Below are 144,179 nucleotides of genomic sequence, written 5' to 3'. Positions count from 1 at the left end.
TGCATACACCTCACCTCACTGCCACAACTACTGGCATGTGCAAGGGAGAATGGATCCCACTGTCACTGCCCTGATGAAGTGGTTTGGCTGGAATCACCCATCAGAGTGTTGTGGCCAGTGGACTGGGGACATTTCAGCCTCTCTAGCACAACAGGTTTATAATCTCAAGAGGAGAATAAAAAAGTCGGGGGCCTGATAATGGCCCCCAGTGTTAGCACATGTAGCCCGTGAGTACTGACCTGAGCTTTGGCACCTTAAAATCTTCAAGAAAAAAAGTCAGTTGACTGAACCCACATTGTACCACAATCAAACCTCTAAGGCTATCAAAGAAAATATAAGCAAAAAAAAAAAAAAAAAATCCAAAGGACAACAACTTCAAAATTGAAGAAACAAATGCCAACACAGATAAGAAAGAACCAGCACAAACACTCTGGCAACTCAAAAAGCCAGAGTATCTTCTTATATCCAAATTACCACACTAGTTCCACAGAAATGGTTCTAAACCAGACTGAAGTAGCAGACATAGAAATTAGTATATATATTAGAATGAAGATAATTGAGATTCAGGAGAAAGTTGTAACCCAATTGAAGAAACCAGAAAAATACAATAAAATAATACAGGAGCTGAAAGATGAAATGACTCTTTTAAGAAAGAACCAAACTGAGCTGGTAGAGCTGAAAAACTTACTTTAAGAATTTCATAATACAATAACAACTATTAATAGCAGAATAGACCAAGCTGAAGAAAGAATCTCAGAGCTTGAAGTCTAGTTCTCCAAATTAACTCAGTCAGACAAAGATGAAGAAAAAATGATAGAATAAACAAAATATCTGAGAAATATGAGATTATGGAAAGAGGCAAAATCTATTATTCATTGGTATCCCTTAAAGAGAGAAAGAGAAATAAAGCAACATAAAAAAACGTATATGACATATATGAGGCTATCGTCCATGAAAATTTCTCCAACCTCACTAGAGAGGCCAATATTTAAATTCAGGAAGTAAAGAGAACCCCTGAAATGTACTGCACAAGATAGCCATCCCCAGGACACATAGTCATCAGATTCTCCAAGTATGAAATGAAAAAGAAAAGGTTAAAGGCAGATAGAGAGAAGAAGCTGGTCATTTTCAAAGGGAATCCCATCATGCTAACAGTACATTTTTCATTAGAAGCCTACAAGCAAAAATAAATTAGGGGCCTATATTCAGCATTCATAAAGAAAACAAATTTCAGCCAAAATTTTTATATCCAGCCAAACTATGCTTCATGTGTGAAGGGGAACAAAGATCATTTTCAGCGAAGAAAGTGACAAAGTAATTTCTAACCACTAGATTTGCCTTACAAAGAACCCTAAAGAAAGTCCTAAGCATGGGAAGGTAAGACCATTACATTCCACCACAAAATCACACTTAAGTCCATAGACAATTGACATTCTAAAGCAACTAGACATTCACGTCTATGTAATAACCAGTTCACAACATAATGACAAGATTAAATCCACACAAATCAATATAAACCTTGAATGTAAATAGGTTAAATTTTCCAATTAAAAGGCACAGATTGGCAACTTGGATGAAGAAACAAGATGTAATCGAATGCTGTCTTCAAAAGATGCATTTCACACGTAATGGCATTCATAGACTCAAAATAAAGAGATAGACATAACTATTCCAAATATATGTGCACCTAACACAGGAGCACCTAGATTTATAAAACAAGTTGTAGAGACATACAAGGAACTTAGATAACCATACAATAATAGTGGGAGAATTTACACCCCACTGACAATATTAGATGGATCACCTAGACAGAAAACTAACAGATATTCAGAACCTTAAACAAGCGGGCCTAACAGATGTCTACAGAACCCTCCACACAGAAACAATGGAATATACACTATTATCTTATGCATATGGCACATACTCCAAAATTGCCATAAGCAATTGTCAGCAAATTAAAAAAATAATAATAACAACCACACTCTTGGACTACAGTCCAATAAAAATAGTGATCAATACTAAGAAGTTGGCTAAAAAGCATACAATTAAATGAAAGTTAAACACCTGCACCTTAAGGACCTTTGAATAAACAATAAAATTAAGGCAGAAATAAAAAACATTTACAATTAATAGAACAAATATACAACATACCAAGATCTCTGGAACACAGATAATTCAGTGTTAAGAGAAAAGCTTACAGTGTTAAATGCCCACATCGAACAGTAAGTTAGAAAGATCTCAAATGAGCAACCTACCATCACACTTAGAGGAACTAGAAGAACAAAATAAAACAAATTCTAAAGCTAGCAGAAGACAAGAAATAATCAAAATCAGAGCTGAGCTACATGAAATAGAGATGCAAAGAAAAAATGTATAAAAGATCAGTGAATCCTGGACTTGGTTCTTTGAAAGCATAAATAAGGTTAATAGACTATTAACTAGACTAATAAAGACAAAAAGTGAGAGGATCCAAATAAACACAATCAGAAATAACAAGGGGACATTTGCTCTGACCCCACAAAAATACAGAAAAAAAAAACCCTCAGAGAATAATGCAAACACCTCAATGTGCAGAGAGTAGAAAACCTACAAGAAGTGGATACATTCCTGGAAACATAAAACATCTCAAGATTGAAACTAATGAATTGAATCCCTGAACAGGCAAATAATAAGTTCTGAAACTGAATCAGTAATAAAAAGCCTACCAACAAGGAAAAGCCAAGGACCAGAAGCTATCACAGGTGAATTCTACCAGATACATAAAGAAGAGCTGATACCATTCTTACTAAAACTACTCCAAAGATTGAGAAGGAGGGACTGTTCTGCAACTCATTTTAAAAGGTTAACATAATTGTGATACCACAAAGTTGTAAAGCCAAAACAAAACAAAACAACACATTAGGCCAATATCCTTGATAAACAGAGATGCAAAAATCTTCAAGAATATACTAAGAAATTAAATCCAGCAGTACATCAGAAAGCGAATCCACCTAAACCAGGTAGGCTTTATTCCTGGAATGCAAGGTTGCTTCAACACATGAAAATCAATAAGTGTGATTTATTACATAAATAGAACTTAAAAGTAAAAAATAGATGCTAATATCAATAGATGAATAAAAAATCTTTATTATAATTCAACATCCTTCATGTTAAAAACCCTCAAAATCTAGGTATCAAAGAAACATACCTCAAAATAATGATAAGTCTATGACAAACTCACAGCTAACAACATGCTGAATGGGCATAAGCTGGAAGCATTCCCCTTGAGAACTGAAACAAGACAAGGATGCCTACTCTCACCACTCTTATTAAACACAGTACTAGAAGTTCCAGATGGGACAATCAGGCAAGAGAAAGAAATAAAAGGCACCCAAATAGAAAGAGAGAAAGTAAAACTATCTCAATATGCAGGTGATATGATTCCATACTTAGAAAATCTTATAGTTTCTGACCAAAAGCTCCTAGATCTGTTAAACAACTTCAGCAAAGTTTCAGGATACAAAATTAATGTATAAAAATCAGTGATATTTTATATACCAATAATGTCCAAGCTGAGAGCCAAATCATGAAAGCTATCCCATTCACAATAGCGATAAATAGCGTAAAATACCTAGAAATACAGCTAACTAGGGAGGTGTAAAATCTCTACGATGAGAATTACAAAACACTTCTTAAGGAAATCAGAGATGATACAAACAAATAAATAAACTTACCATGTTCATGGATAGAAATAATTAATATTGTTAAAATGGACATACTACTGAAAGTAATTTACAGATTTAATGCTCTTCCTATTAAACTAACTCTGATATTCTTTACAAAATTAGAAAAAAGAGCTATTTAAAAATTCACATGGAACCAAAAAAAGCCTAAATAGCCAAGGTAATTCTAAGCATAAAGAACAAAGCCAGAGGCATAACATCATCAAAATTCCAATTTGTAGTACAAGGCTGCATTAACCAATATAGCATGGCACTGGTACAAAAACAGACACATAGGCCAATAGAGCAGAATAGAGAGGCCAGAAATAAAGCTGCACACCTACAACCATCAGTCTTTGACAACGTTGACACAAGCAGTCAACGAGGAAAAGACTGCCTGTTCAATGAATGGTGCTGAGATAACTGGATAGCAATATGCAGAAGATTTACACTGGATTCCTTTCTTACACCATATACAGAAATCAACTCAAGATAGATTAAAGACTTTAATATAAGACCTAAAACTATTAAAACCCTGGAAGGTAACCTAGGAAATATCATTCTGAAAACATAATCTGGCAAAGATTTTATAAAGGCAGTGCCAAAAACTACAGCAACAAAAACAAAAACTGACAAGTGGGACCTAATTATACTAAATAGCTTCTGCACAGCAAAAGAAACTATCAATAGAGTAAACAACCTAAAGAATGGAAGAAAATATTTGCAAACTATGCATTCAACAATGATCTAATATTCATAATCTATAAGAAACTTAAACAAATTAACAAGGAAAACCATAGAACTCCATTAAACAGTGGACAAAGGACATGAACAGACATACATGTAGCCAATAAGCACAAGAAAAAAAATACTCAATATTGTTAACCATTAAGGGAATGCAAATAAAAACACAATGAGATACCATCTCACACAAGTCAGAATGACTGTTACTGAAAAGTCAAACAGTAACAGATGTCAGTGAGGTTGCAGAGAAAAGGGAACACTAATACACTGCTTGTGGGAATGTAAATTAGTTCAGCTATTGTGGAAGGCAATTTGGTGATTCCTCAAAGAACTTAAAACAGGACTGCCATTTGACCCAGCAATCTCATTATTGGGTACATAACCAAAGCAATATAAATCATTCTGTTATACAGGCACGTGCATGCATGTGTTCCTCTTAGCGCTGTTTACAATAGCAAAGACATGGACTCGAACTAAATGCCCATCAATAGTAGGCAGGATAAAGAAAATGTAGTACATATACTATGAACTACTGTGCAACCATAAAAAAATGAGCTTATGTATTTTGCAGCAACATAAATGGAATGAGCTTATATGTATTTTGCAGCAACATGAATGGAGCTGGAGGCCATTATTCTAAGTGAGCTAAAGCAGAAACAGAAAACAAAATACCACATGTTCTCACTTATCACTTACCCAGTATTTAGCTTCCACTTGGACGCAATTAACAGAACAACAGACCATGTTCTACTTGAAGTTGGAGGGTGGTAGAAGGATGAAGATCTAAAAAATCTGCCTATCAGGTATTATGCTCATTACCCAGATTATGAAATAATCTGTACACCAAACCCTCGTGTCATGCAATTTACCTATGTATAAAACCTGCACATATACCTCTAAACTTAATATAAAAATTAAAAAAACTCTACGACTACAGTTGAAGAGTTTAAAACTTCTCTCTCAGTAATTGATAAAACAAGTAGGTAGAACATAAGTAAGTATATAAATAAAATAAAAATACTATTAACAAATTTGATCTAATTTATAGAATATTCCCTTCAAGAGCAGAATGCATATTTTCCTCAAGTGTATATGGAATATTCACCAAGATAGACCATGTCATGATTGATAAGAAAAACCTAAACTTTTTAAATTAAAATTGTCCAATGTGCATTTTCTGACCATAATAAAATTAAACTAAAAAATTAGTAACTGAATAAATTTGAGAACATGAAAGTATTTGATAAGTAAACAATGCATTTGTAAATTATCTATGGGTCAAAAAGGAAGTCTAAAAAATTTAGAAAATATATTTTGACTAAATGAAAATAAAAACACAGTACATCAAAAATCAATGGAAGAAATATATACCATTAAGTGTATATATTAGAAAAAATAAAGATATAATTTGAAGAACCTTGTCCAAATTTAAATGGAAATCAAAAGCAAATTGTGTCAAATGCAAATAGAAAGATAAAAATACAAATTAACACAGAAGTAAATGAAATTGAAATCATAAAGCCGACAGAGAGAATTAATAAAACCAAAAGCTGAGTATCTGAAAAGATAAAATTAATAAGCTTCTTTTCAGGCTAACCAAAAAGCAAAGAAAAAATGCACTTTACCAAAAACAAGAATTAAAGAGGGAACATTGCTGCTGATCTTACTGATAATAAATGAATAAGAGAATAATGTTAATAACCCTATTGTCATAAATTTGAAAACATAGCAAAATATTTTTATTGGTAAATTTCATGAAAAATTTAAACAATAAATTTACATAATATGCCATAAGTTTACATAATGTCATCTACAAAATAGAATAAGAAAGTACACATTCAGATTTATTTTTTCAGTTTATATTTTTCTAATATCAAAGTCAGATAACTACACAAGAACAACAACGACAAAAAACTATAGACTAATATCTCTTATGAAGAATCCCTAACAAAATATTAGGTATTGAATTCAAAAATCCCTAACAAAATATTAGCAAAGAAAATCTGGCAATATACAAAATGCATAATACATCATAACCATGTGGGATTTAGCCTTAGAATCAAGCTTCATTCAATATTTAAAACACAATTGACATCATCTATCATATTAACTAAAAAATAGCACAAAATCATATCAATAGATGTTGAAAATATTCAACAAAATTTAGTACCCACTCATAATAACAATTCTCAGCCATGGAATACAAGAGAACTTCCTTAACCCAATAGAGACTGTATTCAAAATATTATGGCTCACATTATACTTGATGACAGATGGGATGCATTGTTTTAAAATCTGCACCACGACAAAATATCCTTGCTTCCCATTCCTATTTAACATTTTACTGGAAATCCTAAGTTGTACAATAGAGAAAACAATCAAATGTGTAGACTGCAATGTATAAAATAGTTTTCTTTATTAGCAGACTAAATGATTCTATTGGTAGACTATGTTGAAGAATTTACAAATCACACAGACACTTCCAGAGCTGGTAATGAAGTTTAACAAATTTATGTAAGATGAAGTTACCATATAGAAAATCAATCTTATTCATCCATGTCACCAATAAACAACTGGAATATGATATTTAAGAGATAACATTTTTAGCAGCACCAATTAATAAATTCTTATAATTTTATACTGCATCGATATTCCTTTGAATGTAAGTTTAACTTTCTCCTATCACAAGGAGGGATTAGTCATCCGGCACGCAGTATCGTTTTCTACCTCCTTCTCCACCCCTAGCTCTTTAATGCTGCTAATCCAGATATCTGCCTTATACAACTGCCTCCTGGTGATGCTCTCTCACTGGGAAAGCTATACACAACCTACCTGACAAACCCCACTGACCCCTGACAACTTCCCATATATTGCACAGATATACCACCGTAACTATCTCTCACTCACATAGTAACTCTATGGAATTTCTGTGTGCTTGCTTTAAACCCATCAATTAGAATTCCTGGCAATAAACCTCACTGGATAATGCCCCAGATACCAAAAAAGACCTCAGCCCACAAGTTCTTCTCATTCTGGCTTCTAACTCCAAGTTGGGCATGTTGCCCCTGTTACTTTCCCACCAGCTCTTGTCAGCACCCTTCTTCTCTCATGGCCTGTAAATAATAAACTACTTTGGTCATTTTATGTATATTTTGTTCCATTGGCTCCTCTGTGTCTCAATCAATTGATTCACCCAGACCTAACTTTTCTCCCAGTCAAGGCTCTCCTAGGCAGGAATAAACTGGACACCTGTAAGACAAGATCCAAAAGGGCATCTGTCAGGAAACATAAGTTTCTTGAGGTGGATATCTAGTCACAGATCAGACAATTAGGCATTACACTGTCTATCAGAATAAAAAAAATTCAGTGAAAGACATATTATATAATACATACATAACCACAACCCTTTGAGCCTCATCAGGAAAGGACTAGAGTTTATGGCTATTCTCCAGAGAGAGACCTCAAGACCAAATGGAAACACACACACGTGTATGTGTGTGTGTATGTGTGTGTGTGTGTGTGTGTGTGTGTACATATAAAGCCTGAAGTACTTATATATAAATTAAGAAAAATATACAGCTACAATAGTAAAAAAGCAGCATTGGTAAAAGATTAGACACATAGGTCAATGAATCAGAATAGAGAGCTCAGAAATAGGCCCACAAAAATATAGTCAGCTGATTTTTTTTACAAAGATGCAAAAGCAATTCAACAGAGAAAGAATAGTCTTATAACCTTTGATGCCAAACAATTGGACTTTGATATACAAACATATAAACCTCGACACGTACCTCACACTTTATACAAAAAATGACCAAAATGGATCATAGACCGAATTTAAAATTTTAAAATATAAACCTTTTATAACAAAAATAGAAAAAAATCGTCATGATTTAAAGCTCTGTAATGTTTATCCATACAACACCAAAACATAATTCATTAAAGAAATCTCATAAATTGGTCTCCATCAAAATTAACACCTTTTGCTCTGTGAAAAAATACTATAAAAAGAATAAAAGGACAAACCACAGACTATGATATAATATTTGTAAATTATATTTCAAATTTATTTAAAGAGGAGTTAGAAAGAATGCATAAATAACATTTAAATGCCTCAATAATTTTAAAAAGGCAATGCAATAACAACTGAGCGAAGTATTTGGACAAACCCCTCACCAAAGAATATATATGAGATAAATAGATGGCAAATAAGCATATGGAAAGATGTTCAACGTTATTTATTATTAGGAAAATGGATATTAAAACATAGTGAGATGCCACTACTTACTTATTAAAATAATTATAATTTATAAAGCTGATCAAATCAATTGCTGGCAAGGATGTAGGGCAACAGGACCTCTCATTCCCTTTTGGTCAAAATGCAAAATAAAAATAACACATCCACTTTGGAAGATAGTTTGACTATTTTTTATAAGTTAAACCTTGATTTACCGTAGGTATTCGTCGGCTTGGGTTGCTGTAAAAAATACCAAAAACTGGGTGCTTAAACATAGATATTTCTTTCTCACAGTTCTGGAGACTGAGACATTCAAGATTTAGGTGCTGGAACATTTGGTTACTGGTGAGGGCCCTCTTCCTGGCTTCCAGATGGCCACTTTCCATATTCTTGCTGTGTCCTCACATAACAAAGAGAGAGCAAGCGAGAAAGAGTAAGAGTGATCTTATCTCTCTCTTTTCATAAGGGCACTCATAAAAGCTCCAACTTAATGAGTTCATCTAAATCTATTTGTCTTTCAAAAGTCCAACCTGCAAATACCATCTCATTGGGGAGTGGGGCTTTAATATGTAGATTATGGTGCAACACAAACATGCAGTCATTAACACTACACAACACAATAACCACATTTTTAGATATTTAACACCAGAAAAAAGGAAAAAGTGGTTCACACCAAAAACCTATACAAAAGTTTATAGCAGTTTCATTCATAATGACTAAAATATGCGATATGGTTTGGCTGGTACCACCCAGATTTGGTACCCACCCAAATCTTATCTTAAATTGTAGTTCCTATGATCTCCAAATGTGGTGGATGGGACCCAGTGGGAGGTAATTGAATAAGGGGGGTGGTTATCCCCATGCTTTTCTCATAATAGTGAGTTCACAAGAGATCTGATGGTTTTATAAGGGGCTTTGCATCCTTTGCTCAGAACTTCTCCTTCCTGCTGCCTTGTGAAGAAGGTGCTTGCTTCCTCTTCACCTTCAGTCATGATGGTAAGTTTCCTGAGGTCTCCCCAGCCATGCTGAACTGTGAGTGAATTAAACCTTTTTCCTTCATAAACTACCCAGTCTTGTGTATGTCTTTACAGAAGCGTGAGAACAGACTAATACAATGTGACAACAACCAAGATAGCCTTCAAGAGGTGAGTTGATAAGCATACTTATTACATACAATAAAATACCATTCAGCAACAGAAAGAAATAGGTATTGATTAACACAAAAACATGGATGAATCTTAAATGCATTTTCCTAAGTAAAATATTTCTGACCCCAAATGCTATGAATTATATTGTTTCACTCTTATGACACCCTAGAAATGGTAAAACTATAGGCATACCTGGGAGGTGTTGTGGTTTTGGTTTCAGACCATGGCAATAAAGAAAATATTGCAACTCAGCAAGTCACTTAAATTTTATTATTTCCTAGTGCATATAAAAATTATGATTACACTATACTATAGCCTATTAAGTGTGCAAATAGCATTTTGTCTAAAATGTACATACCTTAATTTAAATATTTTATTGTTAAAATTCTAATAAAGTGAACACATGCAGTTAGAAAAATGGTGCTGATAGACTTTTCAAAGCGGACGTGCCACAAACTTTCTATTTGTAAAAAAAAAAAAAAAAGAAAGAAAGAAAGAAAAAAAGCAGCGTATGCAAAGCACAATAAAGCAAAGTACAATAAAACTAGGCATGCCTGTACAGGGACAACAGCAAAAACAATAACAGATCAGTGATTGCCTTGTTTGGATTGAGCAGGGAGTAATTAGACTAAAAATGGTATGAGTGAGCAGAGGGAATTTTAGTGTGATGCAAGTATTCCAATATATGGTACTAGGATGGAGAATACATGACTCTATATATTATTTTTTGTCAAAACCTGTAGCACTGTAGATCTTAAGTAATAATAAACTTTAATATGTACAAATTACATAAAATTCCAACAAAATATTGGGGAATTCCAGAACAGAATTCAGCAAGTTGCAAATAAATCTGTCTTGCATATATATGATACAAGTTTATACCCAATAATCAAACTTTTATAAACACTCTACAAGAAGTTGGGAAAATAAGAGTTGACATAACTTTGGAAAATGGTGTTTTGACTTGGAACTACAAGAATAAAAACAAAAGGAACTATACAATAACATTGTACTTTACTTTGTAAATTTGTTTTTTATAGAGATACAGCTTAACAATTCTAAAATTGATTTACGTATATATTGAGGTAGGGCAAACAGGTAAATGAATTACATATGAAGAAGCAAGTTTTCTCACTGAAACAGAGAAGTTACAGGTAAAAAAAAAGCAGAGACTAGGATAAACTCTGCAATACTGGTGTAGAGTCAGAGACATCAGTATGAATTTCTACTTAGTTTAATAAATATAATAACGCTAGATAACAAAACAATTATAAATTAACATATGTATGTGTGTGTGTTTGTACGTAAATAATATACATCTATATAAAATCTAGCACTGTTTGCTGAGGAGATTAACAAGTAATTACTCCCCAGAAACAGCAAACATCCTCCACTGCCCAGATCTCGATCTCTAAATGCCATTCTCTGATAAAAAGAACCACAGCTTCATGTAAAAAGGGTTGATTCTGGAGCTTAGTAAGGAAAATCAAAAAATAAAACTAGGTTCTAGATTGTACTGCTAAAAACATAGAAATACTGAAAAAAACTCCTCAAAAGAATATGGGCATTTTAAAAGCACACAGGAGCAAACTAAAAGAACTTTCAATAGCTAAAGCTGGAAAAAAGTTGATCCATAAACTCATAAAACTGTATTGAGTGACTACCTAAATTATAGAATAAAAATATATGAATCCATATTTTTATAACAAAATGAGTAGGTAAACAAGAGAGAAGAGACAAATTTTTCTTATAGAAGAATTTCAAATTATATATACAGATATATTCCTGTAAAGGATATAGTTTACCCCTCCCACTTTGTTGTCTCAATTTAGTAATCTTCCAAAAACTTTATAGTGGAGATACATGGCAAACACCATTGTGTTAGTCCGTTCTAACACTGCTACAAGAACTACCGGAGACTGGGTAATTTATGAAGAAAAGAGGTTTAATTGATTCACAGTTTGTCAGGCTGCACAGGAAGCATGACTGGGTGTCCTCAGTAAACTTAACAATTATGGTGGAAGGTGAAGGGGAAGCAAGTACATCTTACCATGGTGAAACAGGAGAGAGAGAGCAAAGGGGGAAGTAAGTGCTATACACTTTTAAACAACCAGATCTCATGAAAACTCACTCAGTATCACAAGAACAGCAAAGGGGAAATCCGCCCCCATGAGGTGCCTCCACCAACATTGGGAATTACAACTGGACATGAGATTTGAATGGGGGCACAGAGTCAAACCATATCAACCATCTTAACCAGGTGGCCAATATTAACTATACAAATGAAGTCACAAATATCATGAACCACTGATGTGATAAAAAGAGTACTTTGTCTATATAATATCCATTCAAAAATAATTGTTAGCATGAGAAAAATATTAAAAATTTCAATTCGAGTGATGTTACACCAAACACATAACCAATATTTCTCAATATAATAAAGGTTATAATAAACAATAAAAATAATATTGTGAAACAGTCACACACTAGAAGAAACTACAAATACATGAAAACTAAATTCAATGTGATATCCTGGATTGAATCCTGGAACAGAATAATTGTATCAATGAAGAAATTGTACATTTAAATAAAGTCTGGAGTTTAGTTAATACTGAAGTACAAATATTGAAATTTAAGTTTTGATAAATATACCACAGTAATGTGAAATGATAATCAAAAAGCACATCGGGTGAGAGTATAAGGAAATTTTTCTATCTATATTTGAATTACTTGTAAAGCTATAGTTATTCCAAAATGAAAAAGGTATTTTATAAATATTATTAAAAAGAGTGATCGATATATAAAATTTCTAAAATCTGAAAAATGTACTTAAGAATATTTTGAAGAAAAATTACAAAACTTTATTGAAAGACATTATTACATGTTAATGAGTTTTATATGATTTTATTTGTTTTATAGGAAGACTCAGTATCTAAAATGTCTGTAACCTCCTATTTAATATATAGGGATTTTTAATATACAAGATGTAAATCAAACAGCCAACAACATTTTTTATGAAACTTGTCAAGTTGATTATAAAACCTATATTGAAGAATAAAGGCCTGAAAGCATTTGAGACAGTCCTTGAGGATAAAGTACAAAGTGGAGTCAATTTTTAAAATCATATAACAAGTATAAAAATTATGCCAATGTAAGCTTTGAACAACAATGGTTACAGCTGACCTATGTAATTATTGGTGATTGAATAATTAGATATGAATATGCAAAAAGTATTTGAGCCTCCTTCATCACATATACAAACAACAAAATATATATTAACATAATATATATTACACGATGTATATTCATAATATATAATAACATATGTAATATAATTTACATATTAAATATAAATGTAATAATATATACAAGTTTTAGATGGCAATTTAAGAGATAATTTTATAAAGGTTGGATTGTCTTTTTGAGCAAGAAGCACAAATGTTAGAAGATGTAAACTCTTTAATATTAAACATCTCTCTTCATCACAAAAACTATAAAGTTAAGAGTAAGCCAAAAATTTATGAAAGGTAGTTATATCATAACAAACAAAAAATATTACTATCCACTACAAATTGGTCAGCAAACTATAAACAACTCAACAGAAAAATGGGTAAAGGGACAGGCATATAATATTTAAAAAAGAAATGACACAATAATTAAAACAATATAATTAGTAATCAAAACATAATTGATATATTTGTTTACATTTAACAGGCACAAATGCAGTTTTGTTACAAGGATATGTTTCACGGTGAAGTCTAAGCTTTTATTGTAAATATTACCCAAATAATGTATCTTTTACTCATTAAGCAATTTCTCATCCCTCATCTTCTCTCAGCCTCTCACTCTTCTGAGTCTTCAATGTTTATTATTTCACTCTATGTCTATGTGTACATATTATTTAGCTTCCACTTGTAAATGAGAACATAAAGTATTTGACTATCTGTTTCTGAGTTGTTTCATTTAAGTTTACGGCCTTCAGTTTCATCCATGTTTTTGCAAAATACATTACCTATATCTTTTATATGGCAAAATAATATTTCATTGTGTTTATACAGCACATTTTCTTTGTCCATTCATCTGCTGATGGACACTTAGTTTTATTCTTTTGGGTAGATACACAGTAGTGGAACTAGTGGATTGAATGACAGTTGTAATTTTAGTTCTTTGAGAAATCTCCACACTGTCTTTCATAGATGTGCTAATTTACATTCCCCAAAATAGTGTACTAGTGTTGCTTTAGAACAATGTACAGATGAATTTTGCCTAGGTTTTCATCTAGTATTTTAACAGTTTAAAATCTTATATTTAAGTTTTAACCCATGTTGTGTTGATTTTTGTATATGATGAGAGATAGGGGTTCAGTTTCACTTTTTTGCATATCACCATCTAATTTTTCTAATACTATTTATTTAAAATGGTGTACTTTCCCCAATATATAATTCTTTCAAATTTGTGAAAAGTTAGTTAGCTGTAGATATGTGGCTTTATTTTTGGGTTCCTGATATAGTTTGGATATTCGTCCCTGCCCAAATATCATATGTAATTATCATCTCCAATGCCAGAGAAAGGTCCTAGTGGGAGGTGCCTGGGTCATGGGAGGTGAATCCCTCATGGCTTGGTGCTGTCTTTGTGATAATTAGTGGGTTCTTGTCTTTTAAAAATGTGCAGCACCTCCTCTCTCTCTCTCATTCTCTCTCCCACCATATGCGATGACTGCTCCCCTTTCACCTTCTGCCATTATAGTAAGCTTCTTGAGACCTCCCCAGAGGCCAGGAAGACGTCTGCACCATACACCATACTTCTTGTAAAGTCTGCAGAACCATGAGCTAATTAAACCTCTTTTCTTTATAAATTACCGAATCTTAGGTATTTTATTATGGCAACACAAGAATGACCTAATACAGTTCCCTATTCTGTTCCATAATCCAAATGTCTATTTTTATGCTGGTACCATGCTGTTTTGGTCATAATAAACTTGCTATAGTAACTATGTAATTTGAGGTCAGGTATATAATTTGAAGCTATATAATTTGAGGTCAGGTAATGTGATGCCTCCAGCTTTGTTCCTTTTGCTTAGCATTGCTTTGGTATTTGGGCTCTTTTTTGGTCCCGTATACGTTTTATAATTTTGTTTTCCAATTCTGCAAAAGATGATGTTAGTATTTTGATGGGGTTGGATTGACATAGCTATGTCAATCTGTAGACAGCTTTGGACAGTACAATCATTTTAATTATATTAATTTATTTTATATATGACCATAAAATATTTTTCCATTTGTTTGTGTCATTTACTATTTCTTTCATAAGTGAAATTTTTTATTTTATCTCCTTGATTAACTGTTTTCCTGGGTACCTTTTCTTGTAACTGTTGTAAATGGAATTGCCTTTTTGATTTGGTTCGCAGCTTGATCATTACTGGTATATAGTAATATTACTGATTTTTGCACACTGATTTTTATATCCTGAAATTTTACTGAATTCATTAATCAAATCTAAAAGTTTTTTGAGGAGTCTAATATTTTATCTGTATGAGATTATATTGTAAATGAACAAAGATAATCTGACATCCCCTTTTCCAATTTATATGCTTTTTATTTCTTTTCTTTCTGATTGCTCTAGCTAAAACTCCCAGTAAAATACGGAGTAACAGTGGTGGTAGTGGACATCCTTGTCTTGTTTTAATTCTTAGTGAGACTGCCTTCAAATTTGTTTTATTCATTATGATACTGGCTGCGTGTTTGCCATATTTGGTCTTTATTATTTTGAGGTATGTTCCTTCTATGTCTAGTTTATTAAGGGTTTTTATTATGGAGAGATGCTGAATTTTATCAAATGCCTTTTCTGCATCTCTAGAGATGATCATATGGTGTTGGTTTTTATTTCTGTTTATGTGGTGAATCACATTTATTGATTTACATATGTTGAGACAACCTTGTATTCCTGGAATAAAACCCATTTGATCATGATACATTTTTGATATAATGTTGGATTCAGTTTGCTAGTATTTTCTTGAGGATTTCTGCATCTATGTTTATCAGGGATACTGGTGTTTAGTTTTATACATTATTTTCTTTGTTTTTTCCTTGCCGGTCTTTAGTATTAGAATGATACTGACTTCATAGACTAAGTTAAGTAGGATTATCTTCCGAGATTTTTGGAACAGATTGAAGAGCTGAAGTACCAGTATTTTATACATTTGTTGGAATTCACCTGTGAATCCATCTGGTTCTGGGCTTTTTATTTATTGATAATTTTTTAAATTGCCGATTCAATCTCATTGCTTATTATTGGTGGTTCAGGATTTCTATTACTCCCTCATTTAATTTGATAGGCTGTATGTTTCCAAGGACTTGTTCATTTTCTCTAGGTTTTTTTGTTTGTGAGCATAGAGTTGTTTATAGTAGTCTCTGATAATATTTGGTATTTCTGTAATATTGCTTGTAACGTTTATTTTTAATATTTCTACTTATGTTTATTTCAATCTTCTCCTTTTTTGGCTATACTAATGAGTTTTTTATGTTTTCAAAGAACCAACTTTTCATTTTATTAACCTTTGTAAAATTGTTTTGTTATCACAATTCTATTTTTTTCTTCTCTGATATTTATTTTTTTCTTCTGATAAATTTGGACTTGGGCTATTGTTGTTTTTATGATTTCTTTGGGTTTTATGTTAGATCGTAAATATACAAAACAGTATGAGGTCAAGATGTGATCTTGGAAATTAAACATATAGCAGCTGAAACTAAAAGAAAATAAATGAAAAGTTTGGTATATAAATTATCACCATAAATGTAGAACAGAAAGACAAAAATATAAAAATAGAAGAGAAAACTCACATATAATTTAACATAAAGTTCAATATTTATACACTATTCTTATAAATAATAAAGCTAATTGTAAAACAAATATCTCTATTTTCTGTTTTTTTTTCTCTCTCTCTCTTTCTTCCTCTCTCTCTCTCACACACAACACATACATACAGGCACAGAATTTTGTAGAAATAAAATACATGATTTTCCTATTGAAAAGTCTTAATATTTAAGCAAAATAACCATGACAGCTAAAGGAAAGGACTACAGCAATGTTCATCATCTAAAAACTAAAAACTAAAAATGTTGCATTTTTAGTTAAAGAGAATTTTATTCACTTCCCGAAATGAGACAATAAAACCTATCCTTTATCAAGACACAAATAGTGTGATACTGAATTTCTTAACAGTAGAAGCAAAAAACAATAGAGCAAAATCTTCCAAATTTAAGAGAGAAATTATTCATATTTTAAAGTTCAATGCTAAACAATTCAATTGTGAGAGTAGATCAAAACAAATTCTTCATTTGTAGATTCTCAGAAAATGAGTACTTTTTTACAAAGCACATGGAGGATATGATATGTTCTTCCAAAATTAGGAGAAAATAAACAAAGTTGATATCAGGGAGGCAGGAGATTTATTACAGGAGAGATGCAAAATGAATTTCTAAGATGCTGGTGAAGGTATGCCATGTGATCATAACTGTGCAATAGACCCGTATTAGTCTGTTTTCATGCTGCTGATAAAGACATACCCAAAACTGGGGAAAAAAGGTTTAATTGGACTAACAGTTCCGTATGGTTGGGGAGGCCTCAGAATCATGTCAGGAGGCAAAAGGCACTTCTTACATGGTGGTGGCAATAGAAAATGAGGGAGATGCGAAAGCAGAAACCCCTGATAAAACCATCAGATCTTGTGAGACTTATTCACTACCATGAGAACAGCATGGGGGATACCACCCCATGATACAAATTATCTCGTACCAGGTCCCTCTCACAACATATGGAAATTATAGGAGTACAATTCAAGAGGATATTTGGGTGGGGACACAGAGCCAAATCATGTCATTCAACCCTGGCCCCTCCAAGTCTCATGTTCTCACATTTCAAAACCAATCATGCCTCCCCAACAGTCCCCCAAAGTCTTAACTCATTTCAGCATTAATACAAAAGTCCACAGTCCAAAGTCTCATCTGAGACAAGGCAAGTTCCTTCCATCTATGAGCCTGTAAATTCAAAAGCAAGCTAGTTACTTCCTAGATACAATGGGTGTACCAGTATTAGGTAAATGCAGCCATTCCAAATGGAGGAAATTGGCCAAAACAAAGGGGTTACAGGGCCCATGCAAGTCTGAAATCCAATGAATCAATAAAATTTTAAGACTCACAAATAATCTCTTGTGACTCTATATCTCACATTCAGGTCTCGCTGATGCAAAAGGAAGGTTCCCATAGTCTAGGGCTGCTATGCCCCTGTGCCTTTGCAGGGTATATCCCCCTTCCTGGATGCTTTCATGGGCTGGCGTTGAGTGTCTGTGACATTCCAGGCACATGGTACAAGCTGTCAGTGGATCTACCATTCTGGGGTCTAGAGGAAGGTGGCCCTCTTCTCACAGCTTCACTAGGCGGTGCCCCAGTATGGACTCTGTGTGGGGGCTCCCAACCCACGTTTCCCATCTGCATTGCCCTAGCAAAGGTTCTCCATGAGCGCCCCATCCTGGCAGCAAACTTTTGCCTGGGCATCCAGGCATTTCCATACACCTTCTGAAATCTAGGTGGAGGTTCCCAAACCTCAATTCTTGACTTCTGTGCACCTGCAGACTCAAAACCATGTGGAAGATGCAAAGGTTTGTGGCTTGCACCCTCTGAAATGATGGGCTGAGCTGCACCTTGGCCCCTTTTAGCAATAGCTGTAGTGTCTGGGACGCAGGGCACCAAGTCCCTAGGCTGTACAAAGCATGGAGACTCTGGGCCCAGCCCAGGAAACCATTTTTCTTCCTAAGCTTCTGGGTCTATGATGGAAGGGGCTGCCATGAAACCTATGACATGCCCTGGAGACATTTTTCCTATTGTCTTAGGGATTAACACTCAGCTCCCCATTACTTATGCAAATTTGAGCAGGCAACTTGAATTTCCTCTCAAAAAAATTTTTTTTTCTTTTTTACCACATTGTCAGGCTGCAAAATTTCTGAAATGTTATGCTGTGTTTCCCTTTTAAAACTGAATGCTTTTAACAGCATCCAAGTCAACTCTTGAATGCTTAGCTGCTTAGAAATTTCTTTCTCCAGATACCCTAAATTATCTCTCTCAAGTTCAAAGTTCCACAAATTTCTAGGGCAGGGACAAAATGTCATCATTCTCTTTGCTAAAACAGAACAAGAGTCACTTTTACTCCAGTTCCCAACAACTTACTCTTCTCCATTTGATACCACCTCAGCCTGGATCTTATTGTTCATATCACTATCAGCATTTTTGTCAAAGCCATTCAGCAAGTCTCTCAGAGGTTCTAAACTTTTCCACATTTTCCTGTCTTCTCCTGAGCCCTCTAAACTGTTCCAACCACTGCCTGTTACCCAGTTCCAAAGTTGCTTCCACATTTTCAGTTATCTTTTAAGCAATGCCCCACTCTACTGGTACCAATTTACTGTATTGGTCCATTTTTATACTGCTGATAAAAGGCATACTCGAAATTAGGAAGAAAAAGAGGTTTAATTGGACTTAAAGTTCCATATGGCTGGGGAGGCCTCAGAATCATGGTGGAAGGTGAAAGGCATTTCTTACATGATGGCAGCAATAGAAAATGAGGAAGATGCAAAAGTGGAAACCCCTGGTAAAATCATCAGATCTCATGAGACTTATTCACTATCATGAGAACAGTATAGGGGAAACTGCCCCCATGATTCAAATTATCTTCCACTGTGTCCCTCCCGCAACACATGGGAATTATTGGAGTACAATTCAAGATGAGATTTGGATGGGGACACAGAGCAAAACCATATCAACACCTAAAGATTTAACAGACCAGATTAAAATATAAATACATAGGATTCCAAGATAAATATGTATCTATAACAATATATATTATTATATATATTATAGCATTTGTATGATATGTTAATATAACAACCTTTATAATAATATGATAATGTAATATATTCTACAACATTGAAAATAATTGTAAAGTTCTGTTTAGTAATTGAGGGTGAATTAATGATAGGCTTATACAACCATGTAAAAATAAAAGACAGAGAAAGTAAAGAAACTGTTGGGGGAGTGGCCAAGATGGTTGACTAGAAGCATTTAGTGTGTATGGCTCTCACAAAAAGGAATCGAAAGGTGAGTAAACAAAAAACTTTCAGCTGAACCATCCAGGTGCTCCCATTGGGACTAATCAAGGAAACAACGTGATCTCCGGAGAATGAAGAAAAGCAATACAAGATAATGGCCCACCTGGGAGTAACACAGAGCCAGGGGAACATCTCCTGCCCAGGGAAGCAGTAAGTGAATATGTGTCCCTAGGAAACCACACTTCTCCCATGGATCTTTGCAATCCTTGTGTTAGGAGATCTCTTCATGAACACACTCTGCCAGGGCCTTCAGTCTGACAGACAGAGCTATGTGGAGTCTCAGCAGAGCAGCTGCTCATGCATGTATGCAGACCCTGGAGACTTAGATACTCAGACTTCCTGGCAAAAGTAGCTAGAGCTCTGGCAGAGTGGGAGGTTAGACCTCTGTACATACCCCTAGGAAAGATATTGATTCCAGTGGGTTGAGCAGAGATGGCCTTCAGGCCCCACTACCATGGAACCTCACAAGATAAGAACACTGGCTTGGAATTCCAGCCAGCCACTGGTAGTGGCATTGCACCTCACTTAGAAGAAGTTCCCACGAGGTGGAAGTGGGGGGATTGCCATCTTTGCTGTTTGGATGACTTAGCTATTCCAGGCTTCAGGCTTTGGAAAGACTGAGCCAACCGGGGGCAGAAAAAAATCCCCTAGCACAGCACAGCTGCTCTAATAAAACACGGCCAGAGTGCTTCTTTGAGCAGGTCCCAGATCCCACTTCTTGCTGGGTGGGACCTACCAGTGGGGGCCACAATCCACCAACATTTATGTTCTCTTGCCAAAGAGCTTTGGGTTCCCCCTGGGATGGTGCTCCCAGATGGAGGGGCAGGCCACCATCTTTGCTTTTTTGTCAACTTTAGCCATTCCACCCTTTGGGCTTTGGAGTGTCTGAGGCCACCAGAGGCTGAAGTGGACCACAAGCACAGCACAGCTGCTCTACCAAAATGTGTCCAGACTGCTTTTGTAAGTGGGTTTCCAGTCCCGTTTCTCCTCACTGAGCAGGACCTCTAAACCATAGTCTCCAGCCACTTCCTACAAGTGCCTTTGGACCAGCAGCAGGACCTTACCTCCCTTGGACTAAGCTCCCAGATGGAGGGAAAGGCTGCAATTTGGCGTTTCACAGCTTTCACTGGTGAAACCTCCACGTACTGGAAATCCAAAGTGATGAGGAATTAGAATGGGCCCCAAGCATACCACAGCAGCTGTATGGAAAAGTTGCCAGACTGTTATGTGGGTGCCTGTTTCCATATCTCATCATCAGGAAAGTCCTCTGTGCCTGGGCCTCCAGCCATTCCCTGCTAGAGCTATTGAGCCAGTAGCAGTAAAGCAGGAGATGTAAAAGAAAAGGAAAAGAGAGAAAAACAAGTTCTCTGTACTGGGCTGACTCACTCCAAGGCCCAGTGATAAGCAGGGCTCTCCCAGGGCTTTGACAGCATTATCAGCAGAGCTGGGGCCCAGAAGCAATGGGCTTCAGGAGCAGGGATAAGAGAAACAAGTTCTTCTTATCAGTTTACCCCTTTGAAATTCTTTCCCCATTCCATCATTCCTTTTTTCTCCTCTCATAACTATTTCTGCAAGCTTGTAAGGATTTTGTAAGTTCCTGTTTTCCAGCTGTGCAGTATGGCAAATGTCACAAGACATGCCTGAGTTATAAAACCTGTCACTGATAAACTGCCTTTGTTCTGCTTTTGTAAGCTTGCTTACTCGCCTTACAGGTTTCATGCCCTTTTCAGATGTATCTATAAAAATCAAGCCCTGTCTTTGTTTGGGGCTCAGCCCTTGGATGTTAATCCACTGAGTTAGTGGCCACCTAATAAAATCCTCATGTCCCACCCATTGGTCTCTCCTGTCCAGTGATTCCTACAAAAGCAGCTCTGCAACTCCATGGACAGAGCCCTGAGGGGCAACTGAAAGACTCTCTGCCACTACCTCTGCAGTGGAACTGCCCTTACTACCCTCAGACTAACAAAAGACCAAAGACCTTAGGTGCCTGTGATGCTTAATACAGAGTGTCAACTTGATTAGATTGAAGGATGCAAAGTATCGATCTGGGTGTGTCTGTAAGGGTGTTGCCAAATGAGATTAACATTTAAGTCAGTGGGCTGGGAAAGGCAGACCAACCCTTAATCTGGGTGAGCACCATCTAATCAGCTGCCAGTGTTGCCTGAATATAAAGCAGAGAGAAAAACATGAAAAGTCTAGACTGGCTTAGCCTCCCAGTCTACATCTTTCTCCCATGCTGGATGCTTCCTGCCCTCAAACATCAGACTCTGAGTTCTTCAGCTTTGGGACTCAGACTGGCTTCCTTTCTCCTCAGGTTGAGATGGACTATTGTGGGAACTTGTGATTGTGTGAGTTAATACTACTTAACAAACTCCCCTTTATATATGTATATCTATCCTATTTGTTCTGTCCCTCAGGAGAACCCTGACTAATTCAGCGCTTATTCACACATCCAACGAGCTGCAGTAGACCCAAAGAAACAAGGCCAGTCCATCTTCCACAGGTTCCACACACACCCCAGTGCTCATAACCAGACAGGGAACCCCTGGCTTAGGCCCACAGCACAAACCTTCCATCCTAGGCTGATTGCACTGAGAGATTTCTGACCTGCATCTCTCCAGGAGACAGGCAAATTACCCTCAGCCACAACCACTACTAAGATCCCTTCCTCTGCTGCCTCCAAGTTGGGGAAAGAAGAAAAACACTGATAGCACCCCAGAGCTGCAGTGGGCAGCCTAGGAGTGTCAAGTCATGATTTACAACCAGCCCTCAAGGGGGAAAGAAACCCACACTTTCATAGCATTAAGAGAAAATATGACTGCAACTGTGAGGAAACATAAGAGAGCTACACAACCAACAAAAGTCTACCAACTAACCAATAAGCCTAATTGCCACCTGCTGGATTACACCCCAATGCTTTAACACCAAAAATAACCCCACTAAAATACCTCCCTCTGAAACCAGAGACAAGGAGGAAGATTCAAATAAAAACCCTGTACAAAGCCTTGGACCAGTGAAAACATCCAGAAAAGAAGTCTATTGACTGTACTCAATCTACACTGTAGTTAAAGGAACACCCAATATCGAGATGTGAATAAACCAGTGCAGAAACTCTGGTAACTCAAATGGCCAGAGTGTTTTATGTCCTCCAAACAACTGCACCAGTTCTTCAACAAGAGTTCTTAACCAGGCTATACTGACTGCAATCACATAAATATAAGTCAGAATATGGATAGGAATAAAGATAATGGAGATTCAGGAGGATGACAAAACCCAATCAAAAGAAAATAAGAATCACAACTAAGTAATACAGCAGTTGAATGATGAAATATTCAGCCCAAGGGAACCTAAAAGGTCTTACACAGCTAAATGACACAATACAAGAATTTCACAATGCAATCACACGTATTAACAACAGAATAAACCAAGCTGAGGAAAGAATCTCAGAACCTGAAAAACGTTGTTCTGAAATAAAACAGTCAAAATGAAATAAAGAAAAAAAGAATAAAAAGGGATGAACAAAACCCAGAGAAGCATGGGATTATGTAAAGAGGCAAAATCTATGAATCACCAGCATCCTGAAAAGGAGGTTGAGAAAGCAAACAACTTAGCACATATATTTCTTGATATCATCCATGAAAACTTCCCCAAACTTGATAGAGAGGTCAAAAATCAAATTCAGGAAATACAGAGAGCTCCTTCAAGATTGTACACAATAAATCACCCCAAAGACACATAATCATCAGATTTTCCAAGGTTGAAATGAAAGAAAAAAATATTGAAGTCAGCTAAAGAGAAAGGGCAGGTAACCTACAAAAAAGAAAAATACTCCATCAGGAGAACAGTGGACTTCTCAGGTGAATATCTACAAGCCAGAAGAGATTGGATGCTTATATTTATGATTCTTAAAGAAAAAAATATTCAACCAAGAATTTCCTATCCAGCCAAACTAAGCTTCCTAAGTGAAAGAGAAATAAGATCCTTTTCAGACATGCAAATGTTGAAAAACTGTATTGTGTGTCATTATGTGAGGGCCATCTCACAAGTACTGATACTCATAAGCTCAAAATAAAAGGACAAAGAAAAGTCTACCAACCAAAGGGAAAACATAAGCAGGGATTGCAATCCTAATTTCAGACAAAACATATTTCAAACCAACAAAGATCAAAAAAGATGAAGAAGGGCATTACATAATGGTAAAGGGTTCAATTCAATAAGAAGATCTAACTGTTCTAAACATATATTCACCCAACACAGGAGCATCCAGATTCATAAAGCAGGTTTTTAGAGACCTACAAAGAGACATAGATTCCCACACAATAAAGTGAGAGACTTCAACACTCTACTGACTGTATTAGACAGACTATCAAGGCAGAGAATTAACAAAGATATTCAGGGCCTAAACTCAACATTGGACCAAAATGGATATTATGGACCTTTATGGAACTCTCCACCCAAAACCAACAGAATATACATTCTTCTCATTGCCACGTCGCATATACTCTAAAATCAACCATATAATTAGACATAAAACTATCTTGAACAAGTGCAAAAGAACAAAAATCATACCAAACATACTCTTGGAACACAGTGCAATAAAAATAGAAGTCAAGACCATGAAAATAGTTCAAAACCATTCAATTACAACATTATCCTGAATTACTTTCATGTAAATAATAAGATTAAGGCAGAAATCAAGAAGTTATTTGAGAATAATGAAAGCAAAGATATAATATACCAGAATCTCTGGAACAAAGCAGAGGCAGTGTTAAGAGGAAAATTCCTAGCACTAAATTCTCACATTGAAAAGTTAGAAAGATTTTAAGTTAACAACCTAAATTCACAAGTGAAGGAATTGGTGAAACAAGAAAAAAATCAACCTCAAAGTGAATGGAAGATGAGAAATAACAAAAAGCAGAGCTGAACGGAAAGAAATTAAGACAAGAAAAAACATTGAAAAGATTAATGAATGCAGGAGTTGGTAAAATAGATTGGCCGCTAGCTAGGACAATAAAGAAGAAAAATGAGAAGATTCAAATAAACAAAATTAGAAATGATGATGGAAATGTTACTAAATAACCCACACAAATAAAAAAAAAAACATCAGAAACTACTGCAAACAACTCTACTCACACAAACTAGAAAACCTAGAAGAGATGAGTAAATTCCTGGACATATACACCCTTCCAAGACCGAGTCAGTAAAAAATTGATTCCCTGAACAGATCGATAACAAGCTGGGAAATTGAATCAGAAATAAATAGCCTATCAACCTATGCCTGGACCTGATGGATTTACAGTCGAATTCTATCTACCAGATGTACAAGGAAGAGCTCATACTATTCCTAAAGAAACCTTCCCAGAAAATTGAGAAAGGACTCCTCTCCAACTCATTCTATGAGGCCAGCATAATTTGATACCCAAACCCAGCAGACATGCACACATACACACACACACGCACATGCACACACACACACACACACACACCACACAAACAAACAAAAAAAAAACACTTCAGGCCAATATCCTTGGTGAACATAGATGTCAAAATCCTCAACAGAATACTTGCAAACCAAATTCAGCAGCTTATCAAAAAGTTAATCCACCATGATCAAATAGACTGCTGATATCCAACCTGTGCCAAAGTTTCTGTGCCCTTTTGAGCTAAGACACTAGTGAGAGTGGTAATTTGGGGACTATCAGAGGCCATTACACCAGACAGCAAACTCACATCAGTCACTTTCTCTCCCCCATGACTCAAGTGTCTGTAACAGGGGACCACTGTGGAACACAAGCATTGAGAGACTGTATTCCAAGCAGGAAAAATTACCCTTTTTGTCTCCACAACCTGGGAGCTTCTGTAGAAATTCCTCACACACTTGAAGGGCAACAGCAGCACAATGCTGGTTGGACCCAAGGGAGATGCAAGGTTCCAGTGATTTAGCTCTCAGGAAGTGCTATTCTTAAGGGAAGGGAAATTGCTGTGCACAAAGAGGGCAGCCCCTGGGAAAAAGGAATGCAAAGTGTCCACTTTCCAGTGTCCAGGGGCTTTCGGCTTAGGCCCATGATTGGCAGCTTTACTTCCAGTAGAGGCACAAACTATTTGCTGGACTCTGAAAGCAAGGAGTAAAATCCCATTCCACCAGCCAACCAGCCTTGATGCTTGAGCCCAGATGTAAGGAGTGAGACTATTCCTGCCACAGTGCTCACTGCTGTAGACATAGCCATTGCTACTCCCACAGGAATTTGGCACTGGTGAGGAGCAGGGCAGCCTGCTTGGAGGTGTGAGGGGTAACTGCATCCCTACTGGCAGCATGGTCTCTGAGCTTGAATTTGCTTGAAAGGTAGTGCATTAGTCTGCATTCACACTGCTGATAAAGACATACCTGAGACTGAGTAATTAACAAGGAAAAAGAGGTTTTATGGACTCACAGTTCCCTGTGGCTTGGGATGTCTCACAATCATGGCAAAAGGTGAAAGGCACATCTCACATGGTAGCAGACAAGAGAGGAGAACTTGTACAGGAAAACTCTCCTTTATAAAACCATCAGATCTCATGAGACTTATTCACTATCACAAGAACAGCAAGAGAAAGACCTGCCCTCATGATTCAATTACCTCCCACTGGGTCCCTCCCACAACACATGAGAATTGCGGAAGCTATGATTCAACATGAGATTTGAGTGGAGACACAACCAAACTATATCATTCCACCCCTGGTCCCTCCTAAATCTCATATCCTCATATTTCAAAACCAATCAGGCTATCTCAACAGTCCCTCAAAGTCTTAACTCGTTTCAGCATTAACTCAAAGTTCACAGTCCAAAGTCCCATCTGAGACAAAGCAAGTCCATTCTGTCTATGAGCCTGTAAAATTAAAAGCAAGTTAGTTACTTCCCAGACACCATGTGTGTACAGGCATTGGGTAAATACGGGTGTTCTGAATGGGAGAAATTGGCCAAAACGAAAAGGCTAAAGTCCCAATACAAGTCCAAAATCCAGCAGAACAGTCAAATCTTAAAGCTCCAAATTGATCTCCTTTGACTCCATGTCTCACATCCAGGTCATGCTGATGCAAGAGGTGGATTCACATGGTCATGGACAGCTCTGCCCCTGTGACTTTGCAGGGTATAGCTTCTCTCCTGGCTGATTTCATGGGCTGGTGTTGAATGCCTCCAGCTTTTCCAGAAGCACAACACAAACTGTCAGTGGGTCTACCATTCTGGGTCTGGAGGTTGGTAACCCTCTTCTCACAGCTCCACTAGGCTAGGCCTCCAGGCCTGTGTTGGAATGGGCTACTGCAAAGGTCTCTGACATGCCCTGGAGACATTTTCTTCATTGCCTGGGTGATTAACATTTGACTCCTTGTTGACTTATGCAAATTTCTTCAGACAGTGGCTTGAATTTCTCCTCAGAAAATTGGATTTTCCTTTCTATTGCATTGTCAGGTTGCAAATTTTCCAAACGTTTATGCTTTGTTTTCCTTATAAAACTGAATGCCTTTAACAGCATCCAAGTCACCTCTTGAATGCTTTGCTGCTTAGAAATTTCTTCCACCGGATACCCTAAACCACCTCTCTCAAGTTCACAGTTCCACAAATCTCTAGGGCAGGGGCAAAATGCTGCCAGTCTCTTTGCTAAAACATAGCAAGAGTCACCTTTGCTTCAATTCCCAACAAATTCCTCATCTACATCTGAGACAACCTCAGCCTTGGTTTCATTGTCCATATCATTATCAGCATTTTTGTCAAAGCCATTCAACAAGGTTCTAGGAAGTTCCAAACTGTCCCACATTTTCCTGTCTTCTTTCGAGCCCTCCAAACTGTTCCAATCTTTTCCTGTTACCCAGTTCCAAAGTGGCTTCCACATTTTGGGTATCTTTACAGCAGTGCCCCACTGTACTGGTACCAATTTACTGTATTAGTCTGCTTTCACACCACCTATAAAGACATACCCAAGACTGGGTAATTTATAAGAAAAAAGAGGTTCAATATACTCACAGTTCCACATGGCTAGGGAGGCCTCACAATTATGGCAGAAAGTGAAAAGCACGTTTTACATGGCAATGGACAAGAAAGGACAACTTGTCCAGGGAAACTCCTCTTTATAAAAATCATCAGACCTCATGAGACTTATTCAGTATCACAAGAACAGCATGGGAAAGACCTGCCTCCATGATTTAGTTACCTCCTACAGGGTCCTTCCCACACGTGGGAATTGTTGGAGCTACAGTTTAAGATGAGATTTGGGTGGGGACACAGCAAAACCATATCAGGTAGGAAACCTCTCTTTCTCTGCACAAAGCTGCAGTGCTTCTGCCATGGAAAGCAAGAGGTCTGGAGAGCTGCATGGAAATCTACACACCACAGCCATTTCCAGACAGCACAGAAGTTTAATACTCCGCCACAAAGTAGGTGTCAACTACAGCTCTGGTCTACGCTGTAGCCAGGACATAAACAGCAATATCTGACTGAAATGAACATCCCCAGAATTGGGACAGTGGCATGATAGAAACAGATGACATTCCTGCCTGCCAAGGCCATGGTACAGGGACAGCTTCTCCGTGCATGTTGAGACCTTGGCATGCTTCCCCAGAAACATGAAACTTTCTTGCCACCCCAGTCAGGGCTGGTGCTTGTGCCCACTCTTGACAGACCTGAAGGCAAGGCTCCCCAGTCCAGCTCCACCAGTTTTGTCTATTTTGGGGCTGAGACAGGAGTCAAGACCACTGTGCATTCCACAGAGCAGCCTATTGCCTGAGACACTGGAGAGCTTCATCCAGTGAAAAAATTAAGCATAAACACTACTGCTATGACCCCAGCTGTCTATTACCTGGAAGTGCCACCTACTGGCCTGGAGATCAAGCTGCACAACTCAATTCAGTTCTGCTGACACAACTGCACAGCACATGGGAATGAGATTAGCTTTTTAAGATCACTGTGACTGCAGCTCCATAGGAGGCTGTGAGCCTGCTCACATGCCCAATACACCGTGACTCCACCTGGCATTTGAAAAAGCCACTACACAAATGCTATCTATAATCAAGGAATTCATACAAAGTCTTTGCCACTGAAAGCACCCAGAAGCAAAGCCACATGAGACTACTCAACAAACATTCTAGTCACATCTTTAAAGAATAAAAACCAAACAAATGGAAATAAATTTAAAATTAAGAAGTGACAGTCTTTACAGATGAGAAGGAACCAGCATAACAATTTTGGAAGTATAAAAAAAGAAAACAGGGTATTACAACACCCCCCACCCCAAAATCACACTAATTGCCCAGCAATAGATCTTAACATAAACAAAATTTTTGAAATACCAGATAAAAATTAAAACATTTATTTTTAAAGAAGCTCAATGAGATTCAAGAGAAATCTGCAACCAATACAAAAAATTCAGAAAAACGATTCAAGGTATGAATGAGAGATTTAGCAAAGACATAGATATTTTAAAAAGAACAAAAAACAGAACTTCTGGAAATAAGTATTTATTAAAATAATTACAAACTATAGTTGAAATTTCAACAATAGACTAGATCAAGAAAATTGGACTCCTATCTCTTACCATATACAAATCAGCTCAAGATGTATTAATGACTTAAATGTAAGACCTGAAGCTATCAAAATACTTAATGAAAACCCAGGCAAATCTTTTCTGGACGTTGGTATAGTCAAATAATTTATGTCTAAGACCTCAAAAGCAAATATAACAAAAACAAAAGTAAACAAGGGTGTCTCGGTTAAACTAAAGATTCTTCACAACAGCAGCAAAAGTGTAATCAACTGAGTGCATGAAGAACCTGAGAATGAGAGGAAATATTTGCAAACTGTATGTCTGTCAAGGAACTAATAATCAGATTCTATAAGAATCTCAAACAAATAACTGTTAGAAAAGAAAATAACAAAGGAAACAAAATAACAAATATTTCATTTAAAAGTGGGCAAAGATTATAAACAGATTATTAGCTCATTTACAGTTTCTAGACCCTTTGATATACCCATTGTAAGTATGGAGTTATTGAGTGATATAGACAACTTTTGGCTAAATTTTACATCAAGTGTCCTTCAGAATTGTCTACCTTGCAAATCACATTAGTAAATAATATCGACTTCCTTCAAGCCTTGGGGCTAGGGAAGATATTTAGTCTGTACATTTTAGAACTGAAAGGTGTTTAAGCAATATAAAACCGAGAATCTCTTACGCATCATAGGGTAATTTTTAAAGTTCTTTAGGAATTCCCTCCTTTTCTTTTCTGTTTTAATCTCACTTGAAGTTCCCTTGACTCAGGAAAATGCAATTAACTTCAGCAGTCAATCACTTGATCATCAGATCCTAGAACTCCACCTTCAAAGATAAATATTTAGCTTCATCAATGCTACTTATCAATTGAACAGAATCCAAGATTCTTCACATTGTTGCTTGCTGTATGCTTCAACAAACTCTGGTGACACAGGTCACCAAACATTGCCCATCTCCCTCAAAATTGTTTTAAAATCAACTCTATACTAGGATTTATTATTATAATTTTCCAGCAAGATTCAAACATTAGTCAACTTTGCTCCTGTCACTGCCAGAGAGAACGACAAATTTCCCAACATTATCTCATTAAAGCCCTCCAATCTTGACTTGAGGTGGGCTAAATGTTTGTGTCCTCCCAAAATTTATATGTGGAGACCCTAATCCCACTTAGATGGTATTAGGACATAGAGCCTTTTGAAGGTGATTAGGTAATGTGAGTAGAGCCTTCATAAATGGAATTCATGTCTTTATAAAACAGAACCCTGGAAACTCTCCCACCATGTGAGAACACAGGGAGAAGTCAACAGTCTCAAACCCAGAAGATAACCCTCCTTTGAACTCAAACAAGCTGGCACTATAATCTTGGGCTTCTCATTCTCTAGAAGTGTGAGAAATAAATGTTTGTTGTTTAAGCCATCCAAATGATGGTATATTTGTAGCAACCTAAATGGACTAAGATAAGTTGTTTATAGTAGTATCACCAAGCTCACCTTTTGAAAACATAGAATTCACAGCTCAACTCTCTCCAAAGAAATCCTATTCACAAATTCTCCAGTTATCATCAAATGCCATGCAATCAGTATTTGCTTAAGTGTTTTTAAAATCTTTCAAAATTGTTCCTCTCAAAACTCATTTTGGCATATGCTATTTATGTTTCTTCAAGATCCTTCAAAATCAAAGGAAAGAAGAATCTTATTTTTACTGGTTACAGTAATTTTACCTGTCCTAAGAAATAAATTAGCATTGTAATTATTTCTTCCTTAAATTCGTGAATTCAATCAGAAAGATAATACTTTACAGAATTTTTATGTATTTGTTCATTTTCTATCCTCATACACAAAACAGCCACCACCTAAGTACTAGCCCAGGCAGAAAATAAAGAAATATATATATATATATATATTTTATGTCATGCATAAAATAAATTACATATGTATTTTCTCCTAAATGTGAAAGATAATATGATAAATATTTTGGAGAATAACATGATACAGTATTTCTGAGCCCTCAGAGAAAGAAAAAAGTGTTTATTAAACAAGACAGAGAAAATATTTATTATAAAGGAAAAATATATAAACTCTACTATATTAAAAAGTAAGCACTTTTGAGTTTCCCTTTTGTAATAACAGCATAAGGAGGTCTGGGTACTCACTCTTCAGTGAAACAAGAAAAATTGATAGAAATGATATTTTTAAATAGTCTCTAAATATTATTTTAAAGGAATTTAGTAAGTGAATAAATATTTATTCAAAAAAATTCTACCAAAGTTCTGTAAGAACAGCAAGAGTCTATGGCTCTTGAGCCATGACCTGATCTTTCTCTCCTCTTTCCCATAGCTCAGCTGGACAAAAGCCACACTGTGGGTAACTGTGGCAAATCAGACAGGGCTGCCTCTTCTCTCAGGTCCCAATCAAGGGATGCAGTATCTTACTTGGAGGTCCAGGAAACCATCACTTCTCATCTCTTTCAATTCCAATTTTAAGAGGCTGAATAACTATCTGGTGAATTTAATAGGGCAGAGGCTTCCTTTCTCTATCTTACCCACACCTCCTCTACCCCAAGGGTGGCATGCTGAGAATACTGCGACCCTAATTTATCTTACCCTAGGTCAATGGTAATGAAGATATTACACACACACAAAAAGATGAGACAAGAAGGCCAAAGGCTACTCCTCTGCATAGTGTTTAGTGTATAGCTCAGTGACTTTCCCCAGAAGAAAAAAATCAGTCCATAAGACAGAAAAGCTTTCAACTTTACCCAAATGAGTTGACTTTGTTTGAAACAAAATGTGGAAAAGTTAAAGACTGAGGATGTGCTTACAAATAATAGCTCATCTGAATTAATAGCAAAAAGCTAAACCATTGGCCAGCTAATTCAACAGAAAAAGAGAAACGGAATGAGATAGCCAAAATGAGTCCTTCTGGGGTCATACACACACACACACACAAAACCTTCAAAAATGGTTTAAACAACTATTCCTGCAAATGGGTCAAAATATAATAAAATCATATGTGGAACAATTTATGCTACAGAAAAATGTCAAAAATAATAAAACAACCAGCCAGCAATAAGTTGATTAAACATGCCAACACACATGTAATATAAATATCAGAAAGAAGAGTTAAAAAAGGGCAAGATAACATTGTAATGAAAGGAACCTAAGCGCTGGGTATTGCTTTGAACCCCAATCCTAGGCCTTCTACACTAAAACCCAGCTGTAGGAAGGCCCCAAGGCCCCTGACTCCAGGCCAGTGCCTCCAGACTGAGCATCCAGTCTTGTCCTAGAACCAGACGGGATCCCACAGCCCTGTGCTCCAGACTTCCTTGGCAGACTCAGTCTCTGGGCCTACCCCACTGTCAAGAGGACCGCAGAATCCCCAGGCACTCAATTGGCTTCGGGGTCAATCCAGCCCCAGTAGCTCTAAGCTTCTGGCTTGCCTGTGTGCCAAGCTACCCTGCGTAATCTCAGAATCTAGGCCTACCTCACAGGTTGAGTCTCCAGGCTTATATCAGAGCCATGCATGCTCCAGTGGCCCTGGGGTCTGGACCATCCCCAGTACTGTACTGGCTTTTATTGCCCCAGACTTTAGGTTTGCCTGAGCACCAGGACAGCCCCCATATTTCCAGTCATCAGGCAAGCACTCACGAACCTAGCCTCCAGGCTGGTTTCTGTAGTTACAAGCTCTCAGGCCTTGCTGCCCCAGGCTCACGGCCCACTACATATTCCAAACCAGCCCAGACTTGGGTTGGCCCACTCTGCAATAGGCTTCAGGTTTGATCAAGTGCCAGATCAGCAACTGGGCTGATTTCCAACAACCCAAGCTCTAGGACTACCCCTTAGGGGCCAGTTTCCAACCTGGCCCCTGCAGTCACGGGAACCAGGCCAGCCCTCATGGACTTAGCCTCCAAACCAGCATCTGCATACCTAGCCTTCAGGTTGGTCTCCATGGAACCAGGGTCCAGACCAGCACCCATAAGGCCATGATTCATATATTTTTTAGTATAAGTCCAGTCCCAGGATCCACTTGGATTCCAGTGGCCCCAGGCTCCAGTGGACCAAGGTTCCAGGCCTACTCAACAGATCCAGGGTCCAAGCCCATTTTAGTAGAACCCAGTGTCAGGCTAGAACCATGTACAGAGGCTCAAAAACGACACCAGCAGACCCAGTAATCTCCAGGCCAGTCCCCATGGACTCAGGACTCAAGGATCAGGCCTATTACCTCCATAGAACCAGACATTAGACCCATCCTAGCACCTGGCTGGCCCCTGTACTCAGGCTCAAAGCTCATCCACATACTTTGGCCACAAGGTCAGCCCTTGTGAAGGCAAGGGTTAGGCAGGCTCCAAGGACACAAGCTTTATGTCAACCATTGTGGGTCCAAAATTTATATTCACTCTATGAATCTAATCAACAAGTTCACCTCAGTGGATGGAGGCTCCCAGTACAAACCTGCAGACATAGGCACTAGGCCTGGCCACTTAGTTACCCAGGAAATGGGCTAGCCTGTTCAAAGACTTTACTAGTAAGTCCATCCATGAACCATTCAAGATGGCTTACCCAAAATCTCTGGACAACCTGATTGGGTGAATGCCTTTCTCAGACAAAGCCAGTCTACAAAGACTAGAATAAGCCCCTACTTTTTCAAATGCACAGACACCAATGCACAGCCACAAGAATCAAGAGCAATCATGGATATGTCATAGATGGCTCTTATTATTCATAGATGGCTCTTATTATTTTGAGTTAAGTTTCTTCAGTGTATAGTTGGTTGATGGTTTTTTTATTATTATACTTTAAGTTCTAAGGTACATGTGCACAATGTGCAGGTTTGTTACATATGTATACATGTGCCATGTTGGTGTGCTGCACCCATTAACTCATCATTTACATTAGATATATCTCTTAATGCTATCCCTCCCCCCTCCCCCCACCCCTCAACAGGCCCCAGTGTGTGGTGTTCCCCACCCTATGTCCAAGTGTTCTCATTGTTCAATTCCCACCTATGAGTGAGAACATGCGGTGTTGGGTTTTCTGTCCTTGTGATAGTTTGCTCAGAATGATGGCTTCCAGCTGTCACTACAAAGGACATGAACTCATCCTTTTTTATGGCTGCATAGTATTCCATGGTGTATATGTGCCACATTTTCTTAATCTAGCCTATCACTGATGGACATTTGGGTTGGTTCCAAGTCTTTGCTATTGTGAATAGTGCCGCAATAAACATATGTGTGCATGTGTCTTTATAGCAGTGTGATTTATGATCCTTTGGGTATATGCCCAGTAATGGGATGGCTGGGTCAAATGGTATTTCTAGTTCTAGATCCCTGAGGAATCGCCACACTGTCTTCCACAATGGTTGAACTAGTTTACAGTCCCACTTACAGTGTAAAAGCATTCCTATTTCTCCACATCCTCTCCAGCACCTGTTGTTTCCTGACTTTTTAATGAGCGTCATTGGTGTGAGTTGGTATCTCATTGTGGTTTTTATTTGCATTTCTCTGATGGCCAGTGATGATGAGCACTTTTTCATGTGTTTTTTGGCTGCATAAATGTCTTCTTTTGAGAAGTGTCTGTTCATATACTTTGCCCACTTTTTGATGGGGTTGTTTGATTTTTTCTTGTAAATTTGTTTAAGTTCTTTGTAGATTCTGGATATTAGCCCTTTGTCAGATGGGTAGATTGCAAAAATTTTCTCCCATTCTGTAGGTTGCCTGTTCACTCTGATGGTAGTTTCTTTTGCTGTGCAGAAGCTCTTTAGTTTAATTAGATCCCATTTCTCAATTTTGGCTTTTGTTGCTGTTGCTTTTGGTGTTTTAGACATGAAGTCCTTGCCCATGCCTAAATGGAGGCATCATGCTACCTGACTTGAAACTATACTACAAGGCTACAGTAACCAAAACAGCATGGTACCAAAACAGAGATATAGACCAATGGAACAGAACAGACAGAGCCCTCAGAAATAATACCACACATCTACAACTATGTGATCTTTGACAAACCTGATAAAAACAAGAAATGGGGAAAGAATTCCCTATTTAATAAATGGCACTGGGAAAACTGGCTAGCCATATGTAGAAAGCTGAAACTGGAACCCTTCCTTACACCTTATACAAAAATTAATTCAGGATGGATTAAAGACTTAAATGTTAGGCCTAAAACCATAAAAACCCTAGAGGAAAACCTAGGCAATAACATTCAGGTTGATGTTTTTTATCATGAAGGGATGTTGGATTTTATTGAAAGCTTTTTCTGCATCTATTGAGATAATCACATTTTTTGCTTTCAGTTCTATTCATGCAGTAAATCACATTTATTAATTTGCATATGCTGAACCTGTCTTGCATCCCAGGAATAAAGCCTATTTGACCATGGTGTATTAACTTTTTCATGTGCTGCTGGGTTTAGTTTGTTGGTAATTTGTTGAGGTTTTTTGCATCTATGTTGATCACAGATATTGGCCTGAAGGTTTTTTTTGTTTTGTTTTGTTTTGTTTTCATTTTATTCTGCCAGATATTGGTACTTGACTGATACAGGCTTCATAAAATGAGTCAGTGAAGAGCCACTCCTCAAATTTTTGGAATAGTTTCAGTATAATTCAGCCAGCTCTTTATATATCTGGTAGAATTCACCTCTAGATTCATCTGATCCAGGGCTTCAGTTGGTTGATAGGCTTTTTTTACTGATTTAATATGAGAGATATTAAATATTGGACTATTCAGTGTTTCAATCTCTCCCTGAATCAATCTTGAGAGATTGTGCATTTCCAGGAATTTATCCATTTACTATAGATTTTCTAATTTGTTCACACAGAGTTCTTCATAGTATTCTTCGGAAATCTTAAGGATTTCTGTGGGATCACGTGTAATGTCATTTTTGTCATTTCTAATACTTATTTCTATCCTCTTTTTATTTGTTAATTTTGCTAGTGGTTTATCAACCTTGTTTGCTTTTTCCTTAGAACTAACTCTTGGTTTCATTGATCTTTTGCATGGATTTTGCCTCTCAATATTATTTGAGTCTTCTCTAATTTTAGTTATGTCTAATCTTCTGCTAGCTTTAAGGTTGGTTTTTCCTTTGTTTTCTAGTTCCTTTATATGCAAAACTAGATTGTTAATTAGAGATCTATCTATATTCACTATGAAGATATTTAATGCTATATACTTTCTTCATAACACTGCTTTAACTACATCCCAAATATTTTGGTAAGTTGTGTCCTTATTTCATTAATTTCAAAGAATTTTTTGATTTCTGCTTTACTTTTCGTGTTCACTCAGGAGTTATTCAAAAACAAGTTGTTTAATTACTGTAAATGTTTTTAGTTTTGAGTGATCTTACTGTTAATTTCTATTTTTATTGTACTGTGGTCCAAGAGTGTATATATATATATATATATATATATATACACATATATATATATACACATATATATACACACATATATATATATACACATATATATATATATATAATGAAGACTTGCTTTCTCACAGGGTAGGTTGTTGCTGTTAGAATATGTTCCATGTGAAGATGAAAAGAATGCATATTTTGTGGTTATTGAATGGAATGTACTATAGAAGTCTATTAGGTCCAATTGGTCAAGTGCTGAGTTCATATTCAGAGTATCTTCGCTAGTTTTCTACCTCAGTGATATGTCTGATGCTGTCAGTGTGGTGCTGAAGCATTCTACTATTATTATGTAGTTGTCTAAGTTTTTTCCTAGTCCAAGAATAGCTTGCTTTACAAATTTTAGGGCTCCAATGATGGATATGTGTATATAAGGGTTGTTAAGACTTCTTGTTGAACTGTATGCTTTATCATTATACAATGCCTCTATTCTCCTTAATTTTTATAGGTTTAAAATCTGTTTTATCTGATATAAGAATAGGGACTCTTGCTGTTTTTTTGTCTTATATTTACACAACATCACACTGAATAGACAAAATCTGGAAACATTCCCCCTGAGAATTGAAACAAGACAAGAATGCCCACTGGTTAATTTTACTCCATATAGTATTGGAAGTCCTAGCCAGAGCAATCAGGAAATAAAAATAAATAAAAGTAATGCAAATAGGAAAAGAAGAAGTCAAACTACCTTTACTGATAATATAATTCTATACCTAGAAAACCCCAAACGCTTCAAGGTAAGGATATTAGAAATGAAAAATGCATCAGGATACAAAACCAATGAACAAAAACATAATGTTTTAGGACACAAAATAAATGAAAAAAATTTAGTAGCGTTGGTATACACAAATAATGTTCAGGCTGAGAGTCAAATTAACAGTATAATCACATATACAATAGCCACAAAGAAAATGAAATACCTAGAAATATCCTTAACCAAGAAGGTGAAATACCTATGCAAGGAGAATTACAAAATCTTGCTGAAAGAAATAAAAGATGACTGAAGTAAATTGAAAAACAGTTCATGCTCATGGATTAGAAGAATCAATGTAATGAAAATGGCCATACCATCCAAAGCAATGTACAAGTTCAACCCTATTTGTAACAAAATACAAATGTCATTCTTCAAGAATTAGTAAAATAACAATTGTAAAATTTATATGGAAACATAAAGGAGCTCAAGTAGCCAAAGCAATCCTAAGCAAAAAGAACAAAATCATAAGCATCGGACTCTTTTACTTCATACTATACTATAAGGCTATAGTAACCAAAAGAGCATGGTTCTGGTACAAAAAGAGACATTGAGTAATGGAATAGAACTGAAAACTCAGAAATAAACCTACACACTTACAACCATCTGATCTTCAACAAGGCTGACAAAAACAAACAATGGGAAAAGGACTCCCTATTCAAATGGTGCTGGGTTAACTGGCTAGCTGTATGCAGCAGAATGAAACTAGACCCTTACCATAAGCAAAAATTAACTCAAATGTATTAAATATTTAAGTGTAACACCGGCAACCATAAGAATCTTAGAAGACAAAGTAGGAAATACCTTTCTAAGCATTGGCCTTTGCAAATAATTTAAGTCCCCCAAACCAATTGCAACAAAAACAAAAATTGACAAGGGGAACTTAAACTAATGAGTTTCCACATGGCAAGGGAAACTATATATTGAGTAAACGGACAACCTAAAAAATAGGAGAAAATACTCACAAACTGTGCATCTTACAGAGGTCTAATATCCAGAATATATATGGAATTTAAACAAATAAACAAGCAAAACACAAATAACTCCATTAAAAATACACAAAAGATATGAACAGACACTTCTCAAAAGATGACATGCAAGCAGCCAACAGACATGAAAAAAATGCTCATCATTTCTAATAACCAGAGAAATGCAACTCAAAACCACATTGCGATGCCATCTTGCACCTGTCAGAATGGCTATTACTAAAGAGTCAAAAATCAACAGATGCTGGTGAGGCTGTGGTTAAAAAGGAATGCTTATACACTGTTAGTGGGAATGCAAATTAGTTCACCAGCTGTGGAAAGCAGTTTGGAGATTTCTCACAATTAGATTCAACTCAAATAAGACTATATCAATACATAAAGAAACCATCAGAAATCAAAGTGAATCCCGAAAGCAACAACAAAAAGAAACAAATTACAAATAATTTTTGTAATTGTAAATATTGTACAAATTCCAATAACCATAGTGGCAAGCTTCCCAGCAGAAATATTACAGGCCCCATGAGAGTTGAGTGATATAGTCAAAGTACTAAAGAAAAAAAAAAAGACTGTCAACCAAAAATACTTTACCAAGCAAAGCTTTCCAGAAATAAATAAAATAAAAGACTTTCCCAAACAGTAGCTGAGAGAGTTTAGTACCACCAAAGGTATCATAGAAGAAATGCTAAGGAAAATTCGTCAAGCTGAAGAGAAGAATGCTAATTAGAAACACAAAACAGATAACATTATAAAACACACAAGGAAAAGTAAGTATAAAGTAAAATTCAAAATACTCTGTTAGTGTAATGGTGATTTGTAAATCACTTCTATATTTAGTATAAAGGTTAAAATACAAAACTATTAAAAAAATAGCTATAATAATTCAATAAAGGATACACTATATAAACATGTACATTGTAACACCAAAAAACTTAAAATGTGTCATGAAATGGAGTAGAATTGCTGAGGTTTTCTTCTGTGAATAAAGTTAAGATTTTATCAGCTTAAAATAGCATATTATTACTATAAGGTGTTCTACGAAACCTCAAGCAACCACAAAACACAATCCTGTACTATTTATGGAGAAGATAAAATATGAAATCAAAAAATACTTCTAGGGAAAATCACCTAATCACATAGAAGATAGTAAAAGAAAAAAAAAGGAATAAAGCATCTACAAAACAATCAATAAATAATTAACACAATGGTAGTAGTCTTTAAATATCAATAAACAAATCTAAATGCATTAAATTCTCTAATTAAAAGTCAAAGAGTGGCTGAATGGATTAAATACAAAATGAAACTAGGCCCTACTGTATTCTGCCTACAAAAAAACTCACTTCATATTTAAGGACACACCTGGATTGGGAACAATAAACAGGAATGTGGAAAACAAATAAAATAGAAGTCAGATAAAATTAAAGTCAAGTCACAAACTGCAAAAAGAAACAAAGCAAGTCATTATACAAAGATAAAGGGATCTATACATCAAAATAATAAAATAATTGTAAATACACATGTGTACAACATTAGAGCACATAAATATATAATGGAAATATTAATAGATCTGAAGTGACAGACAGATGGTGACATGATAGTAGTAGAAAACTTTAATACCCCACTTTCAACAATGTATACATCATTCAGACAGAAAATAAATAAGATACCAGTAGGAACAAACAAAATAGTAGACCAAATGAAATAGACATATACAGAACATTCCATCCTACAATAGCAGAATGCACATTTATTTCAAGAATATATGGAACATTCTCCAGGATAGATTCAATGTTAGCCTGTAAAAAATATGTTAACTAATTGAAAAATATTGCAATTGTATCAAGTATATTTTCTGATATTGATGATATTAAACTGGAAATCAGTAACAGAGAGAATTTAATAAAATACAAATAGAAATCCTTGAAACATAATCTTGCAAAACAGCCAATGGGTAAAAAAAAATTAAAGGAATGTTAAAAATGCATTAAGAAAACATAAAATGGAAATATAACATACAAAAACAAGTAAGATTCATTAAAAGTAGTTTTAAGAGAAAAGATTATGGCAACAAATGTTTACACTGAAAAAGAAGAAAGATCTCAAATAAACAACCTGCTATTGTACTTCAAGGAACCAGAAAGAGAAAGACAAACTAGGCCAAAGTTAACTGAAAAAATAAATAATAAAGATCAGAGAATAAATAAATAAAATGAAGACCAGAAAAATGATAGAAAAATCAATAAAGCAGAATTTATTTTTTGAAATGATGAAAAAAAATGTTAGGTAGATGAAGATAAAAAGAAAGAAAATGTAAATTAAAAAATTAAAAGGAAAGAGAAGACATTACAACTGACATTACAAAAAGTAAAAAGGAACATGAGAGTTTTGTATGGACAATTATATAACAAAAATTGGATAACCTAAAAGAAATGACTGTATTCTGAGAAACAGTACAACCCACCAAGACCAAATCTGGAAGAAAGAAAATCTGAACAGACCAATAATGAGTATAAAAACTGAATCAGTAATAAATGTCTCTTCAAAGAAAAGTGCAGGACTTTGTGGTTTCACTGGTGAATTCTACCAAACATTTAAAGAAAGGTTAATACCAAACTTTCTCAAACTTTTCTAAAAATTAAGAAAGCAGGAATACTTCCAAACTGTTTTTGCAAAGCCAGCATGACCCTGATACACAAACCAGATAGTGACATTATAAGGAAAGAAAGTTACAGTTCAATATCCCTGATTAACATAGATGCCAAAATTCTCAACAAAATTCTAGTAAATGGAGTTCAACCGCACATTGAAAGAATAATTTACCATGACCAAGTAAAATTTATCCCAAGGATTCAAGAATGGTCTAACATACACAAATTTATAAGATGTACTATGTGTTAAGGAATAATGACCAAAAAATAATCATCTTAATTGATACAGAAAAAGCATTTGTTAAATGTTCAAGATTCCTTCCTATAAAAACTCTAAAACATTTAAATTTGAAAGGAATGTGCCTCAATACAATAATGGCCATATATGACAAACATACAGTTAACATAGTCAATGATAAAAAGTTAAAAACATTTCTTTAAGTTCAGAAAAAAGACAAAGATGTCTACGCTCAACACTTTTATTCGAATACTGGTAGTAATAGCCAAAGCAATTAGGAGGAGAAATAGAAGACATTCAATTGAAAAGAAAAAAATTAAAGTATTGCCTTTTTAATATGACATGATATTTTATACGAAATTATTAAAATTGTTGAAACTAAGAAATTACTTCAGTAAATTTGGAGTTTGTAAAGTAAACATACAAAGATGAGTAGAGTTTTTGTACACTAACCTTGAACTATTAAATAGTAGAAGCAAAAGGCAAATTACATTTACAATAGCCACAAACATTAAAATACTTGGAAATAAATTTATGCGAAGTGGTGAAAGACCTACACACCGAAACTGTAAAACAATGAAGAAATTAATGAAAGCAGGCATAAATAAATGAAAATATATCCTGTGTGTTTGTGTGTAGGAATAATTAATACTGTTAGCATGCCCATACTACCCAATGTTATCTACAGATTCAATGCAATTCTTATCAAAATATAAACACTATTTTTATCAGAAGTTGAAAACACAATTTTAAAATTAATTTAAAACTACAAATGACCCTGAATAGCTAACGCAATCTGGAGCAATAAGAACAAAGCTGAAGATATCACCCTATCTGACTTAAAAATATTCTACAAAGCTATAGCAACCAAAGCAGCATAGTACTGGTATAAACAAAGACATCTAGAAGAGTGGAATAGAGTAGGAAGCCAACAAATAAATCCAGGCATTTACAGTCCATTGATTTTTAACAAATTTGCTATAAATACACAATGGAGAAAAGATAGTTTCTGTAAGAAATAGTGCTGGGAAGAGTGGATATTCACATGCAGAGGAATCAGATTAGGCCCCTATATCACACCATACAAAAAATTAACTAAAAATGGTTGAAAGACTTAAATGTAAGACCTGAAACTGTAAAACTATTAGAAGAAGACATAGGATAAATGTTTCATGACATTGGAGTGGGCAATGATTATTTTAATATCTATCCCCAAAAGCACAGGCAAAAAAGTAAAAATAGACAAATGGGATTACATCAAACTGAAAATCTTCTGGACAGCTAGGGAAACAATAAACATAGCAAAGGAAACCTACAAAATCAGAGAAGATATTTGCAAGTCATTGATGTGAGAAGGGGTTAATATTCAGACATAAAAGGAACTCCTACAACTCAATGGCAAAAATGTAAATAACCTGATTAAATGATAAGGAAATAATCTGAATAGAAATTTCTCTAAAGAAGACATGCAAATGACCAGCAGGTATGTAAAAACATTGTTCAACATTGCTAAACAAAATTAAGAGCAAATTAAAACCACAATGAGATATTACCTCACACTTGTTAGAAGGGCTATTAAAAAAAGATGAATAAGTGTTGGTGAGAATGTGAAGAAAAGGGAAATCTTGCACACTATTGATTGAAATTTGAATTAGTACAGCTATTAAAAAATAGATTCAAGGGAGGGAAGATGGTCAACCAGAAGTTGCTAGTGTTTCCTGCTCTCATAGAAAGAAATATGAGGCAAGTGAATACTACACCTTCCACTGTAACATCCAGGTGCACGTATGCATTGGAATTTATCAAGGAAACAACTTGACCCATGGAGAACAGAGAAGAGAAAGACAGGATGACTGCCCCCCAACCCCCCCACCCCATGGGAGTAACATGGAGACAGGGGAGGCTTTCCTGCCCAGCGAAACAGTGAGTGAGAAACCCCAAGGGCCTACATTTCTTCCACGAATCCTTGCAACCCTGGTGTCAGGAGAGCCTCTTGTGAACCTGCTCCACCAGGGCCTTCAGTCTGACATGCAGAGCTAAGTGGAGTCTTGGCAGAGCCATCACTCAGGCACACGTTGAGTCCTGGGAGCCTTGGATCCCTGGGCATTGTGGCAATAGCAGCTGCATCTCCAGCAAAGGGGCAGGTTAGCATCCCTTACACACCCGAGGAAAGGGGCTGAATCCAGGGGGCTGAGCAACAGTGGCAAGCAGGCTTTACTTTCATGGAAACTTTCAGGAAAAGACCCACTGGCCTGGGACTCCAGCCACCCACAGCCAGTGTTCTTGAGCTGGCAGCAGCTACACAACTCCTTGAAATGAAACTCTCAGGGGAAAGGTTGGGCTAGCATATTTGCTGTTTTGCAGCCTTTGCTGCTAGTGCCTTAAGGCTCTAGAAAGTCCAAGGTGACTAAGTACTGGAGCAGATCCCCAGCATAGCACTGCCACTCTGCAGAGAAATGGCCAGACTGTTTATTATGCAGGTCCCAGATCCCATTTTTCCTCATTCAGCAGGAAGTCCCAACCAGAAGCTCTACCCACTACCAGTTGGAAATATCAGGCCCCTAGCAGCTCCACACCTCCCTGGGACAGAGCTTCCAGAGAGAGAGGTGGGGTGTCATCTTTGCTTTCTTGCAGCCCTTGCTTTAGCTGCCTTCAGACTCTGGAGAGTCTGTGAGAATAAGAGGCTGGTGCCTACCCCCAGAACAGTGCAGCTGCTTAATGGAAAAGTGGCTGGCCTGTCTTCCATACAGGTCTCAGAAATTACTTTTCCTCATTGGGAGGGGCTGCATGAACTGTGACTCCAGGATAACCACTTTGCTCCTACCTGATCACTTTAATCAAATGCGCTCAGCTTTTCTCCGAAGAGAAGATCCCAGAATCAACCCACAACTCCTCCAGCATTGCAGCTGCAGTGGTACCTTTTTAAGCTCCCACAGGCAGGGGAAGGAACAAAAGGCCTTGTCGCTATGCTGGCACCCCAAGTGCACAGCAGCCAACATATACAGAGAACTCCAGTCCCTCTACTCTGGGAACTCCCATCCCCCACTCTTCACCAGGCAGGGACCCCAGCTCAGGACTGCAGAACAGCCACCAAACTCATGGCTGAGAAAGCCCACTTGTTGTGGTTCTGAAATTCCCTGGGGAGAGGCTCCCAGAGGCAACCAACAGCTCCTCTGCCATTGCCACATCAGTGGTTCTGCCCCTGCTGCCTTTGCTCTGAGGAAGAAATAAAGAGCCTGAGGGCTACACCCAAGCTTACAGCATGCCACAATCACCACATTAAGAAGAGACCTGTCTCTCCTCCCTGTGAGCCCTTGACCACTTGCTCCACAACAACCAGAACCCTCAGCTCAAGCGAGCAGTGCAGCCACACCACCCCCTGGTTGAACACTCCCAGTAGTAACAGCTTCATGTTTCTTGGAGGTGGAGTTCCCAGTGGCAACTGAAAGCCCATCTGCCACTGCCTCTGCAGTGATACTGCCCCTGCTCCCCTCAAACTGAGGAAAGTGCAAAGACCCTAAGTGCCTTATTAACACTTCCAGCTAGCTGCAATTACCCTAAGTAAAGGAGGCCAGGCTGTCTCCCACAGGTCCCATCTACCACCCCTGCTCACTGCCAGGCAGGGATTCCCTGGCTTGGACCCACAGTGCAACCCCTTCCTTCTGGGATGACCACACTGATTAATTGCAGCTCTAAGTCTCTCTGGAGTGTAGCTCCAGAAGAAAAGTGAAAGACCCTCGGGCACAATTACTGTCAGAGGATCTTTTCCTAGAGGTCTCTTCCTCTATTGCCTCCAAGTTAAGGAGAGAAGATGAACTCTGAGATCAACCCAGAGCTGTGGTGTGCAGCCTGGGTTTGCCAAGTCGTGATCTGCAGCCAGCATTCAAGTGAGAGAGAAGCCCACACTTTCAGAGCATTGAAAGAAAGCACAGCTGTAACTGTGAGGAACTACAGAGAAGTCACATGATTGAGCAAGAGCCTACCTACTGACAATTATGCTTAAGCGCCACCTACTGGATCATATCTGAAATGTTTAACAACAAAAATACTTTGCTTAAGTACTACCCTGTGAAATCAAAGATAACAAGTTAGCTTCAAATCAAAACCCTGTGCAAAGTGTTTGCTCTCTGGAAACATTGGGAAAAGAATTTTGCTGAATGTAGTCAATCTACACTGCAGTTAAAAGAACACTCATACAGAGAAATAAGAAAGAACCAGCAAAATAAATCTGGCAAGTCAAATGGCCAGAGTCTTCGAGTTTTCTGCCCTTGAAGTGACCTTTCTAATTTTCCAGCAAGAGTTCTTAATGAGGATGAGATGTTTGTGATGAAATAAATAGAACTCAGAATATGGATAGGAATGAAGATCATTGAGATTCACGAGAACATCAAAACTCAGTCAATGCAAGGAATCTAAGAATTACAAGAAGATGATACTGTAGCTGACATACAAAATAGCCAGCATAAAGAAGACACTAACTGATCTCATACAGCTAAACAAACAAACAAAAAGAACTACAAGAATTTCATAACGCTATCACAAGTATTAACAGAAGAATAGACCAAGCCAAAAAAAGAATCTCAGAATTTGAAGACTGCCTCTCTGAAATAAGAGAGGCAGACAAAGGTGTTTTTTTTTTTTTAATGAAACCGAATGAAAAAAAAAAACTCGAGAAATATGGGATTATGCAAATGGACCAAATCTACAAATCACTGGCATCCCTGAAAGAGACAGGGAGAAGGTAAGCAATGTTAAAAACTTATTTCAGGATATCTTTCATGAAAACTTTCTCAACCTTGCTAGAGAGGCCAACATTCAAATTAAGAAAATGCAGAGAACCTCTGTGAGATACCATACAACAAGATCTTCCCAAGACAAATAATCATTAGATGTCCGAAGGTCAAAATGAAAGAAAAATGGTAAATGACAGCTAGAGAGAAAAAGCAAGCCACCTGCAAAAGGGAACCCCATCAGGCTAACAGCAGACCTTTCAACAGAAACCCTACAAGCCAGAAGAGATTGGGGGGCCTATATTCAACATTCTTAAAGAAAAAAAAGATCTCCAACCAAGAATTTCATATCCAGCCGAACTAAGACTCATAAGTAAAGAAGAAATAAAACTATTTTCAGACAAGCAAATGCCTGTTACTAGCAGACCTTTCTTACAAGAACTTCGGAAAGGAACACTAAATATGGAAAGGAAAGATTTTTACAAGGCACTACAAGAACACAGTTAAGTACACAGGCCAGTGACACCTTAAAGCAATCACACAAACAAGTTCACATAATAACCAGCTAACAACACGATGACAGAATCAAATCCACACATATCAATATTAACCTAGAGTGTAAATGGTCTAAATGCCCCAATTAAAAGGCACAGAGTGACAAGCTGGATAAACAAGCAAGACCCAATCATATGCTGTCTTTAATCTCACGTACAGACACACATAGGTTCAAAATAGAAGGATGAAGAAAAATCTGCCAAGCAAGTGGAAAAGAGAAAAGCAGAAGTTGCAATCCTAACTTTAGACAATACAAATGTTCGACCAAAATTAAGCCAACAGAGATCAAGAAAGACAAGGGAGAGCATTATATGATGGTAATATTTTAAATTCAAAAAGAAGACCTAACTATTCTAAATATATATGCATCTAACCCAGGAGCACCTAGATTCATAGAACAAGTTCGTAGAGACCAACAAGCAGAATTAGACTCTTACACAATACTAGTGGAAGACTTCAGTACCCCACTAAAAGTACTAGATAAATCATTGAGGCATAAAACTTACAAATATATTCAGGACCTAAAATAAACACTGGATCAAATGGACCTGATAGATTTCTAGAGAATTTGCCAGCCCCAGAAAGCAGAATATACATTCTTCTCATTGCCACCTGGCACATATCAACCCCTGTCTGAACACATCTAGTAGTAATGGCTACTCTAAACTCTAAATGGAACTCTAAATTGGAAATCACAATAGGACGTCAAACAATTAGCAAATGCAAAAGAACTAATATCAAACCAACCACTCTCAGACTACAGCAAAATAAAATTAGACATCAAGGCTAAAAATATTGCTCAAAGCCATACAATTACATGAAAATTAAACAACCTGCTCGTGAATAACTTTGGGCAAGAAATGAAATTAAGGGAGGAATCAAGAAGTTATTTGAAACAAATGAGAACAAAGACACAAGAACCCAGAATCTCTGGAACATAGCTAAGTCAGTGTTAAGAGGAAAAATTATAGCACTAAACACCCACATAGAAAACTATGAGAGTTTTCAGGTTTACAATCTAATATAACATCTAAAAGAACTAAAGAACCAAGAGCAAACCAACTCCAAAGCTAGCAGAAGACAAGAAATAACCCAAATCAGAACTAAACTAAAGGAAACTAAAAAACAAACAAACAAACAACAACAACAAAAAACATTTAAAAGATCAACAAATCCAGGAATTGGTTTTCTGAAAAATTTAATTAAATAGATAGACCACCAGATAGAAAAATAAAGAAGGGAAGAGAGAACATTCAAATAAACACAATTAGAAACATCAAGGGGGATGCTACCACTGATGCCAAGGAAATACAAGTAAACATCCCAGAATATTATGAACACCTCTATTCACACAAACTAGACAATTTAGAAGCAATGGATAAATTCCTGGATACGTACAACTTCCCAAGACTGAAGCAAAAATAAATTGAATTCTTGAACAGTCCAATAACAAGCTCCAAAATTGAATCAGTAATAAGTAGACTAACAACCAAATAAAAGCCCAGGACCAGATAAATTTATGGCCAATATTGTACTAGATGTACAAAGAAGAGTTGATAAAATTTCTACAGAAACCATTTAAAGTAATTGAGAAAAAGAAATTCTTCCCTAATTTATTCTATGAGGCAGCATCATCTTGATACCAAAACCTTGGAAAGATACAACAACAACAACAAAAAGAAAATGTTAGGCAAATATCCTGAATGAATGTCAATGCAAAAATCCTCAACAAAAATCTGGCTAACCAAATCCAGTAGCACTTCAAAAAGTTTATTCACCATGTTAAAGTAGGCTTTATTCCTGGTATGCAAGGTTGGTTCAACTCATGCAAATCAATAAATGTGATTCTTCACATAAACAGAACTAAGGACAAAAATCACATGATTATCTCAATAGATTAACAAAAGGTTTTTGATGAAATTCAATATCCTCCATGTTAAAAACTCTCAACAAACTATGTATTGAAGAAATAAATCTCAAAATAATGAGTCATCCATGACAAGCCCACAGCTAACATCATACTGAATGGGCAAAAGCGGAAAGCATTGTCATTGAAAACTGGCAAAAGGATGCCCTCTCTCACCCCTCCTATTCAAAATAGTATTGGGAGTCCTGTCCTGAGCAATCAGGTAAGAAAATGAAATAAAATACATCCAAATAGAAGGAAAGGAAGTCAAAGTAGCTCTCTTTGCACATAAGATGATTTTCTACCTAGAAAACGCTATAGTCTCAGTCCAAAAGCTGCTTTAAGCTGATAAAAACAACTTCAGGACAGTCTCAGGATACAAAATCCATGTACAAATATCATTACCATTCCAAAACACCAACAACATTAAAGACAAGAGCCAAATATGCAATGCAATTCAATTCATAATCACCCCAAAAAGAATAAAATTCCTAAAAATTCAACGAACCAGAGAAATGAAAGATCTATTCAAGGAAAACTACAAAACAGTGCTCAAAAAAAAAAAAAAATTAGAGATGACACAAATAAGTGGAAACACATTCCATGCTCATGGATAGGAAGAATCAATATTATTAAAATGGTCCTACTGCCCAAAGCAATTTAGAGATTCAATGCTAGTCCTATTGAACGAACAATTAAATTTTTCACAGAACTAAACAAAAAAAAAGTTTCAAAATTCATATGGGACAACAACAAACAGTGCTCGAATAGCCAAGGAAATAATAAGCAAAATGAAAAAAGCTGGAAGTATCACACTACCTGACTTCAAATTATGCTGCAAGGCTACAGTAACCAAAACAGCACGGTACTAGCACAAATACAGATACACGGGCCAATTGAACAGAATAAAGAGCCTCAAAATAGGGCCATACACCTACAACCATCTGATCTTTCCCAAAGCTGACAAAAAAAAAGCAATGCGGAAAGGGCTCCCTATTCAATAAATGGTGTTGGAAAACTGGTTAGCCATATGCAGAATATTGAAACTGGACCCCTCCCTTACAGCGTATCGAAAAATTAATTAAAGATGGATTAAAGACTTAAATGTAAACCCCAACACTATAGAAACTCTGGAAGACAACCTAGGCAATATCTTTTGGGCATAGGAACAAGGAAAGATTTCACGAAGAAGCCAAAAGCAATTGCAACAAAAGCAAAAATTGACAAATGGGATCTAATTAAACTAAAGAGCTTCTGCAGAGCAAAGAAAACTATCAACAGAGTAAACAAACAACCTTCAGAATTGGAGAAAACATTTTCAAACTATGTATCTGACAAAGGTCTAATATCCAGCATCTATAAGGAACTTAAATTAGCAAGAAAAAAACTCATTAAAAATTGAACAAAGGACAAGAAAAAAATCATTTTAAAGAGGAGACACCCATGAAGCCAAGTATGTGGAAAAAAAGAAGCTCAACAACACTGATCATTAGAGAAATGCAAATCAAAACCACAATGAGATACCATCTCACACCATTCAGAATGGCGATTATTAAAAAGTCAAGAAACAGCAGATGGTTGTAATGTTGCAGGGAAAAAGGAATGCTTTTACACAGTTGGTGAGAATGTAAATTAGTTAAACCATTGTGAAATACAGTGTGGCCATTCCTCGAAGATCTAGAAGCAGAAATACCATTTGACCCTACAATACCAATACTGTGCATATACCCTAAGGAATAAAAATTGTTCTGTTATAAAGACACATGCATAGGCATGTTCATTGCTGCACTATTCACAATAGCGAAGACACGGAATCAACCTAAATGCCTATTAATGGGAAACTGGATAAAGAAAATGTGGGTGTGTATACACCACAGAATACTATGCAGCCATAATGAAGAACAAGATCATGTTCTTTGCAGGAGCATGGATGGAGCTGGAACAGAAAATCAAACACTTCATATTCTCACTTACAAGTGGGAGTTAAATGAGGAGAACACATGGACACAAAGAAGGGAACAATAGACCCTGGGACCTACCAGAGGGAGGAGGGAGAGGACCCGGAAAAGTAACTAATGAGTACTAGGCTTACTAGGTTTAATACCGGGGTGACAAAATAATCTGTACAAAACACACCTATGACACAAGTTTACCCATATAACAAACCTGCACATGTACCACTGACCTTAAAAATTAAAGAAATATATATATATATTTGCTTTATATATATAAATTATAGAAATATATATATTTATTTTATATATGTTAAATATATATATTTATTTTATATATATTAAATATATATATTTATTTTATATATATTAAATATATATATTTACTTTAGGATTGATGGCAGTATAATCTGAGACTGTACGCTCTCTTTTTACAATGCTATTTGCTATTCATGTATTATTTGTTAAATTATTAAAAGAAATTAAATTTTCAATAAAGAATAAAAGAAAATAAATACAAATATGCTTTGACCCTTAACTCTCTGTATGTGGAATCCATCATACAGACTTTAAACATCAGTTGTTTTATATTCATTAATTTATTGCTTTATTCAAATACATGTGTTAAAATCCTACTATTTGTCACTATCCTAGAAATTGAAGATAATTAGTGAAAAAAGATCCATGGTGAAAAAAGAGCTGGAATATTTATCAATATAAAAAGTTTTGTATAAATTGTTTTATGTCCATACTATAGACTAAAGTGTGTGAACCTATTTGACTCTTCAATAGTTTTGGAAGGATATCTATGCCGAGCTGTCGACAGCCGTATGATAAAGCAGAACACAGAAACCTTGGGTACTTCTATCCCTAATAAAATTATTTGTAATTTACCTTTTCAAATTTATTGGTTTCCATTTTAAACTATAAACATTGTTTTTAAAATTTCAAAGGAATGGCCAGGTGAGGTGGCTCACGCCTGTAAGCCCAGTACTTTGGGAGGCTGAGGCGGGTGGATCACCTGAGGTCAGGAGTTCGAAACCAGCCTGGCCAACATGGTGAAACCCTGTCTCTACTAAAAATACAAAAAATTGGCTGGGCATGGTGCCACATGCCTGAAATCCCAGCTACTTGGGAGGCTGAGGCAGGAGAATTTCTGGAACTTGGGAGGCAGAGGTTGCAGTGAGATGAGATCGCGCCATTGCACTCCAGCCTGGGCAACAAGAGTGAAACTCCGTGTCAAAAAAAAAAAAAAAAAGAAAAAAAAGAAAAAAAAATCCAAGGAACGTCTTTGGGCTTATATTCTGAACTTTATGCTTTGCTTTCCTAATGCTTTATTCTCTGGGTCCTTTTAATAGCCAGAGGCTTATTAATATACAATATTTTTAGATGACATACTGTGTTTCTAACCTATATATAATGTAAATTAGGTAACTAATTCCTAGTAAAAGAAAACATTTCATTTATGTATTATTAATTGACAAATAAAATTACAAGTATTTGTGGTGTAAAATGTGATATTTTAATATACATATTGTGAAAAAAATTATTCAAGGTGAGAACTGAATAGTCACACGTAAAAGTAGGTATTTCTGCTAAGTTTATTTAAAAACAAAGATCTGTTTATTTAAACGCATATATTATTTAGATAGTTTTTTTCTAATCATAGGCCACATCTACATTATGCAAATATCCAGAGAAACAGGAAAATGGAAAAATTGTAACCACATGCCCAGATGTAAGGCTACCCAATGTCAAACAGCTGGAAATAGCTGGAAGCCTGACCAAAAAGTCCAGTTTTTATCCAGATGTTTGGATTCACATAGTGGCAACCAAAGATGACATTCAAAGTCTAGTTATTTGATCTCTATATGAGAAAAAGCATGTCTACACAAAATGAATAACTCTACATTGATGGTATTTTGACAACTACCCTGTCACCACAATAAAAAAAAATAAACAGATTATTTGTGTTTGCCTAAGAACTACTTATCCTACAATAAGCTTTTATTTCAGGCCAGAATGAATGTAATCAACCCTATGCTCTTCTCACAAACTACTTCTGATACTCATGGATTTACATGGTCTAGGCATGGTCCAGGACATCTTCTAACTTACTTCTCTATGAGAAACTAATAATGCCTTCCCAGAATACCGTGTTTGAACCATTTCACAACTGTGAATCATTTTCTTTAACATGAAAATCCCCTTCAGTGGACACTATTATCCTTTGTCCTTTACAGTAATAAATACATATCTTGTCAGTGGCCATTCATAGTATTTTTCCCAGCATCCTGTCCCTGTCCCAACCCTGAATGCCAATCATTTTCTGGAAACTTAGCTGCTTTGTTTTTAGAATGTACTGTAACCAACCAAGGACCTGAAATCTCTCCTGTGGTTGTTTTCCAAACTTTAGGCCTTGAGAAACCTTCAACTCAAATATACACACCATTTGGCTTATGTTGAAGTACTCATCACTTCAGTGTACCCCTCCATGTCACCTCAGATACAAAATTATTTTACCTGTAACCCATAATATAAAACAAACTCTGAAATGTTTTAGCATAAAGCACTTAAAAATAGTAAATCTGCTTGAATTTTATACCAGCATAGAGATAAGTTTCATTCCTAGCTAAATTTTCCTGAAGAACTACAGTAAAAGTGAGCTGGCACATGTTTACCGATACATTTCTATAATAGACAAGCAGGACAATTGTTGATGAAAAATTAAGTCATTTAAGAAGACACTTAATGAGGAAGATAAAGTATTTTGATAGTAGGGCTATTTCTTATGTGTAAAATAATAAAACTTTTGAATAATCTATTAGTGGTCTTGAAATTATTAATCAAGAGGAGACTTTGCTGATTGATACCATTAGGTGAATCTGATGTTTGTGTTGATATAGTTATTTCATTTGAAAATCTTATCTATAATTCTAAAAAATAATTAACAGCAATTAAACTGGAGTTTTCAATATAGGTTGGCTATTTTTATTCTGCTTCATAGAAAAGATGATTAAATCAATATCACATGGAACATAATATGCCCTCCACACATACAATCCATTTAATGAGATAAATGTAGCTTTGTGTATACTATAGAGTTTGATGGCATTTAATTTTAGTTTTCTTTCTATTGTTATTTTAGAAAGAAAATGTAATTTTTAAAAAATCTATTGAAAGTGATTTTATAACATAGCAAACTATATTTTTCCTATTCAATATTTTGCTCCCTTCATTTTTCCCCTGTATTTTGGTATAGCTTTTTTTATTCTTTGGTAACATTTATGTTGTACTTTATTTTTTTACTTCATTTTTATTTTTTATTTATGTTATATACAAAGAAATTTGGTTATTAATACTTTCTATATATAATACTTTATTCTGGCTTTGAAACCAGTATTTTAAATTACATTTATTTTAGAAGGCTTTTGTAATCTATTATTTACTCTTTATTTCTTGTCTTTATTTACAAGTGGCAGCTCAGTGATGTTTACTTCCATTAGTTAATATGTTAAGAATATTTCAAATATAACTACAGCTTGGACATCCTTAAATATGGACTATAAAACTAGTCTTATGGTCTTCATTATCTGAATTTTTCAAAGTCTTAAATCAAAGCGGTTTAATCCTAAATGTTCTGTTTAATTCCATCAATTCTCCACTTGACTTGGTATAAGCAGACAATTTTTATGTCATAAAATGCAAACCTCATAGAAACATATTTTTACTCTGCAAAATATGCAGGAATGTATATGTACTTTGCTCTCCATTTACCAAAGTCATTTATAGCCATATGCATTAGGTAAAAACAGGCATGCATATATTCATAATTATGCTTATGCTCTTCCAATACACACATTTTCTTCCAGCATAACAGTACATTACATTTTTTGGTAGTAATTGAATTGAGGACTTCTTTCAATCATTCCACATCATTTAATATTAATCTAAGCAACATAGTCTGCATCTCTTTTAATGCCAATTTTCAAAAATACTTAAGAGAAACAAAACTTTAAAAATTCTAAGTCATTGTTCAATTTACACATTTTTTAATATCAGTCCACTTGCCAGTGACATACATAAATGTTTCCTGTGAACAGAATTAATTTTTAATTTTACTGAATCAATGTTAACCAGGAAAAAGGTAATTGTTGTCAAGAGTATTCAAATTGTCAGAATATCCTTCAATCTAAAAGCTGTTAGAATCTGTGCAAAAGTAATTACTGAAACTCTATTCAACTGTAATAATAACCTGCCACTGATGACAGCAATTACTGGGAAAGCGTAATAGAAATCAAAGGCACATTTTTCTCTGACAAGTGCATTTCTAACTAACGTTTACATTGGCTGAATAGTGTTGACAATGATGATGTGCTGTATCATTCTTAATCACGGCTGGCATGATGTTACAGTTTGAACTGCTTACTGTTAGAAAGAGACTAATTGCTTGTTTCATTTGACACTGTCCAGGCTCTCTGTACATAGGAATATATATTTTAGATGAATAGCGGTTAAATGCTATCTTCCTTTGCCTGTTTTACATCCTTTTAATGTGTGAGTTTTAAGTACATTGTACCTCAAATAAAAGAAACTGATTGCAGTAAAGCCAAATTGGCAAGACAAATTTCTAAGATTTTTCAAAAGTTTGGTAACCCATAATTATGTCAAATTATGGAGGCTTTGTTTAATTCTTACCTTTAGCAGTGGTCATCTTCACTATCAGCCCTCTTGGACATGCTCCCTACCATATCTTGAAGTGACATAACAAGCATCCCCTTTCAAGGGATTGTCTGATATTACCACTAGTAACAACAACAACAACAAAACCTGAGGGAGGTATGAGATGGCCTATTGTCTTGAATCAATCTGAAGGTAAAACACTGTAGATAACGTTTTTTTCTTTCTCGAAAATAGAATAGATATGACAGAACTAAAAGAAAAGAAATATGATCAAGTTTCACAGAGGAAACAAGGAAAAGGTATCAAAATTTAAGAGTCTTCAATATAAATTAATATTTAACTTTTTTACACTGTTCAATTGAATTGAATTTTCTTCATTAGTTGACTTCTAAAGGAATTGTACATCAATTTTCCCTAACAGAATTATGAGAAAAACATAAATATTTAATAGGGGAAAATCACGTGGCCCTCTTTTTTGGTGCCCAGGACACGAAATAACATTTTGGATAAAGATACTTACATCTTGGGTTTTAGACTAGGCTCATTTTCGAGGACAAAGTTTTAAAACCAAACTAAGTGAATTGTTGCATGTTGTTATTTTTCTTTGTTCTAGACTTGACTCTGGAATGTTCTCAGTGAATTATGTTAGCTCAGTTCTTGTTAACAGTTTAATCAGGAACACTCAATTCAAGTAATTTAACAACTCTGGTATGTGAAACTATAGAATATAGGATGTAGAGGCTATGAAGAAAATAGAATCTGCAATCTCTGTAGATAAACAGCCAGTAAATAAACCATCTCTTAAACTGTTATGGGGACAAATTATGAGGATATATACATTCACTCTAATAACATTAGTTTCCATACATTTATTCACTGTGAATTAGAACAAGCAAAATAAATATTGGATGAAAATAATCAGCTTATTTTAGGACTCCAGGTTTTCAAAGCGGAAAATTTAATAAAATGTAAAGTTAGTCTAGCTGCAGTGGCTCATTCTTGTAATCTCAGCACTTTGGGAGGCCGAGGCAGGTGGATCACTTGAGGTCAGGTGTTTGAGACCAGCCTGGCCAACAGGGTGAAACCCTGTCTTTACTAAAAACACAAAAATTAGTTGCGTGTGGTGGTGGTGCCTATAATCTCAGCTACTCGGGAGGCTGAGGCAAGAGAATGGCTTGAACCAGGGAGGTTAAGGTTGTAGTGGGCTGATTGTACTGCTGCACTCCAATTTGTGTGACAGACTGAGAGTGTCCCAAAATACAAAATAAAATAAAATAAAAATTTTGCATTCTATCTTATTTCTTTGAGCAGTGGTTTGTAGTTCTCCTTGAAGAGTTCCTTCACATCCCTTGTTAGCTGTATTCCTAGGTATTTTATTCTCTTTTTAGCGATTGTGAATGGGAGTTCATTCATGATTTGGCTCTCTGCTTGCCTATTGTTGCTGTACAGGAATGCTTGTGATTTTTGCAAATTGATTTTATATCCTGAGACTTTGCTGCAGTTGCTTATCAGTTCAAAAAGTTTTTGGGCTGAGATGATCGGGTTTTCTGAATATAAAATAATGTCCCCTGCAAACAGACAACTTGACTTCCTCTCTTCCTATTTGAATATCCTTTATTTATTTCTCGTGCCTGATTGGCCTGGCCAGAACTTTCAATACTATACTGAATAGGCACGATGAGAGAGGGCATCCTTGTCTTGTACTGGTTTTCAAAGGTAATGCTTCCAGCTGTTGCCCATTCAATATAATATTGACTGTGGATTTGTCATAAATAGCCGTTATTATTTTGAGATATGTTCCATCAATACCTCGTTTATTGAGAGTTTTTAACACGAAGGGATGTTGAATTTTACCAAAGGACTTTTCTGCATCTATTAAGATAATCATGTGGCTTTTGTCTTTAGTTCTGTTTATGTGATGGATCATGTTTATTGATTAGCATATGTTGAGCCAGCTTTGCATCGCAGGGATGAAGCCAACTTGATTGTGGTAGATAAGTTTTTTTGATGTGCTGCTGGATTTGGTTTGCCAGTATTTTATTGGGGGTTTTCACGTCGATGTTCATCAGGGATATTGGCCTGAATTTTTCTTTTTTTGTCGTTGTGTCTCTTCCCGATTTTGGTGTCAGGATGATGCTGGCTTCAAAAAATGATTTAGGGAGGATACCCTCCTTTTCAATTGTTTGGAGTAGCTTCAGAAAGAATGGTATCAGCTCCTCTTTGTGTTTCTGGTAAAATTCAGCTGTGAATATGTCTGGTCTTGGTCTTTTTTTGGTTGGTAGCATATGAATTACTGCCTCAATTTCAGAGCTTGTTATTGGTCTATTCAGGGATTCAACTTCTTCCTGGTTTAGTCTTGGTAGGATGTGTGTGTCCAGGAATTTCTCCATTTCTTCTAGATTTTTTCAGTTTATTTGCATAGAGGTGTTTGTAGTATTCTCTGATGGTAGTCTATATTTCTGTGGGGTCAGTGGTGATAGCCTCTTCATCATTTTTTATTGTGTTTATTTGATCCTTCTCTCTCTTCTTTATTAGTCTAGCTAGTGGTCTATTTTGTTAATTTTTTTTAAAAAACCAGCTTATGATTTCATTTGTTTTTTGAAGTTTTTTTGTGTGTGTCTGTATCTCCTTCAATTCTTCTTTGATCCTAGTTAGTTCTTTTCTTCTGCTAACTTTTGGATTAGTTTGCTCTTGCCTCTCTAGCTCTTTTAATTGTGATGTTAGGGTATTGATTTGAGATCCTTCTAGCTTTCTGATGTAGGCGTTTAGTGCTATAGATTACCCTCTTAACACTGCTTTAGCTGTGTCCCAGAGATTCTGGTACATTGTCTCTTTGTTCTCATTGGTTTCAAAGAACTTCTTGATTTCTGCATTAATTCCATTATTTACCTAGGAGTCATTCAGGAACTGGTTGTTCGATTTCCATGAAATTGTGTGGTTTTGAGTGAGTTTCTTAGTCCTGAGTTCTAATTTGATTGCACTGTGGTCTGAGAGACTGTTTGTTATGATTTCAGTTCTTTTGCATTTGCTAAGGAGTGTTTTACTTCCAATTATGTGGTCATTTTATAATAAGTGCTATACTCATCAAATTATCGTTGACATTCTTCAGAGAATTAAAAAAAATTATAAATTTCATATGGAATCAAAGAAGACCCTATATAGCCAAGAAAATCCTAAGCAAAAAGCAAAGCTGGAGGCATCATGCTACCTGAATTCAAACTATACTATAAGGCTACAGTAACCAAAACAGCATGGCACTGCTAACAAAGCAGACATAGAGACCAATGGAGCAGAACAGAGACCTCAGAACTAATATCACACATCTACAACCATCTGATCTTTGACAAGCCTGACAAAAACAAGCAATGGGGAAAGGATTTCCCATTCAGTAAATAGTGCTGGGAAAACTGGCTAGCCATATGCAGAAAAAAGAAACTGGGCCCATTCCTTACACCTTATACAAAAAATTAACTCAAAATGGATTAAAAACTTAAATGTAAAATCCAAAACCATAAAAACCATAGAAGAAAACCTAGGCAATAACACTCGGATCATAGGCATTGGCAAAGACTTCATGACAAAAAATGTCAAAAGCATGGGCAACAAAAGCCAAAATTGACAAATGGGATCTAATTAAACTAAAGAGCTTCTGCACAGCAAAACAAACTGTCACCAGAGTGAACAGGCAACCTACAGAAGGGGAGAAAATTTTTGCAATCTACTCATCTGAGAATGTATAATATCCAAAATTTACAAGAAACTTAAACATATTTATAAGAAAAAAACAAACAACCCCATCAAAAAGTGGGCAAAGGACATGAAGAGACATTTCTCAAAAGAAGACATTTACATGGCCAACAAACATGAATAAAAGCTCAACATGATTGATCATAAGAGAAATGTAAATCAGAACCACAATGAGATAACATCTAACACCAGTCAGAATGGCAATTACTAAAAAGTCAGGAAACAGTGGATGCTGGTGAAGCTGTGGAGAAATAGGAATGCTTTTACACTGTTGGTGGGAATGTAAATTAGCTCAATCATTGAGGAAGACAGTATGGCGCTTCTTCAAGGATCTAGAACCAGAAATACCATTTGACCCAAAGGAATAGAAATCATTCTACTGTAAAGACACATGCACATGTATGTTTATTGCAGCACTATTTACAATAACAAAGACATGGAACCAACCCACATTTCCATCAATAATAGGCTCGATAAAGAAAATGTGGTACATGTACACCATGGAATGCTATGCAGCCAAAAAAAGGAATGGGATTGTGTCCTTTGCAGGGACATGGATGAAACTGGAAACTGTCACCCTCAGCAAACAAACACAGGAACAGAAAACTAAATACGGCCTATTCTCACTCATAAGTGGGAGTTGAACATTGAGAACACATGGATACAGAGGGGGAAACAATACACACCAGGGCCTGTTGGGGGGTTGGGAAGGGAGGGGAGGGAGCTTAAAGGATGGGTCACTAGGTGCAGCAAAACACCATGGCAGATGTATACCTATGTAACAAACTTGCACGTTCTGCACATGTATCCCATTTTTTAGGAAGAAATAAATAAAAAATAATAATAAATAAATAAAATAAAAAAATTTAAAAAATAAAAGTAAACCATGATTTCTCTACAATTTTAAAGACATTACCTACATTAAAGGGGACAATAATTGTTTCTCCTTTTTTTTGACAGAAGATAAATTATAGATAGGGAAGCAACATAAAACTGGGCTGTAGAAAACCTGATTTATATTCACAGTTGTGATAACTATCACTATATGAATTGGGGGAAATCAAAGTTTAGTGTTAAAGCCCAGCCCCCCAAGAAGAAACAATCATATATAGTATAGTAATGACATGCTGGACAGTGTTAGTCCATGCTCAGTGAACAGAAAGCATTAACTGACTAGGAAACTTTAAGCTTGGGAGGGAAATGAAGTCCCTCTCAGTAATTTCTGCTTTATCCAGCATGCTTTAACTTGTTTCAAATCTTCTTAATAGCAGATATGCTGTTTGAAGCAACAATGCCAAGATTAAAAAAATATTTTTTGATAGATTACTCTTCATTTATAATCCTAGCATCCATTGTATTTTTAAATTTATGATTAAAACACTCATGAAAATTGGCACAGAAGGTCCATACTTTAAGGTAATTAAAGCCATCTATGACAAACCCATAGTCAACATTATACTAAATGGGGAAAAGGTGAATACACTCCCATAAGAACTGAAACAAGACAAGGAAGCCCATTTTCACCACTTCTATTCAAAACAGTACTGAAAGTCCTAGCCAGAGCAATCAGAAAAGAGAAAGAAATAAAGGGCATCCAAAATTATAAAGAGGAAGTAAAAGAATTGCTGTTCACCAATGATATATTTGTATATCTATATAACCCTAAAGACTCATCCAAAAAGTTCCTAGATCTGATAAACATATTCAGTAAAGTTTCAAGATGCAAAATCAATATACACAAATCAGTAGCACTGGTATACAACAACAATGACAAAGCTGAGAGTAAAATACAGAACTCAATCCCTTTTAAAATAGCTGCAAAAACAGTAAAATACTTAACAAGATACCTAAGCAAGGCAGTGAAAGTTCTCTGCAAAGTAAACTACAAAACACTGCTGAAAGAAGTTGTTGACACAAACAAATGGAAACACATCCCATGCTCATGGATGGGTAGAATCAATATTGTGAAAATGACCATACTGCCCAAGGCAATCTACAGATTCAAAGCAATTCTCATCAAAAATACCATCATCATTATTTACAGAACTAGAAAAAACAGTCCTAAAATATATATGAAACCAAAAATGAGCCTGCATAGCCAAAGCAAGACTAAGCAGAAAGAACAAATCTGGAGGCATCACATTACTCAACTTCAAACTATACTGCAAGGCTATAGTAACCAAAACAGCATGGTACTGGTAAGAAAATGGGTATGTAGACCAGTGAAACAAAATAGAGAACCCAGAAATAAAGCCAAGTATTTACAGCCAGCTGATCTTTGACAAAGCAAACAAAAACATAAACTGGGGAAACTCCATATTCAACAAATGGTGCTACCACAATTGGCAAACCACATGTAGAAGAATTAAATTGGATCCTCATCTATCACCTTAATACAAAATCAAGTCAAGACGGATCAAAGTCTTAAATCTAAGACCTGAAACCATAAAAATTCTGCAGCTTTCTTCTTCTTATTATTATTGTACTTTAAGTTTTAGGGTACATGTGCACAATGTGCAGGTTAGTTACATATGTATACATGTGCCATGCTGGTGTGCTGCATGCATTAACTCGTCATTTAGCATTAGGTATATCTCCTAATGCTATCCCCCCCACCCACAACAGTCCCCAGAGTGTGATGTTCCCCTTCCTGTGTCCATGTGTTATCATTATTCAATTCCCATCTATGAGTGAGAACATGCAGTGTTTGGTTTTTTGTCCTTGCGATAGTTTCCTGAGAATGATGATTTCCAATTTCATCCATGTCCCTACAAAGGACATGAACTCAACATTTTTTATGGCTGCATAGTATTCCATGTTGTATATGTGCCACATTTTCTTAATCCAGTCTATCATTGTTGGATATTTGGGTTGGTTCCAAGTCTTTGCTATTGTGAATAGTGCTGCAATAAACATACATGTGCATGTGTCTTTATAGCAGCATGATTTATAGTCCTTTGGGTATATACCCAGTAATGGGATGGCTGGGTCAAATGGTATTTCTAGTTCTAGATCCCTGAGGAATCGCCACACTGACTTCCACAATGGTTGAACTAGTTTACAGTCCCACCAACAGTGTAAAAGTGTTCCTATTTCTCCATATCCTCTCCAGCACCTGTTGTTTCCTGACTTTTTAATGATTGACATTCTAACCGGTGTGAGATGGTATCTCATTGTGGTTTTGATTTGCATTTCTCTGATGGCCAGTGATGATGAGTATTTTTTCATGTGTCTTTTGGCTGCACAAATGTCACAGACTGGCAAATTGGATAAAGAGTCAAGACCCATCAGTGTGCTGTATTCAGGAAACCCATCTCACGTGCAGAGACACACATAGGCTCAAAATAAAAGGATGGAGGAAGATCTACCAAGCAAATGGAAAACAAAAAAAGGCAGGGGTTGCAATCCTAGTCTCTGATAAAACAGACTTTAAACCAACAAAGATCAAAAGAGACAAAGAAGGCCACTACATAATGGTAAAGGGATCAATTCAACAAGAAGAGCTAACTATCCTAAATATATATGCACCCTATACAGGAGCACCCAGATTCATAAAGCAAGTCCTGAGTGACCTACAAAGAGACTTAGACTCCCACACAATAATAATGGGAGACTTTAACACCGCACTGTCAACATTAGACAGATCAACGAGACAGAAAGTTAACAAGGATACCCAGGAATTGAACTCAGCTCTGCACCAAGCGGACCTAATAGACATCTACAGAACTCTCCACCCCAAATCAAAAGAATATACATTTTTTCAGCACCACACCACACCTATTCCATAATTGACCACATACTTGTAAGTAAAGCTCTTCTCAGCAAATGTAAAAGAACAGAAATTATAACAAGCTGTCTCTCAGACCACAGTGCAATCAAACAAGAACTCAGGATTAAGAAACACACTCGAAACCGCTCAACTACATGGAAACTGAACAACCTGCTCCTGAATGACTAGTGGGTACAGAACGAAACGAAGGCAGAAATAAAGATGTTCTTTGAAACCAATGAGAACAAAGACACAACATACCAGAATCTCTGGGACACGTTCAAAGCAGTGTGTAGAGGGAAATTTATAGCACTAAATGCCCACGGGAGAAAGCAGGAAAGATCCAAAATTGACACCCTAGCATCACAATTAAAAGAACTAGAAAAGCAAGAGCAAGCACATTCAAAAGCTAGCAGAAGGCAAGAAATAACTAAAATCAGAGCAGAACTGAAGGAAATAGAGACACAAAAAACCCTTCAAAAAATCAATGAATCCAGGAGCTGGTTTTTTGAAAGGATCAACAAAATTGATTGACTGCTAGCAAGACTAATAAAGAAGAAAAGAGAGAAGAATTAAATAGATGCAATAACAAATGATAAAGGGAATATCACCACCGATCCCACAGATATACAAACTACCATCAGAGAATACTATAAACACCTCTATGCAAATAAACCAGAAAATCTAGAAGAAATGGATAAATTCCTTCACACATACATTCTCCCAAGACTAAACCGGGAAGAAGTTGAATCTCTGAATAGACCAATAACAGGATCTGAAATTGTGGCAATAATCAATAGCTTACCAACCAAAAAGAGTCCAGGACCAGATGGATTCACAGCCGAATTCTACCAGAGGTACAAGGAGGAACTGGTACCATTCCTTCTGAAACTATTTCAATCAATACAAAAAGAGAGAATCCTCCCTAACTCATTTTATGACGCCAGCATCATCCTGATACCAAAGCCTGGCAGACACACAACCAAAAAAGAGAATTTTAGACCAATATCCTTCATGAACACTGATGCAAACATCCTCAATAAAATACTGGAAAACCGAATCCAGCAACACATCAAAAAGCTTATCCACCATGATCAAGTAGGCTTCATCCCTGGGAGGCAAGGCTGGTTCAATATATGCAAATCAATAAATGTAATCCAGCATATAAACAGAACCAAAGACAAAAACCACATGATTATCTCAATAGATGCAGAAAAGGTCTTTGACAAAATTCAACAACTCTTCATGCTAAAAACTCTCAATAAATTAGGTACTGATGGGACGTATCTCAAAATAATAAGAGCTATCTATGACAAACCCACAGCCAATATCATACTGAATGGGCAAAAACTGGAAGCATTCCCTTTGAAAACTGGCACAAGACAGGGATGCCCTCTCTCACCACTCCTATTCAACATAGTGTTGCAAGTTCTGGCCAGGGTAATCAGGCCGGAGAAGGAAATAAAGGGTATTCAATTAGGAAAAGAGGAAGTCAAATTGTCCCTGTTTGCAGACGACATGATTGTATATCTAGAAAACCCCATTGTCTCAGCCCAAAATCTCCTTAAGCTGATAAGCAACTTCAGCAAAGTCTCAGGATACAAAATCAATGTACAAACATCACAAGCATTCTTACACACCAATAACAGACAAACAGAGAGCCAAATCGTGAGTGAACTCCCATTCACAATTGCTTCAAAGAGAATAAAATACTTAGGAATCCAACTTACAAGGGAAGTGAAGGACCTCTTCAAGGAGAACTACAAACCACTGCTCAATGAAATAAAAGAGGATACAAACAAATGGAAGAACATTCCGTGCTCATGGATAGGAAGAATCAATATCGTGAAAATGGTCATATTGCCCAAGATAATTTATAGATTCAATGCCATCCCCATCAAGCTACCAATGACTTTCTTCACAGAATTGGAAAAAACTACTTTAAAGTTCATATGGAACCAAAAAAGAGCCCGCTTTGCCAAGTCAATCCTAAGCCAAAAGAACAAAGCTGGAGGCATCATGCTACCTGACTTCAAACTATACTACAAGTCTACGGTAACCAAAACAGCATGGTACTGGTACCAAAACAGAGATATAGATCAATGGAACAGAACAGAGCCCCCAGAAATAACGCCGCCTATCTACAACTATCAGATCTTTGACAAACCTGAGAAAAACAAGAAATGGGGAAAGGATTCCCTATTTAGTAAATGGTGCTGGGAAAACTGGCTAGCCATATGTAGAAAGCTGAAACTGGATCCCTTCCTTACACCTTATACAAAAATTAATTCAAGATGGATTAAAGGCTTACATGTTAGACCTAAAACCATAAAAACCCTAGAAGAAAACCTAGGCAATACCATTCAGGACATAGGCATGGGCAAGGACTTCATGTCTAAAACACCAAAAGCAATGGCAACAAAAGCCAAAATTGACAAATGGGATCTAATTAAACTAAAGAGCTTCTGCACAGCAAAAGAAACTACCATCGGAGTGAACAGGCAGCCTACAAAATGGGAGAAAATTTTCGCAACCTACTCATCTGACAAAGGGCTAATATCCAGAATCTACAATGAACTCAAACAAGTTTACAAGAAAAAAACAAACAACCCCATCAAAAAGTGGGCAAAGGATATGAACAGACACTTCTCAAAAGTTCTGCAGCTTTCAAGGCATTTAATCAATCATCTGTTTTATATTCAGATGCTTTAGAGAGTTTGAGATAGCATCACTTTTTAATAAATATACAGCCTCTTAAGGCTTCAGGCATGAGAACAAATATAAATTACACTTTGTGTTGCAGCACTACTACTAAGATTAACACAAGGCTAGGCATGTAGTTGGTATTTAACAAACTTACGTTGACTTATGTACATAGCAGTCACTTTGAAATGACCCCCACTACTTTTAGAGTCAGGGATAGTATAGTTTAAATAGTCTCTGAAATAGTATAATATGGGAAAATACTGGATTGAGAAGTCATCTAAAGTCTCTCCTTGATTCCTTGGAGAATTAGTTTACAAACTCTGTAAAGGTACACTTTATCTCCTTTCTTTTCATTCCAATTTTGCCACATTCAGAACACATTCACAACAAAATTTGAAACTTTAGATGTTGCTTCCTGCATGTATAGGAGTTTTTAGAATGTAAACTCCCTCAGTATGTGGGCAACCCTGAGGTTAATATTGCCCGGGCCACTTCCATAGAATTTAGTTTAGTGGTATTAGTTGTCAATTTAAATAGCTCCCTGTTGAGACAGGAGCACTTGTCTTCTGGAAATTTACAAGTCTCATTTCTTGTATTGTCCCTTCACATAGAAGAGACATAGAAAGTGTGACTGTACCAGCAAAACCTTTAACTTTAAAGGAAAAGGTAACTTAAAACATAATGCCTAGTAGAACTCATCATGGTCATAAACACTAAGTGCAAGGGAGAAGCACGTGAACAAAATTTCAAGAGCTGTGCAAACTTTAGTAATTAGCAGAGGCCTCCAGAGAAAATCTGTTTATTATAATTACAGAGAAACCCTATAAACACATTAGAAAAACCCACTAAGGGCTGGGCGCAGTGAGTCATGTCTGTAATCACAGCACTTTGGGAGGCTGAAGCAGGTGAAACACCTAAGGTCAGGAGTTTGAGACCAGCCTGGCCAACATGACAAAACTCTCTCTCTCTCCATGCCTGTAATCCTAGCTACACAGGAGGTTGAGGCCTGAGAATTGCTTGAACCCAGGAGGAGGAAGTTGCAGTGAGCTGAAATCATGCCACAGCACTCCAGCCTGGGCAACAGAGTGAGACTCCATCTAAAAATGAATAAAATTTTTTAAAAAGGAAACCCACTAAGTACCTTCAAAATATATATGTTTGTATTGAGCAATGCTTCTTTGAAAAGGTTTAGAGTCCTGAACCAGTAGAAATAGTAAGACACAGAGAAGTGGCCACTGGCACAAAACTAGGCATGTAGAACAGTGAACCCACCCTCACCCTGAGTGTTCATTGTCACCTTCATGAATACACGCAGAGGGTGCGCATAGTCCTGTGTCCACCAGCAACCCAACCCTGTGCTAACATCACTACCAGCACAAATGCATGCACAGAGACTGTCAGGCACCTCCTAACCTCAGCACTGTGCTGCCTTTGCCACTGCAGCAAATGCCTGCACAAAGGCCAGCACCACAGTACCTGTTAGCATGCCAATGCTATGAGTGTGCACTCAACTGTACTACTGTTGACACTACTTCTGCTATGAGCAAACAAGGATGGGTCCCACTGCCACTGCCCTACAAAAACACTTGGCTGGTACCACCCATTGCAGTATTGTGAACAGCAGTCTGGGAGCACATTACCCCCTGCTCCCCAGCCAGGAGAAATAAGCTGGGCCACAATACTTGTCCCTGAAAGTTAAGGCATGTAGTCCAAAACTCCTGAGAAGAGCAAGGAATCCAGTTGACTGTACACACCTTATACCACAATTAAATCTTCAAGGTCATCAAGTAAGGTAAAAGAAAATTTAATAAATAAAAAACGATCCAAAGGACAGCAACTTCAAATACTATAATAATATCATCCAGTAAACATGAGAAAGAATCAGTGCAAAATCTCTGACAACTCAGAAGGGCAAAGTGCCTTCTTTTCTCTAAACAACCACACTAGTTCACCAGCAAGGGTTCTTTACCAGGCTGATACGGCTGAATTGATAGAATTCCAAACATGGATAGAAATAAATATCATCAAGATTCAGGAGATGTTGAAACCCAATTTAAGGAAGCTAAGAATCAGAGTAAAACAATACAGGAGGAGACAGATAAAATAGCCAGTATAGAAAATAATGTAACCAAACTGATAGAGCTAAAACACACACTACAAGGATTTCATAACACAATCACAGGCATTAAAAGCAGAAATAGATCAAGAGGAGGGAAAAATCTCAGATGCTAAAGATTAGTCTTCTGAAATAAGATGATCAGACAAAAATAAAAAGAAGAATAAAAAGGAATAAACAAAGCCTCAAAAATATGAGATTATGGAAGGAGACCAAATCTATGACTCATTGGTGTCTCTGAAAGGCATGGGGAGAATGAAAGCAGCTTGGAAAAAATATTTTAAGATATCATCTGTGGGAATTTGCCTACCCTAGCTATAGAAGATAACATTCAAATTCAGGAAATTCAGAGAACCCCTGCAAACTACTTTACAGCAATATCATCCTCAAGACAAATAATCATCAGATTCTCTAAGGTCAAAATGAAAAAAAAAATGTTAAATGCAGCTAGAGAGAAAGGACAGGTCACCTACAAAGGAAGTCCATCAGTCTAATAGTAGATTTCTCAGCAGAAACTGTACAAGCCAGAAAAGATTTTGGGCCTATGTTCAACATCATTAAAGAAAAGAAATTTCAACCAAGAATTTCATATCTGGCTAAACCAAGCTCCATAGCAAAGAAGAAATAAGATCTTTTTCAGTCAGGCAGGTGCTGAGGGAATTCATTACCATCAGACCTGTCTTTCAGGATCTCCTGAAAAAAGGCACTAAACATGGAAAAGAAAGACTATTTCCAGCCACTATAATAACACAGTTAAGTACACAGACCAGTGACACTATAAAGCAACCACACAAACAAGTCTGCATAATAACCAGCTAACAACACAGTGACCAGATCAAATTCATATATATCAATACTAACCTTAAATATCAACAGGCCAAATGGCCTAATTAAAAGGCACAGAGTGGCCAGCTGGATAAACAAACAAGAACCGATGGTATGCTGTGTTTAAGAGATCAACCTCACATTCAATGACAGCCATGGGCTAAATATAAGGAGACTGAAAAAATCTACCAAGCAAATGAAAAAGAGAAAAATCAGGGCTTGCAATCCTAATTTCAGGCAAAACAGATTTTAAACCAACAAAGTTCAAAAAAGACAAGAAATAGCATAACATATTGGTAAAGGATTCAATTCCACAAGAAGACCCAACTTTCCTAAATATACATGTAACCAAAATAGGAGAACCTAGGTTCATAGAGCGAGTTCTTAGAGACCTACAAAGAGACTTAGATTACTACACAATAATAGTGGGAGACTTCCACAATCCACTGATAGTATTAGATCATCGAGGTAGAAAATTAACAAAGATATTCAGGACCTGAATTCAGTACTGAACGAAATGGACTTGATATATATCTACAAAACTCTCCCCACCGCCCCTCAAAAAAAAAGAATATACATTATTTTCATTGACACATTGCATATACTCTAAAATTGACCGCACGATCAGACATAAAACAATCCTTAACAAATGAAAAAAGAATCAAAATTCTACCAACCACTCTTTCGGCAACAGAGCAATACAATTTGAAATCAACCCTAGGAAAATTGCTCAAAGCCATACAGTTACATGGAAATTAACCTCCCCTTGAATGACTTTGAGGTAAATAATAAAATTTAGGCAGAAATCAAGAAGTTCTTTGAAACTAACTAGCGCAAAAATACAACAAACCAGAATATCTGGGACACAGCTAAGGCAGTGTTGAGAGAAAATTTTATAGCATTAAATGCCCACACTAAAAGGTTAGAAAGATCTCAAATTAACTGCCTAACTTCACAAAAAAAAAAAAAAAAAAAACACTAGAGAAGCAAGAGCAAACCAACCCCAAAGCTAGCAGGAGACAAGAAATAACCAAAATTAGAGCTGAACTAAAGAAAAATTGAGACATGAAAAAACATTCTAAAAATCAATGAATTCAGCAGTTGGCATTTTAAAAAAATTAATAAGATAGGCCACTAGTTAGAGTAACAAAGAAGAAAAGAGAAAATCCAAATAAACTCAATTAAAAATGACAAGGAGGATGTTACCACTGATTCCACAGAAATACAAATAACTATCTGAGATTATTGTGAACCTCTCTTTCCACACAAACTATAAAATATGGAAGAAATGGATAAATTCCTGGAAACATTTACTTTGCAAAAACTAAACAAGGAAGAATTTGCATCTCTGAACATAACAATGATTAATTCCAAAATTGTATCAGTAATAAATAACATCATTCTGATACCAAAACTTGGCAGAGGCACAACAAATGAAAACTTCAGGCCAATATCCTTGATGGACACTGATGCAAAAATCCAATAAATAAATAAATAAATAAAACAACCACAACAACAAACTGGCAAACCAAATCCAGCAGCCCATCCAAAAGCTAATCCACCACAATCGAGTAGGCTTTTACTCAGGGATGCAAGGATTTTGCCACATATGCAAATCAATAAATTTGATCCATCACATAAACAGAACTAAAGACAACGATTATATGATTATCTCAACAGACGCAGAAAAAGCTTTTGATAAAATTCAACATCCCTTCATGGTAAATACCTCTCAATAAACTAGGTATTGAAAGAACATACCTTAAATAATCAGAGACAGCTATGACACATCCACAGCCAACATCATACTGAATGGGCAAAAGTTGGAAGAATTCACTCTGAAAACTGAAAAAACAAGGATACCCTCTCTTATCACTCATATTGAACATAATATTGGAAGTCCTGGACAGAGCAATCAGGCAAAAGAAATAAATAAAACATATCCAAATATAAAAATAAAAAGTAAAACTATCCCTGTGTGCAAACAACATGCTTTTATAGCTAGAAAAACTCACAGTCTTGGCCCAAAAGCTCCTTTAGCTTACAGACAACTTCAGCAAAGTGTCAGGATAAAACATCGATGTGCATAAGTCACTAACATACCTATACACCAACAACAGCCAAACTGAGAATCAAATCAGAAATGTAATTCCATTAATAATTATCATGGAAAGAATAAAATACCTGGGAATACAGTTAACTAGAAAGGTGAGTGATCTCTACAATGAGAATTACAAATCACTGCTCAAAGAAATTAGAGATGACACAAACAAATGGAAAAACATTCTATGCTCATGGATAGGAAGAACCAATATCATTAAAAGGGCCATGCTTTGCAAAGCAATTTATAGTTTCAATGCTATTCCTATCAAAGTAACAAATACATTCTTCACAGAACTAGAAAAAAACTATTTTAAAATTTATATAGAACCAAAAAGGATCCCAAAACAGCCAAGGCAATCTTAAGCAAAAGGAACAAAGCTGAAGAAATCAGGCTACCCACCTTCAAACTATACTACAGAGCTACGGGAACCAAAACAGAATGATACTGGTATCAAAACAGACACATAGACCAATGGAACAGAATAGAAAACCCAGTAATAAGGCTGCATACCTACAACAATCTGATCTTAGACACAGCTAACAAAAATAAGCAATGAGGTAAGGACTCCCTGTTCAATAAGTCGTGCTGGGATGACTGGCTAACCACATGCAGAAGATTTAAATTGTATCCCTTCTTTACACCATATACAAAAGTCAACTCAAGATGAATTAAAGACTTAAATGTAAATTGCAAAACTATAAACACCCTGCAAGACAATCTAGGCAATACCATTTTGGACATAGGAACTGGCAAAGATTTTATAATGAAGATATCAAAAGCAATTGCAACAAAAACCAACATTGACAACTCATTTAAAAATAGACCAAAGACATGAGCAGACACTTTTCAAAAGCAGACATACATGTGGCCATAGAACATATGAAGAAAGCTCAGTATCACTGATCATTAGATAAACATATATCAAAACCACAGAGAGCTGCCATGTCACACGGGTCAGAATGGCTATTATTAAAAAGTCAAAAACTAGCAGATGCTGGTGAGGTTGTGGAGAAAAGGGAGCACTTATACACTGTTGGGAGGAGTGTAAATTTGTTCAACTATTGTGGAAAGAAGTGTGGTGATTCCTCAAAAAGCTAAAAACAAAACTACTATTTAATCCAACAATCCCACTACTGGATATATTTCCAAAGGAATATGAATTTTTGTATCATAAAGACACATGTGCGTGTGTGTTTATCGCAGCACTTTCACAATAGCAGGCATGGAAACAAACCTTTATTCAGTCTTCTTCAGTTGAAGACTGAATAAAGAAAATGCAGTACATATACACCATGAAATACTATGCGGCCAGAAAAAATAATGATATAATTTCCTTTGCAGGAATATCAATGGAGCCAGAGGCCATTATTCTTAGAAAACTAACACAGGAACAGAAAACCATATACTATATGCTCTCACTTATAAGTGGGAGTTAAATGAAGAGAATACATGGATACATGGTGGAGAACAAAACCTGCTGGGGGGTAGATAGTGGGAAGAGGGAAAAGAGAAAAAAGATAACTACTGAGAACTAGGCTTAGGGTCTGGGTGAAAAAAATAATCTCTACAACAAAGCCCTGTGACACGTCTTTACCTATGTAATAAACCTGCACATGCACACCTGAACCTAAAATTTACATTTAAAAAAAATAATTTTAAAAAGAAAAGAAGTCTTTGGGAAAATATATTTAATAAACAACATAATAGCAATACTTATTACTAACTATATATTGAGCCAGTGTCTTCACATGTTAACTTTTATAATATGTATAATAATTTTTCAAAAATAAGTATTTTTATGAATAAATTTATGAAAGGCATTATGTATGTTTCATTCTTTTTGTTTTATTTATGTGAAATGAGTTTTTGTGTCAAAAATTACCAAATATAAAGGAAAGATATCTTTGAATATTTTGTTATTATAAGTTTTACCCTTAATTATTTCCTGTTGAGAAAGTTTTTTCAACAATAGTAAATAGATACCATTAAAAAAACCAGAGAATTATAATTTATTGTTTTTGCAGTTTTTCATTTGTTTGTTTTGAGAGAGTCTCATTCTGTCACCGAGGCTGGAGTGCAGTGGCACAATCTCGGCTCACTGCAACCTCCACCTCCTGGGTTCAAGCGACACTACTGTCTCAGCCTCCCGTGTAGCTGGGATCACAAATATGCACCATCATGCCTTATTAATTTTTCTATTTTTAGTAGAGATAAGATTTCACCATGTTGGCCAGGCTGGTCTTGAACTCCTGGCCTCAAGTGCTCCACCCACCTCGGCCTCCCAAAGTGCTGGGACTACAGGCATGAGACACCACACCCGGCCAATTTATTGTTATTATTATTTATATAATACATTTTTTCCTTCACCTCAATGTTTATGATCTGAAGAAAGATGTGTAACTGGGAAATATCCAGTCAGTCACCATGTCCTAATAATGTGCCTTTGATAGCATCTGCCATAGCTATCCATTGTTCTCCATTTTTACTGCTCTTGCTCTAATTCCGGCCCTCTTCAAATTTGACTGGTGTTATTACAACAAACTGTAAATTAACCTTTCTCCTTTCTATCTTTTCTTGCTCCAATCCATTTTGCACACTTCCAGCTGGGTCACTTATAATTGTCCCCCACTATTTAGAAGGTTAAGTTAAAATAAATATCTTAAACTTCATTAAAAACCTGAAAAAACGTTTTAGTGTTACTTTTTAGTATTTTCTCACAAAATTTTCATAAAAATACAATTCTATTAAAATTTTTCTTTAATGACATTTTACTATTTGCCAAATCTAATCCTCACTGTTCTTATTCCGCCCGCCACCCCCCTTGTTATTATTACACCTGACACTGTTGCTCACATCTTCTTGGAAATTTTTCTTTTTCTCTTGGATTTCCACTCTTCAGGAAAACCTCCTTCATTTTCTGGTTCTGCCTCTTGGTCTCTATTACTGGCTCCTCATTATCACCTCTTCGATGTGGAAACCGGGCAGATGGTCTTCATTTTAATCAAAGAGGTAAGTTCAAATAATCAGACAGAAACCTTTTTTTTTTTAAAGTTGCGCTATTAAAAGTTCTAATGTTCTTGTATCTGCATCCACTCTTTTATTTCCATCTGTTACATTATAGAACTTGTATCAGCTCTTTTTTAAGGTCAACTTTTCTATTTTTTGAAGTACATTTATTCTAACTTCTCAGTAATCTTACACTAAAAAAATTCCCTTTGCTCTTGATTATTTAGCTTCTAGTGTCTCTTTCCCATAAACATTTACATATGTTCAAATCTCCTTTATGGAGATAGATAAATAAAAACCTTAGTGTCACTCTAAGGATCTGAACCTCCATCTACACTGAGCATCTATATGAGACTGACTAAAATGATTCAATTTGGCACTAGTCAGTACTCCACTTTCCCTCCACACTTTGTGTCATCAGGCCCCATGGAGAAGCTAAACATAGTCAACAATTTAAACAATCTAATTGGAAATTGTGCAAAAGACATAAACAGAAATTTTACAAAAGAGGATATATGAATGATAAATAAGCATAAGACAAGAAGCTTAACATCATTAGACTTTAGAGAAATCAAATTTAAATTGTAAGTAAATATCACTACACATCTATCACAATAATTTTCAATGTGTTGACCAAGGGGGATAGGATACATTATTTGATACATAGTATTGGGTAGACTAAATATCCACATGGAAAAGAAAGAAACTGAAACATTATCTTATACCACACAGAAAAATTAACTCAAAATGAATTAAATACCAAAGCATAGCACCAGGAAACATAAAACTCCTAAAAGAAAACAAAGAGGAAAAGCTCCTTGACATTAGTCTTGGCACTGACATTTTGATAAGACACACATGAAAGAAAAGCACAGGCAGCAAAAGCAAAAATAAAGTTGGACTATATTAAATTAAAAAGCTTCTGCACAGCAATGAAATCAGAAAAAAGCAGCCTACAGATAAGACGAAAATATTTGTTAACGACATATCTATTAAGGAATTAATATCTAAAATACATAAAGAACTCACAGCCTAATAGCCAACAAAGAATAACCCAATTAAAAAAGGAGCAAAGGACTTCAAGAATCATCTTTCAAAAAAGATATAAAGATTGCCAACAGATATATGAAAAGGTGACCAACATCACTAATCATCAGGGAAACAAAAATCAAAAGCACAATGAGATATCACCTCACACCTGTTACAATGGCTATTATCAAAATGAGAAGAGATAGCAAGTGTTGTTGAGGGTATCGAGAAAAGAGGACCCCTTGTACATTGTCGGTGGGAAAAGAGATTAGTATAGCCATTAGGGAAAGCAGTATGGAATTTCTTCAAAAAAATTTAAATAGAAATATATATAATATGACAACCCTTCTTCTGAGCATATAACCAAGGGAAAAGAAGTCAGAACCTCACAGAGATATCTGCACTCCTATGCTCATTGCAGCATTATTCTCAATAGCTAAGATATGAAAGAAATCTAAGTGTTTATTAACAGATTACCCTATAAAAAATGTGGTATAGCGAGGGTTGACTTCAAGATTGCTGACTAGATGCATTTGATATTCATCTTTTTCACCAAGAACCAAAATAGTGAGTAATCACACTTCAATAAATTATGTAAAAGATAATGCTGAAATTTAGCAGAAAAGTGACAGAAAATGCTAAAAGCAAGAAAAGAGCAGAGTGAGGCTCTCAATTTGCTTGACTGGGATCTTCTGGGAGCCTAGATAGGCTCCATATAGCAAGAAAGGTGTAAGTGAAAGATTTCCAAGAGCCCATATTTTTACCATGGACTCTTGCTATCTGAGACACAGGAGAGTCTCTCAACCCTTGTGGCCACTGAGACCAGCATAGGCATTGCTTCAGAATGGAAGTTCACACTAATATATACAAACCCACGAGCCTTAAGCAGCTACAGCACAACACTATTTTGAGAGCTCCTACCACACTGCACTCTGTCTTTGGGCACAAGAGAATCTGCATTGCCACATCACTGGAGCCCTGATAACATTCCCCACTTGTAGCCACAACTACCAGACTGAGGCAGGAGCCACTGGCAGCAACTCCATCACCCCTAAAGAAGCGGCCACAGATTTTCACAAACCTGGAGGACAAATTACACTGCTCACAGCCACTACCACTGGCGGCTGTAGGGCCAAAACATGTAAAAGCACATGGACTTATCTGCCTGAAAATGCCATTCCCACTGAAAACAACCCAACTTTTCTCAGTAGCAGGGCTACAGCAAAGCTGCTGCTACCTCAACCTGAGCATTTCATTGGCATCCTGGGAATCACCACACCCCTGCCTACCACAGCCAGTGTCTGCATGTAACATATAAGGGAAGGGTCTGGGGACAGATATGCCACGTCTGGCTCTATCCTCCCAAGTACCTGAGCATGACATCCAAGGGCCTGGATTTCCTCCAGCCCTGTTGACCATCATTCACACCTAAGCAATCCTCTCAGGGTCTGAGGTCAGGACCACACAACCTGCTGCTGCCACCACGGGGAGTATATACCAAAAGACACTCCCTGTGAGCCTATGAAATGGCTCACACAGTATGTCACAGCCACTGTTAACATCAGTGTGGACACATGGGATCTCAGAGGGTGGTCCCACCACTGCTACACCTATTGTCCATGCCATGTCCACTCACGAAGGGACCAAGAACTTGTTTGCCTACACAGACAACTGTTGTAGCTTCCAGTGCCAGAGCAACCTACCTAGAGGCCCAAGAATCAGCCTTGTTAGCTTGGACCCATTAACATGTGGCTAGTGTGTGCCACCCTGGGACCAGAAGACAGGCACAGTTGACCAATCACTGCCACTAAGAGGGCCCAAAGACTGGCCCACCTAGCAGCCGAGTCCCTAGGAATATTTTATCACAGCCTCCACTAACAACTTTATCCTAAACCCAACCTTGTCCAAACCATGGCTCATGGGCTGCATGCAATCAAGGATGGATTTGAATGTGACCCAACACAAATTTGTAAACTTTCTTTAAAAATTAGGAGTGTTTCAATTGCTACAAAGAAAATAAAATACCTAAGAATACAACTTACAAGGGACATGAAGGACCTCTTCAAGGAGAACTACAAACCACTGCTCAAAAAAATAAGAGAGGACACAAACAAATGGAAAAAAATTCCAGGCTCATGGATATGAAGAATTTATAGATTGAATCCTGTTCTCATCAAGCTACCATGGACTTTCTTCACAGAACAAGAAAAAATACTTTAAATTTCATACGGAACCAAAAAAGGGCCCATAGAGCCAAGACAATCCCAAGCAAAAAGAACAAAGCTGGAAGCATCTCGCTACCTGACTTCAAACTATACTACAAGGCTAAAATAAGCAAAACAGCATGACACTGCTACCAAAACAGATATATAGACCAATGGAAAACAATAGAGGCCTCAGAAAAAAACAACACACATCTACAACAATCTGATCTTTGACAAACCTGACACACACAAGCGATGGGGAAAGCATTCCCTATTTAATAAATGGGAATTAAATATACTGTATACTGGCAAGCCATATACAGAAAACTGAAACTGGACCCCTTCCTTACACCTTATATAGAAATTAACTCAAGATGGATTAAAGACTTAAAAATAAAACCTAAAACCATAAATACCTTAGAAGAAAACCTAGGAAATACCATTCAGAACATAGTCATGGGCAAAGACTTCATGACTAAAACTCCAATTGCAACAAAAGCCAAAATTGATAAATGGGATCTAATTAAGCTAAAGAGCTTCTGTACAGCAAAAGAAACTATCATCAGAGTGAACAGGCAAACTACAGAAAGAGAGAAAAGTTTTGCAATCTATCCATCTGACAAAGGTCTAATATCCAGAATCTACAAGGATTTTAAACAAATTTACAAGAAAAAAAACAAACAACTTCATCAAAAAGTGGGCAAAGGATATGAACAGACAATTTTCAAAAGAGGACATTTATGTGGCCAACAAGCATATGAAAAAAAAAAAAGTCATCATCACTGGTCATTAGAGAAATGCAAATCAAAACCACAATGAGATACCATCTCATGCCAGTTAGAATGGTGATAATTAAAAAGTTAGAAAACAACAGGTGCTGGAGAGGATGTGGAGAAATAAGAATGCTTCCACTCTGTCGGTGGGAGTGTAAACTAGTTCACCCATTGTGGAAGACAGTGTTATGATTCCTCAAGGATCTAGAACCAGAAATACCATTTGACCCAACAATCTCATTACTGAGTATAAAATCAAGGAATTAGAAATTATTCTACTATAAAGACACATGCACACGTATGTTTATTGAAGCACTATTTGCAATAGCAAAGACTTGGAAGCAACCCAAATGCCCATCAAAGATAGACTGGATAAAGAAAATGTGGCACATATACACCACAGAATACTATGCAGCCATACCAAAGAATGAGTTCATGTCCTTTGCAGGGACATGGATGAAGCTGGAAACCATCATTCTCAGCAAACTAACACAGGAATAGAAAACCAAACACTGCATGTTCTCACTCATAAGTGGGAGTTGAACAATGAGAACACATGGACACAGGGAGGGGAACATCACACACACTTAAGCTAATGGCCTCATTTCATCCATGGTGCTACAAAACACATTTTTGTTTTTTTAATTTTTTATAGCTGCATAATATTCCGTGGTGGTGGTGGTGTGTGTGTCTGTGTATGTGCACACCTGTGCACACAACTGTGTGTGTATAGCCATATGTGGTGGTGGGCACCTGTAATTCCTAGCTACTCAGTAAGCTAAGGCAGGAAAATCACTTGAACCCAGGAAGCGCAGGTTGCAGTGAGCCGAGATCTTGTCATTGCACTCCAGCCTGGGCAACATGAGAGATTCCTTCTCAAAAAAATAAAAAAAGATTCTAAACACAAATATGTTTACATTTACAAAATCTGAGAAAAAAGAATTTAAAATGTTGGTATTACAGAAGCTCGGTGACAGGAAGAATCAATGTCGTTAACATGACCATATTAACTAAAGCAATCCATCTACCTAAAACACATTCCTTATCAAATTACCAACATCGTTTCTCACAGAATTAGAAAAAAAAATCCTAAAGTTTGTATGGCCTCCTAGAAAGCCCAAATAGCCAAAGCAATTCTAAGCAAAATCAACAAATCTGAAGAAATCACATTATCTGATTTTAAATTTTACTTCAAGGATGTAATAACAAAAACAGCACGGTACTAGTAAGAAAATAGAGTGTTGATGAATGGAATAGTATACAGAACACAGAAATATACCACATATCTATGACCAACCAATGTTTGACAAAGTCAGCGAAAATATACACCAGAGAAAGGACACTATTCAATACGTGGTGCTGGGAAAATTGGATAGCCATATGAAAAAGAATAAATCTGGACTCACATCTCTTCCCATATACAAAAATTTACTCAAGATGTACTAAAGACTTAAATATAAGGCTTGAAACTGTAAAATTCCTAGAAGAAAAGCAAAAAAAAGTGCTTCTTGAAATTGACCTAAGCAAAGAATTTATGACTGAGTCTTCACAAGCAAACTCAATAAAACAAAACAGACAAGTGAGACTTAATTAATGTAAATGGCTTCTGTGCAGCAAAAGAAATAATCAACGGAGGAAGCAGACAAACTGCAGAATGGGAAAAAATATTTGCAAATCATGCAGCTGACAAAGGGGTATTATCTGGACTCTACAAGAAAATCAAACAAGTCAACAAGAGATAAAATCAAATAACCATATTTAAAAAGAGAGTAAAGAATATTAACAGACACTTTTCAAAAGAAAGCATACAACTGGCCACTAAACACATGCAAAATACTCAACATTACTCATTATCAGAGAAATTCTAATTAAAACCACAATGAGATACTGTCTTACAAAAGTTAGAATGGTTATGACTTAAAAGTCAAAAAACAACTGATATCAGTGAGAATATAGAGAAAATAGAGTGCTTGTATACTGCTGGTAGAAATGAAAATTAGTAAAACTTTTCTGGAAAACAGTATGGAGAATACTCAAAACCTAAAAATAGAACTACCATTCGATTTTGATATCCCACTACAGAGTATATATCTAAAGGAAAAGAAATCGCCACATCAAAAAGATACCTGGACTTATGTATTTATCATAGCAATATTCACAGTAACAAATAAATAAAATCAACCTAGTGTTCATTAACAGATGATTGGATAAATAATATGTGATAAACACACACACAAACACACACACATATATATGTTAATATATATATCAGAAAAAGGGTAAGTGAAAGATCACTAGAAGCCCACATATAATTGGGTATATAAAACCCAAAAGCCTACACACAATGGGATATATCCAATTAAGTCCCATTTGTCTATTTTTGTTTCATTGAGTTTGCTTCTGAAGAGTTGGTCATAAATTCTTTGCCTAGGCCAATTTTGAGAAGAGCTTTTCCTAGGTTTTCTTCTAGGAATTTATAGTTTCAAGCCTTACATTTAAGTCTTTAACAAATGTGGAGTTAACTATTGTATATGGTGAGAGATATGAGATCAGTTTCAAGCACTCTCAGTGGCCACAAGGGTTGAGAGGCTTTTCTGTGGCTCAGATTGCATGAGTCCATGGTGAAAATGTGGGCTTCTGGGGATCTTTCATTTACCCTTTTCCTGCTATACACACATACACACACACCACTACCACCACCACCACCATGGAATATTATGCAGCTATAAACAATTAAAAAAACCAAAAATGTGTTTTGTAGCAACATAGATGAAATGAGGCCATTAATTTAAGTGAAATAAACACAGAAAGCTAAATGTTGCATGCTCTTACTTATAAATGGGAGCTAAACAGATGCACATGGACATACGTAGTGGAATAACAGACATTCAAAATTACAAAAGGTGGCAAGGTGGGAGGATAGTAAGAGGGAAAAAATTACCTACATTGGGTATAATATTCATTATTGAGGTGATGGGTACACTAAAAACACAGACATCACCACTACACAATATACGCATGCAAAATTCTGCACTTGTACCCCCCAAGTTTATAAAATAATATGTATATGCATATATAAATAAAAATGTCAAAAGCTCAGTAAGATATATGAGCCTATTGAAAAATAATACAAAGAAATCAGTAAAACATTTAAGGATATGAATGAGAAAATTCCCAATGAGATATATAAAATAAACATGAAACAGTTATATTAGTACTGAAAACTTTATTGAATTAAATACAAAATACCTTCAAAAACTTCAATAATTGACTAGATCCTGGAGTAGAAAGAATTACAGAACATGAAGACAGATCCTTTGAAATATTATAGGCATATGGAAATTTTTTAAAAAAGAATTAAAAGAAATTAGAAAAGCCTACATGACATATGGGACTCTATAATGTGACAAAATATTCAAATTTTCAATATCCCAGAAGGTTAAGAGAAAATTAAAGTGTTTGAAAATGTATTTAACAAAATAATGGATAAAATATTCTCAAGTCTAGCAAGAAATTTAGACATCCATTACAGGAGGCTCAGATATCCCCAAATAGATACAATCCAAAAATGTCTTCTATAAGACACACTAAGTGAAATTGTCAAAAGGTGAAGAAAAAGAGAGAATTATAGAATAAGCAAGAGAAAAGTATCTAGTCACTTATAAAATAACCCGTATCAAAACAACAGCAAAATTTTTGACAGAAATTTTAAAGCACAGGAGAAAATGAGACGATATATTCAAAGTGGTAAAAGAGAAAAAATGAGCCTGACAAGGATACTATACCTAGCAAAGAAAACTATAAAAAGCTATCTTGCATAAGAAAGCAAGAAAAGGTCTCTCAAAGACAAGCAAAGACTGAGGAAATTTACCACCACTAGATCAAAAGGGAGTCCTGTACCCATAAGTGAAAAGATAATACCTGCAATCATGGAAATGTGCAAATGTACAAGACTCAGTGGTAGAACACACAAAGAAAGAAAGAGGAGAAAAAACTCAAATGTTCCCACTACAGACACCATCAAACCACAATGGTAAGCACTGAGAAATAATGGAACAGAGAACACACAAAACAATCAGAAATCAACTAATAAAATGTCAAACACCAGCTCTCTTCTCTCAATAGTAACCTTAAATGTAAGCAGATTTTAATTTCTTCTTATAACACTAAACATTATCTAATTATATACTGCATGCAGATGATTAATCTTACTTTTAAAACACATATAGACTGAATGTAAAAAGATAAAAAAGTTATTCTATGCAAACAGAAAACAAAAATATAAGCAGGAGTAGCTACACTTATATCAAATAAAACAAACTTTAAGTCAAAAACAGTAAAAAGAGACAAAGGTCATTATATAATGGTAAAGGGATCAAGTTAGCAAGAGGATACACCAATCCTAAACATACATGCAACAGACACAGGATGATCCAATTAAATAAACTAAATATATTAGATCTAAAAATAGAGACAGAATCCAATACAATATCAGTTGGGGACTTCAAAACCCCACTCAGCATTAGAGAGATCACGTAGACAACAAATTAAAAAAGCAACATTGGATTTAAACTGCACTTCAGACGAAATGGACCAAACAAATACTTATAAATCATTTCATCCAACAACAACAGAACACGCATTCTTCTCAACAGCACATAAAATATTTCTGCAGGACAGAATATATGTTAGAACAGAAAACATGACTTAACATTTTTTTAATTCAAATCATATCAAATACATTCTTGGATCATAAAGAAATAAAATTGCAAATTTATAAGAGAGACGCTTTGGAAAACTTACACATACATAAAATTTAAACATGATTCTGAATGACCACTTGGTTGCGAAAGAGAATACAGAGGAAATTTTAAAAATTATTGAAACAAATGACAATTGAAAAAAATAGCTAAACCTATAGGATATTTCAAAAGCTGTGCTAATAGGAAAGTTTATCGCAATAATCGTGTCCATCAAAAAGTAGAAATATTTCAAGTAAACAATCTTTTTTTTTTTTTTTTTTTGAGACAGAGTCTCGCTCTGTCGCCCAGGCTGGAGTGCAATGGCATGATCTCCACTCACTGCAAGCTCTGCCTCCCAGGTTCCCGCCATTCTCCTGCCTCAGCCTCCCAAGTAGCTGGGACTACAGGCGTCCGCCACTGCGCCCGGCTAATTTTTTGTATTTTTAGTAAAGACGGGGTTTCACCGTGTTAGCCAGGATGGTCTCGATCTCCTGACCTCGTGATCCACCTGCCTCGGCCTCCCAAAGTGCTGGGATTACAGGCGTGAGCTACTATGCCAGGCCTCAAGTAAACAATCTTATTATGCAACTCAAGGAACAAGAAAAGTAAGAACAAACCAATGCCAAAATTAGTAAAAGAAATAATAAATATCAGAACAGAACTAAATAAAATAGAGACAAAATAACAATACAAAGGATTAACAATACAAAAAGGTGGTTTGCAAAAAGATCAACAAAATGAATAAACACTTGCTAGACTAACCAAAAAAGTAAAGAGAAGACTCAAATATACAAAATTAGAAATGAAAATGGAGACATTACAAGCGATACCACAAAAATAAAAAAGATCATGAGAGACTATTAAGACTAACTATACACTAAAAAACTAAAAATCCTAGAGAAAATTGATACATTTCTGGGCATATACAACATACCAAGATTTAATCAGGAAGAAATGAAACTCTTGAAAAAAAAGTACAAATAAGGAATAATAATACATCAGTGATGTAAATTTTCTAAAAAAAAAGGAAAGTCAAGGACTGGGTGGCTTCACTGCCAAATTCTATAAAACATTCAGAGAACAATGAACCCCAATTCTCCTCACACAGTTTCAAACAATTGAAGAGGTGGGATTTCTCCCTATTTCATTCTATGAACCCAGAATTATCTTGACACCAAAATTAGTGAAAAATGCAACAAGTGAGGAAACTATAGATCATTTTCCTGATGAAATTTGATACAGAACTTCTCAATGAAATGCTAACAAACCAAATGAACAGCACATCAAAAATAATACAAAATGATCAAGTGGGATTTATCCTAAGGACGCAAGGATGGTTCAGCATGCACAAATCAATAAACCTGTTATATCACATCAACCAAATGAAGGACAAAATTTATATGGATCATCTAAATAAGCTCAGAAAAAGCATTTGATAAAACTCAATATTTCTTTACTATAAAAGCTCTCCACAAACTAGGCATGGGAGGAACATACCTGAACATAACAGAAACCATGTATGATCAACTCACAGCTGACATTATATTGAATGGAGAAATGCTGAAAGCTTTTCCTCTAAGAATTGGAACAAAACATGAATGTCCACTTTCACCACTCCTATTCCACATAGTACTGGAAATCCTAGCCAGAACAATAAGGAAAGACAAAGAAAGAAAAGGCATCCAATTTGGGAAAAAAGAAAGTCAAATCATTTCTCTTTGTTGGTGATATGATTTATATCTATGAAAATTTCCATTAAAACACTTAGATCTAATAAATGAATTCAGTAAATTTGTAGAATACAAATCAACATGCAAATATCAGTAGGATTTCCATACACCAATAATTAACTAGCTAAGAAAGAGATCAAGAAAGCAATCCCATTTCCAAAACGACAAAAATATTACCTATGAATATATTTGACCAGGTAAGTAGGAGATCTCTAGAAGGAAAACTAAAAAACACTCATGAATAGTTGAAGAAGTCATAAAAAAATGAAAAGACCTCCCATCTCATAGATTGGAAAAATTGATATCCTTAAAATGATCATACTGTCCAAAGAAATCTACAGATTCAACTCCTATCAAAATACCAACATTATTTACAGCAATAAAAACCATAATCCTAAAGTTTATATGGGATCAGAAAAGACTCCTAATAGCCAAAGCAATTCTGAGCAAAAAGAACAAAGCCAGAGGCATGAAACTACCTTACTTCAAAATATAATACAAGAATATAGCATAGTATTGGTGTAACAACAGACACCCAGAACAAGGAAACAGAACAGGGAATCAAAATATAAATTCACGTATTTACAGACAACTGATTTTTGACAAAGGTGCTAAGAATATACATTGGTAAAAAGGACACTCTCCTTAATAAATGGTGCTGGGAAAAGTGAATGTCAATATGTAGAAAAATAAAACTATTTCTCTATCTTTTACCATATACAAAAATCAACTCCAGGTGGATTAAATATTTTAATGTAAGGCCAAAAACTATAAAAATATTAAATGTAGGGAAAACACTCAAGACATACAGAAAAAGATTTTAGATTTTATAACTAAGACCTAAAGAGCACAGGCAACAAACCAAAAACAGACAAATGGTGCTATATTCAATTAAAAAGCCTGTGCATACCAAAGGAAATAATCACCAGAATAAAGAGGCAACAATTTGTATGAAAGTAAATATTTTTATTCATCTGACTGAGGGACTAATATCCAGAATATACAAGGAACTCAAATAACAACAGTATTTCTTTTAGAAATCCTTTTAAAAAGAGGGCAAATACACACACAAAAGCAGTACCTTGAAATGTGTCTAACTAAGTAGGTGAAATATCTCTACAAAAAGAACTACAAAAACTGCTAAAAGAAATTATAAATGACACAAACAAATGGAAAAACATTCCATGCTAATGAATGGTAATAATTATTATTGTTGAAACTGCCTACTGCCCAAGGCGATTATTTTCAGAGTCAATGCTATTCTTATCAGACTGCAATGACGTTTTTCACAGTAATAGGAAAAATAAAACTATTTTAAATTTAATATAGAACCAAAGAAAAGCTGAATAGCCAAAGCAATCCTAAGTAAAAGAACAAAGCAAAAGGCATCACCTTACCTGACTTCAAACTATATTCTAAGGTTGAATTAACCAAAACAGTACAGCACTGGTACAAAAACAGACATGACACATAGGCCAATGGAACAGAATAGAGAACCCAGAAATAAAGCCACCCACCTAGAGCCATCTGATTTTCAACAAAGTTGACAAAAATAAGCAGTGAAGAAAAGACTCCATATATTCAACAAATGGTCCTGGGATGGCTGGTTAGCCATATGCAGCAGAAGGAAACATGACTGCTACATTTCAGAATATGCAAAAGTTAACTCCAGATACATTAAAAATTTAAATGTAGGACTTGAAACTGTAAGAATCCTAGAAGAAAACCTAGGAAACACCATTCTGAACATCAGACTTGGGAAAAAAAATTATGACAGTCCTCAGAAGCAATTGCAACAAAAACAAAAATGGACAAATGAGACCTATGTAAAGAGTTTCTACACAGCAAAAAGAATCAAAACAAACAAAACAAAAAACATCAACAGCGTAAAGAGAAAATCTAAAGAATGGGAGAAAATATTTGCAAAATATGCACCCAACAAATGTCTAATATTCATAATCTATAAGAAACTTCAACAATTCAACAAGCAAACAAATAACCCCACAAAAAAGTGGGCAAATGACATTAGCAAACACTCCTCAAAAGAAGACATACCAGCCACCAACGAACATGAAAAAATGATCAGCATCACTAAACAGAAAAATGAAAATCAAAAACACAGTAAGATAACACCTCACACCAGTCAGAATAGCTATTACTAAAAAGTTTGAAAAACATAGATACTGGCATGGCTGTGGAGAAAATAGAATGCTTATACACTGTTGGTGGGAATGTAAATTAGTTTAGCCACTGTGGAAAACAGTTTGGAGATTTCTCAAAAAATTTAAAACAGAACTAACATTTGACCCAGCAATCCAATTACTGGATATGTACTCAAAGGAAAATAAATAATTCTGCCAAAAGACATATGCATTTATATGTTCATTGCAGCATTATTCACAATAGCAAAAGCATTGAATCAATCTAAGTGCTCATTAATAGTGGATTGGATAAAGAAAATGTGGTATATATCTACTGTGAAATGCTATGCAGCCAAAAAATTAAAAAAAAAATCATGTCTTTTGCAGCAACGTGGATGCAGCTAGAGGCCATTATCCTAAGTGAATTAATGCAGGAACAGAAAACCAAATACCACTTGTTCTCACTTATTAGTGGAAGCTAAGCATTGGTTACACATGAGCATAAAAATAGAAATAGCAGACACTAGGGATTATGAAAGGAGGTGAAAGGGAGGGTGCATAAGCTGAAAAAATACCTATTGGGTATCATGCTCACTACTTGGGTGGTAGAATCATTCAAATCTCAAACCTCAGCATCACACAATATACCAATGAAGTAAGCCTGTGCATATATCCCGCAAATCTAAAATAAAAGTTGAAATTATACAATAAGAAGAAAAACAAAAACAAATAGTATATATGTTCATATATCTAACGGATCGTCTCCAACCTTCATCTTAAATTCTGAATAGTTTCAACACTGTTGTACCGGTATCGGGTTATGGAATTGGTCTCCTAAGCAATCTGTTAGTCACTTGGGTATGTATTTTTTTTTTAAATAACTGAGTCCTACATTTTTGGCCACCCTGTATTTGCCTTAAAGAAGCTTCACCCATAGACTTCCCTTTTTTATCGTCTGAGTTTTTAATAAAAATATAAAATGCAGTTTGCACAATAAATCTTATATAAATATAATTCATGCTACAATTCAACCAGAGGATTGTAGACTTACTTAATTCACAATCAGTAATTTACTCAGTAGTCTCTACAAATAATAGAGATGATGATGAATATGGTTGAACAAATAGACAAGGTTTCCTAATTTCTCCCTGCAAACAATGACATTGGAAAAAAGTACTAATGAAGAAATAAATGAGTTTGAAAAAATTATTCTAAAAACACATTTTCTGATCACATTAGAGAGATTAAGTGTTTCCATGGTCTCTTGACCAGTTGCATGCTTTTGGCTGCTTTCAAATTGATAAAAATAAAATCATTTTTAAAATTCCAAAAGTAAAATTGGACAAATAATATGAATAAATGTTTTTCAAAAGAAGTCATACAAATAACCAACAGGTATATGAAAGAATGCTCAAAATCATCAGGGAAATACAAATCCAAACCAAAATATGATATTTTCTTATCATACTTATAATCGCTATTGTTAAAAATACAAAAAATAACTCTTATACACTGTTGGTGGAAACGTAAATTAGTACAGATACTACAGAAAATGGTCTGAGGATTTCTCAAAACAACTAAAAATTGAATCAATCAATCCAGTAATTGCACTACTTTGTTTTTATCCAAAGAAAAATAAATCAATATGTCAAAGGGAAACCTACATCCCCATGTTTACTGCAGCACCATTTACGATATTCAAAAATACGGAATCAATCAAAGTATCTATCAAAGGATGAATGGATGAAAAGAATGTGGTATATACACATAGTGGACTATTATTTGACCATAACAAAAAACGATATCATGTCATTTGCAGCAACATGGATGTAATTGGAGGTCTTGATGTTGAGTGAAATAAGTAGGCAAAGAAAGACAAATATCTCATGTTCTCACTCACACCTGGGAGCTGACATAGTTGATCAAATAGAGGTAGAGTGTGCAATGATATGAACCAGAAACTGGGAAGGTCCTACTGATGGAAGGGGGAGATGAAGAGAGGGTAGTTAATGTGTACCACATACAGTTAGGTAGAAAAAAAGAAGTTCTAAAGTTTGATAGTAGAGTAGGGTTACTATAGTTAGCCACAAAGCTGCATTGTATATTTCAAAGTAGCTAAAAGAAACTGAAATGTTTCCAATACACAGAAATAAAAAATACTCAAGGTGATGCATACCTAAAATAACCTGATATGATCATTACACATTTCCTGCAAGTTACAAAATATTATATCTACCTAATAAACATTTGCATATTATCTATCATCTTGAAAAAGGAATTCTGAATATATATATATATATATATATATATATATCAGCCTTGAATAAATAAAGAGATCCTGACATTTGCAAAAACAAAACAAAACAAAACAAAAAACAGATGAACAAGGAGGACAATATACTTAGTAAAATTAGGCAGATAAAGATAAAAGAATACTGAATAATTTCTCATACATGTGACATATATTTTTAAAAAGTTGAATGCAGTACATATAAACCAGAGAGTGGGACTGTGGTGGGAGAGAGAACATAGGAAAATTTTGGTCAAAGTGTACAAAGTTGCATTTATGCAGAAAGAATAAGACCAGAGATATAATGTAAAGCCTGATTACTAGAGCTCATACTATTGTAATGTATACTGGAGATTGCTATGAGAGCAGATTTTAAGTACTCTTACCACAAAAAAAGTTAACTATGTGACTGATGGATACTTTAATTAGCTTGACTATAGTAATCATTTAACTCTGCATATGTGTGACAAAACATCATGTTGTACACCTTAAATATATACAATTTAAAACATACATGAAAAGAACATGTCAATACCAAAAGCTGGTAAAAATGTGGAGAAATTGCACCTTTATATATTGCTATAGGAATGTAAAGAGGTATACTGGAAAACATTTTGTCAGTTTCTTATAAAACTAAACATAAAATTGTCATAAACCCAGCATTGTCCTCTTCAGTATTTTTTCCTAGAGAAATCAATGTATTTTCACACAAAATTTTTACACAAATATACATATTATCTTTACTTGTAACAGTCAATTAATGGAAGCAGCCCAGATATTCTTCAATAGGCGAGTGGTTAAATAAAATGTGGTACTTCCATAAAATGGGATACTCAGCAATCAAAAGAAACAGAGTCTTGATACACACAACAACTCAGATGAATCTTCAAAGAATTATTCTTAGTGAAAATCTCAATTCTAAGAAGTTACATACTGTATGAATCCATTCCTGTATCATTCTAAATTGACGTAATTATAAAAATGGAAAACTGATTAGCAGTTCGCACAAGTCAATGTAGGACTGGAAGAAAAACGAGATGGCTGTGGCTATAAAAGGGTAGCATGAGGAATATTCGTGGTTATAGAATGTGTTTGTGTTTTGACACTACAGTAGTCCCCATTTATCCATGGGAGATACCTTTCAAGATCATCAATGAATGCCTAAAACTGCAAATAGCACTGAACCCTATATATACTATGTTTTTTTCTATACATACAAACTTATAATGTTTAATTTATAAATTAGGCACATAAGAGATTGACAACAACTAATAATGAAATAGAATTAACAGTAAACAATAAGTAATGTGAATATGATCTCCCTCTCTCTATTAAAATATCTTACTGTACTTTACTCACCTATTTTTGAACCACAGTTGACCATAGGTAACTGAAGCTGTAGGAAACAAAATTAAGGATAAGGGGGTCTACTGTATCAATGTCAATATCTTGACTGTATTGCTTTACTGTAGTTTTGCAATATTGTAACTTTGGTGGGTGAAAACTGGGTAAAGAATACATGGATTCTCTTTGTATTATCTCTTACAACTGCATGTGAGTTTACAATTATCTCAAAATTAAAAGCTTAATTAAAATGTGTGCATGAATACCTTCCCCCATACACACATTCTTTTATAGCTATTGTCCTAAATTCTCCTCTTCACAAAATTTTGAAAGAATTGTCTACATGTTCATTCTCAATTTCTGCATATTCTACTTAATTTTTAACTAACATGGCATTTAACACTATTATGCGACCAATTCAACTGTCCCTGTCTTCGTTAATTCACTGTTTACTTTGTAGTCCATGTCTTCCCTCCCTTCTCAACATCACTTTATACAATTTACTGTTCCTCTATTTGAAACACTGTTTTACACGGACATCTGTTACACCATGTTGTCTTATACTTTCTCCCAACTTCCTGGCTATTTTATTTTGGTGTCCTTTACCAGCTCACATTTCTCTACTGGACATTAAATGTTAGAATTCCTAAGGCTCAGAACTGGGTCTTCTTCTAGGCCACCTCATCAATAGTAAATGTTTAAATTAACATCTACAGTGCAATAAGATCTTAACAAGACAGGATCTTCACTTTCAGGGATCTTAAATATCATAAATACGTATGATATTCTTAAAAAAATACACATATTTAACATTTTATTAGCATGATTTACTAATTTTAAATATGTAAACATATAGTACGGTGACCTTTATTTGTACTTTTGGCCTAGGAATTGACCAGGAGAATATCTCTGGTCCAGCCTCCTTCTCTGAGATTTAGACCTATATTTCAAAATGCTTACTCAAATTCTACACCTGGATATCTCAAAATCAGCATATCCAATACCAGTTTATGATCTTTCTTCCCGAGGCTGTTTTATTTTCCAGTATTCTCAATTTATTTGTATGTTATCCCTGCCAATCCAGTTATGTAATTGATAAATATAGGAGACATCATTGATTGTTCCCTTCCTTTTATTATCCCCAAGGTAAATACATTACTAAGTTCTTTAGATGTTACCTGTAAAGTATTTCTCAAATAAATTCATTTTACTCCAACATCACCATCAACACTCTAGTCCAAGAGTTCATTTTTGCCTAGGCTTCTGCAGTAATATCACAGCTAATCTCCCCATATCTATTCCTTCTTCTTTGTTATCTATTCTCCACATTTCAGACAGAGTGATACTTTTATAACATAAATGTGTTTATGTCACTACATCTCCTGGTTAGTGACTTCAAGGGCTCCTTATGGACCTTAAATATCTAACTCCTTAATGTGGCCATGCTCGTGAATAGTTTGTCACTTCCAACCTTTCTAACTTTATTTCACAACATATTATCACATTTTCTTCTCAGAGTACCGAGTTTCTTGCCAGTACAGAGACACTGTAAATCCTGCTGCTATCTATTTTTTTAAAAAAAGAACATTTACTTTTATATTAATTCTTTAAAAATATAATAATATCCATATTGCATTTTTGGAGATTTAGCCAAGGAAACAATTAATGAGAAAAATGTTGTATGTAGGAAGTTACTCACAATAGCAAAATTTTGAAAACCTTGAAAGTGTCCATAATTGGGGAAATGAATGACTAAGTGATTACTTATAGACTCTGTGAAATATTACTACAACTACTAAAAGAGATAATATACTATAAAACAAATTGTAACAAGTATCTTTACGCTATTATTACTCCAGGTGAAATGTATATGCAAATGAACAAAGACTGGAAAACAACGCATAGAACCTTTCAGAGCTGCTGTAACAATAGTATGAGGTTAGGAATTTATTTCTCAATTGTCCAATTTTTCCATAGTATTGCTATAAAGCTTTAATTCCAAAATACAATATATATAATATAATAAACAATAATATATTTACTATGCATATATAGGCCTGTGAAGACCAAATAGTTTCAACCTTTGTTTAGCTGAGAATATCTTCACTTTGCCTACATTTCTGATGAACAGTTTTGCTGGATGTAGAATTCTTGGTTAATCTTTCTTTTTCTCTTTCAGCCTTTTAAAAGAAAATGTTATTTTAGGTTAAGGGATACATGTGTAGGTTTGTCATATAGGAAAACCTCATGTCATGGGACTTTGGTGCACAGATTATTTCATCACCCAGGTGACTATTTGGTACTAAGACTAGTACCCAGTAGTTATGTTTTCTGCTGCTGTCCTCCTACCATCTACCTTCTGGTCAGCTCCAGTGTCTGTGGTTTCCTTCTTTGTATTCTTGTGTTCCCCTTATTTAGTTTCCATGTATAAGTGAGAATATGTGGTATTTAGTTTTCTGTTCTTGTGTTAGTTTTCTAAGAGTAATGGCCTCCAGCACCATCCATGTTCCTACAAAAGATATATCTCAGTTTTTATGGCTGCATAGTATTCCATGTTGTATATGTATCACATTTTCTTTATCCAGTCTTCCACTGATGGGCATTTAGGTTGATTTTATGTCTTTGCTATTTTGAATAGTACTGCACTGAACGTACATGCACTTGTGTCTTTATAATAGAATGGATTTATATTCCTTTGGATATTTATCCAGTAATGGATTTCTGGGTTGAATGGAAGATCTGTTTGTAGGAGTTCATGGAATTGCTACATTGCTTTCCACAATGCTCAAACTAATTTACATTCCCATCAACAGTGTATAAGTGTTCCCCTTTCTCTGCAACCTTGCCAGCATCTGTAATTTTTTGACTTCTTAATAATAGCCATTTTGACAGGTGTGAGATGGTATCTAATTTTGGTTTTGATTTTCACTTCTCTAATAATCAGTAATGTTGAGCTTTTTTACATGTTGTTGGCCACATGTATGACTTCTTTTAAAAAGTGTCTATTCATGTACTGTTCCCATTTTTTAATGGGGTTGATTGATTTTTCTTGTAAATTTAAGTTCCTTATAGATGTTGGGTAATAGACCTTTGTCAGATGCATAGTTTGCAAATATTTTCTCCCTTTCTGCAGGTTGTCTGTTTTCTTTGTTGATAGTTTCTTTTGCTCTGTAGAAGCTCTTTAGTTTAATTAGATCCCATTTGTTTATTTCAGCTTTTGTTCCAATTGCTTCTGACATCATCATGAATTTTTTTCCAGTTTATATGTGCAGAATGGTATTGCCAAGGTTGTCTTCCAGGGTTTTCATAATTTTGGGTTTTCCATGTAAGCCTATAATCCATCTTGAGTTGATTTTTGTACATGGGGTAAATAAGGTGTCCTGTTTCAATCTTCTGCATAAGGCTAGCAAGTTATCCCAGCACCATTTATTGAATAAGGAGTCCTTTTCCCATTGCTTCTTTTTGCAGCTTTGGTGAAGATCAGATGGTTGTAGGTGGGAAGCCTTATCTCTGGGTTGTATATTCTGTTCCATTCATCTATGAGTCTGTTTGTGTACCAGCGTCAAGCTGTTTTGGTTACTATAGCCCTGTAGTATAGTTCAAAGTTGAGAAGCATGATGCCATCTGCTCTTCTCTTTTTGCATAGGATTGTCTTGGCTATTCAGCCTCCTTTTTAGTTCCATATCAATTTTAAAATAAGTTTTTCTAGTTCTTTGAAAAATGTAATTTGAAGTTTGATAAGATTAGGATTGAATTTATAAATTGCTTTATGAAGTATGGTCATTTTTACAATGTTGATTCTACCCATCCATGAGCATGGGATGTGTTTCTATTTGTTTGGGTCATCTCTGATTTCCTTGAACAATGTTTTGTAGTTCTCCTTGTAAAGATCTTTCACCTCCCTGATTAGCTGTATTCGTTAAGTATTTCATTCTTTTTCTGGCAATTGTGAATGGGATATTGTTTCTGATTTGGCTCTCCACTTAGCTATTGTTAACTTACAGAAATGCTAGTAATTTTTGTACATTAATTTTATATTCTGAAATTTTGCTGAAGTTGTTCATTAGCTTCAGGAGCTTTTGGGCCACGACTATAAGGTTTTCTAGATATAGAATCAAGTCATTTGAAAACAAGGACATTTTTACTTCTTCTCTTTCTATTTAAATGTATTTTATCTTTTCCTTTTGCCTGATTGTTCTGGCCAGGACTTCCAATATTATGTTGAATAGGAGTGGCGAGAGAGAGCATCCTTGTCTTGTGTCGGTTTTCAAAAAGAATGCTTTCAGCTTTTATGCATTCTGTATGATGTTGGCTGTGGGTATGTCATAAATGGCTCTTATTTTGATGTATGTTCCTTCAATATCTATTTGTTAAGAGTTTTAAAAATGAAGGAATCTTTTATTTTATTGAAAGCCTTTCTACATCTATTGAGATGATCATGTGGCTTTTTCCTTTAGTTCTGTTTATGTGATGAATCACATTTATTGATTTGCATATATTGAACCAACATTGCAGCCAGGGACAAAGCCTATGTCATTATGGTGGATTAGCTTTTTGATATGTTGCTGGATTCTATTTGCTAGTATTTAGTTGAGATTTCTGGAGCATTTTCTTAGTCTTAAATTACATTTTTATTGCACTGTGGTACAAGAGAGTTGTTGGTATAATTTTTGTTCTTTTGCATTTGCTGAGAAATGTGTTATGTCTAATTGTATGTTTAATTTTAGAGTATGCATCATGTGCAGATGAGAAGAAGGTATATTCTGTTGTTTTGGAGAGGAGAATTCTGTCTATCAATCCATTAATTCCAGTGATGAATTAAGGTGCTGAATATGTTTGTTAATATTCTAGCTCTATAATCTGTCTAACATGGTCAGTACTGTTAGTGGAGTGCTGAAGTCTCCCACTGTTATTGTGTTGGAGTGTTAAGTCTCTCTCTCCTTTTGTTTTTTTTTGTTTGTTGGTTTTTTGTTTTTGAGACAGTGTCTCACTCTCTTGCCCAGACTGGAGTGCAGTGGTGTCTTCTCGGCTCACCGCAACCTCCACCAACCAGGTTCAAGCAATTCTCCTGCCTCAACCTCCCAAGAAGCTGGGATTACAGGCGTGTGTCACTACTAATTTTTGTGTTTTTAGTAGAGACAGAGTTTCACTCTGTTGGCCAGGCTGGTCTCGAACTCCTGACCTTAAATGATCCACCCTGCTTGGCCTCCCAAAGTGCTGGGATTACAGGGGTGGGCCATTGCACCCTGCCTCTTTTTTATTTTTTTGAGATGGAGTTGTGTTCTGTTGCCCAGGCTGGAGTGCAGTGGCACAATCTCAGCTGACTGCAACCTCTGCCTCCTGGGTTCAAGGGATTCTCCTGCTTCAGCCTCCCGAGTAGCTGGGATTACATGTGCCCACCACCACACCCAGCTACTTTTTGTAATTTAGTAGAGATGAGGTTTCACCATGTTGGCCAGGCTGGTCTTGAACTCCTGACCAAAAGTGATTCACCTGCCTCAGCCCCTCAAAGTGCTGAGATTACAGATGTCAGTCACTGTTCCCGGTCTTGGAGCATAAGTCTCTGAATGTCTGTGAAAATTTGTTTCATGAATCCAGATGCTCCTGTCTTGTGTGCATATATATTTAAGATAGGTATAACTTCTTGTTGAATGGAACCCTTTACCATTATGTAATACCCTTCTTTTAAAAAAAATTGTTGACTTAATGTCTGTTTTATCTGAAATTAATACTGCAACTCCCACTATTTTCCATTTTCCATGTGCTTGGTAGATTGCTAGATTTTTCTCCATCCCTTTATTTTGAGCTAGATATGGTTTGGCTGTGTCCCCACTCAAATCTTATCTTTAATCCCCAGGCGTTGTGGGAGGCACTGGGTGCGAGGTAATTAAATCATGAGGCAGGTGTTTCTTGTGCTGTTCTCCTCATGATAGTGAATAAGTCTTACAACATCTGATAGTTTTAAAAATGGGAGTTTCCCTGCACAAGTTCTCTCTCTTCTCTGCTGCCATGTGAGACATGCCTTTCACCTTCTGCTATGATTGTGAGGTCTTCCCAGCCATGTGGAACTGTAAGTCCATTAAACCTCTTTTCCTTTCCAGTCTCAGGTACTTCTTTATCAGAAGTGTGAAAACTGACTAATACAGAGCTTATGGGTGTCACCAAATGTGAAATAGGCCTCTTGAGGACAGCATTCCATTAAGTCTTGCTTCTTTGTCCAGTTTGCCACTCTGTGCCTTTTAATTGTGGCGCATAGCCTGTTTACATTCAAGGTTAGCATTGATGTGTGAGGATTTGATCCTGTTATTGTTTTAGTAGCTGTTTAATATACTGACATTTGTGTGTGGTTGCTTTATAGTGTCACTGGTCTGTGTACTTATGTGATTTTTTGTAGTGGCTGGTAATGGATTTTTTTCTTTCCAGATTAAGTGCTTCTTACAGGAGCTCTTGAAGGCAGGTGTGATCACAAATTTCCTCAGAATTTGCTTGTTTGAAAAGTAAATTATTTCCCCTTTGCTTATAAAGCTTAGCTATTCCACATATAGTATTAAACTTTATTTTCTTCAAGAATTTTGAATATAGACCCTCAATCTCTTCTCACTTTTAGGGTTTCTGCTGAGAAGGGCACTATTAGTCTAATGGGCTTCCCTTTGAATGTGACCTGTCCTTTCTCTCTAGCTGCCTTTAATAGTTTTTTCTTTCATTTGACCTTGGATAATCTGATAATTATGTGTCTGTGGAATAATTTTTGTGAAGTATTTTGTGGTAGTTCCCTGCATTTCCTGAGTTTGAATGTGGGCTTTCTAAGCTAGGTTGGGGAAGTTCTCTTGAATGTTATTCTGAAATATGTTTTCCAATTTGCTTCCATTCTCCCCATCTTTTACAGATACACCAGTGAGTTGTAGAATCTTATACATAATTCCATTATTTCTCCAAAGCCTAGTGCATTTCTTTTTCTTCTTTTATTTTTACTCTTTTCAGAAACCCAATCTCCAAGTGCTGAGATTCTTTCTTTGCCTTGGTCTATTCTTCTGTTCATTCTTTTTTTTTTTTTTAATGGAGTCTCGCTCTGTCGCCTGAGCTGTAGGACAGTGGCATGATCTCGGCTCACTGCAACCTCTGCCTCCCAAGTTCAAGTGATTCTCCTGCCTCAGCCTCCTGAGTAGCTGAGACTACAGGCATGCACTTCTAGGCCCAGCTAATTTTTGTATTTTTAGTAGAGACAGGGTTTCACCATGTTGGTTGGCCAGGATGGTATCGATCTCTTGACCTCATGATCCACTGTGCCCGGCCTCTTCTGTTCATTCTTGTGATTGCATTGTGAAATTCTTGTAGAGTGTTTTTTAGCTCTATCAGTTTGGTTACATTCTTTTCTATACTGGCTATTTTGTCCATCAGCTCCTGTATCATTTTATTGTGATCCTCAGCTTCCTTAGATTGGGTTTCTACATTCTTCCAAATCTTGATGATCTTCATTCCTATCCATGTCCAGAACCTCACTTCTGTCATTTCAGCCATCTCAGCTCAGCTAAGAACTTCTGCTGGAGAACTAGTGTGATGGTTTGGAGGAAAGAAGACACTCTGGCTTTTTGAGTTGTTAGAGTTCTTGTACAGGTTCTTTCTCATCTTGTGGGCTGATGTTCCTTCAAACTTTGAAGTTGACTTCTTTGGATTTTTTTTGTTGTTCTTTACCTTATATGATGATCTCGGGGTATTTGCAACTAAGGCTCTGATGGCAGTGATAGCATGGCTGGAGGGGTAAGGGTCTCCCTCGGACAACTGTGTAAGCATTCATGCTGGTGGTTGTTTTAGCATGAGGGCAGGGTGCTGAGGAGCACAGGACTGTTTGCATCCTTCATGCTGTGTACATTCACGCTGGTGACGGTGGCTGCTCAGGGTTGAGGGTGTGTTTACTGTTTTCCGTGCCTAGTTTCACACTGGCAACTGTATCAGCTCAGAGACATGCTGCTGGCAGAGGCAGAGCTGTTGAGTTCCATGCCTGCTAATGCTCTGATGACAATGGTGATGGAGCAGGGCAAGTGGATGTGAGGTGAACTCATCTGGTAGCAGTGGCATGGTAGCTCAGGGGCATGGTGCTGGCAGAGGCAGAGCTGGTGACCACTATGCCTGCTAATGCTGTGATGAAAATGGCGGTGCATCAGGGTGAGCAGATGTGAGGTAGGCTCATTTGGCAGCAGTGGCATAGCAGAGTGCATGTGCACACATGTGCTGGCAGGGAAAGGAAAGTAAGGGCTGCCTGCATTCACAAGCACTGGCAAAGTGATGTGGGGAGTGGCTGTGGGCTAGTGCCTGTAGGCAAATTGGCACAAGGGAAGCTGCAGTGAGGGAAGGTCACAGGTTGGCTGTTTCATGTCCATGGGTTCTGCTCTGCTGGAGCACTCTGTTGATCTGGTGCTATCCACCAGCACAGGAGCTATGATGCTGGCTTGCAGGAGGTACCTAGGGGCTGCACTGTAAGCAGACATGGCGAGGCTGGGGCCCTGGGAGAGGCCAGCCTACCAAAGGGTGCTCAGGTTGGACCAGCCCCTCTCATGGGCAAAACATCCCTGCAGGGTTCAGGTCTGGCAGTTCCCATAGAGCTAAAGTCTCCTCTGGGAGCAAATGTAGGTTAGAGGAATGGGTGTCTTAGGCTGTGTTCCACTACAGATGCTCTCACGCCAAACAACTGGGCTCTACCCCAACTGAAGTTTTGCCCCGTCACTTCTCTAAGCAGGTTTCTTTGACAACTTATGTGTCCATGGTGTTCCATGGGTCTCCTCCTGGCAGGATTCCAGAGACCTGTGATAAAAGCGAGTTGATCCTTGCCTTTTCAACTCACCCCCTCCACAGAAGTCGTTGGAGGCCAGGAACGCATCCTGGTGTATGGTAGCCCAGTGCAGAGTTCCCAGACTCCTCCCACTTCAGCCTAGCATCTGTGTCTTCCTTCTGTTTACTCTCAATGCTTTCCCTTTGAATATCTGCTGGGAGTGCACCTGTCTTCCCAATGTCCCTGTCCTTCAGTGCCGGATATTCCTCCTGGCCACATCTAGTCGGCCATCTTGGGGCTCCTCCCTCATTTTGCTTCTATATGTTGTAAACACTTATATATTGTAAGCCCCTAATACATACTGTTGACTCAATTAACCCCTGCGCATTCTACACTTAAGCATTACTTCCTTTGGATGGTTTCTCTGCCTCCACAGCTTAAATCAGTTTCCTTTGTTTTATACTTTTATAGTGTCATTTCTCTGTGTTTGAAATTATTTTTGTCAGTTTTTTCTCTTAGTTTTATTAAAATATAATCCACACACCATAAAACTGAACTTCTTAATAGTGTACAATTCACCAAATTTCAGGATAGTCACAGATATATCTATCTCCCCTAAAAAACCATACATATATATATTTATACATATATTTATATATTTATATATAAGTATTTATATTTATATATATTTTATATATCTATTTATATTTATATATATTTTTTATATATATTTATATATATATTTATATATATTTATATATTTATATATATATTTATATATATTTATATATTTATATATATTTATATATTTATATATTTATATATATTTATATATTTATATATATTTATATATATTTATATATATTTATATATATTTATATATATTTATATATATTTATATATATTTATATATTTATATATTTATATATATTTATATATATTTATATATATTTATATATTTATATATATTTTTATATATTTATATATATATTTATATATTTATATATATTTTTATATATTTATATATCTATTTATATATCTATTTATATATCTATTTATATATATATTTATATATATATTTATATATATATTTATATATATATTTATATATATATTTATATATATATTTATATATATATTTATATATATATTTATACATATATTTATATATATATTTATATATATATTTATATATATTTATATATTTATATATATTTATATATATATTTATATATTTATATATATATTTATATATTTATATATATATTTATATATATATTTATATATTTATATATATTTATATATATATTTATATATATATTTATATATATTTATATATATTTATATATATATTTATATATTTATATATATATTTATATATATTTATATATATTTATATATATATTTATATATATATTTATATATATTTATATATATATTTATATATATTTATATATATTTATATATATTTATATATATTTATATATATTTATATATATTTATATATATTTATATATATATTTATATATTTATATATATTTATATATATATTTATATATATATTTATATATATTTATATATATATTTATATATATATTTATATATATTTATATATATATTTATATATATATTTATATATATTTATATATATTTTTATATATATTTATATATATATTTATATATATTTATATATATTTATATATATATTTATATATATTTATATATATTTATATATATATTTATATATATATTTATATATATATTTATATATATATTTATATATATTTATATATATATTTATATATATATTTATATATATATTTATATATATTTATATATATATTTATATATATATTTATATATATTTATATATATATTTATATATATATTTATATATATTTATATATATATTTATATATATATTTATATATATTTATATATATATTTATATATATATTTATATATATTTATATATATATTTATATATATATTTATATATATATTTATATATATTTATATATATATTTATATATATATTTATATATATATATATCAGCAGATACATTTTATTCTCCAGCTACCTCTACCCCTCTACTTCTCCCACCAACACACATGGCTTGGCAGCCGTTTAGCTTCTTCAATTTAATCTCTATTCTGGATATTTTACATAAATGGAATTACATAATATGTGTATTTTGTGACTAGCTTGAATTTGAATTTTAAAACTTTTGTATCACCAGACAAGAATACAAGAAGTCTGAACTGAAGCTCTATTTTCTTATTTGTGAAATAAAGAAAATAATACCTCTTGGGACAGTTGTAAGTAATAAATAAAATAATAATACGTTAAAGCAGGCAGTACAGTGTCTAGCATACAGAAATTGCCAAATAAAATTTGGGTTGATTTTTTAGAACAATTCTAAGGCAGCTTTCCCAAGTCTTTATGCCAGATGCTTTCCCCATGTCTTTCTGTGCAAAGGGCAAAGGGATGCTTTACTCAAGCTGTATTTATCAATTAAAATGGCTTTTTTCTTTTATTTTTCATTGACATGTAATCATTGCACATTCTTATAGAATACAGAGTTAAATTTTGATACATATATGCAATGTGCAATGATCAAATGTTAGTTTTAATTATGCATAATTTATGTTATGTTGTTGATGCCTACATCTGCCACTAGATTGTAAACTGCATATTGGCAGTGACTGAGTGACTAAGTCTGCGTTTTTTCAAAATTTTTCCCTAGCAGCCAGGACCACTGTTTTTGACATATAATACTGTCTCTAGAAGTATTGATTGAATAGATTACTGAATGAAAAGTGTGTGTGTATGTGTGTGGGTGGGTGGGTAGGTGTGTAAATACAAGGCTATATGGCAGATAGAGATTACTAATGATATGTTTACCAAGAACATGGTTACCAACAAGAGTCATAGCTTGGATATTACTGATATAGTCATAGTAGAGACAAGCAGCTCAAAATAAGAAGTAGCTAAGGCCCCAGGCAAGGAAAGTTTTACCAAGTGAGTCAGAAAAGGAGCTCAGCAAAATTTGCTGCACTGGAACATAAATTGCATGAGCCCTTTCATCTGGAACTAATTATAGTTTACCCAGAAATCTATTTATCTGAGGCAGAGTGTGGCTCCATTTAAATAATCTGCTACTATATATTTTCTTGCTTTTTAGATTTTCAGGTGAGTGCCAACTTTCTTGGTATTCCTCTTTCTTAAAGACAATGTGCATGGCAAAATTCTACAGGAGATGTTGATTCTTTTATGGGGGTTTAGGTCCTCCCTCAGTTTGGTAGACTACATCTTATCTTAGTATTTGTGATTCATTCATTAGAGTGTCTCAATTCTACAGTCTCCGGTATTTATTTGAGATTCCAGCAGAAAGCTCTGTGAACTATATGTTAACAACTCCATCCTCTTAAGAAATCTTGTACACTCTCATGGCTTCCACAACCTATGAGATCTCAGGCTTCTACCATAACCTAAGTAAATTGTTTCCAAATACAGCAATTATTAGTATTATTCCATTATCACATTGCTATAAATAACTACCTGAGACTGGGTAATGTATACAGAAAATAGGTTTGATTGGATCGCAATTCTGCAGGCTGTACAGCAAGCATGGCTGGGTGGGCCTCAGGAAACTTACAATCATGTTGAAAGGCAAAGAGGAAGGAGGCACATCTTACATGGCTGGAACAGGAGGAAAAGAGAATAGGAGGAGGTGCTACGCACTTTTATATGAGCAGATCTCATGAGAACTCACTCACTATTATGAGAACAACAAGAGGAAACTCTGCCACCATGATCTAATGACCTCCCACCAAGCACCTCTTCCAATACTGGGGATTACAATTTGGCAAGAGATTTGGGCAGTGACACAAATCCAAACCATATCATTCTGCCCAGGCTCCTCTCAAATCTCATGTCCTTCTCAAATTGCAAAACACAGTCATGGCTTCCCAGCAATCCTCCACAGTCTTAAATTATTTAAGCATTAACTCAAAAGTCCACAATCCAAAGTCTCATCAGAGACAAGGCAAGTCCCTTCTGCCTATGAACCTATAAAATCAAAATCAAGGTAGTTAATTCCAAGAGACAATGGGGATACAGGCATTGGCTAAATAGTGCTGCTCCAAAAGGAAAATATATGCCAAAACAAGGGGGCTACAGGCCTCATGCAAGTCTGAAACCAAACAGTGCAGTCATTAAATCTTAAAACTTCAAAATAATCTCCATTGACTCCATCTTTCACACTCAGGCCCCCTAATACAAGGGGTGAGTTCTCAAGGCCTTGGGCATCTCCACATATGTGTCTCTGCGAGGTACAGCCGCCTCAGCTGCTTTTATGGGCTGACATTGAGTGCCTGAAGTTTTTCCAGGTGCACAGTTCAAGCTGTCAATGTACCTGCCAGTCTGGGGTCTGGAGGACAGTGGTCCTCTTCTCACAGCCCCACTAGGCAGTGACCCAGTGGGGAATATGTGTGGGGGCTCCAACCCCACATTTGTTCTCCACACTGCTCTAGTAGAGGTTATCCATGAGGGCTCGGCCTCTGCAGCAGACTTTTTCCTCATCCAGGCATTTCTGTACATACTCTGAAATATAGGTGGAAGCTGCCAAGCCTCAACTCTTGCCCTTTGTGCACCCACAGGCTTAACATCAGGTGGAAGCCACCAAGGCTTACAGTTTGCACCCTCTGAAGCAATGGCCCAAGCTGTACCTTGCCCCCTTTTAGCCACAGCCGAAGCTGGAGCAGCTGGGATGCAGGGAGCAGTGTCCCGAGGTTGCACAGGGCAGCAGGGCCTTGGGTCCTGCCCATGAAATCGTTATTTTCTCCTGGGCCTCCAGGCATGTGAGGCGAGTGCTGCCATAATGGTCTCTGAAGTGCCTTTGAGGCATTTTCTCCACTGTCTTGGCTATTAACATTTGGATCCACTTTACTTTTGCAAATTTCTGCAACTTGCTTGAATTCTTCCTTGAAAATGGACTTTTTTTTCCCCACATGACTGGGCTGCAAATTTTCTCAACTTTCACAATCTCTGCTTCCCTTTTAAATATAATTACCAGTTTCAGAACATCTCTTTGCTCACATATATAAGCTCATACTGTTAGAAGCAGCCATACCATATTCTGAATGTTTTGCTGCTTAGAAATTTCTACTGCCAGATACCCTGAATCATCTTTCTCAAGTTCAAAATTCCACAAATCTCTAGAGCAGGGTCACAATGTCTCCAATCTCTTTGCTAAGTGTAACAAAACTGGCCTTTTCTCTAGTTCCCAATAAGTTCCTTATCTCTATCTGATAGCGCCTAAGCCTGGACTTCATTGTCCATACCACTGTTAGTATTTTGGTCACAAAAAAATTTAACAAGTCTCTAGGAAGTTCTAAACTTTCCCTTATCTTTCTGTCTTCTTCTGAGCCCTCCACACTTTTTCAACCTCTGCCTGTCACCCAGTTCCAAAGCCACTTCCACATTTTCAATTATCTTTATAGCGGTGCCCCACTCCTGGTACCAATTAGTCCATTCTCACATTTCTATATTAGCCCGTTCTCACATTTCTATAAAGAACTACCTGAGACTGCATACTTTATAAAGAAAAGACTTTAATAGGCTTACAGTTTCATAGGCTGTGCAGGAGCATGGCTGGGGAAGCCTCAGGAAACTTACAATCATAGTGGAAGGTGAAGAGGGAGGAGAAATGTCTTACATGGCCCCAGCAGAAGAAAAAGAGAGAAGGGAGAGGTGCTACATACTTGTGAACAAACAGATCTTGTGAGAACTCACTATTATGGGAACAGCAGGGGGGCGTCTGCCCCCATGATCCAATCATCTCCTACCAGGGGAGGTCCAATATTAAAGATTAGAAGTTAACATGAAATTTGGGGGGAGCCACAAATTCAAGCCATATCAACAGTTAATTCTCACTTTCCATGCTTCTGATATACATAAATTTAAGTTACCATAATTTAGTTAAATAATCTCACTAACATGATTCATTATTGTATTTTTACTAAGAATAATTGCATAAAGTACAAACATCACTGCTAGTTCTTTAGTTTCCAAATCACTATGTGAGCAACAGATGCACATCATCATTAGTGGCCAATCACAACACATTTTCAAGCTCTCTTTGTAATTGTTCGCTTCATGTCTGTTTTTCAGATTGTACACATATACACAGAAAGTGTGCAGATAGGTTGCCTCTTTGTCTCAAAGTGACTAATCAATTGACATTGTGCAAAAATGGATGAAGAGGAATTTAAGCAACAAAAATGGAAGTACAGAAAAGTGATAATGTTGAAAGTAAAAATTTGAGAATATAAATACATTTATAGAAGAAATAGCAGATGGTTTGAATGTTAATACTATAGATATGCAGTCAGAAGAACTTAATGAAGGTTAAATTATTGACATAATTGCAGGAAGTGATTGTGCTGAAAAAAGATTCCCCAGAGGAAGTGAAATTAGAAAAAAGTTCCACATTAAAATAATACTTAGAAACTTTTAACAGCATTAAAAATACACGAATAAAATTCTGGAAACTGATCCAAACTTAGAAAGAAGTGTTACCATTCAGCAAGATGCTTGCCAAATTGTATACTTCAATTGTATGTAAAGAAGATGCTTGCTTTGTATTATGACTGTTTAAACTTATGGTATTAAACATATAAATTATTTAATATTTTATTACAAAGTTCTAAATAAATATTAGTTTTGTCAGTTTAAAAGTTTCTCTATACACATATCACAGACAGTAAGAGAGTGTTTAATGTTTTAACATATAAGTTTTAAAAAATTTAACTCTCTAGTTGTTACATTTTATACATTCTTTACTCACCTACATGCATTTTTATTAGTTTTAATTCTGGTAAAATACACGTAACATAAAATTTACCATCTTAACCATTTTAAGTGTACATTGTTGTACAACCATTACTGCTATCTTTATAACATTCTCCATTTTTTAGAACTGAAATTCTGTACCCATTAAGCAATAACTTTCTATACCTATTTCTCTGTAGCCCAAACAATGAGCATTCTACTTTCTGTATCCCTGAATTTTGCTACTCTAAGTAACTCAATAAGTGAAATCATAGAATATGTGTCTTTTGTTAATGGCTTATTTTACCCAGCACAATTTTCTTGAAGTTCATCCACACTGTAGTATGTGTCAGAATTCCCTTAATTTTTAAAGCTGAATAATATTTCATTGTATATATATATATATATATATATATATATATATATATATATATACTACATTTTGTTTATCCTTTCATCTGCCAATGGATATTTGGGTTGCTTCCACCTTTTGGCTACTGTGAGTAGTGTTTCTAAAAAATATTGATGTACAAATATCTCTTTAGGTTCATGATTGTAATACTTTGGGGTATATACACAGATGTACTGGATCATTTCGTATTTCCATTTTTAATTATTTGAGGAACTACAGTACTGTATTTCATAGCAGCTGCACATTTTACATTTCCACGAACAGTGTCCAAGAGCTATAATTTCTCCACATCCTGGCCAACACTGTTATTTTCTGATTTTTAAAAATAATAGCTGTCCTAAAGAGTGTGAGGTGGTATCTCATTGTAGTTTTGATTTGCATTTCTCTAATAATTAGTAATGTTTTCAACATTTTTATATGCTTATTGGTCATTTATGTATATTTTGGGAATATGTTTAGTCAATTCCTTTGCCGAATGTTTATTCAAGATGCTTTGTTTTGGTTGTTGAGTTGTAGGAGTTTTTAATATATTCTTGCCAAATCTAATGTCATTAAGGTGTGTGATTCACAGTCTTAAAAGACAAAATTCTGAAGAACATAATCCCAAATGCTGAAATTCTGAAAGATCAAAGTCTCTAAATTCTAAATCCTAAAATTCTACAAGTACTAATGTCTTAAATCCTAAAAATCACGAACCTGAAAGATTAAAATTCCAATTGTTGAAATTCTAAATTCTAAATTCTGTGGAGAAATAAGTGTGTCTTCAGTTACACCCAGGATAGTTGCATCATGTTAGGCGGAACTATTACATTGGCATTGTCTTTATTTGCATTTTATAAAAAATTGTGTTTAGTAATTTACTACAAAATTCTGCAGTAATGCAAACTTCAGTTTAAAAATCATCTTTTGTCAGCACTGGCATTCTTTTGAGCTGATTAAATTTCAGGGGCTTTTAATTACTCAAAGCTACATTGGCCTGAAGAAGCCAGCAAAGTTACTGACTGGTTCAAAAATAATTATGTGAGGTAGAAAAATGACACAGATACTGTGATTGAAGGGGAAGGAAGCTGGGAAGCCTGCTTAGCCACCAGGCACCAGAAGTGGCCTCCTGCTCCAAACCAGACCAAAGAAAGGTGTGAGTGAAAGAACCCCACAATACTGCACTCCCACCACAGACCTCTGTGATTCTAGATATGGGATTTCTTACAATTCTCATAGAACTTTGAAATAGCAGGGAGACCCACCCTGGAAACTTGCACAGGCAGAGCTTGAACCCACATGGAGACTATCAAACTACCAATATCATTTTTCACAGAAATACATAAAAAATTCTAAAATTTATGTGAAACCAAAAAGAGCCCAAATAACCAATGCAATCCTAAGCAAAAAGAACAAAGCCAGAGGCATCACATTACCTATCTTTGAACAATAATATAAGGCTAAGGTAATCATAACAGCATGGAACTGGTACAAAAATCAAACACATAGACCAATGGAGCAGAATAGAGAACAGAGAACTAAAGCTTCACACCTATCACCATCTGATCTTCAACAAATTCAACAAAAATAAGCAATGGGGGAAAGACTCCTTATTTAATAAATGGTGTTGGGATAGCTGGCTAGCCCTATGCAGAAGAAAAAGCTGGACTCCTACCTTTCACTATATACAAAAATTAACTCAAGATGGATTAAATATTTAAGTGTATAGAAACTCAAACTATAGAAATCCTAGAAGAAAACATGGGAAACACCATTTCCCACACTGGCCTTCAGGAAACAAACAAACAAACAAACAAAAACTTATGACTGAGTTCCCAAAAGCAATTGCAACAAAAAGAGAAATTTTCATCTGGGACCTAATTAAACTAAAGAGCTCTGCTCAGCAAAGGTAACTAACAGAATATACAGACAACCTCCAGAATGGGAGAAAATATTTACAAACTATGCATGCAATAACGATCTAATATCCAGAATCTATAAGGAACTTAATTTAACAAGCATAAAACAAATAACTGCATTAAAAAGTGGGCAAAAGACATGACCAGACACTTCTCAAAAGAAGACAAACAAGCAGCCAATAGTCATGAAAAAATGCTCAGCATCACTAATGAACAGAGAAATGCAAATCAAAAGTACAATGAGATGCCATCTCACAACAATCAGAACGACTTGTTAAAAACTCAAAAAACAACAGATGTTGGTAAGGCTGCAGAGAAAAGGGATCTCTTATAAAATGTTGGTGGGGATATAAATTAGTTCAGTCACTATGGAAAGCAGTTTGGAGATTTCTCACAGAACTTCAAATAGAACTACCATTTGAAAAAGCAATCTCATTACTAGATATACACACAAAGAAAAATAAAGTCTTCTACCTAAAAGACACATGCACTTGTGTATTCATCACAGCACTATTCATAATAACAAAGACATGGAACCAACGTTAAGTACCCTTCAATGGTAGATTGGATAAAGAAAATGCAGTACATATTCACCATGAAATACTACAAAGCCCTTTTAAAAAAAGAGATGATACCCTTTGCATCAACATGAATGCAGCTGGATGGCATTATTCTAAGTGAATTAATGTGGGAACAGAAAGCAAATATTGCATGTTTTCACTTAGAAGTGGGAATTAAATATTGTGTACTCATGGACATAAAGATGAATACAGTAGACACTTGGGACTACTAAAGGGGGGACATAGGCAGGTGGGGAAATGCTTGAAAAAGTAACTATTGGGTACTATTTTCACTATCTGGGTGATAGGACTTTTCATATTTCAAACCTCAACCTCCCACAATTTACCCATGTAAAAAACCTGCACATGTGTGACCTATTTGTACATCTACATTTTTGAAAAATAAAATTTCTAGAAATCTTGCTTCTTTGGATGAATGCATAAGTTGCTATGAGCATTATGGATTTTGATCATTCTGTCAAAAGACTTAGGTTGTCTATCACATTTTAGATAACCAAAGTTGTAAACCTGAGTGTACGTGATTACCAAACTTAGGAATATTCATTTATATTTTCTGCTTTTTGACATATTTCTATGTAAACATGCTTTATCTGCTCATAAATTTTATACCCATGCAACTCTCCTTAGGCTACTTGAGTGTTTATCCTTACAAAAATATGTATGTTTTTATTATCTATTTTATTGTGTAATATGTCCTATGAAGTTTTCTCTCATGTTTTTATGTTTCTCAAATAAATATACATTTAATAATGTAAATAAATGTATTTTACAGATTTTCAAACATTATTTTTCCAGAATAATATTTTTGGGATTTGATCTTTCAGGATTTTAACATTAAGGATTTTGGCATTTGAGATTGTTTCTTTTGGTTCTTTTGGGATTATGAATGACTCACCATGAAGTTTTACCTCCTATCTTTTCTTCTAAGAGTTTTTAATTTTAGCTTTTGTTTTTAGGACTTTTATCTATTTTAAATTATTTTTTGTTTACTATGTGGGATAAAGGGCCCAACTTCCTTCTTTTGCATGTGAATATGTTGTGACCAAAAAACATGTTTTTAAAAGACAGCCCTTTCTCTACTAAACGGCACTTACACTCTTGTCAAAAAACATTTGACCATATATGTGAAGCTTAATTTCAGGCTCTCTACTTTATTCAAATGGTCCATAGGTCTATCTTTATGCCAAAATGACATTGCTTTGAATATTTTGGCTTTTCATTAACTTTTGAAATTAAGAATTATAAGAAACCGATATTTGTTCATCTTATAAAATAATGATTTTGCTATTAGAGATCTAATGATACTTCAAATACATGTTAACATAGGTTTTTTTCTATTTCTTGCAAAAAGTGTCACTGGGATTTTGTCAGGGATTGCATTGGATCTGCAGATAGTTTTGAGTAACTTTGGCATGTTAAGAATATTAAATCTTCCACTTCAAGAAGAGATACTTTTATTTGTGTCGTCTTAAATTTTTTCAGCTATATTTTATAGTTTTCAGTGTTTAAATTTTTGCCTCTTTGGTTATTTATTACTATTTTGTTTATTTTTATACTATTGGCAATAATATTGATTTATTAATTTCTTTTTAAAATTTATATTTTCTTTTAGATTAAAGGGTACATGTGCATGTTTGCTTTATGGGTACATTGCATATTGGTGAAGATTGGGTTTCTGGTATAACCATTACTCAAATAGTAAACACTGTATCCAACAAGTAATTTTTCAATCTTCACCCTGCTCCCAATTTCTTCACTTTTGGGGTCCCAACTGTCAACTTTTTTTCATCTTTATGTCTATATATACCCATTATTTACTTCCCACTTGTAATTGAAAACATGTATTTGATTTTCTGTTTCTGAGTTAGTTTAATTAAGATAATGGCTTCCAGCTCCATCCATATTTCTGCAAAAAAATATGATGCTATTCTTTTTTAAGGCTAAGTAGTATTCCATAATGTATATATCTTTTTCTTTATCCAGGCAACCATTGATGAATACTTAGGTTGGCTTCACGATTTCACTAATGAGAATATTGCTGTGATGAGCAGGTGTATTTTTTATATAGTGATTTATTTTTCTTTTGGCAGATACTCTATAATGGGATTGTTGGATCAAATGATAGTTCTATTTTTAGTTCTTTGAGAAATCTCCATACTGCCTTCCTTAGAAGTTGAACGAATTTACATTCCCAAAAACTGTATAAGCATTCTCTTTTCTCCTCATTCATGCCAATAACTGTTCTTTTTCTTGACTTTTAAATAACCTTTGAACTGGTGTAAGGTGATATCTCATTGTAGTTTTATTTTGCATTTCCCTGATGATTAGTAATATTGAGTATTTTTTATGTGTTGGTTGGTCACTAGTATTTCTTCTTTGAGAAATGTCTGTTCATGTCCTCTGCTCAGTTTTTAATGGGATTTTTTTTTCTGTTTAGTTGGTTGACTTTTTGTCGATTCTTGATATTAGTCCCTTTTCAGAGGCATAATTCGCAAATATTTTCTTCCGTTTGGTAGGTTGTCTGTTTACCCTGTTGATTATTTCGCTGTGTAGAAAAAAATTTAGTTTAATTATGTCACATTTTCTATTTTTTATTTTGTTGCATTTGTTTTTGGGGTCTTCCTTATATATTATTAGCCTAGGTCAGTGTCCAGAAGGATTTTTTCTAAGTTTTCTTCTAGAATTTTTATAATTTCAAGTCTGTCATTTAAGTCCCTGATCCTTTATGCATTAAGATTTCTTATTTTTCTTTTCAGATTTTTTATTGTTGGTATATAGAAATGCAAGTAATTTTTGCATGCTATTTTACTGAAGTACTTTGCTTAATTCATTTATTTATTTTAATAGTTATTTTTATGGAATTTTTAAAGGTTTTTTGGTTTGCTTGATTTTTACTGTGGTAAGAACATGTAACATGAAACCTACACACTTCATTTTTTAAGTGTAAAATGAAGTATTGTTAACTATAATTAGAATATTGTGTAGTACTCTTGACCTTATTCATCTTGCATAGTTGAAGTTTCACATCCATTGACTAGCAGCTCCACATTTTTCCTACTGTCAGTGTCTCATTATCATTATTCTACTCTCTGCTTCTATGAGTTTGACAATTTCAGATATTTTATATAAGTGGAATCGTGCAGTATTTGTCTTCTGTAACTGGCTTATTTTACTTTGACTAATGCTTTTAATGTTCATTCATGTTATAGCATATGACAAAATTTCTTTCAATTTTGCTAAATAATATTACATTAGATGTATATACCACATCTTTCTTTTCATTGATGGATACTTAGATGGTTTCTACCACTTGGCTTTTGTGAGTAATTCTGCAATGAACATGGAAGTGCAAGTGTATCTTCAATATTTGCATTGTATTTATTTAGAGTAAATATCCAATGTGTGGATTGCTATATCATATGGTAGTTTTATTTTCAATCTATTTTTTGAGAATTATCCATACTATTTTCTGTAGCAATTGCACCATTTTACATCCACTTTTATGTATATATTTACACCATTTAACCTATATATTTACAGGAATGAATATATACAGATGTGAGGTATTATCTCATTGTGGTTTTTATTTGCATTTCCTTGATAATTAGAGATATTGGGCATCTTTTAATATACCTGTTGCCCATTTTAATGTATTTATTGCAGAAATGTTTAAGTTATTTGCCTGCGTGTTTTTTTTTTGTTGTTGTTGTTGTTGTTTTTTTAGACAGTCTCACACTATTGCCTGGGCTGGAGTGCAATTGCACAATCTCGCTCACTGCAACCTCCACCTCCTGGGTTCAAGCGATTCTCCTGCCTCAGCCTCCCGAGTATCTGGGATTATGGGCGCACGCCACCATGCCTGGCTTATTTTTTGTATTTTTTAGCAAAGACGGGGTTTCACTATATTGGCCAGGCTGATCTCGAACTCCTGACCTTGTGATCCGCCCACCTCGGCCTCCCAAAGTGTTGGGATTACAGGCGTGAGCCACCGTGCCCGGCCGTTGTTTGCCTGTTTTTTAATCATGATATTTGCTTTTTTAAAATTTGTTTTGATATTGAGGTGTAGGAGTTTATTCTACATTTGTGATATTAACCTCTAATCAGATATATGATATGTCAATACTTTAGTCTATTTTGTAGATTGCCTTTTTGTTGTTCATTATTTATTTTGCTGTGCAGAAAGTTTTTAGTTTGAGACCCATTTTTCTATATTTGCTTTTGTTGCATTTGTTTTGGGGTCAAAATAAAAAAATCATTGCCGGCAGGGCACGGTGGCTCACGCTGTAATCCCAGCACTTTGCGAGGCCAAGGCGGGTGGATCATGAGGTCAGGAGATCAAGACCATCCTGGCCAACACGGTGAAGGCCCATCTCTACTAAAAATACAAAAATTAGCTGGGCACGGTGGCACGCGCCTGTAGTCCCAGCTACTTGGGAGGCTGAGGCAGAAAATCGCTTGAACTGGGGAGGTGGAGGCTGCAGTGAGCCGAGATCATGCCACTGCACTCCAGCCTGGTGACAGAGTGAGACTCAATCTCAAAAAAAATAATAAAATTTTAAGAAATCATTGCCAAATCCAATGTCATAAAGCCTTTTCTTAAGCTTTGTTTTTTTTCTAGGATTTTATAGTTTTAGATCTTTAGTTGATGTTGTGTATTTTGGAAGATAAGGGTCTAATTTTATTCTTTTGCATGTGCATATCCAGCCTTCTGAGTACCATTTGGTGAAGAAACTATTTTTCCCCATTTTGTATTCTTGGTGTCCTTGACAAAGAACTGTTGACCTAATACATGTGGGTTTATTCCTAAATTCTCTATTCTGTTCTATCAATTTAGATGTCTGTCATTATGCCAGTACCATACTCCTTTAACTACTATAGCTTTGTGATACATTTTGAAATCAGGAAGTGTAAAGAATTTAACTTTGTTCTTTCACAGGGTTGGTTTGGTTATTGGCGGTCCTTTGTGTTTTCATACAAATTTTAGGACTTATTTACTTCTTTTGTATAAAATGCCATTGAAGTTTTTGATAGAGATTGCACTGAATCTGTAGATCAATATGGGAAGTATGGAAATGTTAACAATATTAATTTTCCAAGCAATGAACACAGGATATCTTTCCATTTATTGGTGTCTTCTTTAATTTTTTATCTTTTTTTTAGTTTTCAATATACAAGTGTATTACTTAGTTAAGTTCATTCCTAAGCAATGTATTTTTTGGATGCTAGTGTAAATAAGATTGTTTTCTTCATTTTATTTTTAGATAGTTCACAGTAATTGAATAGAAATGCAAACGATTTCTGTATGTTGATTTTGTATTCAGTAACTTTACTAAATGGGTTAATTAGTTTAAATAATTTTTATAGTCTTCAAAATTTTTTGTAATATTTAATATTTTGCATAAGTGAACACTATTAGTAAATAGAGTTAATTTCATTTCTTATAATTTAAATACCTTCAATTTAATTTTTTTTGCCTATTTTATTTTTGCTACAACTTCCAGTACTGTATTGAATAGAAGTGCAAGTCTGAGGATACCTTGTCCCTTGATGTTTTTCCAGAAAAGCTTTCAATTTTTCCCTAATGAGTATGATGTGAGCTAAGAGCTTTGGATATAGGGCTTTTATTGTGTTGAGGTAATTTCTTTCTATTTCCTGTTTATGAAAGTTTTTATCATGAGAGTGTGTTGAGTTTGGTCATTGTTTTTTTTCTGTACTTATTGAGATAATTATATATATATATATATATATTTTTTTTTTTTTTTTTTGAGATGAAGTCTCACTCTGTTGCCCTGGCTGGAGTTCAGTGGCACAACCTCTGTTCACAGCAGCCTCTGCCTTCCAGGTTGAAGCGATTCTTTGCCTCAGCCTCCCGGGTAGCTGGGATTACAGGCGTGTGCCTCAACATCCAGCTAATTTTTGTATTTTTAGTGGAGATGAAGTTTCGTCATGTTGGCCAGGCAGGTCTCAAACTCCTGGCCTCAATTGATCCACCCACCTCGGCCTCTCAAAGCGCTGGTAAACTTTATTTTGTTAAGGCTGTAAATCACAATATATTTTCATTGGTTGAAGCCTTCTTGAATCGCAGGGATAAATACCACTTCGTCATGGTGTTTGATCGTTTTAATGTGCTTTTACAATTTTGTTTCCTAATATATTGTTGCAGATTTTTGCATCCATGTTTATCAGGGATATCAGCCTATAGGTCTTCTTATATTAGTTTCTTTACCTAGTTTTGATATCAGGGTAATGCTGCTCTCATAAAATGACTCTATATGTATAAACTTTGTAAGTATAAACGTTATGAGAATCTTCATTTTGGGGGAGGAACAATTTATGAAGAAATGGTGTTCATTCTTCTTTATAAATTTGGTAAAATTTACCAGGAAAGCCTTGTGGTCCTGGGCTATTGTTTCGTTGGGAGGATTTTTCTTAGTGATTCAACCTTCGTACTAGTTAGTGCTCTCTCTGGATTTACCTTCTTTATGATTATGTCTTGATTTTATTTTTGTAAGAATTTACCTATTTCTTTTAGGTTATATAATTTGTTGGTATGAAATTGTTCATGAGAGTCTCTTATAATTTTCCTGATTTCTATAAACTCAGTTACAATGCACCTTTTTTATTTCATGTATTTGAGTCTTCTTTTTTCTTAGTGAAGCGAAGATTTTAATTTTATTGATGTTTTCAGAAAACTAGTTCTTAGTATTGTAGAAATTTTTGTTTTTCTAGTCTCAATTTTATGTATCTTTGTTCTAATGTTTATTATTTCCTCCCTTGTGGAAAAGTTAAACTTCTTATTCTGTTTTCTTGAGGTATGATGTTAGGTCATTTATTTGAGTACCTCATTTTTTTTAATGTTAGGTATAAACTTTCTTCTTAGGACTGCTTTTGCAGTTTTAGTATGTTTCATTTTGTATGTTTAGTATGTTTCATTTAGTATGTTCTCATTAGTTTTAGTATGTTTCATTCTTATTTTCATTTTTTCAAAATATTTTCTGATTATGCTTTTGATACCTTTGAACCATTTCTTATTCAGGAATTTGTTAATTAATTTCTACTTCTTTGTGAATTTTTCAGTTTTCCATCTGCTATTAATTTCTAGTTGCATTTTATTGTGGTTGGAAACGATACTTAACATAATTTTAATCTTATTTTTCCAGTTTTACTAAATTATATTGAAAAATAAAAATCACATAAGTTCAAGGTACACAATGTGATGCTTTGTTATATGTATAAATTATACAATGGCAAAATTAATTTAAATCAAATGCATCTCCTTGTGTATTTACCTTTTCTGTGGTGAGAATAATTAAATATTTTTCCTTGTCACCTTTCAAGTTTACAGTGTATTATTATTAGCTATATTTACCATGCTGTACATTAGGTCTCTAGAATTTTTTATCTTATAACTCCAAATTTGTACCTTTTGACCAATATCTCTCCATTTCCTCTTCTAACCATGGTCACTTTCTTTCTGCTTTATTTTTCTTAGTTCAATTTTATAGATTCCAGATATATTGAGATCAGGAAGTATTTGTCTTCCTGGGTCTGACTTATTTAAATTGGTAAAATGTCTTTTAGGTTCATCCATTTATTTGTAAATGGCAAGACAGTTTTCAGTTTTAAAGGTAAACAATACTCTATTGTGTGTGTGTTTGTGTACACACACGAACACGTAAGATGACTTCAAAAGATATTGAAAAACAAAATTAAAAATACAAATAAAAAATTTATTTCTTAACATAAGCTCTATCAGTTTGAAAAGGCTCATATTTCTGCTCATTTCTCTTATTAAACAACGAATTTTTTGAACATTTTGATAGGAAATTATTAGACATCTACCTTAGAATTCTAATTTTGCTCTTTTAGACTTCTTTTTAATTTCTAATCTCAAAAAATTTTTAAAAAGGCCATCAATTTCAACACACCATTGTAAGTGATGATACTAGTCATTTGGTCCATCCCTAAGGTATTGAGGGTCCTGGAAGTTGATCTATGTGAGGGTCCTGGGAATTGATCTATGTCAATGCAGTCTCTTTTACATTATTAACTAAACATAAATGGGCCCCCTTTAAATATATTTTTAAATTAGAAAACAAAAAGAAGCCAAAATGAACCAAATCAAGATTTTAAGGTGGATGCCTAATAATTTTCCATGAAAATGCTCACAAACTTGCTCATTTGATGAGAGGAATTAGCAGGAACCTTTTCATACTGGTGGATGGCTCTCTGGCAAAACTTTCCTGTGCATATTTTTGCTAAAGCTTTGACTAACTTTCTCAAAACACTTTCATAATAAGCAGATGTTGCTTGTTTTTTAGCCCTTAAGAATGTCAACAAGAGCAAAATTTCTTGAGCATCCCATAACTTGCTCTTTACTGTCTGCTCTTGCTTTGACTAAACCACTTCTGCTTTTTGGTAGCCATTATTTTGATTGGGCTCCATTTCCAGGATCACACTGGGAAAGCTATATTTTATCCCCTGTTACAATTTTTCAAAAAAATGATTCAAGATATTAATCTTTTCTAAAATTTATCTTGAAATCTCTGCTCTTGTCTGCAGCTAACCTGGATTCAATGGTTTCAGTATCTATCAAGTAGAAAATTTTCTCAACTTTACCTTTACAGTCAGAATTTTGTAAGCTGAAATAACTGAGGTGTCTATGGTGTTGACTATCATTTCTGCTGCTAATCATTAGTCTCCTCTAATTAGGGCATGAACAAAACGATTTTATTTGCTCAGACTGGTGTGGATAATCTGATGCTGCAAGCCTCATTTTCAACATTGTCCCTTCTCTTAATAAAATGAATTATCCATTTAGAAACTGCTCATTTCTTTTGGACATTTCCCCCATTAACTTTTCATGAAGCAACAATTATTTTTACCATTATTCCACCCACACTTTTTCATAAATTGGATTTTTTATTTTCAATATCAGCAGGATTCATGTTACTTTGATAGAGATGCTTTTCAAACTGATGTTTTATTCTTCTTATTGCCTCAAATTATATCCTATTCAAACATGAATTACTATGAGTTTATTTTGGTGTAGAAATTTTAATTTATGAAGAGATTTTTTCATAATATCAATTTTCATAAATTTTTTGAAGCTCCCCGTGTGTGTGTGTGTTTGTGTGATATATTCTTATCAATTTATTTGTTGATGAACAATTAAATTGTTTTCATATCTTGGCTATTGTAAATAATCCTGTAATAATATGATAGTACATATATATTTACAAAGTCCTGATTTTATTTGCTTTGGATATGTACCCAGCAGTGGGATTTCTGGATAATATGGTGGTTTTACTTTTCAATTTTTTGAGGAAACTCTATACTCTTTTATACTGGCTATACCAATTTGTATTTACACCAACAATGTATATGGGTTATCTTTTCTCAATATGTTTATCAACACTTAACTTTTGACTTTTTGATAATAGCCATCTTAGGAAGTGTGAGATAATATCCTATTGTGGTTTTAATTTTTATTTTTTTGAATAATTAGTGATGTTGAGCATTTTTATATACCTGTTGCCTATTTGCATGTCTTCTTTTTTTAAGAAGTCTATTTTGTCCTTTGCTAATTTTAAAATCAGGTTATTTGATTATTTCACCATTGAGTAGTATGTTATTTATATATTTTTGATATTGATCTCTGATCAGATATATAGTGCTCTGGTTTAAATGTGTTTTCTCCAAAATTCAGGTGTTACCAATGTGACAGTATTAAGACGTGGGGCCTTTAATAAGTGATTAGACCATTACAAAGATTCTCCTTTGTAAATAGAACTAAGGCCTCTGGTGATATGAAAAAAAAGCAAACAAGAGTGTGTTTTTCCTATTTTGTACTTACCACAACAGAAGGCTTCCATCACCCCTGATGTGTGTGAGGTTTTCCCACACACACCAAACTATTCTACAGATGATTCTATGGTGGACACCAGCTGGGTGTCCTCTAATTCAATTCAACTCAATCCAATTCAATTCAATTCATTTTGATTCGATTCTGACACTATCAGTTTCAGATCCCACTGCCTGACGGCTCAGTCCCAAAGGACTGATCCCACACTATGTATGCCAGTCACAAGCACTGATTGTGACCTGTTCCTCTGACCAGCAGCTGTAAATTAAGGTTTTCAAGCCTCCCTCCTTGGGATTTATTACTTTACTTGAGTGGCTCACACAACTCAGAGAAACGCTTTACTTACATTTATTCTTTTATTCTATTATGAAGGACACAAATGAACAGCTATATAGAAGAGATGCAAGTGATGAGGTAGGGGAGAAGAGGTATACATTCCATGCCCTCCCTGGGTGTGTGACTCTCCACATGTTCAGCTATCTCAAAGCCCTCAGAACTCAGTCCTTTTGGGTTTTGTGAAAATACTATTATGTAGGGATGATTGATTAAATTATTAGCCCTGGGCTTATCAACTCAATATTTAGCCCCTCTTCTCCTTGTGGTTATTGGATGTGGGAGTAAAAGTTTCAACACTCTAATTACATGGTTGGTTGCTCTAGCCAACAGTCCTCATTTTGAGGCCATCTATTAAATAGCAACCCCCAGCCACCTGTCATCTCATTAGGATAAAAAAGATACTCTTATTAATTTTGGTAGCTGTATGTCAGGAAATTGAGATAAAAGACAACTGTATATTTTACAATATAAGACCCTTATATAAGAAGCTCCCTGCGATGGTAATTGGCTGATGGAAGTTAGCTTTCGGGTTTCGAGTAAGAGTAGTGCAGCCATTGCTAAAACCCGAAGGCAAGAGGGCCAACCTTGGGAAACTGAATCAAGTTGCTTTGAGAAATAAGTGATGGGAAGGAGTTGGTCTCCTGCATGCTGACCTAGGAGGCCTAGGGCTAAACCTTCCGCATTATGAACATATAGGGTAAAATTTGCGTTAGGGTTAGTTATGGCCAAAGCTGGGGCCTGTAGAAGGGCCTTTTTTAATTGTTCAAAGGAGCAAATTATATCCTGTGAAATATCTAAAGGCTCATTGAGGTCTCCCTCTGATGCTGCATATAATGGTTTTGCTATAATTCCAAAGTTAGGAATCCATAGCCTGAAATACCCTGTGAGCCCTAGAAAAGACCACAAATCCCACTTAGTGGTAAGCATGGGGAGGGAAGCAATTACTTGCTTCCATTGAGATGGAATTTCTTTGGATGTTGGGGAGACTAAAAGGCTCAGATAAGTGACTTTTGATGAGGTGATTTGGGCTTTGTCTTTAGATACCGGTACTTGAGGCTGGATAAATGTTTGAGTAGGGTTACCGTGAGTGCTATACAAATTGGTTGTGAGGGGTGACAAAGAAACAAGTTATCCACATACTGAAGAACAGTACTAGGGTGAAGTGATAATTTTTGAAGTTCTTATGCCAAAGCTTGATGGAATAGATGGGGGCTATCTTGAAACCCCTGTGGTAGGATTGTCCAGGTTAACTGCATAGAAGTTTATGAGTCTGGATCAGTCCAGATGAATGCAAAAAGGGGCTTGGGAGTTGGGTCAATGAGAATAGTGAAAAAGGCATCTTTAAGGTATAGAACAGTAAAGTGAGTAGTGTTTGGTGGGATTTTAGATAGTATAGTGTACAGATTGGGAACTACAGGGTGAATGGGCATTACAGCTTCATTAATTCAGCTCAAGTCTTGGACTAACCTGTATCGTCTATTTGCTTTTTTTTTTTTCTACCAGAATGGGGGTGTTATGGGGAGAATTGGTGGTTGTTAAAATGCCAGCTTTTAGTAGTCTGGTGATGATGGGTTTTATTCCCCTAAGTCCAGCCTGGCTGAGGGAATATTGGGGTTGTGAAACAATTTGGGAGGGGTTTTTAAATTTTATTAAAAGTGGCTGACTTTGGGAGGCTGAGGTGGGTGGATCTTTTGAGGTCAGGAATTCGAGACCAGCCTGGGCAACATGGTGAAACCCTGCCTCTACTAAAAATACAAAAACTAGCTGGGAGTGGTGGTGGGCGCCTACAGTCCAAGCTACTCGGGAAGCTGAGGCAGGAGAATCAGTTGAACCTGGGAGGTGGAAGTTGCAGTGAGCCAAGATCGCACCACTGCACTCCAGCCTGGGCAACAGAGTGAGACTCTGTTTCAAGAAAAAATGTGGCTGGTGGTATGTGGCAACAGTGGGCTGAGAAGTGTCCCATACCGTTGGGTTAACTACTTGGATTGAAGTTGTTGAGGACTGGGTTTCGCTTTTATTGTTTTCTGACTGGCAATGGAGCAAGTATGCTGGCACTTGAGGCAGAGTATTAAATTGCAATATGGCCCCAAATTTATTGAATATGTCTCTTTCAATAAGTGGTGTAGAACACTGTGGAATTACTAAAAATGAGTGAGTAAAGGCAGTATTGAATAAAGTGCAGTATAGTGGAGGTGTTTGAGAGAGGGTTATAGGGTGGCCATCAACCCCAACAACAGAACTGGAGGAACGATTTTGGGGTCCAGAATATTCTGGAAGAAATGAGAAACTTGCCCCAGTATCCAGTAAGAAGGAAATTGGCTTACAAGATACCATCATGATTACCCTGGGCTCTGGAGACTCACGTGATGTGGGGACAAGGGATCCCAGGCACAGTCAGTCTTCAGATGCTAGTGCCAACAAAAAGGAGAGGCTTCCCTGCTGTGGGTCCAGGGACCTACTAGAGAATGCTGTCAAACAGGAAGGGTGTTCTCGTTGAGAGCAGTCTATTTTCCAGTGTCCCCATTTACCACATGTAGGACAGGGCTTTGCTGGGGGCCATGGGTTTGGGCAGGCCTTTGCCCAAAGTCCTGTGTTGCCGCATCGAAAACAGGTGCCAGGGTCCTGAGAAGATGATCTTTCCTTAGAACCCCTCTGGAGGGCAGCAGCTAGCATCTGGTATTCAATATTAACCTGCTTCTCCTTTTGCATTTTATGTTCTTTCTGTCTGTTGTTGAAGACCTTGAAGGCCAGATTTATAAGATCCCTTCGTGTGGTCTGTGGTCCCTCCTCTAGTTTTTGCAGCTTTTTCCTGATATCTGGTGCTGATTGTGAAATGAAATGTAAGTGAAGATAGGCTTGACCCTCTTGTGATTCAGGGTCTAGTTTTGTGTATTTGAGCATGGTCTCTGATAACCTTTACAGGAAAAGCTAGATTTTCATTTGGGCCTTGGCTTATTTCTGTAATTTTTTTCATAATTTACTGCCTTATGGGCACATTTTTCCATGCCAGCCAGGAGACAAGTGAACATATGATTATAGCACTGGATGCAGGGTAAGTTTATTAGGGGTCTGCTCCGGGAACAGCATTGGCTGCAACAGGATTATGGACTACATCCTGCTGGTGAAGCATATTGGTATGGGCTTGAGAGGCCAGCCAAATGCATTGTTTCTTATCTGGGGTAAGAGTGACTGAGAGGATAACATAAATGTTATGCCAAGTAAGGTTATATGACTGAGTAACATAAAGAAACTCCCTTCGGAAGTGGGAAGGGTCAGTGGAAAAGGAACCAGGTGCCTTTTGATCTCAGACATGTCTGGTATTGAGAAGGAACATGAACCTCGCAGAGGGGAAGGATGGCTAGGGTTTGACTGTTTTTTTTGAACGGGTGATATAGATAGAAAGGGGAGTGGGGGAGGTGGCGATGGGGCTGGTGGCTCCGGCAGGGGTCTGAAGCTGGTGGTATGGTGGAGGTTCATCAGCGGGATCAAAATTGCTCTCAGGGTGATTATGGGGGAAGAGTGAGAAGGGGACTGGGAATTTTCGTTTAGCAATAACAACTGGTGGGGGGAACAAGTCTGACAGAGAGAGGGTTTTGAGCATAAATACATGAAAGCCTGGACATAGCGGTCCTCAGACCGTTTGCCATTTCGTTGTAAGAATTTGTCAAGATTGCATTGAATTTGGAAATTGAAAGTGCTATTTTCAGGCCAGTAACTGCCATTATCCAACTTGTATCATGGCCAGGCCACATTGCAGAAGAAAATTAGCAGTTTAGGTTTTATAGTGTCAGTAAGTTCCAATTGAGTTTGGTTTTTAAATAGACAGCCCAAAGGTGAGTCTAAGGGAATTTTGGACGGCAGATTTCCCATTTCTGTTTTCCAGGATGGAAGCCAAGGGAGATGGGGTCAGTTGAGGTGTTCCAACAACTGTCTCAAAAATCCCAGCAGAAGATTTTGAAGAAAAACCCAGGTTTCCTTGAATCCTCACAGAAAGGGGAGACTAGAAACAAAAGACATCTCCTTTGTTTCCAGATTCCCGGAGTTGTCTGGTAATGAGGCAATCCTTTCCTGGCACCAAGGAAGGGCTGCCAAAACTTACCAGTCCGAAGTGATGTCTGGTCATCAGTTGGCGGTGGCCTTTGGCTGGAGTTGCCAAGTAAAGAAAGGGGTAGGGAGGGGAGAAGAAAAAGAAGGAGAGTGGAATGTGAAGGTGGGAAGAAGGATGGTAGATGGGGCTGGGAACACGAAGCTGTGAGAGACAACCTCTCCGCTATGAAACCCAGACCCCATTCTGGGTTTTGGCACCAAATGTTAGAAAAATATAAAGGAAGAGAGTGAGGGAGAGAAATCAACTCAACAACCAAACAGGTTTGTTTACAGGAATAAGCCTGTGAGGGGTCCCAGTCAGGAATCTGGCTGAGACCCTGATCTCTTTGATCACTCACAGGTTGAGGTTTTTATAACAAATTTTCTATAGGGGAGGAGTTGGGGAAGTGCTGGCAGGTTGGAACTGTAGGGGGCTGGGGAAGGATGTGGTAAGAGCCATCAGGCTTTGTTGTGGTCAGGGTTGTTATGCTCTGTTAAAAGTATGGGCGAGGTTGGCATTTGCTTTGTTTCTGGGAACAACCTAGAAAACACAGTCTCCAAGGTAGAAAAATGGCATCCCTACTGTTTAGTTCTCACACTTTTTTTTTTTTTTTTCAGATCACTAGAAACCTTTACTCCATTTACAAGGAAGAATCTTTCATGGTCAAATCACTTGTCTGACCAAACTTTACTAAGTTTGTTCTTGACTACTTGGTCGAAAATCAGTTGACTGTAAATATGTATTTTTTTCTGTGTTCTTTTACATTGGTCTATGTGTCTATTTTTGTAAAAATACCATGATGTTATGGATACTAAAGTCTTGTAATGTATTGAGTTTTTTCTTGCATAGCTTTATTTGTTCTTAAAAGCATTTATTTGAGATATTTTCTTCATTAATCTCATTTCTCAAAGGAAGGTACTGGGTTCAGATGGGCTCTACTTGGCAATCTGACACTGAGTCCACACTCCTAAATTTATTTTTCTGCTTTTCAAAATAAAACTAATGGAATTTTCTTTTCTTTTTTTTCAACTTTTATTATAGGTTTAGGAGGTACATGTGCAGGTTTGTTACTTGGGTAAGTGTCAGGTGGTGTGATGCCTCCAGCTTTTGTCTTTGTGCTCAGGATTGTTTTGGCTTTTCTGGCTCTTTTTTAGTTCTATACTAATTTTGGATAGTTTTTTCAATTACTGTGAAAATATTATTAGTGTTCTGATATCGATTGCATTGAATCTACAGATTTCTTTGGGCAGTATGATTAGTTTAACAATATTAATGATTCTGATTCCTGAAGATGGGATACACATTTATTTTTTATGTCCTCGTCAATTTATTTAATCAGTGGCTTTCTCAGTTTTCCTTGTAGAGATCTTTCAACTCTTTGCTAAAATTTATTGCTAGGTATTTTTTGTAATTATTAAAAATGGGATTGCATTCGTAATTTCTCTTTTGGCTATTTCATTTTTAGTGTATAGAAACGCTACTGAATTTTAACCTTTAGCTTAATATTGTCTCATTAGTCTATTTTTGTTCTTCTTACCTGTGCTTTTCAGGTCATAGCCATAAAATATTTGTCCAGAACAATGTCCGAAGTACCCATTTTCCTCTGTTATCTCCTCATAGTATTACAGTTTTGGGTCTCATATTTAAGTCTTTACTCTACAATTAGTTGATTTCTTGGGAAGAGATAGAGGCCAACTTTTATTCTTCTTCATTTGATTATCCAGTTTTCCCAGCACATTTATTAAAGATGGTGGCATTGCCCCAGTGTATGTTCTTGACAACTATGTTGAAGATCAACTGGCTGCACGTACATGCATCTATTTATGGATACTCTTTTCAGTTCCATTGGCTCGTGTGTCTACTTTTATATCTATACCATGCGGCTTTGGTTATTATTGCTTTGTAGTATAATTTGAAGTTAAGTAATGTGATGGCTCCAACTTTTTTCTTTTTGATCAGGATGTATTTACATAATCTGGCTTTTTAAAATTTCCATACTAATTTTAGGATTTTTTTCTATTTCTGTGAAAAATGGCATTGTTATTTTGATAGCAGTTACACTGAATATGTAGATTTATTTGGGAAATATGTTCACTTTAATGATATTAATGCTTCTGATTCATGACCATGGGGTGCCTTTCCAGTTGTTTGTGTTCTTTTACATTTTTGAATCAGTATGTGCTAAATTTTCTTCATTTTTTTTTTTTTTTTATTTAGAGCTCTTTCACCTCATTGGTTAAATATATTCCTAGGTCTCTAGGCATGGCAGATTTTTTTTTTTTTTTTTTTTTGAGATGCAGTCTTGCTCTGAAACCCAGACTGGAGTACAGTGGTGCTAACTCGGCTCACTACAAGCTCCGCCTCCCGGGTTCATGCCTTTCTCCTGCCTCAGCCTCCCGAGTAGCTGGGACTACAGGCGCCCACCACCACCCCCAGCTAATTTTTTGTATTTTGAGTAGAGACAGGGTTTCACCATATTAGCCAGGATGGTCTCAATCTCCTGACCTCGTGATCTGCCTGCCTCGGCCTCCCAAAGTGCTGGGATTACAGGCATGAGCCACCACACCCGGCCTAGGCATGGTAGATTTTTGCAGCTACTGTAAATAGAATTGCCTTCTTGATTTCTTTTTGGTTATTTTGTTATTTGCGTATGAAAACTAATAATTTTTCTATGTTGATTTTGTATTTTGCAAGTTTACTGAATTTATTTATCAGTTTTAAAGGTTTTTAGGTAAAATTTAGGTTTTCTTAAATATAAGATTATGTAATCTGCAAAAAGGGTCAATTTAAATTTCTTCTTGTTAGCGTGAATGCCTTTTATATTTCTTTCTTGCCTGACTGCTCTGGCTAGGACTTCCAGTTCTGTGTTGAATTAAAGTGATGAAAATGGGCAGCCTGGTCTTGTTTAGTTCTTGAAAAGATTGCTTTTAACTTATCCCTATTCACTATTATGTTAGCTGTGGGTTTGTTCTACACGGCCTTTATTATTTGAGGTATGTTTCTTCTATGCCTAGTTTTTTGAGGGATTTTATAATAAAGAGATCTTGAATTTTATTAAATAATTTGTCTACATCTATTGAAATTATCATATGGTTTCATCCTTTATTCTAATATTGTGATGTATCACATTTGTTGATCTGCATACGTTGGACTATGCAGATCAATCATGGTGAGATTACATCTTTTTTGATGTGCTGTTTGATTTGGTTTTCAATTATTATGTTGAAGATATTTGCATATATGTTCATTAGGAATGTTAGCATACAGTTTTCTTTGTTGTGTCTTTGTCCGGTTTGATAACAGGGTAAGGATGGCACTGTCATATGAGTTGGGAATAATATTTTTAAAATTATTTAGACTAGTTTAAGGATGATTGGCATTAGTTCTTTATTATGCATTTGGTAGAATTTGACAGTGAATTCATCCAGTTGTAGACTTTTCATTGTTGTTGTGAGGGTTTTTATTCCTGATTCAATCTTGCTACTCATTGTCCTGTTCAGGTTTTTATTGTTTTCTGAATCAAATCTTGATAGGTCTCATGTTGTCATAAATTCATCCATTTACTATAGATTTTCCAAGTTGTCAATGTATAATTTTCCATAATTGCCTTTAATAATCTTTTGTATTTCTCTAGTATCAGTTATAATCTTTCCTTTTTTAGTTTCTAATATTGTATATTTGGGTATTCTTTTTTATTGATCGTTTAACATGGCTCATGATTTACCAATTTTGTTTATCTTCATAGAAGGGAACGTTGTCTATCATTAATTCTCTGTATTTTTTTAGTATATATACTTTTTAAATTTTTAAACACTTAAGTTGTTTCCAATCTTAGCTATTGTGAACAGTACTGCAACAAACGTGGGAGTGCAGATAGCTCTTTGATACACTGATTTCTTTTCTTTTGGATATATACCCAGCAGTGAGATTTCTGTATTATGTGGTAGATCTATTTTTAGTTTTTTGAGGCACTTCTTATCTGTTATCCATAGTGGTTGTAGTAATTTACATTCCTACCAACAGTGTACGTGGATTCCCTTTACTGCACAAGCATGCCAGCACTTGTCATTGCCTGATTTTTGGATATAAATTATTTTAACTGTGCGAAATGATCTTTCATTGTATTTTTCATTCGCATTACTCTTATAATTAATGGTGTTGAGAAGCTTTCCATATACCCGTTTGCCATTTGTGTGTCTTCTTTTCAGAAATTTATATTTAAATATTTTGTCCACTTTTAATTATATTGTTTTAATTTAATTGTAACAATACAGACTTGTCTGAGCTTCTGAAATACTTTGGGTATTAATTTCTTGCCAGATGCATAGTTTGCAAATATTTTCTCCATTTCTATAGGTTGTCTCTTCACTTGATTGATTGATTCCCTTTCTGTGTAGAAGCTTTTATACTTGATGTAATTTCATTTGTTCATTTATGCTTTGGTTGCCTGTGTTTGCAAGGTATTACTCAAAAAATTTTTTACCCAGACTAAAGTTTTGATAGTTTCAACAATGTTTTCTTTGTAGACGTTTCATGTCTTGACATATTAGATTGAAGTCATTAATGCGTTTTAACTTAATTTTTGTATACAGTGAGTAATAGGGGTCTAGTTTTATTCTTCTGCATATAGATAGCCAGTTTTCCCAGCACCATTTACTAAAAAGACTGTCTTTTCCCCAGTGTACGTTCTTGGCAACTTTGTAAAAAATAAGTTCACCGTAGGTGTTTGGATTTGTTTCTTGGTTCTCCATTCTGTTCCCTTGGTATATTTGTCTGTTTTTATGCCAGTACTATGCTATTTTGGTTACTATAGCTCTGTAGCACACAAATTTGAATTTGAAGTCAGGCAATGTGATACCATTAGTTTTGTTTGTTTGTTTGTTTTTACTTAGAATGTCTTTGGCTATTCTGGGTCTTTTGCAGTTTTATATAAATTTTCATTTTTTTTTCTATTTCTGGAAAGAATGTCATTGGTATTTTGAAAGAGACTGCATTTAATCTGTAAATTGCTTTGAGTAGTATGGACACTTTAACATTATTGATTCTGCCAATCCATGAACATTGAATATCTGTTTTTAATTTGTGTCTTCTTCAATTTATTCTATCAGTGTTGTATAATTTTTATTATAGATATCTTTTACTTCTTTGGTTAAGTTGATACTTAGGTATTTAATTTTATTGTGGCTGTTACAAATAGAATCACTTTTTAATCTCTTTTAGATTGTAGGCCTATAGAAATCTACTGATTTTTTTTTTTTGATGGAGTTTCACTTTGTTGCCAGGCTGGAGTGCAGTGTCACAATCTTGGCTCACTGCAACTTCCACCTCCCAGGTTGAAGCTATTCTCATGCCTCAGACTCCCAAGTACCTGGGACTACAGGTACGTGCCACCACACCCAGGTAATTTTTGTATTTTTAATTGAGATGGGGTTTCACCATGTTGGCCAGGATGGTCTTGATCTCTTGACCTTGTGATCCATCTGCCTCGGCCTCCCAAAGTTCTGGGATTACAGGCGTGAACCACCCTGCCTGGCCCTGATTTTTGTATATTAATTTTGGGTATTTTTGTGTTTGTAAATTTTAAAAAATTTTTGTGAGTACATAGTAGCCATATATACTTATGGGATATATGATTTGTTTTGATACTGGCATGCAATGAGAAATAAGCACATCATGAATAATGGAGTATCCATCCCCTCGAGAATTTATCTATTGAGGTGCAAACAATTCAACTACACACTTTAAACTATTTTAAAATGTACACTTATTATTGACTACAGTCACCCTGTTGTGCTAGCAAATAGCAGGTCTTATTTATTCTTTCTACCTTATGTTAACAATCCCCACCTCTCTCCCCCAAACCCTCACTAGCCTTCCTAGCCTCTAATAACCACCCTTACCCTCTCTATTTCCATTAATTCAGTTGTTTTTATTTTTAGATCTCACAAATAAGTGAGAATGTGTGATTTTTTTTTCTCCCTGCGTCTGGTTTCTTTCACTTAACATAATGCTCTCCAGTGTCATCCATGTTGTTTCAAATGACTGGAACTCATTGTTTTTTATGACTAAATAGTACTTTATTGTATATATGTACCATATTTTCTTTATTTGTTGATGAAAACTTAGGTTGATTCCAAAGTATGTCTATTGTAAACAATGCTGCAACAAACATAGGAGTGCAGATATCTCTTTAATACACTGATTTTGCTTCGTTGGAGTACATACCCAGCAGTGGGATTGCTGGATCACATGGTACCTCTATTTTTAGTTTTTTGTAAAATATCCAAACTCTTCTCCATAGTGGTTGTACTAATTTACATTCCCACCAACAATGTACAAGGATTTTCTTTTCTACACATTCTTGCTTGTGTTTGTTATTGCCTGACCTTTAGATATAAGCTAATTTAACTGGGGTGAAATTATATCTCATTGTAGTTTAGAATTTCATTACTCTGATTATTGATGGTGAGCATTTTTATATGCCTGTTTGCCATTTGCATGTCTTATTTTCAGAAATATCTGTTCAAATATTTTGCTTATGTTTTTATTAGATTATTAGATTTCCTCATACAAAGTCATTAGAGCTCATTGTATATTATGGTTATTAATTTATTGTCAGACAGTTAGTTTGCAAATATGTTCTTCCACTCTGTAGGCTGTCTCTTCACTTTATTGACTATTTAGTTTGCTGTGCAGAAGCTTTTTAAATTAATATAATACCATTTGTCCATCTTGCTTTGGTTGTTTGTGTTTGTGGGGTACTGCTCAAGAAATTTTGGCCCAGAATAATGTCCTGACGATTTTCTCCAAAGTTTTATTGTAGAAGTTTCATGATTTGAGGTCTTAGATTTAAGACTTTAATGCATTTTGATTTAATTTTTGTGTATGGTGAGATATAGGAGTCTATTCTTCTTGATTTGAATATCTTATTTTCCCAGCACCATTTATTGAAGACACTGTGTTTTGTTTGTTTGTTTGTTTTTCCAGTGACTGCTTGATATGGTTTGGCTCTGTGTCCTAACCCAAATCTCATGTTGAATTGTAATTCTTTTGTTTTTTTGTTTGTTTATTTGTTTTTGAGATGGAATCTTGCTCTATCGCATAGGCTAGAGTGCAGTGGCGTGATCTTGGCTCACTGGAACCTCTGCCTGCTGGGTTCAAGTGATTCTTCTGCCTCAGCCTCCTGAGTAGCTGGGACTATAGGTGCATGCCACCATGCCTAACTAATTTTTGTATTTTTGGTAGAGACGGGGTTTCACCATATTGGCCAGGCTGGTCTTGAACTCCTGGTCTCGTGATACACCCGCCTCAGCCTCCCAAAGAGCTGGGATTACAGGCATGAGTCACCATGCCCGGCCTATGAATTGTAATTCTTGATGTTCAAGGACAAAACTGGTGGGAGGTTATTGGATCATGGGGATGAATTTCCCCCTTGCTGTTTTTTTGATCGTGAGTGAGTTCTCACAAGATATAATGGTTTCAAAGTATGTGTCACTTCCCCCCTCACTCTCTCTTTCTCTGTCCTGTTCCACCATGGTAAGACATATTTGCTTCCTCTTCACCTTCTGCCATGATTGTAAGCTTCCTGAGGCTTCCCCAGCCATGCCTCCTATACAGTTTGTGGAAATGTGACTCAATTAAACCTCTTTTATTAATCAGTTACTCAGCCTCAGGTAGTTCTTTACAGCAGTGTGAGAATAGACTAATACAGAAAATTGGTACCAGAGAAGTGGAGAATTGCTATAAAGATACCTGAAAATGTGGAAGCAGCTTTGGAACTCGGTATTGGGCAGAGGTTGGAACTGTTTGGGGGGCTCAAAAGAGGACAGAAAAAATGAGGAAAAGTTTGGAACTTCCTAGAGACTTGTTGAATGGTTTAGACCAAAATGCTGATAATGATATTGACAGTGAAGCCCAGAGTGAGGTGGTCTCAGATGGGGATGAGAAACTTATTGGAATTGGAGTAAAGGTCACTCTTGCTATGCTTTAGCAAAGAGACTGGTGACATCATGCCTCTGCTCTAGAGATGTGTGGAACTTAAAATTTCTAAGCAGCAAAGCATTCAGGATGTGGTCTGGCTGCTTGTAACATTATGTGCTTATATGCATGAGCAAACAGATTATCTGAAACTGGAACTTATATTTAAAAGGGAAGCAGAGCATAAATGTTTGGAAAATTTGTAGCACAACAATGTGGCGGAAAAGAAAAACACAATTCCTGGGGAGGAATTCAAGGCTGCATAAACTTGCATAAGTAAAGAAGAGCCAAATGTTAATAGCCAAGACAATGTGGAAAATGCTTCCGGGGCATTTCAGAGACCTTCTCAACAGCCCCTCTCATCATAGGAGGCCTATGATAAGAAAAATGGTTTTGTGGACCATGCCCAGGGCCCCACTGCTCTGTTCAGTGTCATGACATGGCATCCTGCATCGCAGCCACTCCAGCTCCATTTTCAGCCATGTCTGATAAAGGCCAATGTACAACTAGGGCCATTGCTTCAGAGTGCAAGTCACAAGCCTTGGTGGCTTCCACATGGTGTGGCACTTGTGTGTGTGCAGAAGGCAGGAGTTGAGGCTTGGAAGCCTCTTCCTGGATTTCAAAGTATATATGGAAATACCTGAATGTCCAGGCAGAAGTCTGTGGTGGGGTGGAGCCCCCATGGAAGACATCTACTACGGCAGTGCAGATGAGAAATGTGGGGATGGAGCCCCCACATAGAGACCTCACAGGGGCATTGCTTAGTGGAGGGGTGAGAAGAGGGTCACCATCCTCCAGATCCCATAATGGTAGATTCACTGACAGCTTGCACTGTGCACCTGAAAAAGCCACAGGCACTCAATGCTGGCCCATGAAAGCAGCCACTGGGGCTATATGCTGCAGAACTACAAGAATGGAGCTGTCAAAGGGCTTGGGAGCTCACCCCTTGCATCAGTATGGGCTGGATGTGAGATATGGAGTCAAAGTAGATTACTTTGGAATTCTAAGATTTAAAGACAGCCCTGTTGGGTTTTGAACTTTCATAGGACCTGTAGCTTCTTTGTTTTGGCCAATTTATCCCTTTTGGAAATGTAATATTTACCAATACCTATATCCCAATTGTATCTTGGAAGTAACTTACTTGTTTTTGATATTACAGGCCCATAGCCAGAAGGGAATTACGTTGTCTCAGATGAGTAAAGACTGGAGGACTGTTGAGAAAGAATAATTATATTTTGCAATGTGAGAAGTACATGAGATTTGGGAGGGGCCAAGGGTAGAATGATATGATTTGAATTGGTATTCCTCCCCAAATCTCATGTCTAATTGTAATCCCCAATTTTGGAGGATGGACCTGGTGGGAGGTGATTGGATCATGGGGGCAGACTTACCCTTTGCTGTTCCCATGATAGTGAGTGAGTTCTCAGAAGATCTGGTTGTTTAAATGTGTGTAGCACCTTCCTCTTGGCTTTCTTCTACTGCTCTGGCCGTGTAAGATGTTCCTGGTTCCCCTTCACCCTCTGTCATGATTGTATGTTTCCTGAAAACTCCCCAGCCATGCTTTTGGCACAGCCTATGGAACTTTAGGACAATTAAACCTCTTTTACTTATAAATTACCCAGTGTCAGGTAGTTCTTTATAGCATTGCGAGAAGGAACTAATACATGCTTCTTTTCTGTTTGTTTGTTTTACTTTTTTCTGCTTTCTTCTCTGACTGTATATTTTCAAATAAACTGTCTTCAAGCTTTCTAATTATTTCTTCTGCTTCATCCATCCTGCTATTAAAGAACCCTGATTCATTCTTCAGTACACCAATTGCATTTTCCAGCTCCAGAATATCATCTTGATTTTTTAAAATTATTTCAATATCTTTGTTAAATTTATCTGATAGAATTCTGATTGTCTTCTCTGTGTTATCATGAATGTCTTTGAGTTTCCTCAAGACAGTTATTTTGAATTCTCTTTCTGAATGATCACAAATCTCTGTTTCTCCAGGATTGGCCCCTGGTACCTTATTTAGTTCATTTGGTGAGGTCATATTTTTTTTTCCTGGACAATTTTAATACTTATAGATGATCTTCAGTTTGTTGGCATTGAAAAGTTGGTATTTCTTGTAGTCTTCACTGTCTGGGCTTATTTTTAGCCATCCTTCTTAAGAGAATTTCCAGATAGTTGAAAAGACTTGGGTGTTGTGATCAAAACTGCATCTGCTTCAGGGGAGATCCCAAACCCAGTAAGGCTGTGGTTCTTGCAGACTCATAGACATACTGCCTTTATGGTCTTGGAAATGATTCAGGAGAATTATCTGGTATGCTTGGCAGAAACTCATATTTTCTTCCCTTTCTTTATTCCAAAGATACAGAGTCTCACTTTGTTCTGAGCCACTTTACGCTAGGGTGGAATGACACAAGTCCTTCTGTGTCCACCACAACCAGGACTGCACTTGGTCAAGCCTGCTGCCAGCAAAGCTCTGGATTTCACCCAAGGCCAGCTGTAACATCTATTTGGCTACAGCTTATGTTCACTCAAGTCCCTGAAGTTCTACATTCAGAAGATGGCAAAGCCAGTCAGGCCTGTGTCCTTCCCTTCAGAGCCACCAGTTGCCACAGGCCCCAGTCAGGTCCAGTCACACCATCTAGGAACCACTCACTAGGCTCAAAATTTTTTAAAGTCTACGTAGTATTCTAACATAATGCAGTTGATCTGGCACTCAAACAAAGACTGTATCCTCTTTTCCTACTTTTCCCTACCTTTTCTAAAGGTGGTCTCTGTTGGGGCCATGTGCTATGCAAATTTGGGTTAAGGTAGTGCTAAAACCAGCACTCCTTTAGCAATCCCTGCTGGTGTGTCATTAGGTCATGTGCACCCCTGTCCTCTGGCTCTTGGCCCAGTTTAGCACTAGAGCTCGCTTAGGAGTTGCAGTCTTTATGGCCTATATTGCCTTTAAAGTATATTTTGAGCCCCATATCACTTTAGCTTGTGCGGAAAGGGCTTGTGGAAACTTGAGTTTCTATGACTGGGACTTGCAACTTCCCTCTGGCAAAGAGTTGGTTTAAATGTTTTCTCCATGTTCGAGCATCAGCTGAATTTCGTCCAGTTATTCTTTCCACTATAACAGGGAAGTACTGAGTTTAATGCCTCACATTTGCTGTGCTCTCCATCATCCAACTGCACAGAAGTGCTCTCTGCAGCACATCGCCTCTGCCATCAAATGAGGGAGGGTTGCCACTGGTAATTCAAGACATTATTTTCTACCTCTTTGGTGTCTCAGTGATATAAAATTACAACCAGGTACAGTGAGTGCTCAGCTCATTTTCAGTTCTTGTGAAGTTGCTTTTCCTGTGTAAAAAGTTGTTGAATTGGTGTCCTGAGTGGGACAATCGGTGCAGCCTTCTATTTCACTATCTTGCTCTTTTCCCACTTCCTTAGTGTACATATTTTTTTGTTCTCTTTTTATCTTAATTGTTTTTATTCTGCTTATATTATGTTTGGTTAATTCTTGCTTTTCTACTTTGTTAGGTCTATTGTTAGATTGTTTTTTTGGAATTTTTATAACTTTTTTGATGTAGATGTCTGTTGCTTTAAACTTCACTCAGCACAGTTTTAGGTAAATTTATGTTTTTCTTACACTATATGGTCATTTTTATTTATTTCAAATTTAATTTTTAAAAATGTATTTATTTATTGAGACAGCATCCCACCCTCTCCTCCAGGATGGAGTACAGTGGTGCAAACACAGCTCACAGTAGCCTAAACCTATTGGGTTCAAGCCACTCTCCCACCTCAGTCTGTCAAATAGCTTGGACTACAGGTATGCACCAATACACACAGCTAATCTTTGTACTTTTTGTAGAGACAGGGTTTTGACATTTACTCAGGGATGTCTTGAACTCCTGGGTTCAAGTGAACCACCCACCGCAACCTCCAAGAGTTCTGGGGTTACAGGCATGAGCCACCTTGTCCAATCCATTGTTAAAAAAATTTTATCTTTATTTCTACATGACCCAATAATCTTTAGAGGTATTTGGTTTATTTTCCATGTATTTTTATATTTTCCAAAGTTTCTCTTATTATTTATTTCTAGCTTTATTTCAATGTAGTCTGAGAAGACTTGATATGATTTAGATGTTTAAAAATTTCTTGAAATTTGTTTTTGGCCTAACATGGTCTATCCTACAGTATGTTTGTTGTGCTGCTGAAAAGACTGTCTATTCTGCAGTTGTTAGATAATAAATTTGGCTGATCCAGTGATGAATGAATATATAGAGAGAATTGTTGTATCACTTGGATACATTGGTCATTTTACAATTATACAATGACATTGTTTGGTTTACAGTTTTTGACTTAAAGTCTGTTTTATCTAATATAAGAATAACTATTCCTGCTTGCTTTTCATTTCTGTTTAGCTAGAATATCTTTTTTTCATAACTTTACTTTCAGTCTATATGTGCCTTGAAGGTAACGTGTATCTTGTATGTAGCATATATTTAGTTTATGTATTCTTTTACTATCATTCAGCCAGTCTTAATATTTTAAGTGGATGATTTAGTAAATTTACTTTCAGTGTTGCTATTGATATTTGAGGTGTTATTTCTATCACATTGGTAATTGTTTTCTGGTTGTTTTGTACACTCTTTATTCATTTTCTTTCTCTTATTGTTTGTTATTGTGGTTTAGTGGTTTTTTTTTGTAGTGGTATAATTTGAGTCTTTTCTCTTGGTCAGTTGTTTGCCTTACCAGTGAGTTTTATACTTTTGTTTCTGTGATAATAAATGTCATATTTTCACTTCCAGGTTTAGTTGTACCTTGAGAAATTCTTGTATGGCTTGTCTTGAGATTGTGAATTAACTTGTGTGGCTGGTCTAGATATTGTGATATAACTTCTACTTTATAAAATTTATGATGGATAATTTTTTCTGGGTATAGTATCTTTAGGTGACAGTTTTTTTGCTTTGATCACTTTGAGTATATCATTCCATTCTCCTCAGGCCTGTAATATTTCTGGTGGAAAATTTGCTGTTAGTCTGATGGGGCTCCCTTTATAGGTCACAGTGCTTTTACCTTGTTGTTTTTACAATTCTTTGTTTGTCTTTGACATTAGACAGTTTTTGTGTAGTGTGTCATAAAGAAGACATTTTTCCATTTTATTTGTTTGGGGATCTCTGAGCCTCCTGTATCTGGATGTTGAAATCTCTTGCCTAGATTTGGGTGGTTTTCATCTATTATTTTTTTAAATAGATAATCTAACACTTTTTTTTCTCCCTCTCTTTGCTTTCTGTGACACTGATATCTTGAATATTTGGTCACTTTATGGTATACCATATGTCTCAACATACTGCTCATATGTTTTAATTTTTTTTTCTGAATGGGTTATCTCAGAAGACATGGCTTCAAGTTTTGTAAGTTTAACTTCTTCTTAATTTATTCTATTGAAGTTTTTCAATGTGTTTTATATTTTATTCAGTGAAGTCAGTTTTCCATTCCAAAATCTGTTTGGGGTTTTAAAATATATATCTCTTTGGTAAAATTTTTATTCACATCCTGATTATTTTTATCAATAATATTTTTCAGTATTTTTTATCTGACTGAATTTCTTTAAGATCAGTATTTTGAATCTTCTTTTAAATTTTATAAATTTGTTTTTTTATTGGAATCCCTTTCTCAATAATTGTGCTACTCTTTGGTGGAGTGTTTGCTATATGTATGTTAGATGCAATTGTTCTTTAGTGTTGTTCAAGTCTTCTATTTTCTTATTTTTCTTCTGTCTGATTTTTCTGTTTATTAGTGAATGTGAAATAATGAAGACTGTTATTTTACAGTGTCTATTTATCCCTTCCATTCTATAATATTTGCTTCATATGTTTGGGAAATAATAATTGTATGTATATGTTTATGACGATTTTACCTTTATAGTGAATTGATCCCTTTATTAAATATAATATCCTTTCTTATCTCTTATGATAGATTTTTTATACTGAAAGTATACTTTGTCTAATATTAGTGTAGCACCCTCCTGCTCTCTTTTAGTTACTATTTGCATGTTATATATTTTTTTAATCCTTATGTCTGTGTCCTTACATCTAAACTAAGTTCTTATAGATTCTATATAGGTGGATTTTGTTTATTATTATTATGTTATTATTTTAAACCATCTGCTCATTTATGACTTTTGCTTCAGGAGAAATTTTTTTTAATATTTTAAAAATAATTACTGATAAGGAAAGACTTAGTATTGTCATTCTGTTATTTCTTTTATATATATCATAGCCATTCTTACCTCCTTTTTTCATTCTATATTCTTATATTTGTAGTTGATAGCTCATAATGACACATTTTACTCTCATCTCATTATATATATATATATAACATTTTACTTGTGTTTACCATGATGATTACATATAACGCTGTAAAAATAATCATAATATATTATTAACTGATACCAAATTAACATTAATTGCATACAACACCTCTAGTTTTTAAAACAGATACTTAAATTTTATGCCATGATAAAAAATGCATAACAAAATTTATCTTAACTAAGTTTACACATCATTGTTGTTAAGTATATAAATATTGTTGCACAATGTTCAGAACATTTCAATTTGCAAAACTGAAACTTGATTGAAACTAAACAAAAATTACCCATTTCTCTCGCTCCCTCAGCCCCTGGAAACCACAATTCTAGTTTCTGTTTCTATTAGTTTGATTACTCTAGATGACTCATATAGGTGGAATTGAAATTGTGCAGTATTTTGCATTTTGTGACTGCCAATAGAAGATTTTTAGTACTATAAACTTTCCCTTAACACTGCTTTAACTGTGTCCCAGAGAGTCTAGTATGGTGTATCTTTGTTCTTATTAGTTTCAAAGAATTTATAAGTTTTTGCCTTGATTTTCTTATTTATTCAAAAGTCAGTCAAGCATAAGTTGTTTACCTTTCATGTAATTGTATGGTTTTGAGCAATTTCCTTCATATTGATTTCTATTTGTAGTGCACTGTGGCCTGATAATGTGTTTGGCATAATTTCAGCTTTCTTTAAGTTTTCTGAGATTTGTTTTATGAAAAACTGTGTAGTCAATTTTAGAATATGTGCCATGTGCCAATGAGAAAAAAAGTATGTTTTGTTGTTTTTGTGTGGAGAATTCTATAGATGTCTGTTAGGCACATTTGGCCAATTGTCAAGTTCAGGTTCTTGTTAGTTTTCTGCCTCAGTGATCTGTCTAATACTGTCAGTGGTATGTTGAAATCTACCACTATATTTTGTGGTTATCTAAGTCTTTTTACAGGTAGCTAAGAACTTGCTTTATGAATCTGGGTGCTCCTGTTTTAGAAAATTTCTACTTTTTTAATCGATCCCTCAAGTTTATTTTATTGTCATAAATTATATATTTATTTATCATATACCCATTAACATAAAATTTTATACGGTTTAAATGGGTGCCTCTTCCAAATCCCATGTTATAATGTAATCGTCGGTGTTGGAGGTGAGACCTTGTAGGAGGTATTCGGGTCATAGGTTCAAATTCCTCATGAATAGCTTCATGCCCTACCCTTAGTAATGGGCTCACATGAGATTTTGTTGTTAAAAAGAGTTTAGTGCCTCTCTCCTCTCTCTTCCTCCTACTCTCACCATGTGACATGCCTGATCCCTTTTGCCTTCTGCCATGAGTAAAAGATTCTAGAGGCCTCAGCAGAAGCCAAACAGATGCTGGTTCTACGCTGTAAAGCCTGCAGAACCATGATCCAGTTAAATCTTTTTTTTTTAAATAAATTACCCAGCCTCAGCTATTCCTTTATAGAAATGCAACACAGGGTAACAGTGATATTTTATGCTTTTTATTGTAAATATATAAAAGAATTAGAAGTAGTTATGCAAGAAAATAAAAATAATACTTTTTATATTTGTTAATGCATTTTCCTTTATTAGGTGATTTTATATTTTTATATGGCCTTTAGTTTCTGTGTACATCCTTTCATTTCAACTTTAAGGGCTCCTTTTAGCATTTTTGTATGATGGACGTATGGTAATACACTCTCTGAGCTTCTGCTTATACAGAAAGCCTTAATTTCCCCCTTATATTTGAAGAATTGTTTTCCTAGACATAGAATTTTTAGATGATATAGGGTATTTTTAGCACTCAAAATTTGTCATCTCATTGCCTCTGACCTCAAAAGTTTCTGTTAAGATATCCACTGTTAATCTTATCGAGGATTCTTTGTATTTGATGATTCATTTTTCTTTTGCTGCTTTCAATATAATTCTTTTTGCTTGTCTTTATACAGTGAAATTATTACTTATCTCAGTGTAGTTCTCGTTTAATTCATTCTGTTGAGGTTCTTTAGCTTCCTGTATTTGTACATCCATGTCATTCATCCAACTGGGAAGTTGGCCAATATTTCTTCAAATAACCTTTTTGTCCCTTTCTCTTTTTATTTTTATACAATTTTCATAATGAATATATTATTCTATTTTTTGGTATATCATTAGTCTCTTAGGCTCTGTTCACTTGTTTTTACTTTTTTCTCCTCTTTTATCCTTTGGCTTTTTTTTTTTTTAATTCTTGTGACAGTAAAATTACCAGTCTTTAAATTTGCTGATTATTTTTTATTCCAGTTCAATTCTGCTGCTGAACTTCTAAAGTTTTTAACTTAGTTATCATATACTTCAGTTTCAGAATTTAAAAATTTCTGTCTCTGCTAATAGTTTCATTTACTATACATATTATTTTTTGTTTTCTTTTATTTTTCTTTCTGTGTTAATTTTTAGCTCTTTGAGCATATTTTAAACTTCCGTTTTCACATCTTTGTTTTTTAGGTCCAAAGCCTGTGTTTATTTAGTGTAAATTTCTAGAGATTTATTTTTTTCCTTTGAATATGCTAATTCTCCTGTATACATGGTTGTTGTTAAATGCCTTAATTTCCTAAAAGTCTTATGCTTGCTTCTTCTTGGGGTGATTTATGTTCTATGGTATTTATCACCATGTTATCTTTTGCCCCCAGACCTGTGTGCATCTGCAATATTTCTGCAGCCTTCACATGCTGTGGCACTCACTCCTGATTTCTGTGTCCTTTACAGCTTGATATCTGACCTATTTCAAGCTATGCAGCTATTCTCATCTGAAGTCATCAGTTGGGATGGAAACCAGTCTCTCAGCAGTACTTAAACAGGTCAGAAAGTTGCCAGCAGTTTCAATCTATTCTTTTTATCTCAAAGGAGAAATCAGCAGTAGAGTGGCTTCCCTCCATCAACTCAGTTTCAGGGAAGGGGTGAGGTAAGTTTGAACAAAAATTTCAACAAGTTTTCCATCATTTTGAGCGTGGTTTTATGTTGATTCAACATTTGCTTCGTTGCTGCAGATTTTTTACTCATTGCTAGAACTCTCTCAAAGCTATTTTAGTCAGTCTGTTGTTGTTTACCTGATGTTCCCATGAACAAGTAAGGGCCTGGAACAAGTAAGGGTCCATCACCTTGCTAATGTAATTCTGTTTTAATACAAATTTATAAAGATCCCAGAACAACTGAACTTTCTCTATTGATTAGTAAGATTACATTTTGTGTTTTCAGCTTGCATGGTTAATTTCATAATCCCATACTAACATCCATAACAAGGACTGCTTCTATGGATTTTTCTTCCTGGCATTTCTGTCAAACTGTACACCTGTATTTCCTAACACTTCATATTTATAATCACTTTAATATTGCTATTACATTTTACTTAGCTTATCCAAAGGTAAACTTAATACTTTTCTATTATACCACTCAGTTCCTCTAAATTCCTATCATGCTTAATAGTACACGCAGACTTTAATTATTCATATTCAATATTTCACAATTTTTTTTAATTACATCTTTCCTTCCTTCAGCTTCTCAATTTAACTCCCATATACTCCTAGAATCATAGAATTTTGGAGCTACAAAGGGAAAATTTTTAGACATAATTGTATTAACCTCCTTTATCTTCTATATAAGAAAACTATGCACTAATGAGTTTCAGATATGTTTCCAGATTTGTATATGTTACAATAAAGTTGGATTAAAAGATAGATTTCTTGACTGTAAAGGTAACACTGTTTTATAGGAATAAGATTATGCCTCTTCATTCAATGTCTATTATCTTGGTCTTTTCCTAAATTTTCTCTCATAACTCTGGCCTAGATCTTCCTTGTCACATGCTTGGACCACTGAAATATCCACCTTTACATTGGACTGTATACAAATTTCTTATTTCCCTCCTCACCCCATTTTGTCCTCTATGCTGTAATATTCTTCATATATGTCATCACATAACTCAACTGTTCAATGACCCACCCATGTCTCTCAGTTTAATTTCTGGAAGATAAAACTCTACATTTGATAAATTAAAAAAAAATTTGTTTCTGTGGTCTACATTCCAGAATCTACTGTTGTTAATTAGACTTGTCTTTTCTTCTCATATATTACCAACCTATCATTTATAGTCTCGCACTAATCTCATTTTCTACTTGAATCTTCTATAATTACTTTGTTCCTATTTGGAAATCTGTAGCAGTTTATTTTATGTATTTTTGTTTTGGCTGCATTTCACAGCCTTGCAGTGCATACATATTTCCTATGTCTTTAATTACTGGTCAGTTCTTGAATGTAAGGACTATATCATCAGCCACATGGAAATCCCTTATTCCTTGGCACAGTGCAATGTTCAAAGTAAGCTCTTAATATTTTGCTAATTGCTGATTGACATGTAAAACCACTGAACAAATGTTGAACAAGTCAGTAAATTATTTCTACATCCTCTGAACATGCAATAGCATATGTTTATGAGATAACACAATGTGAAAAGAGACTGAAACAATCTCCACAGTCTACTCCCCTGGCACTATACAGAACTTGTAATTGCTTCCAGGTACTCCATCATAATTTTCTGCACCAAAAACTAGAGCTCATCCACTTATTTCCCCAAACCCATGCTTATTCTTTTAGAAAAAAAAATTGTTTCAACAATGCCATTTTTTAAAACCAAGCTCTTGGCAAAGACTTTCAGTTTAACCCAATTCTTATTGCTGCTCTCCCTTGAGGACTGTAGCTGCTTTGTCTGCCTTTGATTGTTCCCACATGTAGTATACTAAACTCTCCTGCAAGGAGTGGTGCCCAAAATCCCAAGAAAAATTCCTTGCCACCACTCCTGTTGCCATGCGCCTGAGCCATTTGGAATTCAGCCAGAGTGGCACAAATTATGATTCAGTCCTGTTGCTGTCAAGGGCCAAATTTGTTTCTCGAAATGCAAAAAAGGAAAATAAAGTGGAGAATAAACTAAATTTCAGCCAAATTTCCAGAAATTGGCAAATCTATTTTCTACAACATGCCATGGTTACTGGCTTTGCAGTTCTTGCAATGTTAACAATGCACATTTTCTTTTGTAAAATATTTTATTTATTAAATTCTGTTTAGATAGCTTTGGAGCTGTAGTTTGTCACCCCACCCCACAGTGCTACTGCTGCTGTCTATTTTATTATACTCATTTTGTACTGATACATTTTAAAACCATCAATAACTAAAGTACTACAGAAACTGCCTTATGATTATTTCTTTCTCTCTCTCTTTCTCTCTCTCTCCATTTATCTTTCTGTCTCTCTTAATCTGTCTTTCTTTCTCGTGTGTGTATGTATGTATGTGTGTGTATACACATAAGAAAATATATGTATATGTGTGTGTATATGTATATATCTTCTGGAAAGACTAATTCCACAAACAGTCATTTGGACACAAACAAATAAGCTAGCTTTTCATTTCCAGTGGGTGGTAGGATAGCCAACATCTGCCTTACATAAGAGTGTTTGCCTATATAACATCACTTAGTTTTCTATTGTTCTGGGAACCGCTCATGCATGTAATATAAAGTTCCCAGGAGTTAACACCTCCTGTTTTTAATTATGTTTTCAGAATTATTTTGTTTGCCACAGCGTAGACTGCATTTTTTCCAGATGGTCACAATAAGTAAAATATTTGTATAGATCACCCATGCTCTTAAAATATATTATTGTATTTATATTGTATTTCTATAATTAACATTGTCTTATAGGGATAGAAAAGGTAGTATTTTAGATATTATCAAAGTGAAAATGTATGACTCATTCTATCTTCCAAGAAAATACTGAATAAATATCTGTAGTCCAATACCTCTGGTATATGATAGGAATAATAATCCACAGAAAGATCGAAATAACAACTAAATAATTTCACTCACCATCTTCCCCAAATATTTGAATGATATAAAATCCAATTTAGTTACCATCTGTGCTAAAGCTTAAGATAGATCATTAATGTTCAAAAAGCTGATAGAACACTGCACACCACAGCAATAAATCTGGTATAAGATATGGCTTTCCTGAACTTTGCTCTAACCTTAACTGCTAACATAGTTTTACTAAAACCACATTCTCCCTGAGTATTTTCTTCATCCAAGAATCTATGGCAGGTCTCTATTATGTTTAAAATAGAATTCAGAATATTTGTTCTTCTTTTAAGGTCCACAATCTTCTTATTCCATCATTTCTATATAACCTTATCTCAGACTCACCCCAAAGCAAGGGCACCTATCTTGTAAGACAAACTTCCTCATACATTCCATGTTAGTTACTACCTCTATACCATTATTCACATTGTGTTTTGGAATAAGTATGTTTCTCCAGGGGTCAATATTTATAACACATAATATTTTAAAGTCCAATTGAGGTACTTTTTCTTCTCCAAAGTCTTCCTGGAATTACTCTGGTCCAAAATACACTTACATTTTTATGAGTTCTTATTACATATAGTTTCCATACCACAACACATAGTAAGTGTTTGGAATTCAACTCTAACTGCTCGATTTGCTCCACTTTCATATGTGATGTCTTTCTAAGCAAACTATACATGTTTTAGGGACAATGACTACTTATCTTTTTAAACTATTATTTTAGGTTCAGAGGTACAGGTGCAAGTTTGTTATGTAGGCAAATTGCATGTCACAAGGATTTGGTATACAGATTATTTCATCACCCAGGTGATAAGCATAGTAACTGATAGGTAGTTATTTTTTTTCATTTTACCTTCTCCCTCCTCCTATTCTCACCCCTCAAGTAAGTCCTGGAGTGTGTTGTTTCCTTCTTTGTGGCACAATGACTACTTATGTTTCTATTTTGTATTCACCCCTTAACACCCAGCATTTATTTCTGGACATTTTGCAAGTCCTGAACAAAGTTTTGATTAACTAATGCCCAAATATAAAATTGATTGCCCAGGTATAATTAATATACATATTTAATTGGCATTTTAAAAATCTAGCATTTAGATACATCTTTGAGATTATGTAATGCTTTATTTTATAGTAACCTGATATATATTGATTATTTTATTTTTTTCTTATACTTTAAGTTCTAGGGTACATGTGCACAACGTGCAGGTTTGTTATGTATGTATACATGTGCCATGTTGGTGTGCTGCACCTATTAACTCCTCATTTACATTAGGTATATCTCCTAAGGCTATCCCTCCCCACTCCCTCCACCCCACGACAG

This window comes from Gorilla gorilla, chromosome X (assembly GCF_029281585.2).
Source record: "Gorilla gorilla gorilla isolate KB3781 chromosome X, NHGRI_mGorGor1-v2.1_pri, whole genome shotgun sequence".
Lineage (NCBI taxonomy): Eukaryota > Metazoa > Chordata > Mammalia > Primates > Hominidae > Gorilla > Gorilla gorilla.
Note: the sequence above shows the minus strand (reverse complement) of the source record.